General features: G+C 50.2%; 2 protein-coding genes across 5 annotated transcripts; one reads left to right on the forward strand and one right to left on the reverse strand.

Annotated features, from left to right (window-relative positions):
* Positions 1 to 8,803: 8,803 nt before the first annotated feature.
* Positions 8,804 to 93,644, forward strand: KANSL1 (KAT8 regulatory NSL complex subunit 1). 3 transcript variants are annotated; one of them, XM_074162657.1, is made up of 14 exons: positions 8,804 to 10,107; positions 64,055 to 64,196; positions 68,768 to 68,872; positions 74,446 to 74,561; positions 76,776 to 76,971; positions 79,956 to 80,121; positions 84,157 to 84,342; positions 84,758 to 84,919; positions 85,243 to 85,394; positions 87,603 to 87,721; positions 88,888 to 88,945; positions 89,561 to 89,673; positions 92,086 to 92,332; positions 93,262 to 93,644. In XM_074162657.1, exons 1-14 carry the CDS (start codon positions 8,804 to 8,806, stop codon positions 93,559 to 93,561), a joined length of 3,366 nt encoding a protein of 1,121 aa, XP_074018758.1. In that variant the 3' UTR covers positions 93,562 to 93,644. The 3 variants fall into 3 exon arrangements, with proteins under 3 accessions (XP_074018758.1, XP_074018761.1, XP_074018760.1); XM_074162660.1 differs by lacking the exon at positions 84,758 to 84,919; XM_074162659.1 differs by lacking the exon at positions 68,768 to 68,872.
* A 5,309-nt stretch (positions 93,645 to 98,953) lies between these two features.
* Positions 98,954 to 126,627, reverse strand: MAPT (microtubule associated protein tau). 2 transcript variants are annotated; one of them, XM_074162602.1, is made up of 15 exons: positions 126,582 to 126,627; positions 125,140 to 125,226; positions 123,713 to 123,799; positions 122,010 to 122,075; positions 118,013 to 118,918; positions 115,267 to 115,322; positions 113,861 to 114,040; positions 112,557 to 112,662; positions 111,851 to 111,901; positions 111,139 to 111,404; positions 107,784 to 107,876; positions 107,544 to 107,636; positions 103,807 to 103,888; positions 103,026 to 103,138; positions 98,954 to 100,087 (listed from the first exon to the last, which is right to left on the reverse strand). In XM_074162602.1, exons 1-15 carry the CDS (start codon positions 126,625 to 126,627, stop codon positions 99,872 to 99,874), a joined length of 2,448 nt encoding a protein of 815 aa, XP_074018703.1. In that variant the 3' UTR covers positions 98,954 to 99,871. The 2 variants fall into 2 exon arrangements, with proteins under 2 accessions (XP_074018703.1, XP_074018704.1); XM_074162603.1 differs by lacking the exons at positions 113,861 to 114,040; positions 118,013 to 118,918 and having other exon boundaries at positions 112,557 to 112,689; positions 126,582 to 126,624.
* Between the last annotated feature and the right edge of the window lie 13,891 nt (positions 126,628 to 140,518).

A 140,518-nucleotide genomic window follows, 5' to 3' on the forward strand; every position in this document is an offset into this window, starting at 1 on the left:
CTGATTTTTGCATTTGTTTTCTTTGTTTTACTGGACTGTGTGGGGAAACGGGTGGGCCAACTTCTGCCTAAATGGGAATTTAATTCAGCGGAAGCGTCTCAGGTGGATCCCGTACGGATTAGAGCAAATAAGAAGTAAGTTCCGCACGCACGCCTCTGTTTAAAGTGTTTATTATTTCATTAAAAAGAACCTCTTCGCAGTCGGGCGGTCAGAACGGCAGGTGATCTGAGAAGCCTCCGTTTCCGCTCCTGCGTTTTATAAATCCCGTCTCCCTGCTCATAACTTCCAGGAATACAATATCTCTCTGGAATGAAAAGTAGCAAAAAAAAACCCCAAAAAACCCCAAAAAACCTCACCGAGAATCCTTCCTAGCCCTCTAAAATAGCAGTTTCGCCGCCTCTTCAAGGGACGCGGGTTTCTGTAACAAATGGTTTAAATCGGAATAAAGGCTTTCTGGTTTGTTTTTTTTTTGTTTTTTTTTTTTTTCTCAGCTGGGCAAGGAGTTGTTGTTCTCAAATCAGCCAGAATCCTGGGGGATGCAGGACTTGAGTAAACGTAATTCCATTAAAACCCCGCGCGGCCCCGGGTTCAGAGCCGGGTTTTTTTTTTGGCAGAGGATCCTTTGGATAAAGTCCTGCTCAGGTTTCAAAGAAAGTTAGAAAATAAATGTTTATCTCCCCCCCCCCCCCCCCCCCCCCGCCACCACCCTGCCGAGGTATAACTCCGTTTGGAGAATGGGAAATGCTAATAACCGGGAAGGCTTAATTCCAGAGGATGGAGTTTTGGAGTTTTGACTGTGTGAATTTAACGGTGAAACAGTGCTGTTTAGCTAAAACGAGTTAAAAAAAAAAAAGATAACGAAATCGCATCCGAAGAGAGGAAGCGGGAGTAGCTGTCAGCCCGAACAGGCCCCATCTTCATCTGTTCCTCGGTTGATCTCTTGCTGCAAGCTTAGTTTTTTGCAGATTTTGGTGGAAAGACAAGGTTTTTGGTTTTGTTTTTTTTTTAAAAAAAAAAAACAAACAACCTAGCTATTTAAAAAAAAAGTTTAAGTGAAATAACTCTGTCTCAGGAGGTGCATTGATTATGCGAAAGAGAAACAAGATTTCTCAGATGCTGGATAGGGGGAGACCCGGATTTCACAATTAAAGCTTTTAAGTGAAATAACTCTGTCTCGGGAGGTGCTTTGGGCCTCGGAGGCTTGAGCAGAAGATGGACCTTAAAGATTTCTCGGTTTTCAGTTCTATCAAAGGTTTTGGGAGCCTTCTCTCTGAAACGTGTATAACTTCCTGTTGAGGTCTGCGATGGGAGAGGTGACTCTCGAGGTGCCTTCACGCCACGTGAGGAACAGCAAACGGGGTTCACGCCGTAATTCCGGTCCGTGGAAAAAAAAAAAAAAAAAAAAAAAAAAAGCAACCTGTGCTGCGCGGTTGAACGTCACCTCCCGTTAAACCTGTACCTCGCTCCGGGAGTTCACCTCCTCTCCTCGGCGGCGGCTGCCGTGGCGGTCGGTGCGGATCGTTCTCCCTCGGAGGTGGATTGTTCTTCCTCCTCCGAGATCCAAGGAGCTGCAAAAGCTGGGATCTGCAACGAGCCGAGCGTATCCACCTCCAGGAGAGCTGTGTTAGGAACTCCATCCAAAATAAGGTGTTTAAACGCAGCAGGAGGCCGGGCTGTGAGACTGGGCAGGGATCTAGTGATGGGAGATACTTAATTCTGCTCCCCTCTGTTCTCTTATATCCTCTGGAGGACGTGGCTGGTTAACACGAGGTGCTCCAAAAGACTTTTGACGGTGACAATTTGAGCCTTGCTTTAAATTATTGACACATTAAGGTGGTGCCGTTTATGGGGTGGGTTTTTGTTGTTTTTTTTTTTTTTTTTTTAAAGTTTTGGTAACAGTCATATGCTTTTGAGCAAAGGTTGGTGTGACCACACCTAGTGAATGAAAATACGTCTTTAAAATTAAAAGGCAATTCTGGTGGTTGTGTGTGTGTTTTTTTTTTTTTTTTTTTTTGTTTAACTTGCTCCCTGAGTCCTGAGTTCAGGTTTTCATATTTCCTGGGCAACTTGCCCAGATTATGCGAAAGAAAAACAAGATTTCTCAGATACTGGATAGGGGGAGACCCGGATTTCACAATTAAAGCTGCTTTTTTTTTTTTTTTCTTTTTTCTTTTTTGTCTCTATCAGACTGCTGCTTTGTGCAAATGTCCCGTTATTGTTTTTTAAACCACATTTCTTTTTATTTGAGTGGAAGCAGTAACTTTGTTCTGAACAGTAATGTGACATACCCATACCCGTAGCGATGGGTATTTTTATCTCCAGCCACTTGGTTTTCCAGGTGAAGCCGTTCTCCCTTACAATTATTCAACTTTCCAGACTTCTGATTGGGGAGGTGACAGTTAATCTTGCTTTGCGGCTTTTTTTTTTTTTTTTTTCTTCCTGATGTCGTATTGATAAAACCTTCTCTTACCTCAGATTAGGTGATTGATTTGGTTTATTTATATCCAGGGAGAATTCACGGGGATAAGAGAAAATGCTTCTTGAAGCAGGAGGCCCCGCGTTGCTGTTTCTGGAGTTGACCAAAAGACGCTGCCACTCGTGCAAACGGCACAAGCAGCTTTTCTTTTAATCTGGAGGGTTTCTGGTCAGAAAAGAAAGGCTATAAAAGCAGAGCTCGGGAATATCTTTCTTATTTGCTCCGGTACGTAAGTACCGTTCCCTGGGATGTTCTCAATACTAAAAATTCTTATTTTCCCCGGAGAGGTTAGGCGCGAGTCCGTAGCGTTAATATACGTGGAAGGTGCTCGTGTATTTATTTTTAAAAATCTGTGGTTCTTAGGTATGTTCTCGACCTTTTTTTCATCAATATTAAAAAAAAAAAGCGCCTGTTTCCAAAATGTAGGTCATTCTAAGAGTACAGTCTGCCAACCTGCACGTGATAGCTGCCTTATCAATACGTTTATCGTTCCGTACTTGCCCGTCACGTTCCCTTAATTAAAGCTTTGAGAGTTACTTCTCATGTAAATCCTTCTCTAAATTGGTAAACATCTGTCTTACAACTATAAAATGTTGAAAGGTGATAAGAAGAGGCATGTAGAGGATCTGTTATGCGTCATAGGTATAACTTTTGGTAGATGTACATTTTTGATGCGGGAAATATTTCTAGGGCTCGGGGCATGTTGAGTTACCTGCATTTTAAGTCACTCTGCTGGGGTTAGAAGCACAGACGATGTATTTCAGTTGCAAAATGAAGTGTACGGGGATTTTATTCTAACAATTTTGGGTTTTTGTTTGTTTTGTTGTGTGTGTGTGTTTTGTGTTTTTTTTTTTTCTAAAAGATGTTTGTAACCACACGAATTCACGAGTTGGCTGCGCTCTTGGTTCATGGTGGGGGAGGAGAGGGGAAGTGGGAATTGGTATAATATTCACTTCCTTCAAGGTAACTCTGCCTTTACAGCTTCTAACGCACCAGTACCTTCGGGTACGGATCGTATCCCCTGCAGAACCTCTGTGGTGGTAGGACAGAGCTTTGGAGGAGAAGGAGTCCCAGCTGGGGGGAGGCCAACATCTAGATGAAGGTCATTTGTCCTTTATGCGTGTTGAACCTAAGTCTCTGCTTGGCCACCCGTAACCTCGTCTGTCTTCGTTTCTTGAGCAAGTTGTCAGAAAAGGGGAAGGTGCCCAGGTGGGTTTTGGCGAGTGCCCTGTAGGAGAAGATCTGGGGAAGGAAGGAGACCTCGCAGCAACTCTAAAGAGCAATCCTGGGGAGGTTTGGCACGTGATGAAACCAGACAGTAAGTGCAGGAATTTGTATATAATGCCAGGGGTTTAAACTGTAATTCAGGGAACATACATACGCAAGGTACGAGTGTGTGTCACCAAGGGATTGAAGGCAGAGGTGGGTGCAGGGCTCGGTGGCCTGAGAAGGGTGGCCATGGGGGGACTCGTGTCTGTGAGGAGAGCTGCTGGTGGGAGGGCATGGAGAGCCCTTCTTGAGAGAAGCTGGAATGAGCCTTTAGATGGGTGGGGAGAGAAAAGGCTATTGATACCTCCTGGGTCCAGGACTTGGAGCTCCCCCGATCTTCTCGTGAACCTCACTGGAAGCACAGGTGCCTGGTTTCTCCCCCAGAAACTCGTGTCACAAAGATTTCCGAGAGCAAAAACTTCCCATGTTCTTCTTGGGTTTATTTTCTGAGGTGTTGCAGGAAATCATGTGCTTGGAAACCGAGTTCTCCTTTCAAGGTCTGGTTGTAAAATTGGGTTTTAAAAGCAGACGGTCTTGAATAAGTCAGCGTGCTGAAGGATTGTGTTCAGGGCTGTTGTGACCCGATAGCTGCTCTTGGGTATAGTGTGACTGGGCATGTTCCTCCTGCCTCTTCTAACATCCCATCGTTGCTTCGACCTTATTCCCGCTTTTCTCTTTGCTCTGTGTTTGAAAAGCGTTAAGAGTTTGAATGTTGGTGTAGTCAATGTGGAATGGTGGGTGAAGCCACCTGGGTAGACCCTGGTGGCTTTCCTCCCTCGGTGGCCTGGCGTGCACTCCTCGGGAAGCGAGGGAAGATGGGCGAGTTACGATTACCCTGTTTTTACCTGCTTATGAGAGCCTTTCATCTTCCCTCTGTTAATTAATGCTAACTGCTCTGGCAGTGCTCTAGTTTTAAAGCGAAAATGAAGAACGTGCTCGTGGATGTTATTATCTTCAGACAGATTGTAAAGGCCGTGTTGGCCTTCCAGAAGCAGCTCCTTTTGGGTCTTCCCAAGCGAAGCCCGGTGCAAAGGTGTTGAGCAGGGCTGGAGCTCGTACTGCAGGGGACCCGCCGTGTTGGTGGACCTGGAGAGATAATCCAGTTATTCCGACAGCTGTCCTACCAGCAGGACTTCTGCAGGAGAAGCCTCTTGGTCACACGTGTGTCAGCTCAGGTGCTGGGAGCTGCAGACCCTTGGTGGTGAAACAATGGAAGAAGGCACCCGTGGGTGCTCACTTCAATCTAGTATTGATTGGCGATGGCAGTTAGGGTGGAACTTCCCGGCATGGTTTGAGTTCCGGAGGCAGAGAGAAGATTCAGGATAATTTTTAGAATGACTGTCAAAATTCTCAGAACGCCCTCAAAGTTCCTCAAACTGGGTACATGTAAATGACCTTTCCTTTTCTTTATTCCTCCTTCCTATGGTCACCTCCAAGATGCGTTACCACCCTCTTCCCTCCGCTTCCCTGTTCGGATGAAATTACCGATAAGTGCAATATGGCTTTAATAGCAACCAAAACAGAGTGTGTGTGGGGGTAACACTTAAAATATTCCTTAATGTTTTTTCCAAAGGTTGTTTGTAAAAATAGAGAGATAATTCAGTGTTAGAAAACCCAGCTCTGTCTAGCACGCAGATTGTTTATGAGGACTTAAATTAAAAAAAATAAAAAAAAAAATACACCCAATAACTTTTGGAGGTCATCTTTAAGCTACTGGAACAAAGCCTTATTCTTAAGGGAGGCTTCCCAGGCTTCCAAAGTATTTTAAATGCTGTCCACCCAACTAAAAGTGAAGCCAAGGAGGGCTGCGGCAGCTTAGGAGGAGGATTTTTCTTTTTGAAGTGAGTTTGCTAACCCGGAGGAAAAGGCGGTATGAAAGTTTTGCTTCCGTTTTCTACTTCTGTTATTTTAACTGAAGTTGACGACCTACAAATGTGCTGTAAAATACGCTTCAGCCTTGGAAAACTCCTCAATGGCTGCAGCGCGGTGCAAATATGTTTATAAAGAATGATTGCATTCAGGCCAAGTGCAGGTTTTTCTGCCCTTTTTTTTTTTTTTTTTTTTTTTTTTTGTAGTTTGGGTATTTCCTGAGCTTTTCTCGAGATCTTGGGGCGGGGGGTGGTGGTTGTGGTGAAAGGCACTGACCCAGGGGCTGCCTTTGGAGGACAGAGCTGGGTGTTTCTGCAGAACTGAGAGAACCCCTTAGGAACACTCATTCCAGCGTACGTGTCTCCGGTGAAGGTCTTGGTATGAGGCTGGAGTGGGGGAAGTCCTTTATCCTGACAGCCTTCCTCCCTCCTCTCCCAAGGGCCTCTTAGCTACAAGTGGAAAGTTCCCTGCAAGTTCCTTTTTTTTAATGTGTTTTTTTCTTCTCCCGAGTAGTCATGCTCAGTCTCTATTTATGGACCCAAATGGTGACTAAAAGCCATTTTCCATGAGTGTGCAGTAAATTTTTAGGCAGACAGTATCCTTTTTCCTTTTTTTCAGTAAGTTGATTTCAGAACAGTTGATTACAAATAACGCTAAGTTCTGTCAATAGGGACTTCTGAAGTCTGAACCCACCTCCAGCATCTCTGAACTTCTGTTAAAACAGCTTAAATGTTTTTTTGTTTGTTTTTTTTTTTAATCTGTTCCTCTCTGAATGCATCCTTTCTTCCCTGCCTTCTTTCTCTGTGTCACCGAACTGGGTTTGGCGAGAAAGTTAGTTAGCAAGACTGAGTCAGACGGTCCAAATTGTAGACCTCATGAAGGCCAAGTGCCGGGTCCTGCCCTCGGGTCACACCAACCCCACGCAGCGCTACAGGCTGGGGGCAGAGCGGCTGGAGCTGCCCGGTGGAAAAGGACCTGGGGCTGTTGGTCGACTGTCGGCTGAACACGAGCCAGCAGTGTGCCCAGGTGGCCAAGGAGGCCACCAGCATCCTGGCCTGTGTGAGGAACAGCGTGGGGAGTAGGACTCGGGAGGTGACCGTCCCCCTGTACTGGGCACTGGTGAGGCCCCACCTTGAGGGCTGTGTCCAGTTTTGGGCCCCCCACCACAAAAAAGACATTGAGGGGCTGGAGCGGGTCCAGAGAAGGGCAACGGAGCTGGTGAGGGGCCTGGAGCACAAGTCTTGTGAGGAGCGGCTGAGGGAGCTGGGGGGGTTCAGCCTGGAGAAAAGGAGACTGAGGGGAGACCTTATCCCTCTCTCCAACTCCCTGAAAGGAGGGTGTAGCCAGGGGGGGTCGGTCTCTTCTCCCAAGTCACAGGCCATGGGACAAGAGGAAAAGGCCTCAAGTTGCCCCAGGAGAGGTTCAGATTGGATATTAGGAAAAATTTTGACACTGAAAGGGTTATTAAGCCTTGGAATGGGCTGCCCAGGGAGGTGGTTGAGGCCCCATCCCTGGAGGTATTTAAAAGAGGGGTTGACGTAGTGCTTAGAGACATGGGTTAGTGATGGTTTTAGTCAGAGGTAGGTTGATGGCTGGACTAGATGATCTGAAGGGTCCCTTTCCAACCTAGACAATTCTACAATTCTTTGACTCTAAGGCCTGCCAGTTGGCCAGCATACCGCACAGAGCCAGGAACTGTGGGGTTGTCCCATGGGCCTTCCCTCCACAGGGGCGTGGGTTTGTTTCTCTCACTCATCTCTTGACTTTTCACATAAATCCAGTTTTTAGTACTCGGTGTTTTTCAGCCCTGATGCCCGCCTGTGGTCCCGGTGACGGGGAAGCACCTGGTGGGACGCCGGGGAGCGACTTGTGGCGCAGCTTGAACGAGGCTGGAAGAAAAACTGGCTGCTAAATTTCGCTCATTCAACATATTGGAGCTTTAGATAGTCCTCGCTTTTCCTGTAAAGTGGTATATTAATTTGGTCATTGGGGTGTGTTAACAAACAGCTACAACAAGCTTATGCAAATTTATATGAAGTTAGAGGATTGGCGTATCGGGCAAGAGATCAGGGCAGCTTCTTATTATTAAATTGATACTGAAATAGCTTATGAAGGTGCTAGATGAATTTTGCAGCAAAAGGAAAATAAACTGTTGCGCTGTTAGCACAGGTTGGGCTTTGGGTTAGGTGAATGCAATTAAAAGGAATTAAAAAAAAACACTGACACTTTATTATTAAAGGAAGTAGGTAAGTGATCAGAAACTTTAAGGGGATGGAGGGGGAAAGGTTGGGGTGTATATAAATGCAAAGTCTTTGGTTATTTCTCTTAATTTGTTTGATGTCGTTGAGTTAAGCCGTTGGCTGGTGGAGTGAGAGCGTAGAACTGCTCCGTCACGGTGTGCGGGTGGGTTAATCTTCCTCCACTCTCTTGAAAGGCAAATGGGAATTGCTAACACTGGAAATCACCTGGCTTGTTCGGAAACGTACTTCTGGGAAAGCAGGTTTCCTATACACTGGGAAACGACTTCTTTCTAAACCCAAGGGTTTCAGAGAAGTGGTGGGATTACTGGTGGGTGTGGGGTGGTGGGGTTTCTCCGGCCACTGGGAGTTTAGACGTATGGAGATTTGTTCCTCTCAAGCCCTGTCTCTGTTACATGGTGTAGTTCTAATTTGTCATTTTTAGTGCACATGAGCTGGCGGTAGAAGCCGTGACAACTGTTTTATAGACGCACCTCAAGGATTTTGAAGATGAAGTTGGTGAGCTGCTGGCGTTGAGGGAGGGGTAACCAGGGCCAGACCTTTTGTCGAGGCTCGGAAGGATGCTGGTGTGCTGGATGGGTAGATGGAAAAGTGAGGATAGTTTTTCCAGGCAGGCAGTAGCTATGGGAGATCCTGAAGGACCAGCTTGCGTCTTGCTACTTCTGTTCCTACCTGCCCGGGTGGCTCCGCCGAGCGCGAGGCTGGTGGTGGCAGAGGGAGGATGCTCTGCAGGACGTGAGGCTTGCGTGGTGGGACCAAGCATCCATAAGTCTCGCCGCTGTTGTCTTGTGTGTTTTATTTTCTATAGGTGCGATGCCTAACTTTGTCTTTCTCCTTGCCTTCGGCAGGCTGCCCTCGGGAGCGGCAGTGGGAGGCAGCGGAGCTGGCCTCGGCACCGGGAGAGGCTGGACTTCCCGTCTCTCTGTGCTGAATGGCTGCGATGGCGCCCGCTCTCACTGACGCAGCAGCTGAAGCTCACCACATCCGATTCAAGCTGGCTCCCCCGTCCTCCACCTTGTCGCCTGGCAGTGCCGAGAGCAACGGCAACGCCAACAGCATCCTCCTGGCCGCCAACGGCACCAAAAGGAAAGCCATTGCTCCGGAGGATCCCAGTTTAGATTTCCGAAACAACCCTACGAAGGAAGAGCTGGGCAAGCTGCAGCCGCTGGTGGCCTCTTATCTCTGCTCGGATGTAACATCTGTTTCTTCAAAAGAGCCTCTGAAGCTGCAAGGAGTCTTCAACAAGCAGACAGTCCTTAAATCTCACTCTCTCTTATCTCAGTCCTTCTTGAAAACAAGTGATCTGTTGGGGAGGCAACCGGTGTTGGAATTCACTTTGGAGAATCTAAAAACCATGAGTACTAATAGCCAGCCACCTCTCCCGCAAGCGCCTGTAAACGGCCTGGCCAAGAAATTGGCCAAAAGTACCAATTCAGACCATGAAAACTCTAGTTCTCTGAACGGTGGGAAGTGTGCTCCTCCTCCTGCTGCCCTCCAGGGTGTTGACTATAACACAGGAGGTTCTGAATTGGGGGACTTGAAGACGGGGTTGACCAATTGCACTCTTCCACATAGAAGCCTTGATGCAGAGCACACGACTCCATTTAGCAATAATAGCACTGCAAACAAATCTTCCCTTAATTCCACGGAGCAGCAGCGGGTGCTGGAGGGTGGCAGCGGAGAGACGAGGTTGCCCGGTCTCGCTGGTCACTCTGACTTTGGGAGCAGTAAGTTGGAGGAGCAGAAACCTTCTCTGTTGGCCGGTCACCACAGTGCCCTCGACTCGGAGATGAGGACGAGGGCGTTGCTGCGACGGCAGGCGGACATCGAGAACCGTGCCCGCCGGCTACAGAAACGCTTGCAGGTGGTGCAGGCCAAGCAGGTGGAGAGACACATCCAGCAGCAGTTGGGTGGCTTCTTGGAGAAAACTCTGAGCAAGCTTCCGACTTTGGACCCCCTGAGGCATCGGAGCCAGCTGATGTTGACCAGGAAAGCAGAAGCAGCCTTGAGGAAAGCTGCGAGTGAGACAGTAACTTCAGAAGGCCTGAGCAGCTTCTTGAAGAGCGATTCGATATCGGAAGAACTGGAGAGATTCACGGCCAGTGGAATGGCCAACTTGAGATCCAGCGAACAGGCGTTTGACTCGGATGTGACTGACAGCAGCTCGGGAGGAGAGTCGGACGTTGAAGAAGAGGAACTGACCAAAGCAGACCCAGAACAACCCCACATACCACTGTAAGTACAGTCACACTTCGCTTACCCCCGGTGGGGGGAGCGAGGTGGAAGGTGACAGATGGAAAATCTGGATTTTGTAGGAGCACTCTTCTCTTTTGATGGGCTTAGATCAAAGAAGTAATTGTCAAAACTAGTGTGGTGTGATTTGCAGCACATTTCCTAGTTCAAGCAGCACATGCAGCGTTGAAGATAAAATTTTTCATGCATGCGGTAGTCGTTGGTGTCCTTGTGGATACAACCCGAAATACTCTACACGGTTCTCCCCGTGATGTGGTGGACCTGTCCCCTGAAATGAAATGTTTGTCTTTTTACAATGGGAATCTTTGTTGTAAACCAGTTACGTAAAGTAAGGCCAGTCTGAGTCTTTGTAGATGACAACATACTTCTGACTTGGGAATGATTTTATTTTTTTTGTTATTAAATGAACTGCCGGGAAAAGAAAAACCCTCTCAAAGGATTTGGTCCAAGTGCCAGTGGAAGTAGAAAGTGAGTGTGTTCTCTCGAGTGTCTGGGAAATTTATTGTTGGGAATTTTCTTCTTGTCTGTGAGTTGAATTGAATGATGACAACAGTCTCATAATCATGTCGGTAACTAGATGCTGTTTGCGTAAGTGTTAGGTAAGTGTCAGTTTGTGTGTGGAGGAGGAAGGTGCTCATCAAGGGAAAAGGTCTTGAGACGGGTCAGGGAAGAAGGGAATTTTTTCTTCCAAAGACAAGAATTTTCTCGAGGAGTGCGTATCTCAGTATTTTGTACAAAGCTCTTAAAAGGCCATATTCTCTGCCTGGCCTGTGTAGAATCTTGTTTGCATCAGTAGATGATCTCTTCCACCCTGATGGACCTATTGAACTTAAACCTCAGCGGGTGAAGTATAGCTACGGTCGACAAAAACCTCCCCGCAGCAGTCACAGGGGTCCTGTGTGGAATGCGGATGGATTTCTCATTGAGGCTGGAAATAGTCACCAGGACTTCTGCGTACCTGCGCTGTTCCGGGTTTGTTCAAATCCGTGGGGAGAAATAACTGTTGTCTGAAGTGCTGTTAATGGCCGGTCCGGTACCGCAGGGGACAAATGTGGCTGAACTAGGTAGATGGATGTGAACTTGGTAACTCCAGCATCCTCCAAAGCCACGCTCACATGGATGAGTGCTGATAAACAGATGTTGCAGCTCTTGAATATTAAATTCCAGCTGAATGTCACCTCGTGGTTTGGGATGTTAGCGGGGGATGAATTTGTGTATGTGAAGCCTTGAACGTGGCATGGGTTCGGCTTTCTCCCAGTGCAAAGCGAGGAGCCGAGCATGTGATCCCTGCGGGCTGGACATAAAGGCGTTCTTGTGCTGTTAGAAAAGAGAGTTTAATAACTTTATTCCTGTTTTATAATGCCCGCAAACTTACTGTTGGGATTAGCAGTGAAATTGCATTTGTAAGTATTGTAATTGTTATCGGAGGAGACGTTTGATTAAAATTCTGTCCAAAGTAATATTAAGTTTCCCGTATTGTGGGTTTCATAGGTTCACGTGTTATCTAGCAAAGTGAAATTTCTTTGCCACTTGTCTTAATCCCAAGAGGAAGTGCGGTATTCAGAGACATGATGTGTGAAATTCTTTACTGACTTCTCCTGCCCTTTGTGTTAGTCATGCCTTTACGTTCCCCAACCTCCCCAGTACTCTTAAAAAAAAAAAGCCAAAGATATTAAAGCTAATAAAAAGAGCGATCCTTCTATTGTCTGTAGGTTTAGGAGCTGGTGTGTATGCATGCTGTCATCTAGGCCAGGCCCACCAAACCTTGTTTAAAGCTTTTGCCTGTGGGTAATTAGTAATTAGTCTGCCCGGCATTGACTGTCCTGTTGGCATGAGCGCTTTGACGTTGAGTCTCGCCAGCTCCGGAGTTGAGGATGCACGTTCCTGCTTGTTTGCAAAACTCCCGAAGTCAACCTTAAGAGCCGGTACGAGCATCTGAGTATGTCTAAATATCATTCTTTTCAAAGTAGTGCTGAGACAGGAAGGGGAAGAGCTGACTTTTCCACTGGGAAGCCGCCTTGGGCCAGCTCATTGTACAGAACCATTGTTTTACAATGGGTTTGTGTGCGAGCGCAGAAAAGCGACGGCTTTTTGCAGGGTTGCTCAAGTCTGGCTGGATTCTGCAGCTTGCTGAATTTTTTATTTATTAGAGGGAAGGTTTTTACCCTGGTTATTTTAATTTTGGTTGTAAGATGGAATATCTTAAGGAGTTTCTGTCTCATCCCTTGGCTGTGTATTGCTCCCGGGTGCCCCTGCCTTTCCCCAAGGAGCTTCCCCAAGAAGCTCCTGGCTTTTTTCTAGATTTTAGTGTCTAGATCTTACGCCCCAAACGCTGTGTCTTGTAGCCTGTTTGCAGTAGTGGCCGTGTCGCTGACTGCCTCTGGGATGCAAGTAGAAGCATGCAAGAGGAACAAAGACGTGTTTACATCATGCTTAGATAAGAGTTGACCTTTGAGTTTTTCTGGCATGGTGACATTCCAGAATCGGTATCTGGTCAAGGACAGACTTCGAAGCATTTGTACTGTTCTGGCCTGCTGGATCTTGGCTGTAGAGCAGCCTTTCCGTGAGGAATTGCGTCTTTCTAGTAGCATTTGGGATCTACCAGGACTTGGTAGGTCCTTGTAAAGCAGTGGTAGACCTGCTGCCCAGGAAGGTGCTGTCGTTCAGGTGCATAACCAGGCCACGGCGTGATGCATAAACAAAGCAGGGAGGAATTCGTTACACCTTTGTTGGGAAGCCCTGCCAGCTAGGGCTTGGTTTAACGAGGCGCTCTCAATTCTCCTGCCTCTGATGGGGCAAGAAAGCGCGTGCCGGCGGGGTTGGTTCATGCTACGTTCTTAGGTTTGTGTGGGTCAGGGACCACCAGGTTGCTTTTCATTTGCTCTCAGATTAATAATACACAGCTAAGATCTTCTTACGTGTCGCTTCAAAAGTGTGTGCGGTGGCAGAGTTAGGGTCAGGAGAAGCTTTGCCTCTGCTTGGTGGGGGGCGAAGGCAGGTTGGAGCCTCCTCGGTGGAGAAACGGGGCTGAACTTCTTGATGTGTGACCGTGGGCAGCAGCCGTCTGCAAAACCTGTGCTGCTTCCAAAGGACCCCGATGCTGCTGTTGGATCAGTCGGATCAGGAGCTGCTGGTGGTGGAACGTTGCTTGGAACAGGGCACGTGAATCCCTCCCGGAGCTGGGGAGCTCTGGCATGGGTGGCCAAAGGATGGTTTAGCAAGAAATAAAAAGTCCAGGTGTTTCCCTGCCCTGCACTAATACATACACCTAGGAAATATTTCATTTCTCTTGTGCACCTTCATAGTAGTTGCTTTTCTCAGGCTGGTTGGTTCCTTTGGTTGTCTTGCATTTCACCGTGGACCAGTTTCATCAGAATTTGTCAATTATTTTTGGCCGATTAGTTACCGATGTCGAGCAGCGGCATAGCTGGCGAGTGATGTGTGATTTTTAGTCTCTGCAATCCCCGGCTTCAGTCTGTGCCCTGGAAAAATTTTCTGAAAAGGTAGGGAAAACAAATATTTAATTGAAACTTATCTTCCAGTTCAGGTTTCTTATCTGGAAAGTCACTTTTCACAGCAGTTCCCTCAAGCTGCTGGGAGTGAACTGGAGTTCCTGGTGACTAACTTCTCACACCGGCTTTTACAAGGGTCACAGAGTACCCACGGCGTGTTCGGCTGCGGTTGTTACGGTGCCGATGGCCACGATGCTTAAGCACACTTTAATTATCCCCATTTACTGGTGGGAAATCTGTGTACCTTCTGCACCGGGGTGTTGCAGTGAATCATTTAACAGCCCGCACCGTGGCTCCTCCCGGTGCTGCCTCACGTCGTGCTGCCCGGGGTTCAGAATTGCTGCGCTTGGAGCACTAAATGGAGATTTTTCACTAATTCCTGCTTTTCTCAGAGCTCGTTTCCCAGTCCGGTGTCGTAGATGGATGCGTGTGGCTCTTGGGTCAGTGGCTGGTCGAGGGGTGGTTGCAGTTGGCGCATCAGTTGGCTGAGAAATAGGGTTTAGAAATTCTGATTTTTCTCCCTTGATTGTATTTTTCAAGGGAGAGCACGATGAGGAAGCCTGTATCTCAAGGGCTATAAAATTAAATTTCTCAAGCCTGTGTCTTCATGGAGCTGTAATTCCAATGGCAGATCCTACACTGTGGGGAATGAGGAAGCTTTTCCAACTGGTCACAAACACGTTTCAATAACTCTGATTTATACAGAGCAATCTCTAAAAGTTTATGTCTACTCTTTATGACTTTTTCAGTTACCTGCTTGGCTTTTAGTGGTGTTTTTCTTGGGTTTGACCTGTAGCTGTGACTGTAGGTACCAACTACAGCACGGTGCCTGACCTTCTTTTCAGCTATTTATGAAAACGTGTATGTCATAGAATCATAGAATGGTTAGAGTTGGAAGGGACCTTAAAGATCATCGAGTTCCAGCCCCCTGCCCTGGGCAGGGACACCTCCCACCAGACCAGGTTGCTCCAAGCCCCCTCCAACCTGGCCTTGAACCCCTCCAGGGATGGGGCAGCCACAGCTTCTCTGGGCAACCTGGGCCAGGCTCTCACCACCCTCACAGCAAAGAAGTTCTTCCCCAGATCTCAGCTTAATCTCCCCTCTTTCAGTGTCAAACCTTTCCCCCTTGTCCTATGGCTCCCCTCCCTGATCCAGAGTCCCTCCCCAGCTTTCCTGGATATATATCCTTCAGATATTGGAAGGCTGCTATGAGGTCTCCCTGGAACCTTCTCTTCTCCAGGCTGAACAACCCCAGCTCTCTCAGCTTGTCCTCATAGGGGAGGTGCTCCATCCCTCTGATCATCTTCGTGGCCCTCCGCTGGACCCGTTCCAACAGGTCCATGCCCTTCCTGTGTTGAGGACTCCAGAGCTGGACACAGTGTTCCAGGTGGGGTCTCACGAGCACAGAGTAGAGGGGTAGAATCTCCTCCCGTGACCTGCTGGCCACACTTCTCTTGATGCAGCCCAGGATGGGGTTGGCTTTCTGGGCTGGCAGTGCACATTGCCGGCTCATGTCGAACTTCTCATCCACGAGCATTCCCAAGTCCTTCCCCTCAGGGCTGCTCTCCAGGCACTCTCAGCCCAACCTGTATTTGTTCCTGAGACTGCCATGTCCCAGGTGCAGGATCCTGAACTTGGCTTGGTTGAACTTCATGAGGTTTGCACAAGCCCACCTCTCGAGCCTGTCCACCCCGTACCTGAATTGCTTGTGATCCTCGTGCTGCTCAGCAGCAGTAGGTTGGTCGAGAGAGATGTCTTTTCGTTTGGGAAGGGAGAAAAAGAGCAAATCCTGAACGTGTTCTTGTTTTGCATTTGGAAGCAGAACAGCGGAGAGCCCTTCATTGTTCAGAAATGCTTAATCAGGTACCCCCAGTAAGTAGGACACTGCCAGCCCCTCCTGCTTCTAAGCAAAGAGGGCAAACGAGAACACTGCAGGAGAAAAGATCTTAGGAAAAACCAGTCAGTTATTTCTCCCAGAAATGTTGGTCGTAGTACCACCTTTGGTAGATACAATGGATGTCTGATTAAGTCGTGTCTGATTTTTATTGGGGTCTCGATCCTGGCGCAGACCCCGCTGGGCTGTGGAAGGGGGGTGAGGTGTTTCGGTGTCATCCCCAGAACCCGGTTAAGGCAGGGCCCTTGGCTTCCATCCTAAAGGGAGTTTGATGCCATGGTTTAAATTTATCTTTCGAGGATGAAGTCACAGTTGTTTTGGGGGGAGCAGAAGGGAAGCAGGGGAAGAAGAGGGGGAGCTCGGTGTTGGGAGGAATAACGGGGGAATTGGGTGCTGCGACGTGTTTGAATTTGATGGTGGGGGGGTTGATGCAGACAAAACGTCTTCCTGCAGCTTTCTTGGAGATGCCCTTAGTGCTTGTGCAGGTTTTTGGGTTGTTCTGTCCAGAGTCGGCTCTTCTCTGCCTGTTTCTTGGGCTGTGGGGCTGGGCTGGTGTATGAACGGTAAGGAGGGGGACTGGAAATGGTTTGGTGTCCAGCGCTACCAGTAAACTCTGCTTCGTGTAGCCCTTACCGGTGGGGCAGCGAGCAAGAACGGGCTCTAGTTCAGAGTTGTTAGGAGTTGTGCGTGACACTTAGAATAAGCGTTTATGCAACCCTATCCAACTTTTCACGGGGGAAAAAGTGAAAAAAGTCATCTGAAGCAGCAGAAGAAAAAACGTTTGTGGAGTTTGCGAATGTGAACTGGGGCTGAAGACCCGGGGTGGTGACTCCTCTGCTTCTCCACCGTCGGGTGGGAGATAGAAGTCAGAGTCTGAGCGAGGGAAAGGGGCCCCATTAGAGCAGATCTCTTAATATCGAAGCTGAATATACTGACGCGGGGGATGGGAAAGAGACTTTTGTCTTGTGTTACACCAGCCTCCGTTGAGCAGCTACGGTTTAGAGCTGCGTTTTTCTTCTTGCTAATACTCACACAAGAGGAAAAGTGGCAATGTGGCTAAGATTAAAACTGGAGCAACGGCAAACGTGGGTTCCCTCAAAGACGTTGTAAAGGTGAGCTTCACAGATGGGCTTTTCCTCCCGAAAGATTTTTGGGTTTCATTGTTCAGGAACATGGGCTTTCCCCCCCACCCCCTCCCTCCTTTGTTCTCTACTCCGTTCTCGGTTCTGGTGGCACCAGCTCGGCAGCAGCGTTGCGCGAGACTTCCAGTTGGGGGAAAGTGTTTCCCTTGCTAAACTGGCACTACCCCAACAGATTTTTCCACGGAGCGTGTTTTGGGCACACCCTGGATATGGTGTGTTTTAAAAAGTGTCTCGTTTCAAAAGCTCGGGGAGCTGGGTGGAATTGCCGGGCCATCCTCGGATAGAACGCTTGAGGTGGAAGAAAACTTAAAAAATTGACTTTGGTGCTACTTGCTGGATTTCTGAATGAAAGGAAGGACTTAAAAATGCCAATAGGTGAAAGCCTGGGTATTGACTAATAGTTCAGCTGGGAAGGGGAAAGAAACTGAAATTGCCCTTCGTATCTGTGGAGCCAGATGGGAGCTGGGGATGGTTGGATTCTCCACTGAACTGGAGCTGTCTCCAGCATCCTCTGGATGTTGCTCTCTGCTTTTGGAAGACTTGATCACAGAATCATAGAACGGTTTGGGTGGGATTGGACCTTAAAGCCCATCCAGTGCCACCCCCTGCCCTGGGCAGGGACACCTCCCACCAGACCAGGTTGCTCCAAGCCCCCTCCAACCTGGCCTTGAACCCCTCCAGGGATGGGGCAGCCACAGCTTCTCTGGGCAACCTGGGCCAGGCTCTCACCACCCTCACAGCAAAGAAGTTCTTCCCCACATCTCATCTCCATCTCCCCTCTGTCAGTGTCAAACCCTTCCCCCTCGTCCTAGGGCTCCCCTCCCTCATCCAGAGTCCCTCCCCAGCTTTCCTGGAGCCCCTTTAGGGACTGGAAGGGGCTCTAAGGTCTCCCCGGAGCCTTCTCTTCTTCAGGCTGAACCCCCCCAACTCTCTCAGCCTGTCCTCACAGCAGAGGGGCTCCAGCCCTTGGATCATCTCCATGGCCTCCTCTGGCTCCGCTCCAACAGGTCCATGTCCTTCTGCTGTTGGTGGTCCCAGAGTTGGACGCAGATGTGTGACGATGTGCTGGTCGTTGATGTTGGTTTCTTTAACTAACATCCAGCTTTTTTTTTCTTCTCCCCCCTCTGACCTTCTCCGTGCTAAGGTTACTGTCAGGAATGCCGGCTCCAGCCCTGACCTCAGCACTGGAGGAGCTATTTATGGGAAGGGTACCTGGCACCGACGCGCTGAGTCGAGGATTTGGTTCATGGTGCCTGGAATTTCCATCCAGAGCATGCTTTTCCATTAAACTGCACCACACCAGCAGTGAGGGGAATGATCCTTCGTTGAAAGAGAATATTGAAAGGGGGACAATCAGGGACTTGTGCTGTTGAGGGCTTAAATTCACCGCTTTGGTTATAAAGATGGGGTGTCTCAAAAATTCTACTGCAAGTTGGTGGTGTTGAAGGTAACTGTCTTGTTCTCTGCCCCTTCCCAAAACCAGCCTCAGCTTTATGTGCCAGAACACGCTTGGTCCAGCAGTTGTCCATGGCTGGGAGGTCACCGCGGTGATGTATTTAAAGCTGTTGTGTTAGTTGTAAGCCGTCAGGTTAGCGAAGGTGAACGACTTGGCAGATGGCTGCTTTCTCCCTGGTGCTCATGTGCAACCATGATGTCTTTGCTGCAAAACGAGATGTTCCCTGTGATAGTGGTGGCAGAGCTCGGCTGGCACAGCTCGTGACGCTTCTGCTCCTCAAACGGATTAATTTGTGCTTATGAATGAGCATGAGCCTGCTCTTCCCAGAAGTGTTTATTTCTCAAAGATATGGAGCCCGTTTTAAAGACTTACAGCTCCCTTAATCTGTTAAATACGTGCATCCTTACTGTGTAAAATACACAAATTGAGTTGTCTCTCGCTTGTGTGGTGGAACAGTCGGGGGAGTGGGAGAAAGGGGTAGTTTTTGACCCAGATCTGGCTGCAGTTCTGGGTGTTTCCTCGAAGCACCGAACAGCACAGAGTTTGTCAGGCAGTTTTGAGAATCATTTGACTTAAAAAGTGCCTCCCGATGGGGTGGGTTTGTGAAACGTGGCTTCATTTGGCTGCTAATATTCAGTAACTTAATTTTTTTTTTTTTTTTGCATTGCTTTAATACCCACACACACACTATAACGGTGACCTTTTTTTTTTTATTAGGCTCAAAACATTTGGTCATCAAATTACTGAAAGAAGGAAATAAGGAGAACGAGGGTACTCCTTATGCAGCAGAGCTTTAGGCTTTTGTATTTGTGACATTTTAGCAGTTTCCATAGTAACACGTAACGATGTTGTAAGAAATGTTGCAGGGATTTTATTTGTATAAGGGAGGACTTTAAAATATTAATGGAAGGCGATGTGAATCGGAAGGAAGTCTAATTGTATTTTCTGTTGGGAGCAGAAAAATTGATGCTGGGTAGAGGAGAGTTGATTTAAGGTGTTGTCCAGAGTGAACAGTCTGTAGATTGAACTTGTCTTGGCCAACAAACAGAAAATAAGGCAACTTCAGTCATCCTGGGAATGTTTGCCACGAAGTCTCTCCTCTCTGATACTACAGGTGGAGCTTTGGAAATTCTGCTGTCGCTTGTTCTCCAAGTCTGGGTAAAAAATATTTTATCTCAGAAGTACTTTTCGTCCCAGCCCGTGTGCAGTCGGAGCTCAGGTCCCTCTTTTGATGGTACTGGGTAAACGTTTGGAGCCGTTACCCCATTTGCATTCAGGGGGGTTTCTGTGAGCGTAGTTGGGTTAAAAATTGGCTGTCTCCATTTAGGAGCCTTTGTGGCGGAGCAGCTCCTGCAGCTTTACAGGCAATCTGCATTATAGTGAATTCCCTGGCGGCTCCTACTTAATGACCGATACTGAGCTTTTGCTGTTTCGGGGCTGGTGACGTTACGTTGCATTATCAAATCCCATCCACTCTTGTGTAAGAAGCAAAGGGGTTTTATGTAGATGCAATAGGCAGAAATCACCAAAAAAAAAAAAAGAAAAAAAAGGTTTCTTGGAGGAAAAGGGTTTAGACAGGGATATTTGTGTGTCTGTATTTAAGTTTGGGGGAAGATTGAGTTGTGGGTCAGCAGCCATCCGTGTAGCCCCATATTTCCACCCCGTGAGGCAAACAGAGGCAGGGGAGGGCAGAAAAAGTCACTGTGGTTTAGATGGCTTTGCAATTAAATCACTTGTAGGAACCCGGCAAGAAATTCCTACTTTCCAGATCAGCTCAAACATCACTGCACCAACGTCTCGCTTCCGTGTATCTTATCTGTGGTTTTCTCTTATCAAGTTAGATATTTAATCTTTCCGTTATAAAGTTGGGTATTAAGTCTTCTGAGGTTGTGGCCGTGCCCTGGTGGCCCGGGGACCTGCCAAGAGCCCATCCCGGTGATGGACATCACTTCTCGCTATTTTATGCTGAATCACAGACTGGCCAGGGTTGGAGGAGACCTCTGGAGATCATCCCGTCCAACCCCCTGCCAGAGCAGGTCCACCCAGAGCAGTTGGTCAGGAAAACGCATCCAAGGGTTTGAACATCTCCAGAAATGGAGACTCCAGACCCTCTCTGGGCAGCCTGTTCCAGGGCTCTGCCACCCTCAAAGAAGTTTTTCCTCATGTTCAGATAGAATTTCCCATGTCCCAGTTTGTGCCTGTTGCCCCTTGTCCTGTCCCCGGGCACCACTGAGAAGAGCCTGACCCCATCCTCTTGCCACCTGCCCTTTAGCTATTGCTCAGCATTGATGAGGTCCCCTCTCAGTGTGCTCTTCTCCAGCTGAACAGCCCCAGGTCCCTCAGCCTTTCCTCAGCAGAGAGATGCTCCAGTCCCTCATCATCTTCGTCGCCTCCGCTGGGCTCTCTCCAGCAGTTCCCCATCCTTCTGGAACTGGGGGGCCCAGAACTGGACCCAGTGCTCCAGGTCCTGTCCTGCTCTGATGCTGTGGGTGTCAGCACGGAGAAGAACGGAGAGTCCTCACGTCCCACGGAGCGGGGCAGCGTCTGATCCAGAGGGAAGAGCTGAGCTGGAGACAGGCGGCTTGGAAGGTGTTTCGGTGATCTTGGCACAGCTTTGGCAGCTTCCAACCAAATTTAACTCCTGTGGCCCCAATTCCTGACCTGGGTGGGTTGATGTGAAGAAGTAATGGCTCTCCATCTTCCTAGTGGTTTTCTCTGCTGGAGGCTCACACCCCAGTGGCCAAGGGGACAATATTTCTGTTCCGCAGCCGTTACTATTCCTAGCCTGGGACAGTGGCATGAATAAAAGTTGCACCAGCTAAATCTGCCTATTTTTGTGTGAATCGGAGCCCTTCTCCATGTGACTTCTCCTATTCCAGTGCTGGCTATTTCAAAAAAATGAGACAATTGGCCTTCTGTGGATCTGCATTTCGAATGCAGAACACTTGCAGGGCTCTTGCTCCATGTATGCAACATTTTGTGGTATTGGCTTTTTACTGTCTCCGACTAAAACAAGAAAATTCTTCTCTCTCTGCTCCCTCTGTCGTAGGTAAAATTATTCCGTAGGTAAAAAAATCCCTGCCATTTGCAGGAATTTTTGAAAGTCAAAGGGATGATGCTGTTTATACTGAGACAGCAGAAAATAATGTGCAGAAACAACCACATTAGGAAATCTTTCAAGGCATTAACCACTTTTCCTGTGTCAAGGCAGATTGAATTGATTCAGGCTAATTTTCAACCATTTTTCATCGTAGTATCCACACCCGAGTGTCGTCTAATGACTTCTCAAGGGTTTGTTTCTCGCATATTATAGGTCAAAGCCTTACCTTTGGAAAGAAAAGAAATCTGTTTGAGTAGTAGCCAGCTACTTAAAGAAGATTCTTCAGTGTGATGATTCATATTGTGCCTAAAGACAGCTTTCCATATTCAGCCCTCGCTCCCTCCCTCTGCCATCCCCCTCTCCCTGCCTCTGGAAATGGGCAGGGAGCCCGAAACAGCTTAACTCTTGGTTATTTAAACCTATTTTTAATAAGCGATCCTCATAGAAAAATCTTACCTGAAGGCTTTGATTGACATTGTCTCGTGTATTAGATCTTAAACTGCCTTATGAAGTGTGTCACTTTGCTTATTTGGTGGTGTTTTGGATTTTTTTTTTTTTTATTTCCAGCTGCTTTTTTATGACCGTGAGCCGTTCTTTGAATTCTTAGGAAGGAGCTGAAATTACATCTGTCTCCGGTCACCGCGGTTCCGTGCTCCTTCACTCCTTTCTGTGAATTTTTGACTTATCAAAGGTGCCCCCCCCCCTCTGTCTCCTGGTTAATTCTCCTCTTCTATTAACATCCAGCTCTTTTTAAACACAAAGAGTTCTAGTTACTTTTGCCTCTAATTCTCCTGCGCGCTGGCTGTCGAGGCAGCGTTTATTTTTCAAAATAGGATCATTTGTGGAGGGGAAAGCTTTCGTAACCCACCCTAGTTGTCATGGCACAGATCTGCCTGTTTTTTTTTTTTCCCCCCACCCCGCTCGCTGCTGTTCCCGGCCGTGCTTTGGTTATGTTAAACTCCTGAAACCAAACGCCTCTTCGGGCTGGGTACAGGTAAGCCCTAATCAGATTAACCGCTCGGCAAATTGAGTTGCTTATTTTACCTGTGTTTTCTTGTGCTTGAGCAAGTGAATTTGTCTGCTAGGACAAGGCGCTCTCCTGTGATAAATTAAAGGAAAAAATGACTTGATTAAGCTTTCGGTGGCTGTATGAAGACCTAGTGAACTTTATCAACTGTCTTTACTTGAATTCTCTATGTGTATATGAATTTTTCCTCTTTGCTCTTTCCCTCTCCCCCGTGGGCAGTAGTTGCACGTTTGCCATCTCCTCCGTTTTATGTCCTTGGGTAATTTCTGGAGCAGAGTTTTCTTCTGGACCGGGATTTTCCCACTGCTCGGGTCGGTGGGTGGGATGCACAGGAGCTCTAATTGTCTTGCACCCACTTTCTTCTTTGTTCCTTTGTTTTTCCATCCTTTGTTCCTTCGTCTTTCCATCCTTCCCACCATTTAAAAAGATGGTATCTGAAAACTTCCTGGCGCTCGGCGACGCAGCTCCTAGAGAGGCAAAGATGCATAGAAAATGTAATTTATTTATTTATTTTTTTTTTCCTTCATTGTTGTCACGTCTGAAGGCTTGGGTCATAAATTCCCCGAAGCTTTTAGTCGTGATGCTTGGCTCAAGCGATGGCTGTGAGACTCCAGCGCTGGGGAGGTGACCCCGCAAGTCTCTCGTAGCGGTAACGAGGTGGTCCCCGCTAATGAGAGGCTGTTGCTGAAGCCGAGTGTTACTCCTGAATCTGCCGTAGGAATCCTCTCTTCATTGTTTTGCTCTGATGTTGCGGCATTCCTCAAAATCCCTTTCATCTCCTTCTTGTCTGCTTGTTAGCAACCATCTGCATCCAGAGCACTTGGCTACTTTAAATTTGCCTTATATAATTGAAACTCCCTCCCCCCCCTCCAACTTTTGGAGCTTTCTAGTAGGTTGGGTTTTTTTTATTTTTTATTTTTTTTTTTTCCTCTCTCTGATGTAGGTGTTTGAATTTCTCAACTAGTCAAACTAGTACATAAAGTAATCTTCCTGTTCTGGGTCTTGCTGTAGTAGTCTTACTGGGAAAATATATTTTTTTTTTTTTTACTTAAATTATTAAGCCTGGGAGAAAACTCTTTAATCTTCCTTCCAATTTGAGAAGACTGAAAACAAAATTTTGAAGAATCCGTATCCAGCGAAGCCTTTTCTCCCATAATATTATTGTGGGGTTTTTTTTGTGTTTTTTTTTTTTTTTTCTCTGGTCCTGTAGAGATTGACTGGTTTTAAAGCCAGTGGGATGGTTATCGCCCAGCGACGGGGGATTTTGGTCAGATGAGAAGCGCTGGGACGTTGTGTGTCTGTCCTCGCTGCCCTTGAGAACTGCTGACCTGCTCCAAATGGGAGCATTAATTGAAGTAATGGAGCTCTCGCCTGCTTCGCTTCATTTCTGGGAGTAACTCGCCCAAAAGCATCTTGCTTTTATTTGTTTAGCTGGTACTTGGTGAGATAAAGGGGGTTCTGAGAATTTGTGATTATCTGCTTAACTGTGGCTTATGCTGTTGTCTCCTACAATGCAGCGGAGCAGATAGGTAGCACCCTCCTCCTCCTCCTCCTCCTCCTCCTCCTCTGCGCCGCGAAGAACAGCAGCTGCCCGCCTTCCTCCAGGATTAATCATCTCCATCGTACCTCTGATGGGGTTTTGACACACGTTAGGGCAAGAGAGCTGAACAGAAAAGTGTCGCCTCTCGCTTCACAGCGATGTAGTGGAGAATGTAAAAAAAAAAAAAAAAATATAAATAAACCATGTAAAAATCCCACTTAGATACACCCCTTTTTTAATCATTGGAATTGCCTGTTAGCTTAGTGCTGGCTAATATCACTTTTAAAGTCCTGGCATTTCAAGAGATTGGCATTTCAAGAGATTGTACGATAATTTTGGACATTTTCCCTTTGTACCAAGGTCTGTCTTTTTTTTTTTTTTTTTTTTAACGTTGAAACATCCCGTTGTCTCTAGCGCTCATGGTGAGGGTCCTCGCCCTCTGAGCGCGATGGGAGTACTGGAGCACAGTGGTTGCATTATGGTTCTGGTTCTTAACCCAGCTCCTTCCAGCCTAATGAAAAAAAATTGTCGTATCTCTTCCAGAGCTGGGAATCCTCTAGGTCTGGGGAGAAGTGAAAAACACGTAATAGTTTTGGCTGCTCAGCCCAGTCGGCCCTTCGGACCCTCGGAGGCCGGGGAGGAATCGACTGGCAGCCATGGCTCTTTGTTTCCCACACAATTACTTTTGTGTTGGCTTTTGTTGCGAAACCCTTGGCTTCAAAGCTTTTGAATGCGTTTGAGAACGCACCATGTGTTTTACGCTTTCTTCTGACATGTGCAAATGGTGTTGACACCCCTCGGAAGAAGAGCCTCGTCCTAAAGCGGCCAAGTCTCAGGTTCGGCCCCAAATAATCGGCTCCGAGGGCGAGTGATGCCGTTCGTAGGGAGATCCTTCCATCAGACCTTGGGCTGTTGAATCTCCTCGCAGCCTGACATCACAGAATCACATGGGGTTGGAAGGGACCTCTGGAGATCATCCAGTCCAACCCCCTGCCAGAGCAGGTCCACCCAGAGCAGGTTGCACAGGAACATGTCCAGGCAGGGTTTGAATGTCTCCAGAGAAGGAGACTCCACCACCTCTCTGGGCAGCCTGTTCCAGGGCTCTGCCACCCTCAAAGTGAAGAAGTTCCTCCTCATGTTAGGTGGAACTCCTTACGTTTGAGTTTGTTCCCGTTCCCTCTTGTCCTGTCCCTGGGCACCACTGAAAAAAGACTGGCCTCATCCTCCTGACACCCACCCTTTGAGTATTTATAGGAGTTGATCAGATCCCCCCTCAGCCTTCTCTTCTCCAGACTAAAAAGCCCCAAGTCCCTCAGCCTCTCCTCGTAAGAGGAGAGCAGAATCGTCTGCAGCAGATTGGAGAAATCTCAGTAGGTTGAGAATCTGTTCTTTACCTTGTGTGAACCTTAAATTTTATCAAGCATTAAGGGCTGGAAGGTGACATGGTCCCACAAACTGGTTTCAAAGCACCCCTTTGCTTGTGGGTTGCTTGACTGGAAGTTGACCCAGCTCAATTTGTTGGGCTCTTGTCCCGACTTCTAGACGTGTCAATGTGACACACTCTGCTTTTGCTTGTAAAGAAAAAATAATAATAATAACAATAATAAATCTAGTATTTTTTTCTATAGAAAAGCTTAACTCCTGGAAAGTAGTGAGTGTAAGGCAAGTAATGCTCCATTTGCTCCCTCCCTCTCGCCCAAAATAATAAGAAAACCCTCCTGAAATAAATCCATCTCCTATGAAAACCTCCTGAGGAGATTGATCTCCTGATTTTCGGAGAAACTGAGGAGGGTCGGGGTAACGATGGAAGCCCTGCCTCTTGTAGGAGATGTTTCAATGCTGCCAATCAAAACATCTTCTAAAAATAACCCATCTTCTAGAAGAATCTATTCTTGCAAATCGGAGCCCGATATTAAATAACACACTGTTGATTGCAAAGCATCCAAATTAAAGCAACAGCCCAATAGTCATCTCTCTTTTCTCTCTTTTCAACTCTTTATTAAATTGCTGGATATTTGTTGCAGGCTTCACACAGGATGCAAATAAAATTAGTCTGAGCGTGAGTTCCTTCCAGAAATGTGGTACTTGGACTGCAGGAGAGTTTGCTCAGAAGGTGGAAACTGGCTGGCTTTTCTCTACAGAGACTTTTTTTTCTGTCATTATGCCTGGTGTCTTGGCATGAGGGAAACATTATCTAGTCCTTTTGAAAAGTCCTGAAGTAGAGAGTGTGTCTTGGCTGAACCTGATTGAAAGGGCTGGGGAAAAAAAAAAAAAAAAAAAAAATCTATCCAAGAAAAATAAATTTCTGGTGGAGCAGCCAACGGCGTGTGTGACATGAACCGCTTTCGGAGGGATGGGGGTGGTATGAATAGAGCAGTTTGATTTGGCTCTGGGAAATACAGGGGAAATAGGAGGATACAGTTAAGATAGAACTATCTCTTTTAGCCTAAAATAATTCAGTTCTTGATGTTTTTTCACCAGTTCTTGTTCCTGTGGTATCTCTTTCCACCTTGTACCCTGTATTTTTGAATCATAGAATGGTTTGGGTGGGATTGGACCTTAAAGCCCATCCAGTGCCACCCCCTGCCCTGGGCAGGGACACCTCCCACCAGACCAGGTTGCTCCAAGCCCCCTCCAACCTGGCCTTGAACCCCTCCAGGGATGGGGCAGCCACAGCTTCTCTGGGCAACCTGGGCCAGGCTCTCACCACCCTCACAGCAAAGAAGTTCTTCCTAATCTCTTGTCTCAATCTCCCCTCTTTCAGTGTCAAACCCTTCCCCCTTGTCCTATGGCTCCCCTCCCTGATCCAGAGTCCCTCCCCAGCTTTCCTGGAGCCCCTTTAGGGACTGGAAGGGGCTCTAAGGTCTCCCCGGAGCCTTCTCTTCTCCAGGCTGAACGCCCCCAACTCTCTCAGCCTGTCCTCCCAGCAGAGGGGCTCCAGCCCTCCCAGCATCTCCGTGGCCTCCTCTGGCCCCGCTCCAACAGGTCCATGTCCTTCTGCTGTTCTGAGGACTCCAAAGCTGGAGACATTACTCCAGGTGGGGTCTCATGAGAGTGGAGCAGAGGGGTAGAAAGAAGAGCATCTCCCTTCTCTCCCTCTCCGTAGACCATGGAGGTGGGTAACTGCCAAGGATGGTGATGGGGATCATCACTCAAGTTGCCATCCTCCTGCCCACCAGGGCCTGCGTTGCCCAGAGCTTGGTGGGGAGATGGATTTCATGGAGCTGCTGCTGGTGTTGGGTTCCTGAGGCTGTCAAAACTCAATGGGTTTATTAGTTTGCAGAGGTACAGTTTGTAGGGGTTTGTTGGTTTAGGAGAACAGAAGAGCTGTGGTGACAAGGGGACGTTTCCCCTAGGCTGTGATCTGTCCCCTCTCTGGTTGGCGTGGCGTTGGAAAAGATGTCCCCAGCTTGTCGATGGTTGCCTCGTCCCCCCTTCCAGCCCCTCGCTCCCAGGGGGAGTGATTTCGGGACTCCCCTGTTTGCATTAACGCCGGGGAGCAGCAGCGTCAGCGGTGGCAAAACCTGCTACGTCTGCTCCACACAAACCCGCATTGTCCTTGACAAGGAAAGAGCCTCCCAGTAATTCACCTTGCCAGCGAGAAAGAGGATTTATTTATTTATTTAGTTAGTTAAGGTGTTTTTTTTTTTTTAAAGAACAGCCGAGTTGTTTGAAATCAGTGCAATGTTTAGTGACACCCAAGGAGGATATACTTCTGTGGCTGGGAAATGCTGCTTAATTGCTGACGACAGCAGTTTATTCCTTCAGTCTCTGGAATTTCAGTCAATGTGAAAACCAGAAACGGGGCTGTGAACTCATTATTTTGATTTCTTGCTCACTGCCTCGACGTACTAGAAAGCATCTCGCAGAACGAAATGATGAATCTTTTTGTATCTAAATGAGATCAAATTAATACTGCCTTCTGTGTAGCTTTTTTCTTTATAAAGAATCAGAATGATGCTGCTCTTTTGCCAGGGTTGTGTTAATCATTAGCAACTTAACGAGCTGAAGTTCCGTGGTCACGTAGTGATGTGTAAACAGCCAACAAAAAGCTGAGATGCTGAAGGATAATTCAGGTAGCACCGGGATCAGAAATGGGCTGCGGAAACCCTGAGTCACAGAAATAAATGGGGTTGCCAGTAGGTTTACCAAATCCGACTTTTCTAAAGTAAAAAAAAAAAAAAAAAAAAAAAGTCTTGTTTCCTCTCGCGCGCGTGTTGACGTACAATCCTTTTTTTAGCTGTTTTGTGTTTTTTAAACTATAGGGAATTGTGAGTAACTTGCAGGGATTTATAGTGAGTTGTGAAAGCCCTGAAACGTGTCTAAGCCTTTTGGAGCGTGTTTGTGTACGCAGCCTGTGTGTGGCAGACGACAAACTTTTCTTTAAAGAAATCTCTCTTTGCTTGTATCCCAGCAGTTTGCTTTTGAGGCCCTTGCTCTCATCTCCTTAGTTATAGAAATAGTTCAGTTCTTTGCCTGCGAGGAGGAAATCTTGAAGTCTCTTCGTCAACGTAATCAGAATATAATCGTGTTAAAGCGGGTTTTAGGAAGGGCAGGAAGCGAGGTCTACGTTCATAAGTAAAAACAAGCGCATTTTGAGAATTTGAGTAGGAAATCTTCACGTGGGTGACAAGTTGCTCGTTCTTGAGCCAAGTCACCAAAAAATGCCACCTGCTTTATTTCTTCAAAACTCAGTCTTGCTCTTTTTTTACATATCGATAAATTTTTTTGCACGGAGGGTTGGGCTGGACTGAAAAACTCTGTTCCCGTAGCCATTTTTGTGTGCTTTAAAGGAAAGTATAAAAACTAAATAGAAGGATCTGCTCTTTGTGGTGGGTTTCGCTCACGGTGGTTAGAGGTTGTTTTAAATTTTGGAACGTGAGGTTTAACATCTCTTCCCCAACTTGTCATAACTTCATGTGGGTAACGGTATGCAAAGCACTTAAAACGTGGCTAAATTCTTGGTTTGGGAGCCTGCTGGAGGAGAACTCAAGAGTCTTTCATGACGTTGTGGGTGTTCCTTATTCGTAACTTGGATTTTTTTGAAATTCATTGAGGTTTTTCTCAACTGTCATTTCACCATCGCTTTCCTGGGAAGTGCTGCTGTCCTGCCTTGAGCCTCAGCCCAGCCACCTCTCCTTTGCCTTTGGAATTAAAGACAGAGCTTTTAACCCCCACCTCCGAAGAAAAATAAAACCCGACCTGAAAACTGAGTTTCCCCCAAACTGGCTCAGCAAGTGGAGCAGCCGGTATTGCGTGGATTTGTTTTTTCAACAGCGATTTGCAAACAGGCCTGGAGATGCTTTGCCTTGTTCCTCCGAATCTCTGGGACCGCGCGGTCTCTATGGAAAGCTGCTGATGGAACGGCATTTCCTGCTGCCCAGAAAATAAGGGTGGTTTTTTTTTAATATGGATCTCTCTTAGAGCGAAGCAGCTCTCTATTCAGTGTAGGTGGGGCTAAGGGGTCATTTGACTGTTGGTCAAATTTGTGAGAAAGCTGAAGGTGGAACCAATTAAGATCTTTTTTATTCGGATTTGTCCTTTCCGTTCCTGTAGCATTTGAATATTGGACTTCGTAGCTCCCAATGTCAGGGTTTGCTGCCGCGCTTTTGGGAGCGAGCTCCTGGGGCAGGTAACGGAGCGCTCGGTCTGGCTTCTGCCCGGCTGGTATTTTGGGTTTTTATAACTTGCGATGGCAAAGGCACAGGGCTGTCGTATAAGTAGCTTTTGAAGGTGGGACTTGTCATTAAGAAGAAAACAGCCTCTAAGCTTTGCTTAATAAGCCTCCGAGTGGAATTAAGGGGTTGCAAATAAATTTGTTCTTAATAAAGTAAACGGAGTGCAGTTACCAGTTGGTCTAGGGCTTCATTTATAAGACAGAACAGACTTCTCGCAGCTTTTCTTTTTTTTTTGGAAGTCCTGGTTGTATATTGGAAGGATAGAAATCATGAGTTCTTTGCCACCTTGTGAAGGTCTAAGTCTGGACTGGTGGGTCTGAGGAGGAAAGCTTTGCTCAAAACCAGTAACTGCTGCTTTTTAGCTCCCCTGGGACCTTACTGTCTTTCTCTCTCTTTTTTTTTTCCCTCCAAACTGGAGTTTATGAAGTACATGATATTGCACTTTTAAGTAGAAGAGGGTCTATTGCCAGGATGTTTCCGTGTCTCCAGTTCCCGCTGTACCAAGCGTGCCTGTTCAAGGATGCTCTCAAGGATGAGGCTTTTGCAGCCTGGTAGCAGAACAGTCAGCGTAGTTTACTTACACAGATTTCTTTTGAAGTAAAATGAGTACAGATAATTCTTGACCAAAGCCCAAGTGGGCTTTGTAGCATTTTCTTCTTCGAGAAATAAGGGGGAAGTGCTGCTCTGCTCTGGAAGGTAGGCTTTATGTAGGAAATGTGGCTAAACATCCTCTTGTACCTTCTCTGGTGCGTCTGTGCTGTCTGGGTAACAGTTTACATCGGGTTGAGAAACTGTGCAGACCCAAAAACGACTGTTTGGGTCAAAAAGAAGTGACCGTGGTGGCATCTGGAGCCTCGCTCGCAGTGGTGTCACCACCCTGTGGAGCTCTGAGGGTCACTGGGGCCACTGTGGCCACCTCTGCTGTCCTCACTGGGAGCCTTTCTGGTCTTAACAGGTGTCTCCCTGAAAATAGGTGCCAGTATTTTCTGTCTGCTGGTAAAGAACAGTGTTCCTTTGTTGCCGGTGGGAGAGAGGAGGGAAGGTGGCCAAGTTCAGCGCTGCTTCATGGCAGAACGTATCTCATTGCTTTGAAGTTGTCTGCTTTTTAAAATAAGATCACCTCCACTGTAGCTCTGAAATTCTTCATCGCAGTCACCGAAATATGTTCCAGTTAGTAACACGTTCTGCTACTAAAATTTATTCTAGTAAAATTCTGTCCATTTTTTAATCCTTTTGTTGTTGTTGTTGTTGTTGTGGTTGTTACCGCTCTGTTGTTTGAGAAAGAACCGGTTCTTTTGCATCCTTTTGGGTGATGTATAACAAGCCCCCAAATTCATCCAGCCCAGTGCTCTTTCTTGGCCTCGGATGCTGTCTCTGCCAAATCCCCGTGCTCTGACTCTTGAGTAAGGAGACACTTGGAGACCGGACATCTCTTTCGTTCCTAGGAGACCAAAGTAATGATCTTGATGCAAAGAAATAGTGCCTTTCAAAATCAGATTTAATAAAGGCATCGCATAGGTGGTGCTTTTTTGGGCGGTAGTCAGATGAAGTTGGTGATTTGCTCCCTTTGCCTGGGAGTCTCTGGATCTGGGGGCAGTTGAGAAGGTCCAGGGCGTTCCGTTGGTGGGAGTCTGTGGGAGGAGGGTGTCGGTGGCAGTCGAGGGGTTTTGTGAAGTTCTCTATTACAGGTCCTGGGAGACAGAATTCTTGGAAGATGTCACAAAACATCGTCTCCCTTTACAGCAGTTGAGTTTCCACGTGGGGGTTTGGGGCGTGTGTGTCCTCTCCGTCTCCCTGTCTCAAAGAGGAGCTCGCTGTGGAGCTGGGGGGTGCGTGGTGTGTGGGGCTGCTGGAGTTCAACTCGAGTTTCACAGACCCCTCCTGGAGACCCAAACCTAAGAATTCCCAGCACAGATTAAGCTCCTTTCACTCGAGGGCTCTCCTCTGTGTCTGACTCGGGTCTAACTTTCCTCCTCCTGAAGGATAAGGAACCTTGGGAAGAGGCATCGAGGGCTGACGATGCTTGATCTGAGCACCCGTCTGGTCTCGGAGCCTGTACCGCAGGGTACGTGGGATTCCCTTTGCTTGCGCTCCCGCATTTACGCTCTCACCGTCCGCATTCTCGGGCTGCTTGGTCACTGGAACAACTTTGGTACTTTTATGAAATTCTCATCGGGTTTTAGCTTGTTTTTCGAGCGTCCGTCCTTTGCAGTAGCCATAGCTTTCTCTTGCGCTGCGGAATGTACCAAAAGAGACTTCTTTGAGCCTGTGTTGGAAATAAAAGCCTTTGGGAGGGAGATGGAGGGGGTTAATAATGCTGTTTGATCAGATCTTGGCTTCCTTCCCGCCCTGGGGGCTGGGACCTTTCGGAGCCCTATTCCTATTCCGTAAGAACAACGGAGCAGGGAAAATTTAAACCAGCGTTGAGCCCGTCCCGGCGCTGCTCGGATCCTCGGTGGTCCCACTGCTTGGCGAACTTCAAATAGCTGGTGCCCCTTTCCGAGAGAGTCGTGAACTCCCGTGGTTTATGTTCTTTTTAGGGAAAACCTCTTGATCCAGTCTTAAATGATGTGTATATGGCTAATTTAAAACACCCCCTAAACTCACAGCGTATCCTTTCCGCGTGGAAGAGCGGGTTCATGCGTACAGCCTGAATTTGTCTTCTGAGCGCAGGATTTGGACGCTGCCGTTGGGAGGATGATTTCTTACGGCTGAAAGCGCCTGTGATCATTCTTGAAATAAATTGCTTTTATTTCCTGCTCTTGTCTTGCCAAATATCCTAAAGCTATACGTCCGCCTTCTTTCCCCAGCAGTATCGGGAGCTGTTGGGTAGAGCCAGTCCCCTGCTTCGGTTCCAATTAATCTGAAAGCAAAGTAGAAAAACTTTAATGGGTAGTTTTTAATTTCCTTTATTAGACGGTTGAGAATCCATATGGGAGAGAGACTTCGTGATACCCGCGCTCTTACTGCGTGGGGAAGATTGTACTTCACAGCTCTTCCCCTCTTAAACACCAAAGAGTCTGTAGTGAAGCTGTTTTATAGAGAATTATGCTTAAATGGCATGGTGAGCACTTGGATGAGCATGGTCAGACCTTTAAGCCTGTCTTGCGTGGTGAGGGGTATGTGAAAAATATATAAAAGCTGTTATGTTCTTCACTAGCACGCACCCTTTCCTCGTTTTCAGGAAAATTAGAGTTAATATCTCACTAACTCTTGCAGCTGTGGTTTACGGCCTCAGCGACGGCTTATTTTTGTTGTGATTGCAAATACCTGAACATCGTCTTGTTCTCATTAGGTTAAGGATGGCTCCCTCTCTCAGTAGTAAGGGCTTGAATCGTGAACTCGGGATTCAGACACGTGAAACCCTTGTGGCCAGATAAATTGGAATATAAGTCGCAGCCTGCTGGCAGCTTGGCAGCACCTGGACCTGTTCTTGCCCTGGCGGGGTTTTTCATGGAGGGGGATGGCCTTTTGGTTGCTTTAGGATGGGAGAAGTGCAAGAGGCAGGTCTGGATGTCACCTAACCCGAGTCATCCTCTGCCTTCCTCCTCCTGTGCAGGGTTGCTCAAGGGCAGGAGCTCCCCTGCTCCTCTGAGCAGTGGAAGTTGGCGTGGGAACATACAGATATTCCTATTTTCTAGTGTTAAAGCCTTCCCTTGAACAGATTAATAAATAAAACCGTTGGGCGATTGCACACAGATGCCTCTTGTCCTCCTGGAACGGATAAATAAATCCTAATGGTGGATTTTGACCACTTTTATTCCCAGAAAAGCGCTCGAGAGCCGCTGCTGGTGTCTGGGTGCCTGCGGTGCAGCCTCCTCCCCGCTCGCCTGGCCCCGGCTTTGCTGGGCATTCATTGTCCAGCGATTAGTTTATTTGAGAACTGGGAGTATGTTGGAAAGGTTCTGTAATCAGCAAAATACTCGTCACGTAAAAATTGGCCTTGTGTTTTCTGTGTTAAGATATTTTAAGTTGAAAGTTTAGGGACTGTTGTTATTTTAGATACATATAAGCTCCAGCAGAACTAGCGTATCACTTGTTTTTAAATACATTTTTTATATACATATATCTCTCTCTCTCTGAGATGACGATAAGAAAAGTAAAGCGTGGGGGAGGTAATTGATTAATGTCCCTCTGTGTTGAAACAGGTAGTTCAAATTAAGGCAGACTCTAATTGATGGAGTTTAGCAAGAAGTTTCCTCTTTAAGGACACATTATTCTACTCTGGATTTTCTTTTGATGGGCGTTTGAAGCAGGTTCTGGGATTTGCTTGTCTCCTTTATCCCGTCACTCCCTGCGTTCACGCTCTGACCGTTGTACTCTCAGACCAAGGTTATTCCGGATTTGATCTCACCGTGTGTTATTTGGCGAGCGGTAGGTGCCGGGGTGTGTTTTAATTGTCGTTGTGCGGAGGATACGGGTGTTCCAGCCCCACCTGCCCCGTTTCCAGCCCTGGCCCCGCTGCTCACACACTGCCCGTCCCGCTGAAATTTGGAATCCAGCTCATCCCAGGCTTCTCCAGCTGGTCAGCATTAGTCAGCAAAAGGGTGGTTTTTTTTTTTTCCCTTGCTCCCTTCTCTGCAGCGAGTTGGTCGGGGCTCTGCTGCTCGGGGGGGCAGGAATTTTCCCAGCAAGGCTGTGGCTGCAGTTAAGGCTGGGCTCTGCCCTGCTGCGTCCGATAAGGACGGAACAACCGGAGAGAGACCATCTGTGGTGGGGCAGAGCGATTGCCGTACTGCACCTTCTGTTAAATACATTCCTTTCCTACTTCATTTTAAAAGAAAAAGGGGGGTGCGTGTCAGAATTCCCCTCCTACATAGCAGCAAAACTACTCATTCTTCTTTTCCCCACCGAAACTTGCAGTCCCCTCCTACCTCTTGCCTTCACGTCAGAAACAGCCTGTTCTTTCCAGCTGATGAAAGCATCCCTCCTGATATTTTCTGCCTTCTCTGTCGGTACCCTGGGATAGCATTATGTGTTTATCCCCCTCCCCAAAATGAGCAGGAGAACAGGAATTGCAAAGCTTTATGGCAGGAGTGGGCTCAGACTGGCGTCTCGCCCACGGGATGCTCTAGAGGTCTCGGAGAAGCGGTCCAGGGTCTTGAGACTTAAAAATCACCGTAACCAGGACAATATTCACAACTCCAGCCAGGCTGGTTTTCATTAAGAGTAAGAAAAATGTGAATTCCTCAAAATTTTGTAAAAGCTTTTGATAATGTGAGTACTCGGTGATGCGCTACAAGATCTGGAGGAAAATAAACCTTTGATTAAAGAAATAAACTCTGTTCCAGAAACTCCCTGCACGGCACTTGGAGGCTCTTTCAGGTCCGGGGAGCGAGACGTGGGCTTGGGTGTTCTGCTGAAGAAAGGCGCCTTGCTGTGGCTTTCCATCAAGCTGCCATGCTTTTTGTCTAAGCGTGTAAGCTTCTCTGAGTGAACCTCATTTTGGAACTTACTAGACATAAATATTTATATAAATATTTACTATTTATGTGTAATGTTTTGGTTAAACCTTCCGGAGCTTGTCTTTCACTGAAGTTTCTCCTGAGAGGGGGGGTGCTGTCTCACTGTGGAGGTCAGAAAAACTTTATGGGCCATAAAGTTGAGCCTTTTCGATCTCTGCAGGTATCCTGTGACGAAAGCTAAGCTGCTTTTTTTTTTTTTTTTTTTGCTGATTTTAAGGATAATCTTCTGCCGTGCAGGAATGGGGTCTGATATTATTTCTTTTAGGTTTAGGGTTGGAACTTGGCTGGGTGGATTTTCGTACCGTGTCTACAAAAAGCCGACATTTGTGTAGCTGTGTTACTGACAAGCAGAAAGACAAATTCGGAATGATCCGCCCTGGAAAGGATCCAAACGTTTTAATTCGTGTGTATGTAATTCTAGCATCTCTTCTGGAGCCAAGTCTGCTCTCCTTAGACTGGATGATAATGCTTAGCACATGTAGCGTTTTCATCTTGAAAGCACTACACAAGCACTAACCAACCCAGCAGTTAAGCTTTAAACTTTCTTTTAGCTAACATTTACTGGGGTTTGGAAGCGCTGATGGTTCCTCTGGGTGGTGGAGGAAAACTCAAATCGCTTTGGAATATGAATCGCTTTGCTGCCCCGGCCAGAAACCCGGCGACCACATCGCAGCTACGGCTTCGAGCGGGGCCCCGAATTGATTCTTCTGGCCAGAGCCTTTAAATTTTCATGTAGGTCGTAATTGGGCCGATGTAAGTGATGTCATTTCGAGTAGAATGACGAGGCAGCAATGAGCTCTCGCTTCCGCTCGCTCTGCTCAGGGGCCAGATCTAACTACTTTCCTGGCATCACAGCGTGTTCCAGAAACCACAAAGCTCTCCTGCCTTGGTTGCCGTAAAACTGGTAATGACTTCATAGAAACACAGAATGGTTTGGGTGGGAAGGGACCTTAAAAAGCATCCAGTTCCAACCCCCTGCCCTGGGCAGGGACACCTCCCACCAGACCAGGTTGCTCCAAGCCCCCTCCAACCTGGCCTTGAACCCCTCCAGGGATGGGGCAGCCACAGCTTCTCTGGGCAACCTGGGGCCAGGCTCTCACCACCCTCACAGCAAAGAATTTCCTCCTGAGATCTCATCTCAATCTCCCCTCTTTCAGTGTCAAACCCTTCCCCCTTGTCCTATGGCTCCCCTCCCTGATCCAGAGTCCTTCCCCAGCTTTCCTGGAGCCCCTTGAGGGACTGGAAGGGGCTCCAAGGTCTCCCCGGAGCCTTCTCTTCTCCAGGCTGAACCCCCCCAACTCTCTCAGCCTGTCCTCCCAGCAGAGGGGCTCCAGCCCTCCCAGCATCTCCGTGGCCTCCTCTGGCCCTGCTCCAACAGGTCCATGTCCTTCTGATGTTGGTGGCCCCAGAGCTGGAGACAGCACTGGGAGGTGTCTCCCCAGAGCGGAGCAGAGGGGCAGATTCCCCCCCTGCTGACCACACTTCTTTTAATGCAGCCCACGTTGGTGGCTTTCTGGGCTGCCAGTGCATGTTGCCGGCTCACGTTGAGCTTCTCATCTACCAACACCTCCAAGTCCTTCTCCTCGGGGCTCCTCTCCCTCCATTCTCTGCCCAACCTGGATTTGTGCCTGGCATTGCCCTGACCCAGGTGCAGGACCTTGCACTTGGCCTGGTTGAACTTCACGAGATTGATGATCTCCATCAGCCAAAGGACTGAATTTGAGAAGCAAAATAGTTGAAATAAACTCAATTACTTGGCGAGTCCTTGTGTTGGGACCTCCGGAGCCCCACGGCGATGCTGTGCCTGGGGAAACTGGGGAGTTGGGGGGATGCTCTTGTTCCCAGGGACAAGAGGACACGTTACTGGGCGTTCAGTCCTTGAGAAGCGTTCCTGGTTCGCTTGGCATCGCGACGAAGCTTTAAAACCCTTTATCTTTGTGCTTTTGCTGGTGGGTTATTGTTGCTTCCTTTCGTTCTCTTAGCGGAACAGGTGGCCTTATTCTTCGGTGTCTTGGCAGGTTTCCTCTTAAGCCTTATTTTAGAGAGTTGAAAGAGGAAGAGGGCAGAGGGTGCTTTTTGAAGCTCTATTCACTGAGGGCCGTATTCCCACCAGCGTTGTGAAGTCCAGAATAGTTACTCCAGGATTCTTTGCTGTTTAGAAGCAATTACGGTTTCTCCATCTTGAAGAGTGTGTGTGTGTGGGGGACGTTGGCCTATAAAAGCAGAATATAGCCAGGAGAAGCATTGAAACGTGGAAAGAAGGATCACAGGTTTTTTTTTATTCTCTGCCCCAGGATTTACCCGCTTTGTCTCAAGACGCACGCAGGGTTTTGCAGGAGCTTTGTGAAGGCTCGGAAAGATGAAAATAAACATGGTCAGCACTCTTCAGCTTTGAATAGTAGGTGGCTGAACAGAATTGCTGCATAATGAATTTTGACGTTTATTAACCCCCTCCTTCCTCCTGTCTTTGTCCCACTTTCTGTACCTTTGTGTAAAGCCTGACCCGAAGTGTCTGGGGAGCAGATGTAGGGATGCTCTACTGCTGCAACTAGGTAATGCTTTTTCTGGTTTTACATATGTTTTCTGTAATAACAGTTGAAAATGGGTGCAGCCTGTTCTTTTCCTGCTATATGAAATCAATAGAGGCTTAATTTTTCTTTTTGGAAAAAAAAAAAAAATTGTTATTACTAAATAAATTTTAAAAGGCTATTGGTTTTGTCAACAGTGTGAGGGGGAGGCAGATGCTGGTGACAGGTTGTTCTGCGTGTGCTTGAGGGAAAACTGAACCCTGATTTTGTAGGAGTCATCCGGCAGAGTCCGGCTGTGTCACCTCTGTCACACCGTGCCTCCGTTTCCATTAGCTGCGGGGCGGCCTGAGTAATCCCGTTCTCCAGTGAATCGGAGCTGGGACACTTTCGGTTGTTTGCTCTTTTCTTGGGTTATGATTCATTTAGTTTTGTCTGGGGCCCGAGGAGGATGACTGTAGCTGCGGTGAAGCGCCGGGACTGCTTATTAGGAGTCGCTGGGAGAAGAGGTGCTTGTTCCAAGGCTGTTCCACCTCCCTGTTTTCTAATTACGTATTTGAATTTCTCCCGGCTCAGATCAGCTGTAATAAATCAGACACCCACGGGTTACGTGACCCCGGTCTGTCTCTTCTGCAAAGAGACTGGTAAAGGTGTTTAAACGATGGTTCCAGTGAGAATTTTGGCAGTCAGCTGCTGGAAGATTGCTTTTCAGGACCTACCTACGTTTGATTGAGCTCAGCTGTATTTCCAGTTTAACCCAGACCAGACGTTTTGGGGTGCCCCACGCGTGTGGCTGTAGGGCTGTAACCCCGACACGCAGCTTGGAGACCTGCTTGAAGCTTTCCAGGTAGCACACTGGCCAGCTATAAATAACTAGTGACTTCCCAAACATAATTATTGTCCTTTTCATAGTGCCTGAGGATCTCTGATCTCTACCCAGGTCCCATCCCCTTCCAGCTGAGGGAGGGAGGTGCATCTTCTCCCTGTGCCTGAGCATCCCTGCCTCGGAGGGGGGGTATTTTGGTACCAAACCTCCCTCTCTGCCGGGTGCCTGGATGGCGACCGACGCAGAGCAGAGCTGTGCTCTCTCACGGGCTGGTTTCCCAGGCTAAGGTGCCCACTTCTGCCCTCCGCTAGCCCTGAAAATGGATGACGGAGCAGAAAATTGAGGCAAGTGGTAAATCTACGTAAGGAATGGCATCTTGCCTGCCAGCCGTCTTCATTTCAGGCTTTCCTTGAAGAAGGTGGCACACATCGGATCTGATGTCAGTGCTTTCTGCTGGATCCGTGCCATCTGGGTAACTTGTATTTTCTATACGTGCCTTCAGGCAGCCTGTGGTAAACGAAACTTGCTGTTCTTGGTCCGTGTCCAGCCATCTTTCAAATTCTCATTTCATTGATGTGCACGGCCACGAGTGGAGGGCATCTCAACACTCTCTGCACCTTTGGGAGGAGAATTTAATGGAAGCTGGAATCGAATCCTTGGATTCAAGCCTCCACGATGGAGCCGATTCCGTGAAGTGATCCAAACACTTGGCTCTGTCTCTCAAAAATGCCACGACAAAGTTAGCACGGCTGAATGGTTTAATACTTTTGGTGCTTGCTGGGCGCTGGTGGTTGGGACGCGTTGGGAGGACTGAGAACGTTTTATGCCGTAGCGCTCCCCGAGTGAACACACAGCGTGTACGGACAGGGCATCTTCTTCTCCCAACGGCCGGCCCGAGGAGCGGGACAGGGCTGAGGCGGATGGAGCGGTGCGATGCGTTGGGCAGTGGGACAGAAAACCCGCTGGAAGGAGACCAAGTGATACTGAGGGAACTGGCAGGGAAAGAAGGAAAGAAATCGTAGAGAAATGGTGTCAAGAATACTGTTCTCTTTTTTTTTTTTTCTTTTTTCTTTTTTTTTTTTTTTTCCCCAGAGCCTTAGATCATAAGGCCAGATGAGATCATCTGTGTAAGAGGAGATGATCGTAGCAGTGGTGTGATTTAGCGGAGTAAATTCCTGTTTGCTTGAGCTAAAGTGGATTTTCAAAACCACTCTTTACTTCTGGCTTGAACGTGCTCAGTTTGATCTCGTCACCATCGGTTCTTGTTTCTTCCCCTGGTTGTTGGGTTGGGAACCCGTGGAGCAAACACAAGTACGTGTGGACATGATCTCGTTGCCTCTTGCCATCTGAAGAGGGCTCGGATTTGAATACGAGATGGGATGGCTTTTAGAGGCTGTTGTCATTCTGACTTCGCTTGAAATTTTCTTGCTGGTGGATGAATCATTTCTTTTTTTTTTTTAAATTTTTAACAAGACTTCATAGTGGTTTTCAAATTCCAGCAGTGTCTTTCCTGAATGACCAGAAAATCCTTTAAAACATCTTTTCCTCCCACCCCCTTAAAAAAAAAAAATAAAAAAATCTCAATACTGCAGTTCTGGCCTATATTCTTTTGTCTGCTGAATGTGGTCAGAAGTGTTAAGTGTGTTTTCACGTTTTCATTTGCTGTCAGTATGAGTAAACCATCTCGCTGCCAGTGAGGCCTCTTACTGCTTTGTGTTCCTTCAGTTAAGGTTTATTTAGATTTTTGTTTCTGCACAAAAACTACTCAAAACGCCTCCTGTTCCTGGTCCTCCCTTTCGGTTGCTCATCATCTAGGATGTGGTTTGTCTGCTCTGTGTGTGGCTGGTGGCTTGGTCAAGAAGCTGTGGAGCACCAAAGATGTTTTCCAAAAGAGTTACCTTTGAACAATTCAACACTAAAAAGAATGATTATTTATTATTTTTTTTTTAACGTATATGGAGCTTTAGATTTGAAAAAAAACCAAACGTTTACAGAAGACACCGAAGTGGTGTCGCAGTTCTGACACGGTTGGTTCTGGGACGAGAGGGACGTGTTGGGATCGCGTCAGGAGATGAGGTTAAGCACCACCGAGGCCTCCCTTTTTCCCACCGATAGCTAAATGTGCCGCCGTAATAATTCCCTTTAACGCTCACAGGTGAGGGTTGTCTTGTAAAGTTTGCGCAAAGGTTATACTGACGCCAGCGGGAGTTTTGCTGAAGCTTGAGGGTGGTGTGCCCTAAATTCATGCTGTCCTTTAGACCGTGATTATAAGCGGGCTTTGGCTCTGTTCCCAGGAGGACGTTGACACCTCTGAATTGGAGTTGCTGGAGGGGGGATGAACAGCCTCTGGGTGCTCCGAGATGCGATTCCCACGTACGGGGCCCCCACCCGAAGTAAAAAGGACTTTCCACTTCACGTTTCCGACTTGTCAGCTTGGGGCGGTGAAACCCAACTGGGATCTCATTGAAGAACTCCTCGGACGCTCCTCTCGCGACTTGGGTGCTCTTGCCCCCTTCTTCCTCCTCGTGCCGTGCCATCCGTCTGTCGTTCGCTTTCTCTTTTCTCTGACCTATTTCTGAAATCTGTTTGCACAAGCCCTTTATGCAATGGTTGCAGAGGTGGGTTTGAATTGTGACCGGACTTATTTCCTCTTCCTCGAATTTGTCGGCTCCGACGACTGCCCATCAGATTGGGTGGGGTATCCCCGGTCTCCTTCTAAATTTACGTGGTGTTGGTTTCAAACCCAGGGTTGTACAGGGAATTTTCTGGTCGTGGCAAGGCAGGACATGGCATCATGTAAGCCCTGGAGGTTGGGGTTTGTCTGCCCGAGCCCTGGCAGGAGCTGGGTCGGGTTTGGGTTGCAGCGTTTGGCTTGTCGGGAGTTCAACTTTCACAAAGAGGAACTTTATTTACCAAGCTCTGGACAGTGATTCCATTGTCCCAGAAATGCCTGGCGTGAAGGGGAGCGTTGAGGCTCTGTCATGGGGCCAGGTCCCCGAGTCCACACCTGTCGGGGGGCGGCTGCACCCGGGTTCTCGCCTTTCTCACGTCTGAGGATTAAGGCTCGGATCTGCTGCAGCTGGTCTCAAACCCCCCAGAAGCCCAACAGCGGGCTCTGGAAGCGGCACAATTGCTTTTAGCACACAGTGTTGGGGTGAGACACGCTGCTGCGGTAGCAACCAGCGTTGAGGTCCCTCCTTTCTTGCTCTTCATCGCATATTCCAGAGAAAACGGAATATTCTGCCCCTCTGCTCCGCTCTGGGGACAACCCCCCCAGTGCTGCCTCCAGCTCTGGGGCTACCAACAGCAGAAGGACATGGAGCTGCTGGAGCAGGGCCAGAGGAGGCCACGGAGATGCTGGGAGGGCTGGAGCCCCTCTGCTGTGAGGACAGGCTGAGAGAGTTGGGGGGTTCAGCCTGGAGAAGAGAAGGCTCCGGGGAGACCTTGGAGCCCCTTCCAGTCCCTCAAGGGGCTCCAGGAAAGCTGGGGAGGGACTCTTGATGAGGGAGGGGAGCCATAGGACAAGGGGGAAGGGTTTGACACTGAAAGAGGGGAGATTGAGATGAGATCTCAGGAGGAAATTCTTTGCTGTGAGGGTGGTGAGAGCCTGGCCCAGGTTGCCCAGAGAAGCTGTGGCTGCCCCATCCCTGGAGGGGTTCAAGGCCAGGTTGGAGGGGGCTTGGAGCAACCTGGTCTGGTGGGAGGTGTCCCTGCCCAGGGCAGGGGGTGGCACTGGATGCTCTTTAAGGTCCCTTCCAACCCAAACCATTCTATGAGAAACCGTACATTGCCAACAAACCTCCAATCTCTCAGTAGAAGGTGTTCATGGTAAAGTAAGAGCTTAGTAACCCTTGGTGAGCTCCAGTGCAGGACCTTGTGTCCCACCTACCAGCTCACATAGCGGGGGGGGGGAGTGCTTCTGAGCGTGGGGTTTTTTCATGCCTTGTATAAATAGTTGAAAAAAACCTCAAAAGAATCGGGATTGGATGGTGCCATAGACATAGGGAATGACGCGGTGTGGTTGGATTTGTTCTGGAAAGGGTGTTATATTGTCCAGGCTTTTCTGCCCGAGATACCGAAGGGAAAAACAGAGGGAGAGGGAGGAGGACACGGAGCAGCGCTGATAAGGCGGCTCCCTTTCAATTTCCTGCCTGCGCGGTGGGGAGAGATCAGTCCTGCCCGCGATGGATCTCGGGTTAAGCATCTCCATTCACACATTTATGTGCGTTTGCTTCCAAATAATGTGTTGTTTCACTTATTTTTCCCGTAATTAAACGTTTTCCAGGCAGAGGTGGCTGCGAAGGGATGGCAGGATTTTGAAAACTTACTGCACTTCCGTGTCCCCGCTGTCTCGGGGCTTTCTCGGCAAGTTTATCTAGGAAATTTTGCCACTTCCTTTGAAATTAATTATTGGCCGGTCTCCGATGCACAAGCTGGCAAGGTCGCTGTGAAATCAGAGCTTTGGGAGAAGGGTGGATTTTAAAAAAAAAGAAGAAAAAAAGGATCCAAAAACCCCCCTTGATGTAGGCTGCTGTAGATCAGATTGGATGTTTTCTTCTGCAGATCAGGCATGCCAATAAACATATTCACGATTACTAAAGGGGGAGGAACAGCTATAGCTTTTTGGGGGTTTTTTTTTTGTGTGTTTTTTTTTTTTTTCTTGAGACTTTGAGGAAAGAAAATGGAGCACAGGGGGACAAAAAGGAGTTGCTGAACAAAGCGTGTCCTTTCCTCAGCTTTATGAAATAGCGAAAGCGTCTCTGGGCAGAACCTGAGGCGCGGGGAGGGAGCGAGGAAGCGGCCGGGAGCATGAAACCAGTGGTGACACAGGAACGGCCGCGCATTCCTGCTCCCCGGATTTGCATGGGAGATGCCTCCTGGAGCTGAACTCATAAAAAAAGCCCAAACAATAGCTCTCGCCTACCAGTTACTACGAGGAGCGGATTGTTAACCTGCTGCTGACCTCCTCCCTTTTTCTTTGATTTCCAAAAATGAAATAAAGTCTGTGTAATCACTTCTAAACTTGTGGGTATATAGATATAAGATACATATTTGGCTCCATACTTGCCTGCAGGCTCCAGCCCTTGCCGTTGGAGAGGGCGGCTGGATGATTAGCCATGAAATAAGGTTAAAAACCTCCCTTTGTTCTGCTTTTTCTCGCCAACCTCCAGCCTTTCTGCTTTGGGAGGGTGCGCTGTCTCGATCAGAGGGAACTTTTTGGCATGTGTTTAATTAATTAAAAGAAAGAAGGTAGTAAATTGATGGTTACAGTGGAATTTCTTCTGTGATACTAAATTCATTCCAGTCTAAAGCGATCTTCTGCCTGGGACAATAAATACACCATAGATAACAGCTACTCTTGAAGGTGAGCCAGAACTCCTCTGGCCATGTTATAGATGAGAAAAAGATGTCAAATAACACGTCCAGGATCAAAAGGCAAATCTGTGATGGAGCAGAGAATTAGCAGATTCAGGACTGGAGTCCCAGCTTTGAGCCTCGTAAACCCTAAGACCACCTCCTTCCCCACCACCCCTCTGCCACGTTGCAGGAGATGGATGTTGGATGTTCTGTAGTGGTTCATCTGTAGTGTCCTACTCCCTAAGGGAAGGTTTTCCTGTGTGATACAGTAAGTAAGTTCAAGTATTAAGAGTTCCACATACGTCATTGTGGGTATAATCAACCACACGCACCGCTATCAACTTCTTGTCCTTATTTTTCGTCTGTTCTTTGCTTTTCTTCCTGGTCGGATGTGGATTTCCTCCTTGGAGCCTACCTGGGGTTAATTCCATATCTCTGCTCTTGGTGATAGTCCACATCTTCTATAAATCTCCTGGGCTGATGCCCTTTGGCTCTGCAGAAGAAACGTGGCTGCAGATTTGTGACTTTATATATTTGGACTCTCTGCGTTACCCAGAGTTTATCATCCGAGGCCTGTCTCCCCTGCCCAAAGCATGACCGGAGACCTAAAAACCGTTTGGTAACAGAGAAAAAGTATGTTTTAGAGATGTAAACAGGTCGTGGAAGAACTGGAGAGAAAACCCAGAAGTTGATTCTCCAGCCGGTTGACTTCTAAGCTGGTTTTCGAAGCGCTCAGAAATCACATCATTCGTTTCCGCGCCCTTCTGGGCACTGCAGAGTGGAGCGAGTTAAAGGCTTCTATGTGCGTGCGTGTATTTGAAATAAAAGCTGTGTTTCACGTGGAACTTTGATTATCTACTAAGCTTTAGGAGTTTGGGAGGTGCCGGTGGTCTGTTTTGCTCGGGCTGTGCCAACCCGTATGGGGTCTGACCAGAAGGGCGAGAGGGGGAATTTATATTTTAGTTGTTGATCTGAAGCTCGTACCGTGGAATTCCTTTGTCTGAAGTACTGGACTGAGACTAAGTGGATTTTCTGAGCGTTGTGATGGGGCAGGTTTGGGGAGAGAACAGGCAGCGCTTAAGTGTCACATCTGCTTACGCCTGCTCTGGTGGCCACCTCGCCCCTTGGTGACACTTGGGGTGAAGGAACCCGTGTAGCCAGTTTTTTCTCGCTTTTGCATAACGTTTTTTCCGTGTTCAGGGTGTAAAACGTGCTATAAATGACGACGGCAGAAAAGCTGCAGTTAAGAATTTGCTGTTTTCATGAGAATCTCTCGGTTTCAGAACTTGCTTCGTTTCCCTTCACAACTGATGGGAGCGAGAAGCGGGTGCCCAGGAGCTTTTCCCTTTATCGAAAGGAAAACTTACCCCTGAAATCTGGTGCAACTCTGGGATGATTGAGCAAAACAGAGACCTTGTGTAAACTCTTCTTTCTCCATTCCCATGCGGCTTTTAGCTGGATGTCACTTTTGAAGCTATTATCGTGGCCGCCTAAATAGCAACCTGGTTAAAGAGCAACCCGCTCTGTCTCTGAGCTGCCCAACCACGTACACCCGAACTGGCCCAGCCTGGCCAACTTTTTTGGCACGTCCTGCCTGCTCCTTTCACCGGGGTGGCCACGGGGCTCGTAGCCACTGCTGGAACCAGACGCGGGCGCTTGGCCAGCGAGCTGCCACCACCGGGACGTGCGACACCGAGGAGCCCTTGGGAACCAGGCGCCGGGGAGTGGTGACGGGTTTCTCCTCTGCTGGATTTCATGGCAATTCTAGGTCCTCATCCGGCAAACGGCAATTTGCAGTTTGGATGGTTCGAATCAGAATTCCAGCGTTTTTTTTAGCAGCGCTAGCTCCGAACCCTGCAGAAAAGAGCTCTGCGGACTCATTCAGGTCCCGCTTCCTTCCCTCTCCGAGCCGTGCCTGCTCTCTCGGGGTTTGAATTACCCCCTACTCTTTTCAGGAAAATAAATAGGGTATCTGTAAGTTTAAACATTAAGGCCTTTGTCAGCCCACAGCGAGTAGCAGAGGCCTCCTGTGGATAAAACTATGTTTGGGGGGAGGTCCTTGTTTTACAGTGCATTGAGTTGTGCTGAGGGATGGAGGCCCGACAGCCCTCAGACTGAAGTCCCCTGGACAGAGGACAGGTGGAGCTCCGGCAACAAGCCTTTTCCCTCTTTTCTTTTTCCCCCTTTTCACTCCCAGCCGCTTGTGCCGACGTGTTTTGTCCTTGTACCGAAGGGCAGTGCCCGCAGCCGGGCTGGAGGAGAGGACGTCGACCGACACGGCTCCCTTCGCGGCCCTGGGATGGAGCTTGCCAAGTGGAGCGCTCGGTCCTTTTTATCTCCCATCATTTCCCTGCGGATCATCCAGATTTTATTTTTCAGCTGAAGCGTGTGCCGCCTCTTACCTCGGCCATTCCGTTCGCCGAGGGACAGCCCAGGCCACCTCCGCAGCCTCGTGGGGACAGGTCTCATCCTGCTTCTCGGGTCTGTGTTCGGTCAGATACCCCCTTCTTGCTGCTCTCTCTGCTGTCCTCAACAGCTTTGCGAGCCAAAAATTTAAAGTTTTTCCAGCATCTGTTACTGGTTAGGTGCGTGTTCCACCAGTATGACCCGCTCTCCTGAGCTCGCCAGCTCCCGCTGAAGCTGGGGGTGGATCTGGTTTATAGTTACTTAAACGGAAAAGAGGGATCACGGCTCGGCAGTGACGCTTCTTCCCGTGGCAGGGTCCTGTCCGTGATGCACAGAGCAGCTCCCAGGCGCTGCCTGGCTTTGGGCTGACTCGAAGGAGGCTTTTGTACTAGTGAAATGGGCATTTTTCTTCTCGCAGAAATGGCTGAGGTTTTAATCGTTGCTGGCAAACGTGTTCAGAAGGTGGTACGGGCTGGAATAGTGGTTCTTAAACTGGGCTCTGCGGGGCCGCGCAGGGGGACTTGCAGATTCATTAAATAAGCTTTTTGATGGCAAACTTGATAAAGGAGCCAGGAACGCCCAAAGAAATTCATGGGTGTTGACAGACGTCCGCTGGTGCGAAAACCGTGGCAAGCGCTCGCGGAGGGAGGTGACATGATGTGTCGGTTTGCTGCATGCAGATGAGACGAGAAGTTCCCTGAAAACCCTTCGTTAGTGACATTGGTGGCCAGAGTTGCTCTTCTGGAAGGTTCTTCGACCTGGTCAGAGCTCAGTCCTTTCTTGGAAAGCAGACATGCTCTTTTGTGTCTCCCATTTCATGTTTGAATCCTGTGTTTCTTCAGTCCTTTGTACGACAGAGCATCTGCTACAAAAGGGGTTTCACGTGGCCGGACAATGCAGATTGTGCCTTTCTTCTCCTAATGGAAATAAAACTCGATTTTCGCAGCCCAATGTGCCGTGTTCTGGCCATCCCCAGACAGCTCTGCCCAAAGCTCCCCCCAGTTTACCTACCCCAACCCCATTAGCTTCCCCTGCATCCTTACTGGGATCCTGGTCTCAGGTTTGATCCAGTGCTGTGAAACCTTTCTGCATCCGTTGCTGTGTAAGATAATTGCTAATTCCTTCATTTATACCTTCAGATCGTCTGTCCCTCCTGCTGCTAGCCCAGAGCTCGGTAGCCAGAAGCCCTTCTCCCTGCCCCTGCCACCCCGGTGATCCCTGGCTGCCTTGTGCCAAGTTTCTCTATGGCTCCAGGAAAAACTGGACGTACCTGATTCACATCAGTCTCCTGTCGTTCTCCCTCCCTCTCTCTTTCTTTCCATTTCTCTCTGGACTTTTTCATGCTCCTGTACTGCATAGTAGTCCTTTAGCCAGCACTATTTTATCCCATTTCTGGCTTGGAGGCCAGGAATGTATTACTGCTGCGTTCCCTGGAAGGGCTCTTTGGGTTGAGCGAGGAAGCTTCTCCCCGGATCGATGCCAGAAATAGCACGTCTGCCCCTTCCCTTGACTAAATGACCTTCAGATTTAATATTGATGCGTAGCTTTTATCCTCGCTCTATTTTAGACTGAAGAGGTGATCTCTGGCTGCTGGGGGGGGCGGCTTTAGGGCTGGCCTTGGTGGGTACGTGGCTGCCCAGGGTGGTGGTTGAGTCACCATCCCTGAACGTGTTTAAGAGTCGTTTAGATGTGGTGTTGGGGGATATGGTGTAGGGGAGAACTTTGTAGAGTAGGGTTGATGGTTGGACTCGATGATCCCAAGGGTCTTTTCCAACCTGAATGATTCTATGACACGTGTATTCGTGCGAACTCTGCACGATGAGCTGTGGAGGAGCCGAGCGCTGCCACGGCAGAGGGGATGGGTATCTGCAGCTTTATTCTTGTGTCCTCTTTTCCTAAAAGGCCTGGTTGCTTCTGTTGCTCTGAGCAGGGATCACCTCCCGGTGCTTCAAGCCAGAAAAAAAAAAAAAAAAAAAGGTATTTTCATTTTTCCTACAACTCTGAAGCAACTGGGCATGTTTAGTTTGGAGAAGAGGAGGCTGAGGGGGGACCTCATTGCCCTCTACAACTCCCTGAAAGGAGGTTGCAGAGAGGTGGGTGTTGGCCTCTTCTCCCAAGGGAATAACGACAGGAGCAGAGGAAATGGTCTGAAGTTGGGGAGGTTTAGATTAGATATTAGGAAAAATGACTTTACTGAGAGAGTGGTCAGGCGCTGGAACAGCCTGCCCAGGGAGGTGGTGGAGTCACCATCCCTGGGGGGATTTAAGAAGCGTGTAGACGTGGCTCTTCAGGGCATGCTCTAGTGCCTGAGATTGTGAGGCTCTTTTGTGTGTGTATGGTTGGACTTGGTGATCTCAGAGGTCCATTCCAACCATGAAGATTCTGTGATTCTGTGAACTCGGGTGGGAGGCTTGGAAGTCGGGGCAAGCCCTTGGGCGAGTGGGATGAGCTGGAATCGCTCATCTCTTCCCCAACGGCCCTGGGGAGCGGATCCCTTCTTGCTTCTCCCCTGGAAGGCAGGGAATTGGGGAGCCTAATAATAATAAGGCTAATAATAAGCCTCACTTATGCTTGTGAATCCGTTTGCTGTTTCAATATTCCCTAAAATCCATTAGTTTGCCCTTACTCCCTGCCCACGCCAGCCCATTTCAGCCGTATTTGGCATTGATGATAGCTTGGGCTGGAAATACTTCTACTTACATTACCCTAATGTCATTACATGGTCCAAATAAATGTGTTTTTCTCGATACCTACCTCTGTGTGAGTTTACAATCCTGCTTGCTCTAATGAGCAGTGAGAAGACTGGAAAAAAACCACTTTTATAGAGAGTTTTGTGAAAAGGCTTTAGGGCTTTTGTGGTACAAGGGCTTAATTTTGTGAAGCTCAGAGCTGTATTTACGAACACAAACTTTGGGTTGGAACTGTGCATTTTGAGACCTGTGTTTGCCGAGCTCTCTCCTTTTCCTCCCTGGACACTAAGGAGCAGATAAGGAGGGTGAGGTCATCTCGACCCTGCAGACATTTCCCAGGTTTCGGTGTAATCACTTATCCTGGACTTTCATTTTGATCTGGGGCTGCAAAACCCGGGGAGTTAAACAAAAACACCCCCCTGTCCCTGCGATCTGTGACAAAACACCCTTTGACCTCAGACCTTAACGGCTGCGTAATAAAAAGTGAAGGGACTGAAGCTGCGTTTTCATTCCTGGAAAAAACAGAGTATCCAGTGCTGCTCCTCCAGTCTGTCCCTGTGTGGGGGAGAAGAGGAAGACTCTGCATCTCCTGCAAGCTAAACCAAGCGAATAAATGAGAACATGATTTACTTAGGGCTCACTTCAATCCTGCTTGGATCGATGGGGATCGGAAGTTGAAAACCAGTTTGGGCAGATGCCTGTGTCCCGTGTTCGTCTGCAGCGAGTCCTTCCCGTTGCCGGGAAGTTCGGTAAATACTGAAGGAGAAGTCATCTCCTCCTCCTGCAAGGAGAGCTGGGATGTGGCATCCGTATCCAAGGAGTTCTCCGCTTCAGGATTAACTACAGTTTTTCTTGGATATCTCGTTGTGAGATTGTTTTAAATGCTGTGGAGTGGAAAGCTTTGCGAGGCTGGGATGGCTGTAGATGCACTTGTTTAGATCACGTTGAGGGCAGCGCCATCAGGAACCTGCCTTTGCCGGCGCTGTTCTCTTTTTGGTGTGAGCTGGAAGGTTTTAACGTTTCTGGAGAATAATTCCATAAATTCTGCCTTCAGTAAACTCTTCTGAACAATGAGAAGCATGTCCCAAATAAGTCTATATGTTCTGACACGGTGTTGTATTAACGCTGTTCGCCAACCGGAGCTCTGAGCTGCTGTCCTCGCACTGGCAGTAATTTAACGTTGTTTCTGTATTATGGAATATTGATTTACTGTGGAGCATAAAAATGTGCAGTCCTCAGCAGAAGGGCCTCACCAATTGTTATGCTCCAGGAACACTGCTGCTCAGGAATGTGAAATAAATTTTCCCTTTTAACAATAGCTCCTGATTTGCATAGTCTCTATTCTCCTTTCCCCCGGGGATTGTGCCACTAATGGTCTATAGTGAGCAGCTCCCCCACTTTGACACCAAAACGCTCTATTTGCACACACACAAAGGGCTCTGCTGTTGAACAAGTGTAATAACTTTTCAAACGGTTTACTCCGCGCCGTAATTGTCTCCCCTCTGTTGTGCTCGCTTACTTCTGTTTGAAGAATTTCAAGACACTCAACACCCCCTTCCTTCCCCTCTTTGATGTTTTAACGGCATTAATTTCGGGGGAGGTGGTTTACGGCGATCCAAAAAGTCCGATCGTCCCGTGCTGCCAAGTGCGAGGTGGGGTCTCGTTGCTGGTTGAAGGAGACCAGGAGCTGGGAAGTGTCTTGTTTGCTCAAGCACACACTTTCTCGGAAAATATTCTGCGAGCCCAGGGTGTTTTTTGACTGAGGGCATCCCAGCAGCTTTTATTTATTTTATGGTGTTTCCTAGGGAGGATGCTGATTTTCTGCAGGGCTGTGTTGGGGGATGCTTGGCTTGTGCTCTTTGCCGGTGCTTCTCTGGTGCTTCGGCAGCAAAGGGAGTTTTGGGATGGAGTTACGACGTGTGCAATTTGTCAAGTGTTTCAGGACCTCTTATTTTAAAAAAGATCCAAGAAAAATGAGTTATTGTAGTTATCGCTGGTTGTGCTCATGATGCATTAGTGAAGATGGTGAAACCAGACTGTAACCACGTACTGTATCCTCTACTTAACTGGTCCCCAGCTACTGAGTCTGCCAAAGGGAGGTGGTAAATCTCTTCTCGAAACCCCACCTGTAACGTGAAGAGGAGGGAAAAAAAAATGAGGAATTTCCATTGGCTTAGTGCTTCTGCCACTTTCTCATGGAAGAAGTATAACTTCTGATGAAAAATACGGGTCTAAAAAAGGTAGTGATTGTACTGTCCTGTGCAACCCAGACCTGTCAGGAAGCTGTTGTAAGCAAAATTGGCCTTACCAAAAAGGATGATACGCTCCTGGAAGAAGTCGGTTGTGAGCTTGAACGATCCAATTTTAGGCATTTTGGGGGGAATAGTGGGCATCTTGGTACTCCGTTCGTATTGTTGATGATGGCATATTAATTGGAAGGGGGAATTCCCTTTAAGGGGGAAATTCCCAATGACCTGGAAGTGCACTGCAGTTGAAGCCAACTTTGTTGTTCGGTTATAAACACCTTTTGGGCACGGTATAGTCTTACCTTCTCATTCCTGGATTTAGCTCCAGGGGGTAACAAACTGCCTTGGATTTTCTGGTACGACGACGATGAGGTGAATCCTGCTCATGGGCAGCATTAGCGGTTCTGGCCGCTGTGCCGGCAGAGTCGCTTGTGAGCACGTGGAGAAAGATATTGAAAAAGTGCTCCAATAAATTCCCTTAGAAACGTGCTATTTTTTAGCTGGCTGCTCTGCTGTGCGTCTGGCGAGCGGGTTTTGCTGGCGTGACAGCCAGCTCTTCGTGTCCACTCTCCTCCGATTCCCACCTCCTGGCCCCAACTTGCTCCTCAACCTTCCCCTTCTCTCCCCACACTTTGCTCTGTAGTTCATGGGAGCCAAAGCAGGATTCAGACATGGGCCAAAGTACTTGCATTGGCATAGCTGAAAGAATAAAAATCAGAATTTTAGGCTATTGTCACAGAACAATTGTTGCTGCTAAGGGCTGAAGAGCAGCTGAAGCTCAGAATGGCTGGTTTTCAGACAGTCAGCTGAATAAATGCTTGGGGCATCTCATAAACGTCATAGCGTAAAGATCTGGGGCACTTGGATTTGAAATATCGCAAAAGTTCAAACCTAGCCCTGGCAACCAGCGCAAAGGATTGCAGCAAAGATCTTAAAAGCGTTCAGGAAACTAAGAAAGAAAAAAAACCCCAACAACTAAACTCCAGTTCTGAGTCTGAGCAGAGCCTTCTGCTGGGCTGTGATATTTTCCTTCTGCCTGATGGACCTGCTGCCAAATTTCTGCCGTGGTCATGAACTCAACAGCAAGTGAAATCCTAAGGGTACGACGGTCGTATTGTTGGGGTCTCTTTACAGTTAATGGGTACACCATGTCACAGAGCCCATATGGATAGGGATTTTTCTGGGCTTGATAGCACGGGAACTTGTTGGGAGCAGAGGGCTGGAGCTGCATCGGGGTGTGCGTGTTGGCCCGGGGAGTCGAGCACTTTGGGAAGGTCCTCCCCACAGTGTTCTTTGGGAATGAGTGAGATGGAGGTGCTCAGAGGAACACTAGTAAGGTGGTGGTACAACGTTTTGCCTTGAAGCTTATGAAAAACAATAATGAAACAAAAAACCCAGGCCAAGAAAAGCTTGGAGTGCTCTCCAGCACTGAAGTGGTGGTTTCTGGTTCATGTATTTCCCCTCACACTTCCATATCCCGGCGCATTCACCCATTAATGGAAGGAAGTTGAGGCTGACAAGGTAGAGAGTGCACATTTTTCATGCGTGGTGCTTACAGGAGGCTCCTGTTGAAGATCACACTGAGCCATCGGTGGCCTCTGCCTTGACCTCCTTGCCTGGTAAAAGTGAGGAGCAACTTTAAAAGTTGCTTTCATTGCAGGTCAACTGAGGCAGAAGAAGGTGAATTCTGAAAAATAGTCGGAAGGTCCCTAAATGCCTGTCCCAGGGCTCTGCTGTACAAGAGTTTTCCTGCTGGGCAGGACCGAGCGGAGATGGGGAGCTCTGCCGGGAAAGTGTCACCCCTTATCGCTTACTCCTCTCTGCCTGTTGTCTTAGTGACTGGCTCCCGTGTCCTTGTTTGGAAGGTGTCCTCTTGGTGTCACAGTGTCATCAGTACGTAAGTCATGCTGTCAGGTTGGCACAGGAGACAGGAGTTTATTTCTGTCCCGTGGGATTCATTCCCTGGGACTCGTTCTGATCCCTGCTGGCACGGAGTTGAGGTCGGTCGTGGTTTGGTTCCTGTTGGCTTGGCTGAAGGTGAGGTGGGAACAATGGAGGGATAGTAGAATGATAGAATGGTTTGGGTTGGAAGGGTCCTTAAAGAGCATCCAGTGCCACCCCCTGCCCTGGGCAGGGACACCTCCCACCAGACCACATTGCTCCAAGCCCCCTCCAACCTGGCCTTGAACCCCTCCAGGGATGGGGCAGCCACAGCTTCTCTGGGCAACCTGGGCCAGGCTCTCACCACCCTCACAGCAAAGAATTTCCTCCTGAGATCTCATCTCAATCTCTCCTCTTTCAGTGTCAAACCCTTCCCCCTCCTCCTATGGCTCCCCTCCCTGATCCAGAGTCCCTCCCCAGCTTTCCTGGAGCCCCTTGAGGGACTGGAAGGGGCTCCAAGGTCTCCCCGGAGCCTTCTCTTCTCCAGGCTGAACCCCCCCAACTCTCTCAGCCTGTCCTCACAGCAGAGGGGCTCCAGCCCTCCCAGCATCTCCGTGGCTTCCTCTGCCCCCGCTCCAACAGGTCCATGCTTTTGGTGGCCCCAGAGCTGGAGGCAGCACTGCAGGGGGGTCTCCCCAGAGCGGAGCAGAGGGGCACTCAACCTTTTTTGAGGGACCGTTCTCCCATTTCCAGGCTTTTTGAAAGCTGCCGCGTGTTCCACTCGAGGTTCGTGGGTTTATGTTGGGATCGTGGATGGGGCTGAGAAAGGGCCAGCACAGACAAGGCGAGTGACTCAGCATCACCGACAACGTCGTGAGTCACCGCTGCAGGATCCAAACCCGGGAGGTGGTGGGCTCCGAGTTGTTACACATGGGGATGAAATGCTGTATCATCACCACACCGGCCCGTGTGCCGTGCCTGATGCCTGGGGCACCGTGGCGTCTCCCCATCGCGTGGTGGGGGTCTCCATCTCCTCTGCTTTCGGCTGTGAACCCCGTTTCTGCCACACGGCCAGACCCCGAGCGGGGCACCGGCCTGTGCGAGAACTGAGGTTACACATTTCCTCGGGTGATGGGGGTGTTTTCACCAAACAGGAGGTAAATAAAATGATGATTTTCAGTTTCCCGATGAGAAATGGAGAACGGTTTGTTTGCTCTGTGTGTCTCTCTCCATAGAATTCCCTGGCTTGTTCCCTGCCTGCTCGCTGGGATTCCTCCCACATGACATATATTCTTCTTCAAAGCGTTACATTTAAGGGAAGAAGGATAGTTTAGTAGCGTGGCTTGTTTTGTACTTCCTTTTCTGAGGACACTTTCTGAAACCGTTCACCCTTCAGAAGTATAAATCTTGATGAGATAAGCCTGAGGGGTGTAGATGGTGATGATGTTGTTCATCAACATAAATGTTTCCCCATTTTATTTCAGGAGAAAACTGCTTTCTCAAAGAGGGGATCCAAGTATATTTTCGTTACGCGGCTTCTCAAATGGTTAAAATTGTCCTGAATCACGGTATAATCTGGTAGGAGGCAAGAAGGGCTGTGGAGGTGGTTTGGTGGCTTTGGTTTCTGCTGTGGAATGGGCAGGTTGGGGGGTGGGTGTCCCCTGTCCGTCCCGTCCACCCCCCCGCGCACCCCCTCTGCCTTGGCTGTTGGTTTCGCTTTGACATTTTTCATTTCCCTCTTTTTTTTCCCCACCCGTGGATCCGTTTGTGGATGGAGCTTTGTACCCCACCAAGGGTTTTTCTTGGATCCTCGGGCTGCACTTACCTTCTGCCCGGGAGGGATTTGGGGACATTTTGGGGACAGAAACTGCCAGGAGAGCGTGGCTTGGGGCCAAGGCTTTGCCTGCAGCGCCGAGAGGGGAGAAGGCGAGAAATGAACTCCAGTATGGAGCATCGCTGGGGGCTGAGGGGCTACTGGGACGCGCGGATCCAGACTGGTGCTGAGCTCTGGGATGGACACCAGTTCTGCAACTGGAGTGTTAGAGATTTGGATTCTGCTGTGCGTTCTCGTCCTGCCGTAGTTTCTGTGCAGGAGCTCAGGCATCTTTTCATGGCTGGCCTGGGCCAAGGTAGTTGGTCTTGTCTTTTCTCTCCTCTCCTCTCCTCCTCTCCTCTCCTCTCCTCTCCTCTCCTCTCCTCTCCTCTCCTCTCCTCTCCTCTCCTCTCCTCTCCTCTCCTCTCCTCTCCTCTCCTCTCCTCTCCTCTCCTCTCCTCTCCTCTCCTCTCCTCTCCTCTCCTCTCCTCTCCTCTCCTCTCCTCTCCTCTCCTCTCCTCTCCTCTCCTCTCCTCTCCTCTCCTCTCCTCTCCTCTCCTCTCCTCTCCTCTCCTCTCCTCTCCTCTCCTCTCCTCTCCTCTCCTCTCCTCTCCTCTCCTCTCCTCTCCTCTCCTCTCCTCTCCTCTCCTCTCCTCTCCCTCTCCTCTCCTCTCCTCTCCTCTCCTCTCCTCTCCTCTCCTCTCCTCTCCTCTCCTCTCCTCTCCTCTCCTCTCCTCTCCTCTCCTCTCCTCTCCTCTCCTCTCCCTCTCCTCTCCTCTCCTCTCCTCTCCTCTCCTCTCCTCTCCTCTCCTCTCCTCTCCTCTCCTCTCCTCTCCTCTCCTCTCCTCTCCTCTCCTCTCCTCTCCTCTCCTCTCCTCTCCTCTCCTCTCCTCTCCTCTCCTCTCCTCTCCTCTCCTCTCCTCTCCTCTCCTCTCCTCTCCTCTCCTCTCCTCTCCTCTCCTCCTCTCCTCTCCTCTCCTCTCCTCTCCTCTCCTCTCCTCTCCTCTCCTCTCCTCTCCTCTCCTCTCCTCTCCTCTCCTCTCCTCTCCTCTCCTCTCCTCTCCTCTCCTCTCCTCTCCTCTCCTCTCCTCTCCTCTCCTCTCCTCTCCTCTCCTCTCCTCTCCTCTCCTCTCCTCTCCTCTCCTCTCCTCTCCTCTCCTCTCCTCTCCTCTCCTCTCCTCTCCTCTCCTCTCCTCTCCTCTCCTCTCCTCTCCTCTCCTCTCCTCTCCTCTCCTCTCCTCTCCTCTCCTCTCCTCTCCTCTCCTCTCCTCTCCTCTCCTCTCCTCTCCTCTCCTCTCCTCTCCTCTCCTCTCCTCTTCCTCTCCTCTCCTCTCCTCTCCTCTCCTCTCCTCTCCTCTCCTCTCCTCTCCTCTCCTCTCCTCTCCTCTCCTCTCCTCTCCTCTCCTCTCCTCTCCTCTCCTCTCCTCTCCTCTCCTCTCCTCTCCTCTCCTCTCCTCTCCTCTCCTCTCCTCTCCTCTCCTCTCCTCTCCTCTCCTCTCCTCTCCTCTCCTCTCCTCTCCTCTCCTCTCCTCTCCTCTCCTCTCCTCTCCTCTCCTCTCCTCTCCTCTCCTCTCCTCTCCTCTCCTCTCCTCTCCTCTCCTCTCCTCTCCTCTCCTCTCCTCTCCTCTCCTCTCCTCTCCTCTCCTCTCCTCTCCTCTCCTCTCCTCTCCTCTCCTTTTTTAATAGAAATGAACTAGAGATGCCAAAACAAACCTTTCATATCCTGATCCCAGTGATGGTTGCTCTGTAGACAAAGCCTTGCACGCTGCGGCCGGTGGCGTGGTTTGGCTGGTTCCTCATCATCATAAAAAAAAAAAAAAAAAACAAAACAAAAAACCAAACAAAAAAGGAGGGCTGGTTGGGATCTGCTTTTATTTGAAGGTGACCGATGCCCGGCCCCTGGGGACGCTGGTGGCCCCCCAGCGCTGCCCAGGAGCCTGGCATCCCTCCTTAGCCCCGCTCAGCCTTAGGATTTGTGCTCCCAAATTTCCCCCCCAAGAGCAGTGGGGGTTTTTCAGCGAGGAACAGTGGAAATAACTCTTTACTCCCAGCCCTCTATAGAGTTCTTAGTTTTTGGTTTGGTTTTTTTTTTCTGAATACGGGAATGAATGAGCTGAGCCGAGGTTTGAACTAGATTTAGATCCGTGCCCAGCACATGCTGTGAATAGAAGAGCCCTTCAGAAGCTGATGTTTCTGTCCGCGGGGTGGGGGCGGGCGTTTGAGCTGAACAAATTGTTCACTTTGGCTTCTTCACAGGCAGAAATGTTGTGATGGGCTAATGAGATGGTTCTTGAGCGCTGGTGGGGTTTTCTCGCCCTCCCTTGGAGTTGTCATGCCAGTGCCTTTGGCAGAGTTTTAACTCTTGCTCCACCCAGAGAGAGATCTGGTTTTGTGCTGGTCTTAAAAAAAAAAAAAAAAAAAAAAAAAAGAATTACAAAAGCTTGGTGGACTGTTGTAGAGGATTAGGACAGAGGAATGAGTTTGAAGACTATGTGGGGCCAGGAGCAAACTGGAAAAAATAGCAGCTGAGTTGGGTGCAAATCTCTTCCTTCCTTTAGTGGGGCACAATTAAAGATCACGAGAGCAATTGAGAGAGTTGTGAAGTTAAAAAGCAGTGCTTGGGGGGTGACACTTAGATTTTTTTGTTGTTGTCAGGATTGCGTATGTGAGCAGAGCACTTGGCTTTATACTTGGGCTTGTCCTGGGTTTCCAGGGTGCACTGGAAGCGCTGGCCCTCACATGGACTCTTAACAGCAAGAGTCCTCATATTTTGCTTTATTTTCAAGACTGGCATTTGAGCCCCTCAAAAGCTGAGCAGAGAAAGGGAACGGGGAGCTTCTTTTAACCCGTTTTTAATGCTAGTGTTTCCTCAGTTTCCGGTGAGTCGACGGGGGTTGATGGACCCGTGAGATGTCTCTTGGCACCTCACCATTGTTCAGGAGCAGGCGTTGCACCAGTGTGGACATGAAGCATTGCGTTGTGTTGGCGCTGCTAAACCCTGCCCTGGGGCTGCTGCCTTGTGGTAGGTGATGCAGGGAAAGCACGCGGAATTAATACAGATGGTTCGCACTTTAATAGAGTTGACAGCTGAATCATGGAATGGTTTGGGTTGGAAGGGACCTTAAAGAGCATCCAGTCCCACCCCCTGCCCTGGGTAGGGACACCTGCCACCAGACCAGGTTGCTCCAAGCCCCCTCCAACCTGGCCTTGAACCCCTCCAGGGATGGGGCAGCCACAGCTTCTCTGGGAAATAATGTCATAAACTGTCATATTTGAAACTGTTTTTGTGGCCTGTTGGCAGGTTTTGTCCCTGCTGAAGATCCCGGGGTGGAAATGGGGACTTAGCCCTGGTGTGCCCCCGTTCTTGTTTGCCGTAGCTGGCAGCAAGATCCCTCTTCCAGTTAAGAAGAGTGAATTCTATCGAGTGCTGGTGCTTGGGAAGCCCTTGAGAAGGCACGAAGTGCACCTCTGAGTGTTCTGGCAGTGGTGTGATGCCGTGGGATGCGGAGCAGAGTATGGAGCTGGGAAGAGGAAGGCAGCTTGTGCAGAGATTTTTGGAGCACAATCAAATTTGGGATGGAACCATGGCTTCCTGCAGTTGCAAACTGGCTGGTGCAGTCGGAGAGATGTGTGCGACTGATGAGATCTCGCGTGTGTGTTTCTTCTTGGTTCCTCAGGGAGAGGACAAGTGTGTGAAGGGCCGTATGAGGCCAAGAGCAGGTTGTTATCAATCCAGAGGCAACCAGCTGGGATGTTGGGAGCAGTTCATGGCAAACCAGTAGCACCCAAACCCCCCAACAGATCCAAAGCCTGGTAGACCCATGAGGGATAAATGTGGACAGCAGCTCCAGAACAATCCCAGGTTTTCAGTGGGACATGCCTTTGATGGGAAAGGATGTGGTGTGCCAGGGTGGGACTGTAGCAAGTCAATGCTGGGGGTGGGATTGGAGAACTCAAAAAAAGGAGAATTTGGCTGTATAGCACAGAGTGCATCAGGATGGAGACCTTCATGAAGAACCAGCTCCGTTCAGGCAGTCTTGCCAAGGAAGCTCCATGGGATGTTGTTTTACAATCTCTACTCCCTTCCTTCTCCCTCAGGTAGTGAAATGTTGACCCAACTGTGTCTTGGCCGGGTCTTAGAGACGAAATCCTTCTCCCTACAGCACGGGCACATTCAGGATTGTCAAAGTGGAGCCCCAGTTGTGGGTCACCTGGCAAACATCTCCTGATTCCCAGTACTGGATCCTCATTTGGTGGACAGATACTTAATTATCTTATTCAAGAGGTACCATACTGTACCTCTTGGCGTCTGTCCTAATGCCATGGTGATCCTCCTACGTGAAGTCAGATAACACCTACCCAGCTCCACGCTGGTGGGCGAGGGAGGCTGAGGTTGGGTGACTTTTGGGAGAAGGTCCCAAAACCCCGGGGTTCTGAACCTTGTCTGGTGATCTTTGGTGGTTTCTTCCGTTGCAAGCTGCGTGGGAAGGGGGAGAGTAAATATAGAACGGCCTCTGCGTTGGTCGGTGACTGCGTTTCAGGGGACAGAAAAGCCCCTGGGTATATGCCAATAGATAGCGGAGGAGGGGAGCCATATGGAAGGTGCCTGGAAAGCTGCAGCTCGTTGCCTCGTGTTGCAGCATCGGGCTGTGTGTGTGTGGTGGGAGGGAGAAGGTGGCAATGCCATGGCCAGGGACATTCCTGCTCCTGCCCGGTGCCCAGAGCCGGCAGCGCCGTGCCACTCGCCGTGGGACCCCGCTTCGCTGCTGTGCGGGGACAGACGGCTGCTGATTCTACCTGCACGCACTGTTTACAATAATCATCATCAGCTGAGGTTGGTGGGATGCTCTCCCCATCGGTCCAGCCGAGTGCCGTGCCTGCTGTCTCCTGCGCACACCGACTCCTGCAGGAGGGGAACAAGTCAACCTGGGAAATCCTGTGAAATTTTTTTTTTTTTTTTTTGCTTTTGGTTTTTTTTTTAAATATCAAAGTGGATGAGAAGCTCAACATGAGCCGGCAATGTGCACTGCCAGCCCAGAAAGCCAACCCCATCCTGGGCTGCATCAAGAGAAGTGGGGGCAGCAGGTCACGGGAGGTGATTCTACCCCTCTACTCTGCGCTCGTGAGACCCCACCTGGAACACTGTGTCCAGCTTTGGAGTCCTCAGCACAGGAAGGACATGGACCTGTTGGAACGGGTCCAGCGGAGGGCCACAAAGATGATCAGAGGGATGGAGCACCTCCCCTGTGAAGACAGGGTGAGAGAGCTGGGGTTGTTCAGCCTGGAGAAGAGAAGGCTCCGGGGAGACCTCATAGCAGCCTTCCAATATCTGAAGGGAGCCTCCAGGAGAGACGGGGAGGGACTCTGTCAGGAGATGTAGTGACAGGACAAGGGGTGGTGGTTTTAAATTGGAAGAGGGGAGATTTAGATTAGATATTAGGAGGAAATTCTTCACTGTGAGGGTGGTGAAGCACTGGAACAGGTTGCCCAGGGAAGTTGTGGCTGCCCCATCCCTGGAAGTGTTCAAGGCCAGGCTGGATGGGGCTTGGAGCAACCTGCTCTAGAGGAGGTGTCCCTGCCCAGGGCAGGGGGGTTGGAACTAGATGATCTTTAAGGTCCCTTCCAACTCTAACCATTCTGTGATTCTGTGATCAAGCCCCTAAATAATTCATTTTCTGTGCTGTTCCATGAGCTTACCCTCCTGTCCCACCTGGAGGGACTGTCCCATGCCACCAAAATAGGTATATATTAAGAGCTTGCAGTTGCCCAGTGCCCGTGCAGCAGCCTGGTGAGCGGTGCCCTGGGAGGATGCAGGTTCTCACCGCCCTGATGATGGTGATGGTGCTGCTGATGCCGTTACTGCCCACACCTCTTGAAGCACAGGACCGCTCTCAAGCCGAGCCATCAGTGACACCGCTCCCCGCAGCCATCTGGCCGTCCTCTTCAGCTTAATCCAAACCCCGTTCTGGGCAAGTACGATAAACTCATTTATTAGTTAAAAACCCCTAATCTTTAGAAAGAAAGGAAGTGGGTTCCCTCCCCGGAGCGGGGTGTCTGGCTGAGGTTTCAGGTGGCTGCTGGTGCTGACTGCAGCGACTTCAGATGCTGCGTTTGGTGCTTCTTTCTAGAGCTAGCGGAGAAAAGAATCATTCTTGCAAAATATATTGAGGTTAAAACTAAAGAAACTGCCGAGCTTGTTGCCCCAGAGCTGATCTGCGTGAGGGAAACACATATATGTTGCTGGCAGCACATGGCAGCAAAGGGTGTAATTGAACAAGCGCTGAAAAAAGCTTAATTCTAAATATAGAGGACCACGCTACGCTCAATACTGTTTTGGAAAGTGTGGCTGAGCCATCATTATGTATCTTCCCCTCCTCCACCTGTGCCGCAGGGTGTCAGAGGATGAGGTATACGGTACCGTGTTTCGCTTTCTTGGTTTATTTTTGGTTTAAATCCAGTGGGTTTTTCTAGGGTAGGATGTGTCCTGATTTTAAGGTGAAGAGCGGGTCTGGTGCTGCTAGCTCTGCCCTGTCGCTTAGGAATCCAAATTAGGGTGTAAAGTGGGGGTTTTTTTATACTCAATCTCAATTTCTGTGTAATCTGAGCAAAAGAATGAGATACATTTAACGGAGCAGGCCGGAATTGTTCCGGCGGACACCTTTCTAAAAACAATTCCCAGTGCTGTGTGGATCCCCAGAGAGCCAACTGAAGCCTGCTGAGATCTGGCTCAGAGCCCTAAACTTTTCCAGGGATCCGGATGGTCTCTCGCATCCACAGATGCTGAAGATGCCAGAGAAGCAGCCGCAGCCGTCGCAGAGGTCTTTCCTGGTTTTAAGCTGTAAAAAAAAAAACACAAAGATGAACTCTTCTCCAGTAAAGTTGTTCTTCGCTTCTGAAATGAGAGGATGGTAGAATTCTGCTGAAACTTGGCTGGTGGAGAGGTAGCGTCTTCTGGAAAGTCTTGTGGGAAACCATGATGTGAAGACGCTGTGGGTGATGGAGTCAGAGCAGCGCCGGTTCCCGGCGACGCCGGGAGAAACATCCCTGTGAGATACAGCAAATGCGCTTCCCAAGCACCACCTTTCTGCCCGACGGTGGTTTCGGGGGGGGTCCTGCCCTTGGGGCTGAGGCTGGAGATCCCTCGCGGGGAGGAGGGACCGTAAAGCTCACAAAGCATCATCCTTCTTGGAATGGAGCGAAGTGTGACCGGGCTGAGGGCTGGATTAGAGCTGCGCCGGGGGGTGATGCCGGGGTGCTGCTGGCAACTGCTCGGCCCATTGAAACCAGATGAACCCTGTGCCTTACTGGGAGAGTATGTCGGACCTTCACCCAGCCCTGGTGCTCAGCTGCTGGCTGTATCCTCGGTGTAAGTGATGGGGGATTAAGATCTGGCCTTGCTGTGGCATCCATTGACAATAAATACTAGAATTCCCACCAAAAATAAGATGAGTGTTGATCAAAATAGAGCAGGCACTTCACACAGGGAAATACTCCGGAGAGAAGGACTTGAGCCTCTAAAACTGCTTTGGAAATGGTCTTGGAGAGGGCCGGGAGGACAGAGAGGACTGGGAGGATGGAGAGGACAGAGAGGACTGGGAGGATGGAGAGGACTGGGAGGATGGAGAGGACTGGGAGGACTGTAGGCAGCGGATACATTTGCCCTTTTTGGTGGAAATCTGGCCTCATCTAAATTAGCACTGCAGGGACGTTGCCCACGCAGCTGGGAGGTCTGGCAAGAAGAGGGAGAGCATGTCGTGTTCTAAATTTGGGGGTTTCGCTTGCAGTTTGAAGGCACCAACTCCTCCTTTTCAGGGTATTTCTATTAGTTGATTTGAAACTTGTAATAACCCTGGTGCTTTTTTGTTGGTTTTTTTGTTGGTTTTTTTGGGTTTTTTTGTTTTTTTTTTTTTAAGGCAAGTGCACTTGGTAGCAGTGCACCTAAATAAGGGCAGATGCATAGGAGGTGTAGATATTTCTAAGAACTTGATTATTGCTGTTCCCAGCTCTGCAGCTGGGGGTGCTTCAGTAGTAAATCTCATTTTCCACGTGCTGCTTTTGCTATAAGAGCTGGTACCAGCTTTGAACCGGGTTAATCTCAGCAGAAAACTCCTGGGTTAGATTTTTTGGAAGGAAAATCCGGCTGTTCCTGGGGCTCCTCTGCCCCGTGCGCTCTCGCTGGGTTCAAAAATGCTACAGAAGGAGGGGGGAGATGGGCAAAGGGAATTATTTGGTGATTAATTTCTCAATTGCCAGACATCCAGATGTGGCAAAGGCTTTGTGCGGTGGCGCTGGATTTGTGCTTGCACTTTCTGCTGGTGATTTGTTTCTGCGCCATGTGGTGGTTTTCTTCCTTTCTGGGTAGCCTTAATATTTATCCACCGGAATAAGGATGCTTGGGGTATATTTTCCTAATATTATGGCTTTTAATGTGGGAGAGCGGAGCCGTGGATTTATATGTACTTACTGTCTTTGCGTCCCTTTCTGCCCTGGAGTGCGGTAGTAGAGAGTGAGGGTGGTTTTTTTTTAACAGTTGACCGTAAAATGCAATGATGTAGTCCCTGCACTAGCGAAAGCGTATTTATTCGTGCTCCCGCAGAGCCGTCCTTGGTGTTCGCAGCAGAGCTAGAGACGGTAGGAAATCAGTCAAGAGCTGCGAGGTCTGTGGGTTCCCCCCATGCACCCACACCTCGCCTTCCCGTGAGCACATCGCTTCGAGATGTTTTTTCCTGCTGGGTCGAGCCGTCAGATGCAGAAACGGAGTTTGCTGTTGCCCGTTTTCCTCCGCGACGCCTCCTTGCAGGGCAGCAGCTTGTGCAAGGCGCTCTCTTGCTCGTCTCCAAGCGGTGGTTACTCTTAAAACCAAATGCTGGCGTGTTGTGAAACTTGCCACCGGGTTTTAACAGTGGCCACGACGTGGTCTTCAGCCGTATTTTGTGACTGATCACAGGTCTTTTTTTTTTTTTTAAAGAGGCTTTGTGGAGGAAAGGGAGGGCAGATGGGTTTTATTTCCTCCAAGCCTTGGAGAAAGTGGGTCTGGCAGATGTGGCCAGGTAGGACCGGAGCTGCTGGTTCAGCGAAGCGTGGAATAAAATCTTAACGCTTGCATAGGCAGGGCTTCAATCACTGGGTACCAAAAGTTGTTTTAATACTGCTCTGCGGAGGCATGGCTTTTATAGCACGTCTGTAGTTGGGTTGGTAATTATTAGCGGTGGGTAGATGGTATCAGTCGTGCCATTCAGTGTGTAGCTTTTGATCTATCTGTCAGTTGGGCGAGGGGTTTTTTTTTTTTATGGACTGTATAATTAAAATCGCACTCAAAATAATCCACGCACACGCACCCCCCCGCCCCTTCTCTTCTCTGTTTTTCCAGGAGGCGAAGGGCAGAGTGGAGATGGGCAGCAGACCGTGCAGCCATCGTCAGCCGCTGGAATTGGCTCCAAGCCCACGTCTCAGACCTGGAATACCGAATCCGGCAGCAAACGGACATTTACAAGCAGATTAGAGCCAATAAGGTGAGGACCAGGAGGGCGTTTGAATTTGTGGGGTTTTGCTGTCAGCCTCCTAACGGCTCTCCTTTCTGATGTAGTGGAGACTCTGTGTACGGAGTCTGATGCTTCCCCCCTCCATCTCTCAGAAAGCAAATTGTGACTAATTGTAATGTTATTTGGCACGGGCCGAGTGTAATTCTTCTCCCTGGTCCAATATGGTAACATAAAGAGAGCAATACCTTACTTTAAAGTCAGTCCTTGGGTACCGAACAGAACTGTTACTCCTGCGTGCGTGTTGCTGTTCCCCGTTGTTCGAGCCTTTCTCTTTTTTATTTGAGTTTTTTTTTTTAAAAAGAAACCTTCCCATTCTTTCTTTCTGGGAGTAGCTGAAGATGGGGATAAGGAACAACTTACCAAGAGATTTATTGGGGAAGGGAGGGGGCTGTGGAGGAAGTTAGCTTCAGATGCTATCACATAGCACAGGCTTAAAATTGAGTCTGTGTCATTAAAAAAAAAAAGCCTGTTTCTAGGTGCTGACCTTTCTCTGTGGAAGGAATTACTTTTTTCAGGCTTTCTCTCCGATGGTGGGAGAATTGGGGGAGAGCAGAGAAGGGCTGAGGAAGGAATTGTTATATCCAGGCTTGTTCAGGCATGAACATCTAAATGTCAGGCCTTGGAGGGAGGAATGTCTGGAGTTTGTGGCAAGAAGGCTCAGGGTATTGCATCAACTTACAGATCCTCAGGAATTCCGAGTCCAGCAAAGGCTTTTCCCAAGATGTGCGGCACTCGGGGGCGGTGGGGAGGGAGGCAGAGGCGGGTAGAAAGCCCAGGCAGGGGAGGGAGACTGGGCTTTTCGGGCAGCTATGTAGAAAAACAGGCTCCTTGAGGGAGCGAGGGCTGTAAATGCCGAGGCGGAAGAGCATGGCTTGCTGAACGGAATGCCTCGCTGAGATCGGAGCAAAAGGCTTCTGGGAGGCAGTCGCTATGTCAAATTAATGAAGCAGTTTCAGAATCGTCTCCCTTCCGTCTTAAGAAAGCCTTTCATACAAGATGGTCTCTAAATATAAAATATAAAATAGCTAAACGTTTATATCCTAAAGGTTAAGCAATGGTAGAAATGAGAAAACTCATCTCGTGGAGGATTCAGTGACAGACTCCCGAAATGGCCCGGGAGTGGCTACAAACATCCCGTGTGTTTTTCTCAAGGGCTGGAAGGAGAACGTCACGGTTTTGTGTCAAAGTTGAAAAGTCCAGCTGAGGCTTGGGAAAACAGGATGTCATCGGTTTTGATTTCTTCAAACGAAACCTCCTCAGCTGCGATAGCCTGATACGGGAATCTAAGATACAGAATGCCACTTGGAGCGGCAGGAGGGTTCCGATGCTGAGGATTTGGCAGTGCCCGTCCCGCCTGGGCACGGAAGCGGGTACCAAATACCCCGTATTTCTGATAGGAGATCACTGCACACCCAGCGGTCGCTGTCTTGGTGTCGTTGAGCTCAAGGCTGCCTCGTGAAACGTGTGCTGTTTTCATCAAAGAAAAAATCGGAGTAAGATTCATAAAAGCAGCCTGGGACAAGTACAGGAGAGTGGAGAAGCGAGTGCATGTTCCGGTAATACAGGAGTCTTGTTGGAATGAGTTTGGCTTCAAATTGTACAAGGACAAGAAATAAAGAATCTGGAGACACCTTATTTTCTCTATCAACATGACTTAACTCTGCGTATTTGGCCATAAGGAGGTTAAAAGGTTGCTGCCGCAGGAATTCAAAGTCGCTATTCTATTTTATTCTTTTTTTAGCCTAATTATCTTTACTCGTTAAGGTTTACATCCCTGTGGACCCTTCAAGAAAGATGCAGCGCTTTGTCAAATCGAAGGAAGAGAAGGGCCAGGCGGTCGAAAATAACCTTCTGTAGGGAAGGTACACGGCTGCCGGGGTGTCTCAGCAGTAATTGTGTTTTCAGCACACTCGATCTGCTGGGTCAGAGCCTGGTGAGATGGGGAGGAAAACAACAAACCAGCGCGTCTGTCTTCAAAGTTAGTTGTAAAAGCAGTGTTTTCTGGTGCTTAAAAATAGCAGACTCTTGTGCCTTCGGTTTTGTGTCGGTTTTAAGGAGTGTGTACAGTTAATTTTAGGGACTGGATGTCCGTGAAGGTAATAAGGTGGTTTTTGTTGCTTTTCACAAATGTGCTTTGTTGGGCCTTTTTTTAGACGGGGTTTGGGACGCTGCTGGTCCCCCCCCCCCCCCCACGCAGAGTCTTTGCACCCCCCTGCACGTGTGGGCAGCAGATGCTCCGCGTTTGAAAAGGAACAAACAGCATATTTTTTTTTTCTCTCTTTCTGTGTCTCTTAACGAGTTTCGCTCTTAGACGGAATAAGAGGTAAAAGAAGACGAAGGGCTCCTGCAGGAGTTCCGTGCGGTGGCAGAGCTGGTTGAAATACGGCGGTAACTCCCTAAAGAGGGGGTTGTTTGGCACAGACCTGGGTTCGACTTATTCCCGGACGCTCCGAGACGGGTTCGCTGTGTCGGTTTGGAGGTTTTGGTGGGGTGTGGGGCAGCCTGGCCCCCGGGGAGGGCTCCGCTCTGCTCGGAGCTGCTGAGTCAAGAGAAACCCCGTGATGGGAAGGGTGGGATGGGAGTTAGGAGGAGCCTCTTGCCGGAGGAATTTGCAGCTCTCACACGAGTTTCCTGTCTCTGCAGTGGTATGTCGGGCTTAGGGCACGACAGGAGATGCTGCTGTCCCTCCACGGGGCTGTTTAGGACACTCAATCTCCTTCTGATGTGGCTTAATGTGTGTCAGTCCTTTTCCTCGCCCTTAGTCCCTTGGAAGAAGCTGCTGACTATTACAGGACCGTGAGACATCTGAGATCTATATCTGTCTGTATCTGAGACCTGTACAATTGACTTCTCATTAATACCATAATTAGTGATAAAAATGGGAGTAAAGAACCGGCAAACTTGCCTATAAATATTGGAGGGGGCCTTCCTTTTTAGTTCGTTTTGGAGAACGCTGGTGAAAAGCAAGTATTGTGTGACCTTGGAATAATTCAGATGCTCTGCTCCTTTCCCTTTCCTGAAAGGGAGATGGAAATTTGATGTTGCTCTTGTGATTCCCCCCAAGCAATGACAAAACAGGATGGGTTGCTTTCGGAGAGGGATCTTTCAAGAGTAGAGGAAAAGCACAGCAGTATTTAATGGAGTTTAGACTTCCAGCCTCTGTCATCCACTAAACAACCTCCTGGGATGTCAGAAAACTCTAGAAAATCGTCATCATGTTCACCCTGGAAGTTGGCTACTTCCTCATTGCTGGTCAGAGGCCACCTACGGTTGTATTTAGTTTATGAACTGCTTTTCAATAAAGTATCCCTGAACTATGGGCTACCACTGTCTTTCTGGAAAGCCACCGATTGTGTCAAGGCATAAGATGAGCCTTAGGAGTGACTTCCATGGCCACGTGCCACGGCATCAGTCACGTATGGTGTTGACTCTGTGGACCTTGAGGGGGGGCCTCGTAGCTCTCTCCTCTCTCCAGATGCCGTGTCCAGGTTCCCTTCCAGCCTCACTTTCTCGTGACACACCAAAATTGTTTTCAAATGACTGATCTGTCCGTTCTTACCCTGAGCAGCCCTTTCCATAGTTCCTTGTTTGACCAACTGTGAACTTGTTCTGGCTTGTCTTTGTCCTGAACTTTATTCATGGCCTGTAGGTTCCACCAACTCTGTAATCCCTTGCACATTTTAGCCTGCTTTGTTATAAAATATCTCAGAATATGCATAATGGTAATGATTTTATTTTACTTTATGTTGTTTAGAGAGAAAGCAGCCCTGCCTTCAGAGTAAGCTTCACTTAGAGTAAAACATAAATAGGACGACATATGTTAAGCCTGATAAAGCAACGCTGTGCCACTGCGCTTTGTCCCGCTTGGTTTATAGCAATGGCTTGTTTATCAGTGTTTTCCTTTCCTGATTGAATTTTGTGAATATCACTTCTTGGGGAAAAAAAAAGAAAAAAAAAAAAAAATCTGCTCAGAGTAACAAGTTTGACTGTAGATTTTTTTGGCACCCGCTCAAAACTGCTTTGCTTTGGCTGCGGTGGCGAGTTCCACTTTGTACTCTGAGCGCGGTCGTTTCCTGCTCCGCGCTACGGCAAAATGTTCTCTTTTTGGTTTTGCTGGCATGCGGCTCGCTGAGCCTCCTCTCCGAGCCTCCTCTCCGAGCCTCCTCTCCAAACCTCCTCTCTGAACCTCCTCTCCAAGCCTCCTCGTGTGCAGGAGGAGGAGGGAAAGGGCCGGGAAACGGGACGACGGTGGCGTTTCAGCAGTTTTGCCTGAGAGGGAGCTAACTGCCTGCTGTTACTGGGCTGAAGGCGTGTGATCTGGCTTCGGCCCCCATCCTTCCCCCCTCTCCCGAGTTCAGCGGAGATGTCAGGGAAATCCAGGCAGGGGGGGATTCGGTTTGGCATCGCGTCCGAGAAAGGAGGTGGGAAAGCGCGCCTTGCTGTGCGGCCGGTGTAGTTTCTGGGGGATGATGGATGCGCAGTTTCCCTTGCTGAGACCGAAGGACCTGCAGTTAATTCCTCTTCCCTTCCCTCTCTTCCAGGGGCTGATAGTTCTTGGTGAAGCATCGTCCCCTGATCCTGCTGTAGATGATGCATCCCGTCCCGTTAGTGCTGAAGTTAAGCTGGAGCCTGGGGCTGACCGGCTGGTAAGTGCCAGCAGCAGGACTGGCTGGGTCCAGACACTTTCACCTTCGTGGGTTTTTTGGGTAGAGAAGGTTCATCCTTTAAGCTTCGGTGGAGAAAGGTGCTCGAACCACGTGTCTGGTGTGGGACCAGCCTCCTGGAGAAGGACTTCACGTGGGAATTGCTCATCTGTTGGTCTGTGTAGCTTGCCCCCTCCCCAGGTTATTTTGGGGTTAATAAAACGATGGGATTTAAACACCTTTTAGCACAGAGTTCCTGGGGGTACCTTTGTAATAGGCATTAGCATTTTGCGAAGCTTAAAAATCCTAACTAATCCTTTCCCTCTAGCAAAAAAGTACCTCAAACTGAGAGCGGCATAATTAGCAAAGGCTTCTTAAAGTGTGGCTATTAATATCTGCCTGAGCGTTACCCCTTGGAAAGGGAACTGATGATTTGAGTGAGATGCAGTGGAAACTATACGCAGCGCCAGGTATTTATTATTTAATGCAGAAATATAGGCCACAGACTAAAGGCTTGATGGTGCTGCTCAGCCTGGCTGTGATTACTTTTGATCCCGCGGGACAGATAGACGTATTAAAACGGAGGATTTTGGAGAGGTGTAGTACTAGGAGAAGGGTGGTCCTTGCGTGGCTCAAACTCCTGCCACCGAGCTGCAGCACTCCGGCTTTTCTGTCCTAATGCCCCTTTTTGGGGACAGACCGAGCTTCTGGGGGTGCTGAGCTTCATAGACCGATGTTCAGTGTAGTTGATACAGATAAAAAACTCAACTAGAAGTGACCGTAAAATTCTACTTTGAGTGTTTTCTCCTATCGCTGGCAAGACTTTGTCAGAGTTTTCCTGATACTGGGTGTTAATCTGAAATACTGTGAAATTTTTGATTAACGCCGGACCCCAAAGGGGTCGTTACGAGTGATTGTAACCTCTCCTCGCTTGACGCTGGCTTTCAGACGTGTGGCTGGAATTTAAGCCTTTAATTAGCTGAGCCCAAATCTCTGCTGTGCAATTTGGTCCAAGGGACGGGTTTTGCTCGCGACTGAAATAGTCGATGGTGCTTCAGATGAAAGCAGAGCGACGGGAGGCTGGAGAGCTGGGATGGCAGGGGCTGCTCCGGACCGTGATTGAATCACAGGCATTACGCAGTGTCTGATTGTGAGCAGTGGTGTCCATCTGTCGTGTGCCCCCCCAGCCCCTTCCCCTTTGCATGTTTTAACCCAAAAAGCTCTCGGAGAATAATAAACAAGTGCGGTGACAGCACGTTCCCCTTCCCGTCAGCAATAACATGCTCCTGCAATGACGAATTGGCTGTTATTTGGGAGCTAATCTGGAAATAACAGGCTGATAACGGAGATAAGTGATCGAATTTAACAGTGATAGGAAGAATATTTTCTTCCTTATCCATTTAAATCAGGCTGTTTATTTGACACGAGTGTATTTTCAACCTGAAATCTGCAGATGGAAGGACTGTCCCACCTGGCTTTGTCCCTACACGCTAAAGGTATTTTTCATGTACTTAGAAAATCACCACGTTGTCCTTTTTTGGATTGTCTTAGACTTCATTCTCTGTATGTAGAGAACAGAAAATGTCTGTAGATTTCTGATTTATGGAGAAGAAAAAGCTTGCTTGGCCAGTGCTGTCTGGTTTGGCCGCTCACAGCCATCTCGCTCTTGCTGTGTTTATTCGATTTCCCGCTTTGTCCCTTTTCTCATCCTTTTCACTTGGGCATAAGCTCTTCAGAAGGAGACCTTTATTGCTGTGACACTAGCGCGATGGATATCCCATCTCTCTTGCAGGTGTTGGAGGTAACAGTGACACAAATAATAGACACTGAGAGCAGAGAAGAACATCATTTTTGGTGTAAAAGAGGCTGCAGGTTCCTACCTGGCACCTTCTTGTGGCTACTCCTGCAGCCACGCTTGCCATCTTGGAGGGCAACTCCTCCTGGAAAAGACTTTTTATTCCTCTTCATAGAATCACAGAATGGTTTGGGTGGGAAAGGACCTTAGAGCCCCCCCAGTGCCACCCCCTGCCCTGGGCAGAGACACCTCCCACCAGACCAGGTTGCTCCAAGCCCCGTCCAACCTGGCCTTGAACCCCTCCAGGGATGGGGCAGCCACAGCTTCTCTGGGCAACCTGGGCCAGGCTCTCACCACCCTCACAGCAAAGAGTTTCTTCCTGAGATCTCATCTCAATCTCCCCTCTTCCAGTGTCAAACCCTTCCCCCTCATCCTGTGGTTCCCCTCCCTGATCCAGAGTCCCTCCCCAGCTTTCCTGGAGCCCCTTGAGGGACTGGAAGGGGCTCTAAGATCTCCCCGGAGCCTTCTCTTCTCCAGGCTGAAGCCCCAACTCTCTCAGCCTGTCCTCACAGCAGAGGGGCTCTAGCCCTTCCACGCGTGGTGGCTGTTGGACACCCATCACTGTGTGCCCCCGCAGCAGTGCTGGAGGTGTCAGCCTCCAAAATGCTGCCTCCAGGCACCCGGCTCCTACACCCTGCTGCCGGAGGGTTTATGCTTAATTAGACTTGGTCATAAGGGTGGGGTGTTGAGTCAGAGCCTTGATCTGCTCCCAGCCAGAGATTAGCCCAGAGACCATTCCTGTTGCGTTAGGACACTTACTGGAAGGGTATCTCTTGGGCCTCTCCTGCAGAGGTGCTTATCATTTTGGCACTCTTTGGGCGCGCTTTCTTTGGCCTTTTTTTTATTTATTTCCCGAACTGGCAGAGTCAGAGACAGATCTGTGTCAGGGAATAAGGGGAGGAATCCATCCTGTCTCATCCCCGGCTCCTCTTTGGATCTCATCCCCTCATGGGTACCTCCCTTGGCCGGCGTGAATGCAGGATCCGTGTCCTTGGGCATCGGCTTGATACGTGGGATGTGGCTGATAATCCCTGGGAAGAACCAGTCCTATCATCAGTGGAGGAAAGGGCTTTGCAAAAAAAGGCCTGGGAATGTCTGCTGGGAACTGGAAGCTCAGTATGTGAGTAAATATTTTTGCCTGAAGATGGGAATAACACGAAGCCCAGAAGAAATATCTCAGCTGTTGATATTGGTTCACTGCTCACACTGCTCGTCTAGCGAGGGGGGTGCACTTAAATTTTTTGATAGTAAAGGAGAAAAGATATTGATGGAGTGTCTTGGGAAGACTTTTCCCCGTGTTAGAGGTTTGTGACTAGTAATAGATGAAGGCCTGAACCTGTCTGAGTTTTTTTGGGGGGTTTTTTTGGAATATAGGGGATGTTTCTGATGCTGGGTCATGACTACCCACCTGCCAGCACGCAGCTTCTTTACTGGTGTGAGAGCCACTGGTCATCTGCAGGCTCCTGGTTCCATGTGCCATATGGTGGTGGACCAAAGCTGCATCTTTGACCCCCCTAAGAGTCCTAGGGATCCTAAAGATCTGGACTTCCAGACCCCAGACAAACCCAAATCACAGAGGAGAGCTCGCTCCAGAGCATCGATGTGATCCTGGTATGATGAAGGCTCCTCTGGATCCCAGCCCGGCTGCCCAGCCTGCCCCATAGGAGGCACAGCGTTGGGAGGTACGTCCAGGAGGAGCTGATGGAAGAGCTCAGCCTCTGCTCTGAAGGCTGGGGATGGCAGTTCTTGCAGTCCTCATTCTCCCGTTCCTCATGTCAGAGCCTTGTTAGGATACACCCATCTTCAAAGTGATAAGGTGAGCCTGGGCTGGTTCTGATAAATAGGCTTTGGATTGACGCACTCCAGCTTACCCGCAGGAAGCAGAAGGGTCACCCTCTCCTCCCATCTTGATGTCCCACCAAGCCAGAGACAGCTCTTGGAGAAGAGGTTCCTCCTTTAAGACCCTTTTTGGAGAAGAAAATAAATATCCTATTTCAAAAGAGCTTTATGAGTCATGCGTATCCGCCCTCCCGATCCGGGGGTGCCTCCGGCGGAGGTGTCATGTGAAGGCTCAGCCTTGCCAAGCCTTGAAACCAGGGGGAAAACCTTCACAGCTCCTGATTTCACCCCGCCGGGTGCTGCGTGGTGCTGCTGGAATGCTCCGGCGCGATCAGACCTGTGGAAAAACTTCTTTCTTCTGAGGGTGGCAGAGCCCTGGCACATGCTGCCCAGAGAGGGTCTGGAGTCTCCTTCTCTGGAGATGTTCAAACTCCTGGATGCGTTCCTGTGCAACTGCTCTGGGTGACCCTGCTCTGGCAGGGGGTTGGATGGCAGGGGGAGGTCCCTTCCAGCCCCTGCCATTCTGTGATTCTGAGACCAGCCTGTGGGTCCCAGCAAACCCAGCAAAGTTCCTCAAATGGGCAAGGGGCAGAAGCTGTCAGTGTTGGAAATTGTCCTTCCCTTGATGAGTCAGGTCTCTGCTGTTCTGGAAACCGTTAGTCCAGCTCCGCCGTAGCCTGATCTTAGTTGTTGGGTTGGGGGAGTGATTGCAGGTGGAGACGTTAATTGATGCAGGGCTGATCATTTTGGGATGGAGTGTGTGATGGGCCGGGGGGGCGGCTGGCTGGTTGCACATCAGTGGAGATAAGTCAGAGCTTCTCTTTTGTCTTTTTTTCACTAGTATTTGAAGCGCACCATCACCCGTGCGTGCGAGAGGAGGAAACCCAGCCAGAGAGACATCGGCAGGGAGTGTAGGAAGTGCTGCACGAAGGGAGAAATGAAGTTTAACCCCGGGAGGGGAGGAGGAGCACGGCTGAAAATAAAAAGAAGGGACTTGCTTGATGAGGATGATGAGGGATGGGAATGATGAGGGCTGGGGTGCGACGGTGCTGGACCAGCCTGGCTCCTGCTGGGGTGGGGAGCAAGAATGTCACTGGGAGGAGGCACAGAGACTGCGTGTCCGTGGGGGCTGTGGTGACAGTCCCCCCCCACTGTCCTCCCTAGAGCAGGGTGGTGGGAGATGGGACACGTCCAGCACCGTGGCCACGTAGTAACTGCTGCTCGCTGCCGGGCGAGGGCTTGTTGTTTCAGACCTAAGACAGAAGAGCTCTGTGCCTTCAGCTTAGTTCTTGCTTACTTTCTTCTGACCAAAAAAAAAAAAGTTTTTCTTTCCAGCTTTGTGTTTATCAGCCAGTTTTAGCTTTATAGACTTGTCCTGCCCATCCCCAGAACCCACAGCCTGTGCGCGTACTCGTTTAAAACACTTTTTAAAATGCAAATTCAGTTTTGCAAGTCTGTTCTCCTCTCCCTCTCCTCCCGTTCTCCTCCAAAGGCAGGAGCCTGCAGCCCTGTGCCTCCGAGCACAGCATGGGGCTTCAGGAGGCGCCTTCGAGGTTTTCGGGTGCTTATGGACTTGTTTGCACCGTTGAGACAAAAGGCTAAAATCTCCTTAAAAACCTCGGCTTTTCGTGCTCCTTAGTGGTTCCCAGAGGGGAATGGAAATCCTTTGTTTCTCGCATTGGAAGTGCTCCCCTGTATCCGTCCTCTCCCAGAGCTGTTCCTAAGAAATCTCCAGTCTCGGTGACTTCTGAACCCTTGTTTTGAAGTCCGTGTGGAAACCCACAGCTACGGTGCAGAATCCTCAACTGGGAATAAGAAAGTGGTGCCTTATTTAAGAAGTTTATTTTTTTATTAATTTATGATCTTTCTCATCCTTCCTTAGAGTGTTTCTGGATCCCAGCCACTAGAGAACTCGGGTATTTCTGCTGCAAATACTCCGGAATCCCATCCCGCCAAGCCCTGTGGAGCACCAAGACCCGTCAATGGAGTCATTAACACGTAAGCCGCCTGCATATTATGGGAAGAGCTTGATTTGTATGATCTTGACAAAATCCCAGTGGAAACCAGCCTGTAGCGTTCAACCCAGTAGTAACTGGGTTGGTAACGATATAAATGGTCTCTTTTTGAAAAAAGCTTCGTAGTAGTAGATCGTGCTTGGAAACATTTTGGAGGAGCTTGCTTGCTTGAGGTTTTCTGCTGCATTGTTTTCCTGAAAATGGCATTAAACTGAGCTGTGTTTACCCGAACAAGCCCTGCAGGCAACCGCGCAGCGAGCGTGTTCAAAACTGGCTCTTTATGGGTAGTTTTAATACACTTGCAAATTGTACAGTTCGAAGGTACTGGTGACCCACTTGAAATTATTTTGCAGAAGTATCTGTAAGCACTGGCTCGCTTTTCTGGAGGTACTGAGGAACCCAAATCCCATCGATTTGGGGGAGTAACACTTTCTAAAGTCTTTGTTTCTCCGGGTTTTGTTGAGTAAGTCTTCAAGTGGATACATGAAAACAAGTGAAAGAAATTCTCCTGTGCTACGGGATGATTTTAGAGTTGGACCACTTGAAAATAGAATCACAGAATCATAGAATTGTCTAAGTTGGAAAGGGACCTTTAAGATCATCGAGTCCAACCATCACCCTGACAAAAACCATCACTAACCCATGTCTCTAAGCACTATGTCAACCCCTCTTTTAAATACCTCCAGGGATGGGGCCTCAACCACTTCCCTGGGCAGCCCATTCCAAGGCTTCATAACCCTTTCAGTGTCAAAATTTTTCCTAATATCCAATCTGAACCTCCCCTGGGGCAACGTGAGGCCATTTCCTCTTGTCCCATCACCTGTGACTTGGGAGAAGAGACCGGGCCCCCCCGACTACACCCTCCTTTCAGGGAGTTGGAGAGAGGGATAAGGTCTCCCCTCAGCCTCCTTTTCTCCAGGCTGAACACCCCCAGCTCCCTCAGACGCTCCTCATAAGACTTACTCTCCAGACCCCTCACCAGCTCCGTTGCCCTTCTCTGGACCCGCTCCAGCCCCTCAATGTCTTTTTTGTGGTGGGGGGCCCAAAACTGGACACAGCCCTCGAGGTGGGGCCTCACCAGTGCCCAGTACAGGGGGGACGGTCACCTCCCGAGTCCTACTCCCCACGCTGTTCCTCACACAGGCCAGGATGCTGGTGGCCTCCTTGGCCACCTGGGCACACTGCTGGCTCGTGTTCAGCCAACAGTCGACCAACAGCCCCAGGTCCTTTTCCACCGGGCAGCTCCAGCCGCTCTGCCCCCAGCCTGTAGCGCTGCATGGGGTTGGTGTGACCCAAAAATCCTTGAACACGGGGTGTTTCCAGGTTGTGTTGGTGGCTGGAGAAGCATTGCCAGCGCCGTACGCTTGCTCAGTCCCTGGAGGAGGGAGGGATGCGGCACCGGCGGCGTGAGCAGGCGTAGAAAACACCGATCAACTCATTGCTGCGGCTGGAACACTGCAGGGTGCAACAGAGCCCTTTATGTACCCCAGGCCTTTGAACTACGGAGCCTTAGACCATAGGGCTTTAATGTTTTGCATTTTTAGAAGTGAAATACTTGTAAAATATCCATGAAAAGGTGTGGGGGGTGAGGAGCTGCACCGGGGTTTGGTAGGTGGCGTGGTGTGTCCGTGCCGTGGTAGGGCAGGGCTTCTGCCTGTGGGCAGGGAAGCCCTTTGTACATAAAACAGAAAGGTTAATGTTAACATCACACCTTTCTGCTGTCACTGCTGAGAGCTCTTAGAGCTATAGTTCTTAAATATTAATCAGAATCAAGTTTACATCTAGGTTAAATATTTTTTTCTACAAAATTATACGTTCTCTGTCTTGTGCTCTCTGGCATTTAGACTCGTGAGAACCTGTTGTGTTAAGATACCCTGAACTGTAATTCTGGGGGAAGCTGAGCTCCAGGATTAAAGCTGTTCAGGACTTTTGGGCTTGCTCTGTGCCTGGCTTTACATGCTATTTTTTGTTCAGAACTTCCAAAGGTATTTTGTCAAAGGTGCAGTGGTGGGAGAGGGTGGAAAGTGATCAAAGTAACAGCAAAAATTAGAGTTGCCCGAATAAAAGCTATTGCCTCGTGAAGCTGCGACGCTTTAAACTCAGCTTAGAGCGTGAACCTGGCTGGTGCTGCTGGCGAACGTGGGGTGGTTGAATGAATTAACGCTTATCTTTCTTCTTTTCTTCTCTTCTGGGGCAGTCTTCAGCCTGGCCTGGCAGAACACGCTCAGGGAGATGGCCAGGAAGCTGAGGAGCTCTTGCATAAAAAGCAACGACTGAACATGGTTTCTTCGTCTTCGGATGGAACGTGTGTAGCAGCTCGCACTCGCCCGGTACTGAGCTGTAAGAAGCGACGGCTTGTTCGACCCAGCAGCATTATGCCCCTGTCCAAAAAGGTTCGTGTTGGTTGGATTTTGTTGCAGTATGTACGTATACACACACGTATATATATATATATAACTCCACACCAAAGAGCCTGGTGAGGCAGTGATGCGTTGGTCCATTGTGCTTTTGCTCTTTGCCTGAAGAGGTCTCCCTGTCTTGGGAATGTTTGTGGTTGTTAAGAGGGAAAAACTAATGGAGAGGAAGAAGAGAAGAGTGAGGCTTCAAAGGCTGTTGGAGAAGTAAAGGAGAAGGGAAGGAGCAGTTTTTAATTTGTTGGGAGACCTGCGTTAGCTGTCACTGGGGAGAGGAGATGCTGAACCCAGATGTGGGTTTTCTTTTCTAAAACCAACCAGCCTGAGGTGAACGTCGGGCTGGGCAGTTCAATATGGCACGGTCTGAGCAGTCCAAAAAACTCTGGAAAATCAAGTACCAGGAAACCTTAACTCTGAGCACAGGAATTAACACAGCCCCAGGAACTCACTGCTGCTTTCTCACATAAAAACTACACTTCTCTGACCAGGCGTATGTGGGATGTCTTACAGACAGCCTGCCGAGGTGATGGTGTTTGCTTCCGCTGCTTAAGTTTGGAAATCACCGAATGCCACCATTCCTGGTTTTGTTTTCTTTTTAAAATTTATTTATTTTATACTCCTCTCCCTTATGCAGAATTCAGTTCAGTGGAAATACAGTTTTATTGCCTGTGTGAGGAAAGGCCATGCTTCATTCTTTTTAATTTCTCTTAGGAATGCCATAAACTGTCAGTTGGAGGATAGATGGTTAGAAATTGAGGGAATAAGGACCGTTTTTGTGTGTGCAGCTCTCATGATTGCAGAACCATAGATGGCAAAAATCCACTTACCTTTGAGTCAAAGTGTTTCCGAGTCAAACTTTATCACAAGGGTTTGGGGGTTTTCGCTCTGCAGGTGCTGGAGTTTTAAAGAGAAGCTCAAAAAGCAACATTTTTCTGAGCAAAATAGATTCTCGCTCAGCTGAGGTACCTTTAACTGATCGCTCCTTTGCAGTTTTATCTGGGGTATTTGTGGTAGAGCTCTGCAGTGACTGCCTGCAAGGTCTTCAGTGACTTGGAAGTTTATGAACTATCTCGTAGGTGACACCGACTCGTGCACTCAGTGTTTGAAGAAGGGACTGTTAATTCCTTGTTAGATCTTGACTGGAGTCATCAAACCCATTTGATAATCAGAGGTGGTTCAGAAGAGCCATTCCACAGGGTGGAAGATGTGCCAGATCACAGGGGATTTCTGTGTTATCCGAGAGAAAGCTGAGTGACGACCAAGTCATGGTCCAGAAATACCACGTCCGGTTGACCACACTCTCCCATCTACACAAAGTGCTTGTGGATTGTTGCCACCAAAAATTAGAACCAGGAGAGTTCACTGTTTGCATAGAGATTCTCCGTAACTGTGCCTCCTGTGGTACAAAATCTGAATGCAACATCACGTGAAATTCTTAAGTTAGGAGATGTCCTGTAGGAAAAAAAAGCGGCTGTAAGGTTGAGTGCGTCTCTGCACTGGGTTGGGAACAGGACTGGTCTTGAGAAGGACAGAAAGGGATCTCCTGCGGTCCTCCCCGGGCATCCCCAGGCCCCGGAACAGGCTGCTTTATCCCCAGACCCTGCCAGAGGGTCTGAACCTCCTTAGCCAAGTTCTTTGGGACCTTAGCCGGTCTTGTTTCTCTGACAGCAAAAGCAAACAAACCAGACTTTCTAATAGGATCTCCCTCGGCTGCCATTAAAGTCATTACCAGTAGTCCCAGTTGGTGTAAACTGGTCAGCTCCCCATGTCGCTTCAGGAGCTACTCCCTGAAGCGTGGAAGTTGATGTGGTAATTCCTAATGTGGTCACCTCTACGCTAAACACTGATTTTGCCCACGGGACATTACTTTTTTGCATCTTGTGATTTTTTTTTGTCGTTTCCTGAAACATGTGCCCCAAACTGGGAGCATCCCTCCAGCTCCAGTGCTGGCAATGCTGGGCAGAGTGGCAGGATGACCTCGCTCCTCTTGCGCAGCCACCCTGTTCATAAACCCCGTGGGGCGTTAATTCTCCGTCGTGGTACGACGCTGCTGATTCACTCTCCCTTCTCTCATCCGTAACAACCACCAGATCCTCCGGGCAGAACTGGGCAGTTACCTCATCCTCCTCTTCACTGGTCGCTGAAGCATCTGCTCGTTGTGTTTGCCCTCAGTGAATTAAATCTTATTTATTTTAGATAATTTCCAGCTCTTTCCTTCAGGTACTTGCAGCCCTTCCCAGTTCTAGTGTTATTTGCTAAGGCTTAAGGATGTTATCTCTTCTGTCATTCAAGTCATTAATGGAAATGTTTTGAATAATCCTAGACTCAGAACAGATTCCTGCAGAATCCCGTTTGATACATCCTTGAATTTTGATGGGAATCGTTGGTTACTTCCTCTGTATGGGATTTACATCCAGTTCTGCATCTGCCTATAGTGGTTTTATATAAATGAAGTCTATATAAAGTCAATAAATCTGTGAATTGAGAGTCTGTCCTGATTTAGGAAACAAGGTTGAAACCACCCCACCCCCCCCCTTTTTCACTCTGTAAAGATGTCCCTGTAAGTGGCAGCTCTTGGCGTAGAGAGATTGCTCTCTGACCCATCTGAACTCAAAAAGGCTTTCTTTTCCCCTCTCTGACAACTGAATTGTGCTGCCTCATGGTTTTTATAAATGAGGTTTCAACCTAGATAAAATTAAACCCTTTTAGTCAAATTTAGTAGACGTTAAACTGTCTGTGCTGGCGAGTAGTAGTTTTCAGTTGTGTTTATGCAAAGTGAAAGCCTCCTTTTATGAGTCCGGACTTAATGAATAGGTTTTAGACAAGGTATTAAAAAAAAAAAACCAAAACGAACAGCCTTTAGGATGTGTTTTCATGAGCTGTCAAAGGGGAAGGTGTGAGGAGAGCCCTTAGACATGGTGATCTCTGAAATATTGACGCTGTTCTTCCCCCCCCCTTCCCAGGTCCATCGTAACAGCCTGGCGCGGTGTAGCTGTGACGTCAACCCCTCGTGCGCTCTCTGTGGCACCCGAAGCTCGACGACTCTGGAAATCCAGTACGATGCCCCTTTGCTGGAGCGTCTCTCCCAGCTGGACTCCTGTATCCATCCTGTCCTGTCATTCCCGGATGGTAAGCGCAGCACCCACGGAGGGGGAGTTGGCCAGCTGGGTGCTGAGAATGGGGCTACAAGGGATGCTTGGAGGGGGTCCAGAGCCTGCTCCTCCATCCTGAGCTTCCAGGGGAAGTGCAAGATCTTCTTGGGTTCGACCAAGCTTGTTCTTCTGCAGGTATTTTTAGGAGTAGAGCGTTACTGGAGTGGAAGGGTCTGGGAAAGTGTCACATCTCTGCTGTGACCTGTGTTATGGGAACCTGAACTGGAGCCTCCTTGCTTGGCTCCACGAGATCAAGCGGAGCCTGGAGTCCTTACTGGGACCTGGGTCTTAGGCTGGTGTCTTCGGTGTTAAAACCCCTTGAGAAATACTTGCTTCCGCAGAGTTTATTCATCTGTATAAAATTATTTGTGGGTTGATTTAAGTCAGAGGAAATTTTTTTGACCTTGTAAGGAATTGTAAGTGATCTTCCATGGTTCAGAGGGTACAGCAGGAAGGGATGTTCCCATCAAGGCACTCGTTTCCCTGTGTTACGGTGTCAGGGTTAATCATCAGTAAGAGGAATAACTAACCACCCCTGACTTGGGGGTATTCACAGATTTCGTGTGTAGGGACTTTTTCCCAAGGGAAAAGAAGTAGTTTCCAGAATCTTTCGCTTCCTAAGCTGCCAAATTAAACACAAGCCTGTTCTTTGAACAAAAAACTACTGGCTTGCGTGAGGTTGGTGTCCATCTGTCATCTTCTTCCTCTGATCACAGAATACAGGGCCACAACCGATAGGAGCTGGCTCTTTTATCGGGAGAGCCAGGCAGTAAATGGATCGCAGCAATTCCTTCCCTGGGTGGGGGCGCCTGGGTGCTTGGGGTGTGAAACACCACTGGTAACACTGGGAGGAAGGTGTGTGTCCCCGCGTCTCATGGGGACGCAAAGTGGTTGGTCTGGGTCAAGATACTGGGCTCCGGGGTGTCTTTGAGCCTAAATTCCAGCTTTGCACAGACTTTGCGCGGCAGCAGGAAATACACGGAGTGTCTGGGAACAATTAGTCTGGCATCTTTCGCTAGAACTATATTTAAAATGGACTAAAATAGTAAATTGGCGCTATTTTTAAAAACTAAATCCCCACCGCCCCCCAAAGACATGTTCAGGAACGCTAAAGGGGCTTCATGCACTCAACTCCTGAAGCAGAAACGTGTTTCCTGGTTTCACAGCACTTGGAATCCTCCCTCTATAGTGTTAAATCTAATATCCTCGGAAGCGGTGAGAAAACCTGTTGTGTCCCATCGCAGCGTGGCCACCGGGCAAATTATCTCATCCCACATTCCCTTTCCCTTTTTCTTCGGCTCAGCTGCAGCCGGCTCACGTGGGGAAAGATCCGTCCTGGCTGCATGAGATTAAAAACTTTGTTTTTAAAACTATACGGTGTAAAGTTTAAAAACCCTGTAGGGAAGTCCCCTTCCCTGCCTCGGATTAACTTTGATTTTCACTGATGCTTAACGTAGTTGTGCTAGGGTTGACTTTTGGGGATGGGGCTGCTTTTTTTTTATCCAAACGTAAAGCGTGTTCAGGTGGGGAAATTGCTCTGCCTGACGTTGTTAGTCTGCATCCAGGTGTCTCCCAGCCCCGTGAGCGTTAATCCAGGTTGCTGGTGGTGCTCCTCCGTGGTTAATTTGGGGGCTCACCTTGAGACCCAGGCGGGCGGGCAGAGGCTGGGTGAAGCCTTTCTGGAGGAGGTTGTTGGATGGAGCCTGCCCTTGGAGCTCTGAGCATGTGCTGGCTTTCGCTTTGAGCCCGTCTCTCCGGGGCTCCGCCGGTGCCAGCAGCCGGGGATCTCCGGTGCAGTTTGCCAAGGGCAAAACCGCCAGGCGCAGCGGGAGGAGAGAGATCATTTATCCTTCTGGCAAGCGGGGCGCAGGCACGGCGGCTTTTAACCCCTTGTGTTTTTGCGCTTCGTAAGCGCTTTTGTCCCCTTCCTTTCAGGGCTTGCTTTTTTTTTTTTTTTTCTTTCCTGGTTCATCTGATTTCTCGCTGGGAATTTTCAGATGATGTAATAACCTTGGTGGGGAGGATGAGAGCCGGGGCTCCGTGCGGTTGCCATCTGCCGGTCCCCGGGAGGCCTGCAGCGCTCGGCCGAGGACTGGTGACGGTGTCACTTGGCTGCACAGACCCTGGTGCACCCGGTGCTGACAGCAGGACAGTGACAAGCCAGAAAATAACTCATTTTCTGCTGACAATGTTTTGTCGGGCATTTTTCCCCTTCCCTCTGACCTGTCTCCTCCTTCCACAGATGTGTGGGGCTGCTGGGATGGGATGAATTTTCAGGAGAAAGCAAAAGATTAGCAAAGAGAAGAGGTCGTTTTGCCAAAGGCAGACCAGTTCAACACTGGTGATGTTGCAGCCTCGCTGGCAGCATCCTTCAAGGACTGGCTTGGCCCCTCTCTGTCCTTTGGGTCATGTCCCCAGTGACCAGGAGAGGTGGCCATGGAGCTGCCGTTGCCCTGTGGGAGCCCGTCCTTAGCAAACGGATGGGGCTAAACCAGAGCTTTAACCATCGAGGTACTCGAAATGCTTTTTCCTGAGAGTCGAGTTCCCCCAATTAATTACAACCGACTCCAGCCCAGCTCTCTCTGTCCCGTTTGCCTGGGATCTGCTGGGGCTTTCCAGTCCCTGGAATGGGTGGAGAAATTTCGGAGGGGTTCAGATACCGGCCGTTGAGACTAAGGACAGGTCTTGAATCCCTTCTGCTTGCCCTCTGAGATTATCTAGACGCAATTTCTAAATCCCCCGGCAGCTCCTAATTGCCTCCGCGTCCCCTCCGTGGGGCGAGGAGCTTTATTCCTCCTGCGGGGCCTGGGAAGGTTCATCTCTGCTGGTCCGTACTGGGAGAGGAGAGCAGATGGGGGGCACGTCACACCCCGAGTGCTGGTGTACAACGATCTCATGGGTGCAGCTGGAGAAGATAAATTCACGTCTCAGTAGTTTTCCTGTTAACCCTAAAAGTTTTAAAGCTTTTCCGAACTAGGATTTTGGCCCTCGGGCATGTAAAAGAGAGCTGGGTCTTGGAGGAGACTTAGGTATTTGGTGATCAAATCTGAAGTTTGAAGCTGAGCGTAGAAAATAAGGCTTATTTGTGGGATTCCTGAGGGTGGAGTAGTTTGCTACTCCGATTAATGGTTTTTATAGCCTACCTTAGCCTATCTGTGCAAGAAATACACTGAATAATCTCACGAGTGTTCTGTGTTTGGGCTGAGGTCGGGAGTGCACGTCTGTGTGGGATCGGGGAGGGACAAAGCTTGAGAAATGTGAGCAAAAGTAGCGTCTGCCGAATTTCAGAGCGGTACAGCGCACGTGGGAGACGGCAGCATTAAACAGGGCCAGGTACTCTGGATTACCCCGGAAACCCGAGGCCCGAAATGCCTCCGTTACCCAGCTAATTACCGGGAGTTTGCCAGCTCAGAGATGGCTGTGACCCGGCCGTGCCTGGGGAGCTCCTGCTCTGAGATGCGCTCCCTTACACAGCTTCCCTTAGATGACTGAGGTGCCACATCAGGCAGGTTAACGTCATACTCTACTTGCTTGGCTTTCAGCTTGACCTGAAATTGAGGATTTAAGCTGAATTTCTCTCTTCCAGCCTGTCCCTCTGTAGATTTGATGTGCCGAGATAGCTCGGATTCTTGGAAGTCAGATCTGAGATAGCAGAGTCAAGCGTGGCAGTACATGAGATACCTTCAGTGGTGAAGACACATGGTTTTTCTGACAAAAGCTTCATTTTCCTGCCAGGATTTACTTGGGCTGTGAATCCTGTAGGAACATCCTTCTCTCAAAGAGCCTCAGATGAGAAATGTTAGGTCCTAACTACAGGTCCTACAGGAGGACTACAGGTCCTCCCTAAAGGCGAGGAAGGCGTAGGCAAGCCCAGGTTTTATAGTCACTCAACGCCTGGATGTTTGTCGAGGGCTGTTCTTACTGGGGGGACTGGGAGAGGGTTATGGCACCGCAGCTTTCTGGTGCATAATTGAGTTAATTTGACCACCGTGTTTCGTCTGTCCCTCCGCAGATGTGCCGACGAGCCTGCACTTCCAGAGCATGTTGAAATCTCAGTGGCAGAACAAACCCTACGAGAAAATTAAACCTCCCAAAAAGCTCTCGCTCAAGCACAGGGCCCCCCTGCCGACCAGCAGCCTGTCTGACCCTGCTCGCAAGGATCGCCACAAGCTGGTGAACTCCTTCTTCACTGCAGCCAGTAAGTGTCCCCCTCCCTGTGTCTGCCACGCACAGAAAGCCTGCCCCGTTTGGTACCCCACAGCCGAGGAATCTGGGAGGAGAGAGGAGGAGGAGGAGGAGGAGGATGCCCTTCAAATTCAGCTCTGGGAGATAAGGCCACAGTACCGCCGGCCAGGGCTGAAGGTGAAGTGGGTGTAGGGTGTAAAATTCAGGCTGGTCTCGGCTCGTAGGGACCTCTTTTCACGCAGCCCGAGGTTGCGCTCGGGCTGGCACGGGCAGTGCTGCAGCTCGTTCTGCTCTGAGCACATCCCTCCTGTTGAGCCCCGACCTGTCTGGATTTACGGAGCGGGTAAACTCTGCCCGAGCCTCCCGCGCCAACAGAAAGAGAGGTGAAAACTGGCGTTTCATAGCTCTTTCTCTGTTCCCCTCCTCAGAGCGCTCACAGCACAAAATCCAACCAGACAAGGCACACAGGCCGCCTTTAGACGATTTTACGGCCGTGTCCAAGGCCGAGAGAGCGCCAGAGCGCTCGCTTGTCCAGCCTCCTGCCTATGACAAAAAGCGATTGCGAGACAGCTCGTCTGAGAGGAGTGAAGGTAGGCTCCCACGGCCAGGTCTCTCGGGGGGAGCTTGGGCTTCGCTGCGCATCCAGCCTCTCTTCCCCCTTCGGAGAAGGGGAAAACACGCTGCTTCTGGGCCTTGGCGCAGCAACGCCTCGTGTGCTCTAAACCGCTTCTACCCCCAGGGCCTCCTCAGGCTGGCAGTTCTCCGTCAGAAGGTGCTGCTTCTTTCATGCAAAGTCCTCCTCGGCGCTGGCCGTTTCTGGTGCACATGGTCCTTTTCTGTCCACCGCACGCCCACCCCCTTGGTTTGTTTGGCTAACGACGGTCTTCGTTTTCTCCTGCCCTCCCTTGTGTAGTGTTGAAGCATCACGCGGACGTCGGTGGCCCGAGCTACTTATCAGCGGCTGCGACCCCCACGCCTCACAGCCCCATAGCGCGGCAACTGTCCACCTCCTCGGAAGGCTCTGCTCCCGCCGGCACGAGTTCGCAGGGCACCTCCAGCGCGGCCGTAAGTATCTCCTGCCTTTCTGGAGAGGTTTCTGAGCTCAGCTCCACCACGGGGGGCTCAGCCCCACCACGGGGGCTCAGCTTTCGAGCAGTTCAGGCGTCTTAGGCGTGAGAGCACCCAGCATTTCTCTTACCGTGCTGGATGTGTTGGTTCAGCTGATGGTTGGCCCTCTTTTTTCACTCTGATTTTGGGTCCACTGGGGTTCCTGGGTTGACGTTACCTGTACAGAAAGCCACCCACCTGCATTTGGTGTCATCTCAGTAACTGCTGGTTCCTGCTCTCAGTAGTCCCCTGGCGTTGCTCCGCGTCTGGGTTTTGGTTTCTGAAGTTGTGTGGGGATGCCAGGAGGAGAAGGAGAAGAGTTGAGGACCAGCAGTGTGCTGCTTGCTGGTACAGCGGTGTTTCCACTGGGATGGCTTTCTCTTGGTGGCCTCGGTGGCGCTACACTCCCTGAGTTCCAGGGCAGTGGTGGTTGGGATTTTAGAGACACACTCAGCCTCCCCAAATGCTAAAGGATGACAGGATTTGGGACTTTGTGGAGCTGTGTCTAAAAGCCGTCAGTGAGCAGGGCCATCGCTCCCACTGTGCTCTGGGACAGATCGGTGACACAGCTCCTCTTCAGACACCATCTGTCCTCCCAGCGCCTGACCCACAACAACAGAAACCCTCCATTAAAGGACTGAATTGAACCCTCAAGTGTCCCAGTGAAGGACCTGGACCCTCTCTGAGCACTCCAGTTAGTGGTTTGTGCCGCAGCCAAAGCTGGATGTGACCAGGGGATCACAGAGCAGAGTTCCTCAAACCCTGATGGTGAAACCAGGGTGGTTGAGAGACAGAGCTGGGGGCACCGCTTCCAGCTCAACTCTGTTTGTCTTTGTCCTTGCTCCGAGCTTGTTGCTCTGGGGCTGCCTGGTCCTGGGTGGGTTCCTTCACTGCGGAGTTTGCTGTTGTGACATCAGCTGTGACATCAGTGAGGACACCACAGGGTGTCTGAAGAACCCGACAAGCAGTGGTAGTTTGGCTTGAACGTGCTAGGTGTTTTGACACGCAGCTCTGGTGTGTCAAGATGACATTTCTTTGTGCTTCACACACACGTCTTGGTCTTCTCTTGCTGCTTTTTCTGCTCCTCTGTCACAAGCTCGCTCAGAAAAGCAAGATGGAAGTGTCTTTCCTTCACCATCCGAGTCCTCCACTTGGGGTTCCCTGGGTCTGGTCTCTGGGCTCGAGGGTCCAAGTCCTGGGTTCAAGCCTCCCAGCCTGGCGCAGGTTTGTGTGTGCCCCCCAACCGCTGGCTCAGGCCTCACTGTTGATGGTGACACCTTGGAATTTCCCTGCTGCCGTGGCGATAGTTGTCCACCCAACTCTGTCCTCACCCAGCATCATACAAGTCCTGGGCTCTGCCCCTGGCACATGGGTTCCCGCATCTTTTGACATTCCAATCCACGGGGATCAAAGGAGATGGAGAACATGGTAAATGGCAGGTGACTCTGTGTCCCTGTACCAGCAGTGCTGCTGTCACAGGTTTGGGGGAGGTTTTTGGGGAGACAGATGGTAGGAGAGCACCCAGCGTTCAGCCAGGTTTCAGTAGATCCGTGTGGAGCTTATTTCTGTCTTAGAAAGTCTATTTCGGTCAAAAGCGCGATGCGGAGGGAAGCCGTCAGGCTCTTGGTACAGCTGTCAGAACCCGAGGTGAACTCCTCTGTGTCACTGCGTCACCTCTCCCTCCTCTGTCACAATGTCACCTGTGACGGGTCCAGACCCCCACAGGGACATGAGCAGGGGGGCTGTTGCCAAACAGGATGGTTCTTCCCCTGATGGTCTCGCTACTTTCTTTACGTTGGCGGTTGGGAATTGGGTTTTATGGGAGGCGTTTCTTCCTGCTGGGTCAGTTCATCAGCCGGATAAACCCATCTCCTGATCTGCCTGGCTGGTGGTCGTGTGGAGATGGTGGCCAGAGCTCAGCAGTCCTCGTCACCTCGCTTCAGTGCCGTCAGGGCCACCACAGCCCCTGCCCTTCTTTGTACCCTCCAAACTAAGGATTTTGGGTTGGGAAGAGGGCTTCCAGCAGGCAGTAGATGGACTCCGTTCTGGAGTCTCCATAGGTCCTATGAGGCCATTTCGTATGGGGCCACCTCCTTTTCCCATCAATGACTTAATGTGACAAAACCTACAACCCTTTCTCACTTGCTTCGTGTCTTCATGTTCCAGCAGCCAAGGAGGAGGAGAGGCGAAAGTTCGTTTGATATTAACAACATTGTCATCCCGATGTCCGTTGCTGCGACGACTCGTGTGGAGAAACTGCAGTACAAAGAGATCCTCACGCCCAGGTACGTGCCTGATCCCGGGCTCCAGTGGGACTTCTGATGAGTCCAGCTCATCTGCTTCTGCCATGGAAATGTCTCATCAGAAGCTCAGGGCTTTGACCCAGTGGCTGCCGATGCTGGTGAGGAAAAGAGCTTTCTTCCTTGAAAGTAGGAGGAAGTTTGGAAAACGTTGATGTAGAGTTGGTGAGTTAGGGAATATGTTGCCTGAGAGTCCCTCGTGCGTGAAAGCTGGCTCCCTGCTGGGGTCTCTGTGCAATCTAAAGTCACCCTGGCTGTCCCCTGTCCTGCTGCAGAACTTCTGAGCACGTTGAGCTGAAGGACCTGGTGGTTTCCCAGCTCCGCACGTGTCCGGGATGGGTAGCTGCCATCGCCTTGGGCGGCAGGGGCCAGGAGAAGCTCTCCCGTCCCTGGGCTGTGGTAGGAACCAGAAGGTTTCTCTGCCCGAGCAGAGCGCAAGGAGCTGAGCTGTTGGCCCGTGGATGTTCTTGGATTAACACTGTGGATGAGCTCAGTCCCTGGTTTTCTCAGCTGGGTGGGAATGTGCCAACGCGCTGCAGCACCGGTGCAGCTGCTTCATCCAAACCGCCCGGTTCCCAGTCCTCCTTTTCCCTCCCAGTTCTCCAAGTCTCTTTCCCGACTCTACCTCTTTCTCCTTCCTGGTCCTACACGCTCTTCCCAGGCCCTGTTCAGAGCAGGGCAGGGAAAGAGCCTGTTGCTGAGCCAGAGGAAGAGGAGGAAACGCTGCAGCATCTGCTCTGCTTCCTCTGCCCTTGGCAGGCTCCAGCCGCACTGCCAGACCAGCGCCGGGAGCTGAGCAGGGGGGCAGAAAGGAAGGGAGGACACTGGCGACCTCCTCTCCATTCCTCACCCTCCCACCGTGGAGGGACATCTCCTGCCTGTCCCCTGGTGCCACACTCGGCGGGAGCCGACCCACAGCAGAAGGATGTGCTCAGAGTGGGGCAGGCCAACAGGGGAGGGGGAGAAACCATGGTCTGAGAGCGCAGGAGGGATTTTTGGTAGACAAACGTGGCTGCTTGGCTTAAAACCGAGCCTAAATATGTTGCTCGTCGTGGGAGGCTTGTGTTTTTGACCTCCCAAAGTCCCCGGTTAGTGCGTGTGGGGCTGGCGGTGCCTGGGATTGACTGTTCTCCCAACGTTGTGTGTTGCAGCTGGCGTGAGGTGGATATCAGCGCTCTGAAAGCCAGCCCTGATGAAGACAATGAGGAGGTAGGAAGAGTTTTAGTTCTGAATTAACATGGGATGGGGTTGGGAGCGACCGAGCAGCGTCCACGGAGGATGCCGGAAGGGAGTGGACAGGGGGAGCTCAGCGGGGAGGCGCGGAGTCTCTTCCTTTTTTGCAAGAAAACACACAATTGGCCTTGCAGAAACCAGCCTGGTGTTGGTTCCCTTTGAGGACAGGCGTGATAAGGCAGAAGTTGGATTTACTGGCTGGGTGCAGCCGAATCTGAGGTCTCATTGCTGTCAGGAGACCTCTCTGGGCAGCGATCTTTTTATGGAGCAGTCTCAATCAAGAAATCATGACCAGTCACGCTGCTGGAATTACTATTTTAGTGAAACTGATAATGGTGGTATTTCCTTAAACCTCTATGGGAGCGCTTTCACTCTGGGATAAATACTTCCCTTTGGTTTTCACTTCTTAAATCTCTTCCCAAGCGATGCAGGCTCAGCTTAAGGAGGTGCCCTCGCACTCACTGATAGGTCCGTGAGATAGAAGCGTTTATTTAAATATTCTTGCTGTAGCAAATGCTGGAAAAAACAGCACGTAGGTGGGGGTTTAATATAAGCCAGCTCTGAGCAAACCCTGTGCCCTTCCCTTCCCAGATCGAGGACTTGTCTGATTCGGCCTTCACTGCTCGGCACGGCAAGTGTGAGGAGATGGAGCGAGCCCGGTGGCTCTGGAGCACGAGCGTGCCCCCGCAGCGCCGCGGCAGCAGGTATGTCCCCGTCGGCTCCGTTCCTGTCCCCATGCACCAACAGCGCCGGAACGCAGAGAGCGTGCAGCGGGTTTTCTCCTGGCCAATGTGTCATTCCCAACAGTGGGATGTTCTTGGGAGCAGCTTGGCTGATCCGTAAAAATGGTTAAAAGCTTGTGGTGTTAGCGGGGAGTTTGATCCCCATCCACAAGAGCAGCTTGAGGAGCCCTTGCAGGAGGCGGAGTCGTGCTCAGGTGGGGGTGAAGTTCCCAGTTAAATCGTGGAGAACCAGCTCTTGGCCCGTCTGCTTGGATTCTGCTTTCTCAAGCGCTTGCACCGCTCTGGAAGCGCAGAGGCTGGTGCTCCAGCTCGGGAGTCCAGAGAAGAACGGAGGGGTTGAGATGGGCATCCTTTGTGCAGGAAGAAGGAAAGGTGGTTGTTTCCAGCGTACGCTGTCTGTGGCATCTCCACTCGATCGCTTCAGCAGTGCCATTTCTCTGCTCCATTTAAATTCTTGTCCTTACGTTCCTCTGGTCGCTGGACGCTCGGTTCCCTTTCGCAGTGTCTTTGTGAGTGGGCATCTAAAACCCACACGGTTTCCAGCTGTTCCTCTCATCACAAACCTGCATAAGGAGAGATTTGCTCTTCTCCGTTCGATTTCCGAGGCTTTGTTTGGTTTTGAACCGCTCGGCGCTTGGGCAGGAATTCCTGCTGAACTCCAGCTGCGCGCAGACACGCGCCCGGTCGCCTTAGTCGGGTGGTGGTTTCTGTTAATCCCCCTCGGGTGTGTGCGATCATGAGAGGTTATTTCTGCCAGAACTTCTGCAAATGCAAAGGTGGCCTTTGTCAAACTCCGTGCTGCTGCCGCCTCGTTTCATCTGCAGCTGCCTTTCCCGCTGCTGGTGGAGTGTGGGTGATTTTGGTGGGTTTTTGCAGACTCCTTCAGCTGGTTTCTCACATCTGGGAGCCCTTCACCGTAACTTGGTTTCTCTGAAGACCCTCTTGTAGGGACGTTGGTGAGAGAAGCTGTTTTGAGGTCCTGGCTTGGTAATTGAGGTGAATTTAAAAGCTCACAGGTGTAGGAATGCTGGTGGGAAAGGACTTGTGGAGGTCTCCGGTCCAGCCTCCTGCAGGGCTGTTGCCAGCAGAAGACCAGGTTGGCTGTGGCTTTGTCTGGCCGTGGTGTGGAGAGTTCCAAGGATGGAGATTCCTGTGGAGCTGGGGAATCCCAGTGCCAGGTCCCCAGCAGGGAGAGGTGGGGATGGGAGTGTCCCTGCTCCGCTGGACACGTTCCTCGGTGTGACCCAGGACCTGGTTTGCTGCGTTTGTGCCGAGAACGGCTTGTCCAAGTTGATCCACATCCCAAGCTCCTCCTCAGCAGGTTCCTTGCTTGGTCTCCCGGTTCCCAGCCCGGGGTTGTTCTTGGTGGCTGCTTTTGTCTTTCTTTAGAAACGGCCGGAGCCCCTCAGGGCCCGGTATCTCCTTGTTGCTGGGATTCAGCCCGTACCTTGCTCCTTGCCTGGGCCAGGTAAGGACCAGTAAACACTGGGGTAAACCCTCTTCGTCTCCATTAAATGTCATCCTCATTGAGATCTGCTCCAGGAGATCTGCTGGTATCCTGTGGTGTTCCTGCCTCGTGTGTGTAGCAGAAGCGTTTGGTTTTTTCCTGTAGCAGCTTTTAAATTGCAGCTTGACTCAGCACATGGACTCTGACTTGCTGCAGGTGTAGCTGCTTTATTAGTCTAATTGGGGCTGGGGCTGTGTGTTCTGATGAACGCTTTGGCCAAGGTAGGATTTGGAATCTGGTCCTTGGGAGCCCTTGATCGCTGTCGTGGTTTATCTTGAGGAATTGCACACGGATGTGGGGACTCCAGTTTGGTTTCTCCGTTTGCAGCCTGTGGGTCTTTCATCTGTAGGTGCTCAAAACTTTCTTCATTCTTGGTTTAAATCTTGTGAAGTTCAGGGGTTTTAGAGTGCTCCTCCTAGGCCCAGCTGTTGAACGTGCTGCGTTTCCAGCGTTACTGGTTCCCTGCGCTGGGTTCTTGAGCCGCCTGGTGTCACCTGGGGTGTGGACGGTGGAAAACTTGGAGAAACCAACTTTGAAGTGTCTGATTTCATGGGGTGGCTTCTCATCGTGGCATTTACACAGCACTGACAGCACAGGAGATCTGTGGGACACGGAACCCCAGGAGAGCAGCATCAGTGCTGCGAAGCTGCTTTGGGACAGAACTGAGCCTGGATGAGTTTAACCCCTGGGCTGCAGCGTCCCCTGCTCGTGTGTGCCCCAAATCCCCGCATTCCCCATCGCAGGGCTGTTCCCAAGGGGGGAGCAGTGGATGGGACCATGGGGTGACATCAGGTGGCAGCGGCCTGAGCCCCTGTATCGCTGCGGGGGGGACTAGAACCCGGCTCTCAAACGTGTTCCTCTCTCAGGTCGTACAGATCGACGGACGGACGGACGACCCCCCAGCTGGGGAACCCCTCGACTCCCCAACCGGCATCCCCGGACGTGGGCAACTGCCATTCCCACTCGGAGCTGACCCACACCCACTCACCGCGCAGCCCCATCAGCCCCGAACTGCTCTCTGCCCCCCTTACCCCCCTCTCCCGGGACTCCATGCGGCTCCTTTCCAGCGAGGACACCCGTTGCTCCACGCCCGAGGCCGGCCTCGATGAGCAGGTGGGTGATGGCTCCCATCGTGGCCGTTGGCTCCGGTTTTGTTGCCGGAGGCTGGCGGGAGGGTCCAGGTGCTGCCTGTCCCTGTGTCACTGCAGGGACTGCTGTGGGTAAAGGTACATGGGAACGTTGTTGGAGCGGAGCCAGAGGAGGCCACGGAGATGCTGGGAGGGCTGGAGCCCCTCTGCTGGGAGGACAGGCTGAGAGAGCTGGGGGGGTTCAGCCTGGAGAAGAGAAGGCTCCGGGGAGACCTTAGAGCCCCTTCCAGTCCCTAAAGGGGCTCCAGGAAAGCTGGGGAGGGACTCTGGATCAGGGAGGGGAGCCATAGGAGGAGGGGGAAGGGTTTGACACTGACAGAGGGGAGATTGAGATGAGATGTGGGGAAGAATTTCTTTGCTGTGAGGGTGGTGAGAGCCTGGCCCAGGTTGCCCAGAGAAGCTGTGGCTGCCCCATCCCTGGAGGGGTTCAAGGCCAGGTTGGAGGGGGCTTGGAGCAACGTGGTCTGGTGGGAGGTGTCCCTGCCCAGGGCAGGGGGTGGCACTGGGTGGCTTTAAGGTCCCTTCCCACCCAAACCGTTCCGTGATTCTATAAATCTGATGCTCGCACGTGGCTGGTTCGTCCCCGTCACTGTGGGGAGGCAGCTCAGAAGCCTGTGTGTGGGAAGTTCCCTCCAGCCGCTCGGCTGGACGGAGCGTGGTGCCGTTGGGCATCGGCAGCGGGATACTTTTCCAGCGATTGGTTTGGTTTTGGAGGCTGCCGTGTCCTCACCACGCGTGCTAGAGTTTTCCGTGCCCTGTTAACGAGCGGAGCCGAGTCCGTGGCTGGGCTGGTTCCGTGGAGCTGCCTCCCGCTGCGGGCGGCTGGAATCGCGCTGGGAGCAGAACAGCTTTTTCCGGAGGATTTTCCATAGCCTGGTGTCTCTTTCCCTTTAGGCCGTGCAGCCCTGGGAGCGACGCACCTTCCCGCTCTCCTACGATCCCCGGACGGAGTGCGAGGACCAATCCGACCCCCAGGACCGGTCGTCGCGCTGCACCCGCCGCACCTCGGGCAGCAAATCCTCCCGGGAGAGCGACGGCGCCTCCGCTCTGCCCAACCTGGCCAGCCTCAAGAGCCGACCCCCCCTGGCGACACCCTCCTCCTCCTCCTCTTCCTCCTCCTCCTCCTCCTCCTCTTCCTCTTCCTCCTCCTCCTCCTCTTCCTCCGCAGCAGTTCAGCGGCCAGCGCACAGATAGAGACATACGGGAAGACATGAGCAAAACCAACACACAGAACTAACTCTTGGCATTAAAGCTTCCAAAATCTGCGTTTGATATTCAAACATCCTGCCGGGAATTTTCACAGTTTTTAGTGAATTTAAGGAGTTTAGAAACTGTTTTTTGTTTTCTTTTCTTTTTTTTTTTTCTTTCTTTTTCTTTTTTTTTTTTTCTTTTTTTTTTTCTTCTCCATGTCTCCTTGTCACATGAATGAGAGCCCCCAGATTCCTCCCAGCGGAGTGAAGCCTCGGGAGGGGAGCAGCCCACCAGACCCCCCCCTCCCTCTTTCCTCCCCTCCCTTCTTAGCTGTATAAAAACTAGAGCACAGGATTTAGCTGACTAGCGGACTTCGGGGATAGTTTTTCTCAAGCAAAAGGGTGTCTTTTTCTCTTAAACCCCCCCTCCCTCCTTTCCCTCTCTCCTCCCCCTTCCCTCCCCCCCCCCCGCCCTCCCCCGAGAGGTTTTAGTGGAGTGAAATTAGTGGTGAAAAGTGATGTCTTGGGATTGCAGCCTTCACTGCCGTCTGTCTGTCCTCACCCGCCGGGCGCCCGCCCCGCGCTCCCACCCTCCGGCGCTCTTCTCCCCTTGGTTGTAGTTCCAGGTATCCCCGGGGGTGACTCTGCCCCCCCCCCAACAGCCCCGATCTCCCCTCTGCCCCCCACCCCCGGGGGGGTCACCCAATCGCCTCCTCCTTCCTTCTCTCCGGGTTCAGGAGCCGCCAGTGTGGGTGTCGGGGGGGGGGAAGAAGGAAAGACCCTTTTAGCCGCTTCACGCACAGCTCCGCACAGGGGGAGCGGGGTTTCGGGGTGTCCGCCCCTCACGTGTTCCCGCGGGGCCGAGGGCAGGGAGGGGACAGTCCCCAGCCCGGTGCGGCCGGATGCTTTGAGCAGGAGAAGTCACGATGCCCTTTGGGGACACCCTTTGGGGACACGGCCGATGGCCGGGGCCAGTGGTGACTTTTTCGGCTGGGAAACGCGGGGTCCGTGACCGGCACTCCAGCTCTGCCCCCCCCTCCCCGAAAGGTTCAGAAAGTTGGGGTGAGGGTGGCGGAGGGAGCGTCCCAGGGTGGGAGCGGGAGGTGGCAGCGCCAGGGTGGCCCCCAGTCGGTGGGTTTGGGGTGAGAAAAGGGGGAATAAGAGAGGGAAGGAGGCGCTGGGGGGGGGGGAACGGGGGGACACGACGATGGGGATGTCACCACTGCTTTGCTCCACTCCCACAACTGGTGTCGATTCTGTTCCATTTCCCGGGCGTTGGTCCCAACCCGCCGCCTCCTGACAGGTATTTTATTTGAAAAACCGAGTTTGCTGTTTTTTCCCCCCCTCCCCCGCCCCCCCCTGTCCGTCCCCCCCCCCCCCCGGTCCCTTCGCACCCGCAGTGACTCCCGGATCCCCCCCCGCACCGTCCCCGTCTGTAAACGCTTTCCCATCCCGACGGTGTGGCTCCTGGTCCCTGTCCTGTCGCGAGCATCGTGCCTGTCTTTATGTATAATCACATCACCAAAAAAAACAAACAAACAAACAAAAAAAAAAAACAAAAAAAAAAAAAAAAGGAAAAAAAATATTACAAAGGACTTTTTTTTTTTTTTTTTCCATTTTGTAATCGTAAGGAACTAGTAGCTGAACTGCTTCACGGGTGGGGTTTTCACAATTTTCAACATTATCTAGTGGGGTTTTTTTTTTTGGGGGGGTTCTGTTCTAGTTTTAAAGGATTTGTCATCGTTTCTTTAAAAAAAACAAAACAAAACAAAAACCAACAAAACCAACCAACCGACGCTACCGTATCCCTCTGCGTAAGTGCTTTTCTATTTATAAGGTTGAAAATTCTGAATAACCCTTTTAGCATTATAAAAACCACACAAAAACAAAAAAAAAACCAACAAAAAAAACCCAACCACCTTGTATTTTGTAAATATTTTCTTTTCCTGCTTTGAGCTGTGTAATGTCCTTGTTATATAGAAATGCTTTTCTTCCGAGAAGCTGATCTTTGTTAATGTCTTGATTCTGTTGGCAAAAAGCACAAATGTGCTTATAAAAAAAAAAAAAAGAAGAAAAGATTAAAAAAAAAAATTTAAAACGGAATATTCCACGCCCCGTGTGTTTGTGAAATGGCGGGGAAGGGGCTGGGGGGGGATCAGCCTCATCCCTCCCACCCCGTGTTCCAGTGGCCTCTTCCCCCCCCCCGCCCCCCCCCCCCTTAATAACATTATTTCCCAGCAGTTTTTGTCAAATTGGTGAAAAACGGGATTATTTGGGGGGTGGTGGGTTTGGGGGGGTGTGATGGGGCAGGGGCTCGGTGGCGCTGGGAGAGCAGCGGGTGCTGCCTCGTGTCACTCGGTGACACACACACACACCACACACACCCCCACCCCCCCCGGGGTTTATTTTGGGGGTTCACACCGTTTGTGCCGGTTGCCCTCGTTCCGCGGGGAAAGCGGGGTGTTCGCAGGAGGCGGGAGGTGACTTCCTTGCGTCTCTTCGGTTTCCGAGAGAAGAGAATTAAATGTTTTTCCTCGTTTCCCGAGCGCTGGGAAACGGGACGGCGCCGCGTGACGATGTCCAGAGGATCACAGGCGTTGGGAGCATCACCCGGTTCGTTAACGGTAATTAACGGGAGGAAAAGCCAATCTGAAAAGCAGATGGTGTCGCACCAGCAGCTGGAAGCTCCTTGGACACCCCCTCACCCCACCCAGGGGGTGCCCAAGTCCTGGGGCTCGGGGTGCTGCCCTGTGGCCGCTGCGGTGCCGGTAACTGGGGACGGTGGGTTGTAATGGGGGGAACTGGAGAAGGGGAGGGAGGCCTCGCTGGGATTGACCGGCTCCGGGGAGGGAGGGAGGGAATGTCCTGGCCGCGGTCACACAATGAGCCGAAAATAAACGGTGGGCTTTCCTGGCACCGGCATCCCCTTCCCGCATCCCGGTCGGGTGACGCTGCGGTGGCAGCTGGTGCTCAAAAAGGACAGAAAACAGAGGAAAAACCATCCCTTCCCAATCTTTGCCGCTCCCCGGGACCCGGTCCCACGTCTCCTCTGCTGAGGAGAGGATGGACCCCAACCCTCGGCATAACCAAAGCCCAGCCAGAGCTTCCCCCCCACCCCCCCCAACCCCAAATGCTGGTGTGTCGTGTCATTCCCCCCCCCGGTGCGAAGCAGGCGGCGTTTATCGTAGTAATGACTTTATTTCCAAATTCACTTTTACGGCAACAGTGTAAACCAGTTGTTAAAACGCACGATACACTATGGACACCCACAGACAGAAGCTAAGCTAGAATGATACACTGAGATCAAACCTGCCCTCCCCGGCTGCCAGCACCGCCCCGGCCTGGCACTGGGACGCACTGGGACGCGCTGGGACTCACGTCACAAGCATATTATTATTTTTTTTTCTTTTTCTTTTTTTTTTTTTTTTGAGTGCAGAAACATGGCGTTGGGTTTGTGTGGGGGTTTTGTTGGGTTTTGGGTTTTTTTTTTGTGGTTTTTTTTTTTTTTTTTTCCCCCCGATCAGTGCCGGTTTGAACCCTTTTCAGACCAAGGAGAAGCCGCGGGTCCGTGGCCATCGGGCTGGGGGGGTGTCTGAAGGCAGGGTCGGGGCTTGGGGGACGTGGCTCGGGCTGCTGGAAGGGGACAGCGGGTGACGTGGTGGCTGGAAAGGGCTGTCCTGGGACACCCCACCCTACCCCCCCCACACACAGGGTAGGGGGACAGGCGGCAGACCTGGGGGGGGGGGGGGTGGGGGTGGGGGTGTTCAGCTGAGGATGCTCACAGGAGGATGCTCACAGCAGGACGAGGCAGCGGTGTCCCTTGGGAGCCGCAGCGAGGGGACGGGGGGGGTGGGATGGGGCAGAGATGGGGGGGGGACACACACTCAGCTTGCCCCATCCCACAAGGTTCAAAGGGGGGTGACTGGCGGTGGGTGGTTTTCCTGCTCAGGTTTGGGGTTTGTGTTTTTTTTTTACAGAGGACACAAATACCGCAGCGGTGACAGGGTCAGTCACAGACTGGGGTACAGTCTTACAATCATAGAGTCAACACCCACCCACCCACCCCCCCCCGGGATGGGTGACACACTGGACGCAGGTGGCGGTGTGACCTGTTGGTGCTGGCACCAGCCTCCCCCCAGCAGCAAAGCAGCGCCTGGGGTTGCACAGACAAGGGATGGACGCCCCCCCTTTCCCTAAATCACCCCCCGCAGCCCAGAACCGGGTAGAAAACCCCCGGGGGGGGGGGGTGGGGGGGTGGGGGGGTGGGGGGGGTGGGGGTGCCACGTGGGGGTGTGTGATGGCGGTGGTGGGGGTCACCATCTCCATCCCGAGGACACCCAGTGCCCGCTGTCCCAGCAAGACACCCCCACACTGGGATTGTGGTCCCTTTCCCTGCCCTTGACACCCCCAGCGAGACACACACGCACACCCCACACCCCCCCCCCGCCAGCTTGGCTGGTGGCTCCCAGGGGGAGCCAGGGAGGGAGGGAGCCACCCTGGTCCCATCTCAGCCTCTTTGGTTGTCGAAGGACAGGGTGCGTGGGGAGGGCCATGGGGCAAGCACAGCCCCATGCCCCCCCCACCACCACCACCACAGTTCCTGGGAGGGGGGGGTCACAGAAACAAAAGCAGCAAAAAAAAATATAAAGGAAATCAATCAATCAATCAATCAGCTCTTTTCCCCCCCGTGCAGTGTTAGGTTGGGGGGCGGGGGGGGGGGGGGGGGGGGTGGCAGTTGGTGCTGTGTGAAGGAGACACCGAGTGCTGCAAAGTCAGACCAGGAGAGGTCCTGGGGTTGGGGGGTGTTCGGTGCCAGGGAGCCACCCTGGGGCGGGGGGGGTCCTGGGGGAGCTGCCACCATGCTCCAGCTTAAAACCACCCCTTGCACCGTCCCCTCGCGTCCTCCCGGTTGTCTCCTACCGCTGCCACCGGCCCGAGAACAGCAGAGCCACGCAGCCGCCACGTCCGCCGTCTCTGAGCCGACCTTGCGGGGGGGAGAAACAACAAAAATAAAAGAACAACCCAAAAAATGTTACAAGCTGCACCCAAATCCATGGGCCAGCCCGGCCCTGGAGCAGGGAATGCCCCCTGGGACGGCGTCCCCGGACCCTGGGAGGTGCAGAGAGCGCGGCAGTGGCTCTGTGCCCTCCCCCTGCCACCGTCCCACCCCACCCCCCCCAAGCCCTCCCCGGGGGGCAGTGGCTCTGTGGCCCCCCCCGGCAGACATGCAGTGCCAGGCTGCCCCACGGGCACCGGCTCCGGGCACAACCCGCAGCTCGGCAAAGCTCCCCCTCGGACCTTCCTCGCTGGGAGCCATCGCGGGGCAGCTCAAAACTACTTACAGCATCAGCATCATCATCATTATTATTATTATTATTATTATTTCTTTTTTTTTTAACACATGCTCATTTATGAAAACAATCACCCTGGCACGGTCCAAGCATATACAGACAAATCTACTCTACGACACGAGGGGCTGCCAAAGGAATGGGGGAAAAGCCTCTACTCATCCACTCAGCGGTTCCAGCACAGCCACGGAGGGGGCCGGGGAGGGGGGGACACACGGCCATCCGGGGTCCCTTCCGCCACGGGACACCCCGGTGTCACCGGTACTTCAGCTGCCGGAGCTGAGAGCGGGTTTGGGGGAATACCTGGCAGTTATCTTCATACACATCTCGTCTTTCGGAGGTAAAAAAAAAAAAAAACAAAAACAAAAACAAAACAAAAGGTTTTTCTTCCAAATCAGCAGGTAAATTTAACGCAGAAAGGGAGGGCACCTCCTCGCTGTCCCTGGCTGCAGCACCCACTGCCTCCGCTGCCCGCAGGCCCAGGCATCGTTAGGGTAACGAGCCAGGGAAGGTGACGTCCCCTCCCCGTGAGGACCCCCCTGCTATGCTGTGGGGTGCTCAGGTCGGCGTGGTGCTGCGGCTGCCCCCTCTGTCCCCCTCCCCGGGGCGGTGAGGGTCCCGGCCAGGGCGGGTGGCCCCAGGCAGGGCTGGGACAGTGAAGGGACCTTGTGGGGGGGACGAGGGAGGGGAGTGGGGGGCAGGGACGGGCTGTGCGCTCCGAGGAGCAGGGGGAGAGGAGGTTTTGTACCTCATAGTGTCACTGATTTTGAAGTCCTGGAGCTAGAGCTGAATGAACAGTAAAAGCAGGTTAAATCATTAACCAATTAGGGGATGGGGAAGCAGCTGTAAAAGGAACAGAGGAAGAAGGCCAGATTATTATTATTTTTGTTTCTTTTCTTTTTTCTTTTTTTTCTTTTTTTTTTTCCCCCTCCTCGTCTTCTCTCCTCTTCGCCCGCCGTGCCCCGATCACAAGCCCTGCTTGGCCAGCGAAGCGGACACTTCGTCGGCTAGCGTGGCCAGCTGGGGGGAGTCCACCATATTGATGCTGCCGGTGGAGGAGACGTTGCTAAGGCGGCGGGGGGAGGCATCTCCGGAGATGGTGGGGGACTTGTAGACGATTTCGGCGCCGTGGTCAGTCTTGGCTTTGGCGTTCTCACGGAAAGTCAGCTTGTGAGTCTCAATCTGCAACGAGAGGAGAGGGCGGTGAGCGGGGAGGATGCGGGGGCGCCATCGGAGAGGCCGGTTTTACCTGCAAACCCTTTGCTTGGTCACCACCAGCTGGGAGGAAACGGCTCGGTTCATCGGCCCGATCCTCCCCAGTGCCCCCCAGTCTCTTCCAGTAACCCACACGGGGAATGGGCAGGGCTGGAGCATCTCAGGATGCCGCCAAATCCTCCCCAAGAGCCCGGTGTGGCAGTGGGTCCCGGCACAGGACTCGGCCGGCACAACCTGCTCCCACTCCCCCCGCAGAGATTTACGGAGGGGGTGGGATCCCCAAACGGTGCATCCCTTAACCCACAGCCCAACTGGGCACAAATCGCTGCTCCCACAAGCCAAACCCTTCTCTCCCAGCGAGCGTGAGGGCTGGGGAGGGGGGGGATGAAGTGGATCGGGTTTGCTACTTACTGGTGCCCTCCCCAGGTGAATGCAAGGGCGGGAGCTGGCTCTCCGGGGGGGTGGGTGGCTCCAGCACCAGGGACTGGAGCCCAGCGGGGTCTGGGCTCGGGGTCCGAGCAGCCTGGGGATGGGTCTTGTCTTCCTTGCCTTTCTCTCTCTACAGGTGGAGAAACCCGCCCAGGGCGGTGGGGTGCAAAAAACGCATCAGCAACCAAAAAAAAAAAGATCCAATAAATGTCAACCAGAAGGAAAAAAAGACAAAAAAAAATGAAGAAAAGAAGTAGAAAAACAGGGAGTAAAAGATCTGAAAAACAGGGCCGTTCACCAGCTCATAGGAAGAAGAGCAGCTACCTTTGGAGATGGGGGGGGGGGGAAGCTTTCCCTGTGCAGCAGAGAGAGCAGATGCTGCTGGCACAGGTACTTGGGCAGAGCACAGAGCACCCCGACTCCCAGGTCTGGAGCCCCTGTTCTGCAAGGACAGGCTGAGAGACTTGGGGGGTTTCAGCCTGGAGAAGAGAGGGCTCCGGGGAGACCTTAGAGCCCCTTCCAGTCCCTAAAGGGGACTCCAGGAAAGCTGGGGAGGGACTCTTGATGAGGGAGGGGAGCCATAGGACAAGGGGGAACGGTTTTAAATTGAAAGAGGGGAGATTGAGATGAGATCTCAGAAAGAAATTCTTATTAGGAAGAAATGAGGGTGGTGAGAGCCTGGCCCAGGTTGCCCAGAGAAGCTGTGGCTGCCCCATCCCTGGAGGGGTTCAAGGCCAGGTTGGACGGGGCTTGGAGCAACCTGGTCTGGTGGGAGGTGTCCCTGCCCAGGGCAGGGGGTGGCACTGGATGGGCTTTAGGGTCCCTTCCAACCCAAACCATTCTATTATTCTATGATGTGTCCAAATCTGGATCTTCCGTGTCACAAAGGAGGGGACTAGGGACATGGGAAAGGCTGGGAAAGGGGCAGTGGAGCTGCCCACGGCTGCTCTACATGGCAGGCTGATGGGGCTCAACTGTGTCCTGTCCCCTCCCTGTGAATAGCGTCCCACCTCAGAGCAGCACTGCCTAAGGATGGTCCCTGGTGCTGAGGTGTGAATGGGAATGGGCTGGAGAAGGGAAGCAATCTGAGGTGGTATCTGAACCCCAGTGACACCGACAGCCTCCTCCAGGTGTGGATTTAGGCAGGATATGGGCAACTGCCACGCAGGAAGGTTCAGGCAAGTGATGTGACTGCCAGGTCACACCCTTGCAGATAGATAAATTCCCCCTCCAAAGGGCAAGTTCTTCAAACTATGGCCCAGCGAACGTGCCAAGATACGAAAGAATCATCACTGGAATCATAAAAACAATGAAAACGGGCTTAGTGAAGCACAGGGCAGTCTGATGCGTAGCAGCAGCGAGAGAAGGGTAAGGAAGGCAAGCGATCCCTCAGCCGGAGGCCAGCGCGCCGCTGGGAGATGAAGAGCTGGGAGGTGCACAGAGAAAACCTGGCCAAGAACAAAGTGCCAGCATACAGGAGCCGAAACAGAACCTTCCCCCCGCACTGAGGAAAAAAAGCGTTTGAAAAACAAGCAAGATAAAACCCACTTTTCCCTGGAGAAATTCGACCAGGGGTGTCACCAGGCTGGAGTCTCGACTCTGTGCTTACCTGAGCTCCCTGCTCTCTGCCTGCAGGGGACCTGGCTGTCCCCGAGTGAGGTCTTGGCCGTGTTTTACTCAGCTGAGACTTACTGTGAAGTCACCATCAAAGCCTCCGGCAGGAACGGCTCACCCCAAGTTCAGTTATTTCACCTGATTGGCTTTTGGCTTTCAATTTAAATCCCCCCAAATGCACAAAACTCCCTACAGAGTTCTAGGCCGGGCTCAACTGAGACCGAGACTCGAAGGAAGAAGAGATCTCCTTCCTTCTGAAGGGACGGCCCACTGCAGAGTCACCTTTTCTAAATAAAGCTAAGCCTTTAATGCTCCACTTTCACCGGGGAACCAACACCTATGCAGCAGCCTGAGCTGCCAGCCTTGCGCCACACCACTGGGAGCAACTGGTAACGCAGAGCGCAAGAGCAGTTGCAGCCCTTAATGTGAGAGGTTTGAGACACAAACGTGTTTCTGCACAAACTTCAGAGAACAGCAGAAAGAGCAGGAAACCACAGGAGAGGATCTCACGTACATTCACACTCATTCAGGTGGCCAGAAAGGGGACAGACTGCCAGCCTTGCAGCTCTGCCACAGCTGTGCAAACGTCCCCTGGGTTGGCAAGTGCAGGCCAGGAGCCCCTGGCCCTTGCCCGCCTGTGGCCAAGCATCCTGTTCCCAGGCAGGGCTTTTTTGTCCTCTGAAGGGCAGCAAATCTGCCTGGTAAGCAGAGAGGAGGAGCCACGCAGTCTAAAGATGAGCTGGGGGAGCAGGACCTTCTCCAGGTCCACACTTCAACCACTCTTCCTCGCCCACCTGCTCCCAGGGCAGAGAGACACCCGCGGCAGAACACCCAGCCTGTTCCCAACCCAGTGCCCCTTTACCTTTTTATTTCCTCCTCCAGGGACGTGGCTGATGTTATCTAAGGACCCGATTTTCGATTGCACCTTATCTTTGAAGTCCAGTTTCTCAGATTTCACCTCCACCTGGCCACCGCCTGGAAGGGAAGAGCACGAGCTGGGTTAGCTCCTGTGCCAGCCAGGGCAGGCTGAAGAAAGCGCTGAGGTCTGAGCTGCCCCTCAGAGGTGGCTCAACCAAAGCACCCTGAGGGTGAGAAGAGGGCAAGGACCAGGGAAACGGCAGCAAGAAGGACCCCGTGGTCACCTAGAACAGCCAGGAGCCAGGGCAAATGGGAAGCAGGGTAAAGAGACTTCCCAAAGGGTGCTGTGCGGAGCTGAGAGACATCCCAGAGTTTTGGAGAACCAAGAGCAGGGAGCTAATCTTCCTGCCCTGAACACCAGCAGTCCCAGTGATGTGTTGGCACAGACAAGGATGTCCGTGGATCACACCAGATCCCTCCCCAGCTACTGAGCCATCAGGGTCTGGCAATGACGGAGCTGGGATCAGTGTCCAGCACCCCGGGGGCTCACTCCGATGCTCCGGTCACTGCTCCATGAGCCTCCCCTCGCTCCCTGCACGACCCCAAACCCTCTCTCCATCTCCAGACGCACACCACGATGCTGCCTGCGAGTCCCAGCAGGGGACCAGCATCCAGTCCTTGTTTTTCCCTGAGTCAAAGGGTACCTTTTTTTCTTTTTTTTTTTTTTTTTCTCCTGAGTCAAAGGGTACCTGGTTTTTTTTCCTTTTTTCTGAGTCAAACGGTACCTGGTTTGTGATGGATGTTGCCCAGGGAACCGCATTTGGATGTCACGTGGCTCAGGTCGACTGGCTTGTAAACGATTTGAACCTGTCCGTACGAGAAAGGAAAAGGCAATGAGCTTGTCGCCACCACAGGCAAACCTGGGGAGGGGGAGGCACAACACACACCGGCACCTGATCTGGATTCAAGGGAAAGGACAGCTTAAACCCCAGTAAGATTAATAATACAAAAGAAACTGTCATCAGAAATGGGAGATCATTAATGCCCGTGTGCAGTAGCCTCTCTTAACATGTCAGCATGCACAAGATCACCTCTCCACAGAGGGGGGAAGTAGAGGCAATTTTAAAGTGCTTAAGTGAGAGAGAAAGTGGAGTGGTAATTAATTAAGATTTGCATACACATCATCCAAAAGGAGAAGATATACCAGAGAGAAAACGTAAAAAATAAATACCTTTTCTGGTGTAAAACATAAAGCTTATGTCCACAAAAACTGAAAGAACAGAAATGATCAATGTGCACAGAACTTTTAAAAGAGTGACCAAAATATGCATTTCTGAAAAATGCTGTAACGGAAATAAGGGTTAAAAAAAAAAAAAACAAAGCAAAGTCTAAATATCTGGCAGGAGTCTCACATAATATAAATTAAAATGGCAATTATCATATATTGAACCAGAACAGTATTTCATGATATTAAGCTCTGTTTTTCATTTGTTTTACCCATTACGTCTCTGAGCGTGGGCTCCAGCAATTCCATTTAAAACTACCCCACTGGAAGACCGGCCCCGGCTGTGGGACACGGGGCACGGGGCCAGCGGCCTCTTGCGCACGGACAATCGGGTCACACGAGACGCACACACAAGGGATGGTTAACGTGGAGCTGTTTAGTGGTTACGTTAGCGGTTAAACACCACGCTGGAAAACACCGACGACTGGAGAGGTCTGGGACCATCAGGTGCGTCGGGGGATGGCAAATCACAGCACATACACACCGGCTACATTGGGAGCAGGAGACAAGGGGGTGAAAAAACATCCCCAAACCCCCAGAAATTACCCTGGACCCTGGGTTTAGACTCACATCTGTGTGTGAACCAGCTGTTGCTGTAGTTAGTGGGATTGTGCAGGAGAAATCGGATCATCAACACCTCAAGGCTGGTTCCTACTCACTGGGAAGTGTCTGGCTCTCAGTAATATCCTGGATTTCAAGGGGAGCATACGCTGTTCCCTGTGTTTTCACCGCGTACCAGGGTGGGTGTGCCGCTCTCACAGCTCTCAGGAAGGATGTGCCAGCACCAAAGGGACCTTTGCAGAGGAGCTGACACTCCTCCAAGCAGCCAGACAGCCTCCAGGACAACGTGGCCAAAAGCCAGCACGAAGGAGTCACCGTGGCCACTGCTCCCCATCGCTCCCGAGCACCCTCTGCTGACTCAAAAGCCCCAGGGTGAAGGTGCATCCTTCCGTTCTTATGTTGGCCCTGTGTCCACCGGCCCCACCACCCTGAGAGCTCGGTGCTGGACCGTTGTGCACACCATTGAGAAACACTCCCCCCTCCATCATCAAAAGGAAGGGGTGGGGAACAGAGGTTCGGTGCCACCGTCCCACCATCCCGGAGCCTGCCTTGTCTCCGATGCTCACGCATACCAAAAGGAACATTTGACAAGAGAGTAGAGACAGAGAGGGGAGAAAAGCAACCCTGGGGTCCAGGAGCACATGGCAGACACAGACATGAAGACAGCATTGGGGAAAGATCACACGTTTAATGCACCAGGCGGGAGGAGAGCTAGGTTCAGTCGGAAGGCAGGAAACAGACCCCAGAAAGGACAACTGGTGCCTTTCTAATCCCATCCGTGACCCCAAACGGCTGACGAGCAATTCGGGCACCACTGGGACCTGGGACTGAAAGACCTCCCATTTCCAGAGCAAGCCATCAGCAATGGAAACACTTTCTGCTCTCATTCCAGTTCCCTTTTTTTTTTCCACAGACAGGAGTCCATTAACCCTTACCATCCTGCTGGGGAGCAGAGAAGGCTCCTCCCCATTTTAGCAAGGAAGGAAAAGGGGCACAGAGTTGCCTGTCTGGGAAACCAGTGCCAGAGACCTGAGGGATCTCAACTCTTGGCATCAGCAATGCTTAGGTCAACTTTTGCCTAATGAATCACCTTGTCAGAGCATCAATTGGCTTTAAAAAAAACAAAAAGGTACCGACCCCAGGTTACTGTGGCAAGAGTTCATTCCTCTCGAAGCAGCAATGGCTGGGCAGGCATCACCGCTGAGCGTGGTGGAGAGTTAGGACATGATGGCCATCGAATGCTGGTGGTGTCTTGTTGCCCCTCCATCGGAGGAGCCCCAAGGGACAGCTCTGCCACCAGGACAGCCTGTGCAGCCACACTCCGGCCACCTCAGTGCCTGCACCCAGAGCTAAGCTGCTGTTTTCCGTGTCAACGCAGCCAGGCAGTGATCACACCGTTCTCACTGCCAGCAGAGCCTGGGGAGGGATGACAACCTCCAACCAAAAATCCAAATAATTCTTAACCCACCGCAAACCACTGCCCACGATGTGAGCTCTCAGTGGAGAAACAGATGAGCTCATCACCCTGTGCTGAAGCTAATTACCAGCCGCAGCACAGATGACTCGTGACAAACACTAACTCCTGGCGTAACAAGTGGTCTACCACGCACCGGGCAGTCCAGCCAGTGCAGGACCCTGGGGTAAGAAAGAGGAGAACAAGCACGGAATCTGCTTCACAGAGGTCTGACCTCCACAAAGCAGCTCCTCTGGCCCGTTAAATAAATGTAGGATGATATCAAATTTAAGATGGAGGTTGCAAACCCAGTTGTGTCCCAGTGGTTACATGCCAAGCCCTCTGCAATGCTCAGTTTCTCAGGGAGGGCACCCACAGAGATCAAAAACAGCATATAAAAAAATAAAAACCCATAGGCAACATCTGAGGGGCACCAAATAGCTTCCTCAGATGGCCACAGTGCAGGCAACCACAGACCCTGGGTTGCACTCTTTGGGGTCTCAGTGATGCTCCTTCCTTGGTCTGTCGTCTTTCCTGGACCCAAACTCTGTCTCCAGAGAGACTGGGATAAATCCACCAACCTCTGTGGAGTTTCTCCAGGTTTCTGGCAAAGTAACTGAAAGCTGAGTCCGGCTATTTCTCTGGCAATGGCTGGAAACGCCAACGTTCAAATCAATTCAGTCAATATTACTTTAGGCTCAGCCTCCCTGGGCACTGCTGGACACATTCATTAGGAAGGAGAAGCTTAATATTTGCATGGAACATACTTGCCTGATGGGAACGGGCAGGAACCTGCGCTTTCACGTCGTGCAGAGTCATGTGCAATTTAGCAGTACATTAAGCAACCGGGACTGCGTTTGCTTATAAATCTATCCATCTACTGCATCAGCAACTACGTCACTGTCTGCTAGAGGCCACCCACCCTGCAGACAACAGGGCATTAAAGCCTTCCAAGTAGAGTAAAAACCTTTGGGTTAACGGGATGTTTTGTTACAGACATGGTTTCTACACGGGTCAGTTAGTTCTGTCCATGGCAGGCATGTACAGGACTCGTTAGGGTTCATCTAACCACGTCTTTTGGGTTAACGGGGTTAAAGGACAGCACGTCACCAATCGCTATCTGACGGCAGGGTCGCTGCAGATAGCATTGGGGGTTTAGTGTATACAACATGCCACTAATAATAAGGATTATTACAGTGCATTCAAAGTGTGAAGGTACTCACACTGCCTCCTCCTGGGATGTGTTTGATATTATCCTTTGAGCCACACCTGGATTGAACGCTGCTAAAGTCCAACTTCTTATTAACAATCTGCACCTTTGGTAGCCAGAAAAGAGTCATTGCACGTCACCAATAGCTATCTGACGGCAGGGTCGCTGCAGATAGCATTGGCGGTTTAGTGTATACAACATGCCACTTATAATAAGAAGTATTATAGTGCATTGAAAGTGTGAAGGTACTCACACTGCCTCCTCCTGGGATGTGTTTGATATTATCCTTTGAGCCACACTTGGATTGAACGCTGCTAAAGTCCAGCTTCTTATTAATAATCTGCACCTTTGGTAGCCAGAAAAGAGCGTGAGAAACAACATGACCATCTGCAGCTTGACCATGCGTTACATCACTAAACCCAGGAACCTGCCTTCCAGTGCCAGGAGCAAAGGAGAACCTCTGGGTTGCTACAGAGATTTGTCCATTCAGGGGATGGAAACTGAAGATGGAGATGGGCAGGTTACAGCTAGAGATTTGATACATCTGGCTAGCCAAGCAGCCCTGGTTTCCAGCCCAGAAACACTAGCAAAAAAGCCAGCTAACTCCCGTTTTATTTCATTGAACAAAACAGGGAACTTGCTGGGCAGCAAACGTGCTGGAAGGCACCAGTGCTCTGGGCTCAGCTTCTGCAGAGCCAGAGGAAGGAGGAAGGATGGAGCTGAGAGAAGAATGCCTGCTCAGCTCCATCTCCCGTGCCGGGGAACATGCCCACTCTCTAGGACAGACAGATGTGGCCTCGTGGTCCAGCAGCTTGAGCAAACTGAGCAAACTGGGCAAACTGGGGCAGCTGGTCAGGGCAGCAGGCTGGAGAGCAGGAGTTGAGTGTCCAGCATGGTCTGGCAGAGGAGGCCTGAGCTCTGTGCTGTGCAGGGCTCAAACTCCCTCTACAGTTACAAGGAGAGAAAGCAAACGCTGCCAGGGATGTACCCCACGCCTGCAGTTTTAGTTTTCTTAACTCCTGTACAGATGAGACGAAAGGGGCAGCACAGACCACCCCCAAAGGCTCTTCTGCACATTCCTCACGCCACCTCGGGTGGGAGAGTGGCCGGAAATGGCCTGGTGCCACAGGGGAACCACATACCACACTAACTTCACCCTCCAGTCCCAAGGCCTCTATGCCCTCTCCTCCCACACACAGATTTTTGTACTAATTAATTAAGCTGTTTCCCTTTAGGGCTTCTTTTCTCTATTTGGGTTCTATAAGGGCAGCTACGCCAGAGTGACCCCGTGCATAGGAGCAGCTATTCCAGACAAGACCAAGATGAAGACAGTGCCTGCTCCTTTCCATACATGGACTGGATGGGCTTTACAACCTACAGAAGTATAAACCAGAGGTAAACAAAGGTAAAAACCATCAGGCACATAGACAGGCCTGTGCTCCCTGAGGATAAAGCCCGTTGGAAGCACAACCCTCACAAGAGGAAAACTGACACAGCATGCTGGAAGAGAGCAGTGTCACATCACACCGCACATGCAAGTCCCTGGATGACAAGGTCCATGAAGCTGGTTGAGCTTCAGCATGTCCCCAGCCTGCTGCTGCGGCAAGGAGAGCTCCTCGCTGCACCCCGGTTCTTTAGCATGAGAAGCACCAAGGCTGACACGCGCCTCCAGCATCATTTTCCAAGCTCACATCAACTAATTCCCAAAACCAGGACCTGGTTCTGCTGGACCAGGCTTTGTCAGAGCAGCGTTCAGTGATCCAGCAACAAAAAAGATGCTCAGCCAATGCAGAAATACTGGAAAAGATGTGGCCTGGTGTGTGTGCCCCATGTACTTTTGCTTCCCTAGGCTGGGGGGCTGAAATCCAAGCCCATCTTTTGCCCACCCTAAGATCAAACTTGTGGGATCAGCCCCTTCTGCTCCAGCTGCAACCATCCTGCTAAAGAGCAGCCTCAACAGAGCATCCAGCCATTCTCCCCTGCAAAGAGCACCGAATTGTCCCAAATTCAGCTGTTCTTACTCTTCCAGTGACAACTATAAACATGCTGCCGGGGGGAAGTGGACAGATAAAAAAAACAAACACAACTCATAAAAGCTGGATTAAAAAGAACGAGCAAACAATTTAATCAATTTACAGTAAATAGAAGGATTCCTTCTAAAATCTCTGAAAAGGGATGTTTTGTGGGGGCAGCAGGAAAACCTTATGTCTTGTTCTAAGTGGGCAGGAGGGCTGAGGTGCCGGGACACGGGCAGCTGGAAGGACGCGTGCTGCTCTGCTCAAGATCAATGGCCAGAGCAGCCCTGCCCAGGCTCCAGAGCCCCCCCTGGATTGTAGTGCAAAGGAAAACATGCATTGTCCAGTACATCACCAGCCGTGGTGAAAAATGCACATAAGGGAATGGCAAAGCACGCTGCTATTTAAAATGGTGAAGAGAAGCCATCTCAAAGCCTCCCCCCGTGCCAAAGTCGAACATTGAGAGCCACGGAGTTACCTAATTGCACAAAATGGCACGCACCGCACTCGGGGACGATTTGTCACGGCTCTGTTGCATTAGGAGCCACAGAGCAAGGTCTACAAGGCGGTGTCACCCCCCTGGGGCAGGCACAAGCACATGGGGACTCCTGACTGCAGCAGCCATGGGATGTGCAGTTCTGCCATTTAACATCTCTGTAAGAGCCACCGGGCCATCACCAGTCAGAGCAACCATGTGCTTTCACGTCTCCAGCAAGGAGGATTTTACAAAAGCCTCAGGACACGGCCACACAGTGGAACGGAGCGATGCAGAGCGGCTGGGATGGGTGCTGAGCAGCCCACACCACCGCTGGAGCTCTGTAACCGCACGCTGCTGCTGTCGGGGCTGCGGGGATGAATGAGCTCACACCATTCCCTCGCCCAAACCCTGCCGGGCTTGCACAATTTAGCACAAGACTCTGGTTCCCAAGCACTTGGGAGCACGAGGATCACTTTGCTGCTCGTGAAACTGCCTCTCTGGGAGTGAGAAGTACCAGGGGTGGAAACAGTGCCACCAGCTCTGGCCCTGCCACGCTGCATCACGTAGCAAGACAGCACCTGATCGCAGAATGCAATCCAAAACCTTGCCAACAGAGCTGGATCCAAACCCACAATGTTTGTAAAAACCTGGGAGGAGACCATCCTGTCTGTGCTCGCTAATGAAGCCATGGAGGCAGCGTTGAAGGGACTGCTCCAGATCACACAGAACGGGATTCAGAAACACAACCCTGATCTTGCCACTCTTTAGGGCTGCAGATCACAAAGTGCTCTCCCTTCACCGGACACCAGGAGGGAAGGTCATTCCCCTGGCAGCCAGTCCATACGTTGACGTGCCACTCCGTGAAAGCCACACCACAAGCTCCCTGGAGCTCTCTCTGCGGGACAGCTCTACTGCGCTAAGCCAGGCAAGCAATTTCAGGACAAGCACCCAACCCAATCGGCCCAAAAAACTCCAAAACCAGCATCGGGCTGGAGACCAGCTGCTCACTGCTGGATCTCCGGCCCCAGCTGGGCTGCTCTCCCTTCCCGGACGTGGCGTCAAGCACCCGCTGTCCCTACAGACAGACCCCTGGAAAGCAGAGCCCACGTTTTTACCTTGCCACCTCCGGGCTGGTGCTTCAGGTTTTCGGTTGAGCCGATTTTGGACTTGACGTTTTTCAGATCAGGCATGGGGGCAGCTGACGGCTGGATGCGGCTCTTGGCGGAGGCAGGAGATTTCGGTGGTGTGCGAACCACTGCCACCTTCTTGGGCTCCCTGGCTGGTGGGGTGGGCAGAGAGGGGGTGCGGGAACGGCTGCCTGGAGTCCCGGGGGAGCCGGGACTGCTGTAACCGCTTCTGTCTCCAGACTTTGGCTGCTCACCTGAAGTTTGCAGACAAGAGAAGCAGAAGATAAGCAACCTGGGTACAAAACCCCTTCCCCGCTCGCTGCCCTGCCTTTACAGTGCTGATCTGCCTGGTCCCAGGGCCCACCTGCTGCTCCCAGTGAAGACCATCAGCACGGGGGAGATGGCTGCACTTTCTTCTACTTTATTTTGAAGTGAAAACTGCGATTAAAGGCAATTTCCTCATATCTCGGAAGGAAGATGGTCTTCACTGTCTGGATCATTGGTAAGACTCCCCACCCAAGTGTGACATTAGCAAATTACAGAAAAAGACCCTCAAAGAAAACCACTTTTCTATTAGAAATTTGGAAGCATTCTTGCAAAATTGTTTTATGTAATTAAATAAGACTGATCACTGAGCAGCTTAGAAGTGTCCCCAGCCTGAAAAGAAATGGATGAAGAAAAGAAAACCCTGATACATCACCTTTCTCAGACTTTGCTGCTGCAGGAGGTGGTTTTTTCTGCTCCTTTCTGCCTGTTTAATGAATGAGAAAGATGCTTAAACATAATAAAGCTGGAAATTTAATTGATTTAAGGCTTTATGCAGCTCTAGTTAAGTATGAAATATATATATATTCAGTGAAATGCACCGTTTTAATGGAAATTTACAATGCCTGATGCTTTCTGGGGTTTTCTTCTCTGAGAATAATGGGCTAATCTCCATTCCTGTAATCGAAGAATTGATCCTCTTGCCTCTGGTCTTTGTGAAATATTGCCAAGAGAAAAGGAATAGATGGATTAAAAAAATGGAGCTGCCTAAATCTTCCAAATTGGAGGAGATTCCAAAGGGATAAAGCAAGTGCCTTCTTCTACACGCTGGCTCTGCTCCACCCCAAACCAGGACACAACTCTATGAACGGAGCAGATGAAGCAGCATCCAGAAAGGCTCGATTCAGAGGGATAGTCCCCAGCTCTGCACCCACAGCCCTGTGATGAGGCTGAGCGGCTCCGAACCACCATGCAGCCCCCTTGCTTAGCACCACGCGATGACCCCAGCCTGCACCAGGGCAAGTTTGTCCACTATCTCCAAATAATTCTGTAGAGAACGTTGGGAGCACCACCAAAGCAGAGCTTCTGGAGTCAGAGACAGCACAGGAAGGCAGCAGGACGCCGCTTTTGCCATCACCTACCGGAGCTGGGAGGTGTCTTGGGGGCCGTGGGGGTCTTTGCTGGGATGCGCGTGGCATTGGTGGAGTTCCTCTGAGCCTGCCCGGCTGCAGACCGCGGCGTGGCCGTCTTCGTGCCACCTCTCATCTCCGGGCCCTGGAAACACAAGGGGGAAAGGCTGATGCAGGGGACACCTGCCTGGCTATCACCCTTCATGGATCAGAGCCACACCAGACTCTGACATCCCATGGGAGCTCCCACAGGTTTCCTCACATGCAGGCAAATCCGCAATGTGCCTGTTCACACCCCATTTCCCATCCTTTGCCTGTTCTCCAAATTCCATCTTGTTCCCCCTGTCCTGCTAAAATTTTGTACAGAAGGTAAATAAATCCATGGACTAGACCAGAGGCTCCATTCAGGAGTACAGGGCTAGACTCCAAACCCAAAGAAGCTCCTCATTTATCCCCCCCTGGAACACACTACTGTAACACGTACACAATCTGTAATGGCGTGTAAATAACAACATGCTATTTATTGTCTTCTGATAATGCAGAAAAGCTTCCCCAAATCAATAAATTAAGACACATCCTCTTTCTGATGAGTTTTTAACGCTGGTCTGTGCACAAAAGCTCATGAAAAACACACAAGTGACAATTTACACACTGACCGGTCCCAAGGCAGCAGGGAAGCAGAGCAGAGCCATCGCCATCCCTACTGCTGTAAAAAAATATCCCGTTGTCTGCAACCTGCAATCTCCGCTCTCTCCCTCACCACGGGTGTGTTTGTGTGACTAAACACCCCACAGGGAAACTCCAAGCCACTTTTTACACTGCAGAATAACCACGGATGTGCACGCATTTCCTATTCTCTGTGTAGTAGCACCTGGCAGATCTGGCTCTGGCACATCTCAAATACATCTGCTGTTTACAGCCAAGGCATCCATAAAACACAGCATAAAGCTGCGAGACAGAAAAGAGCACGGAAGAGCATAAAAAGACCTGGAAATGCCTCAGAGAGTCCAGGGAGCACCCGCTACCAATGAGATATTTTTGCTGTAACACAGAACAAGGAGCCTGCAGGCCGGTGAGATGGACCCAGTTGAATCAAACACCAAAACTGGAGCCAAGACTGGTCACAGCCACTGGAAGGAGAAGGGGAAGCACAATCCCACCCTCTCCATTGGTCATGGCCACTGGAAGGAGAAGGGGAAGCACAATCCCACCCTCTCCACTGAACGGGACACAGAGATACCCCTGCCAGACCTGTCAGGAATGCTTTAAAGTGTCCCCCGAGACAGCTTTGCCTCTCTCACATCCCATTTCCTTACCTTGGCTTTCATTTCTTGCGTTCCCGTACTGGCAGGTCGGGATGTGACAGAAGAGACACGTTTGGAGGTGGAAGCAGGGCTGGAGGGTGTTTTCGAAGGGGTTGTACTAGAGGAGGTGTGTCGCTGGGGGGGGATGGAGGGTCTAGCGCCTGGGGGTTTGGCAGTGGAAGGTGAGGATTTCTTAAACATGGAAAAAAAAATAAAATTGGAACACAAAAAATAAGTATGGAAGGGAAACAAAAGAGGATCACTAACATGAAATTGGATTAGAAGGTGCAATACGTCTCTATTTATTCCCAAACTCTCTATGTGCTCCGCTGGCAAAGATGCTGCAGGTGCAGCACCATCAACGCCAGGGAGACGCAGATGCCTGCTCCCAGGTCACCCAAACCCACCACATCCGCTTTATCATTAATGGATCACTGTTTTTTTATCTAGACAATTGCTTGATATTGTGTCAAATGTCTAATCTGATCCAACCCTGCCAAACCTCCCTAGAGAAAGACCCAATTTTACACTGTTTGAAAATACTTATATTTTCTCATCTTTAATTCTTCACCCACTAAATTGCCCAAGAGCTTGTCCATCATCTCGCCCAGGCACTATCCGGGGTAATGGCCAGCTGAGCTGAACCTCCTCCAAAGGATATTACAAATAAATTTTTCACTCTGAGGGTGGTGAGACGCTGGCCCAGGTTGCCCAGAGAAGCTGTGGCTGCCCCATCCCTGGAGGGGTTCAAGGCCAGGTTGGATGGGGCTTGGAGCAACCTGGTCTGGTGGGAGGTGTCCCTGCCCAGGGTAGGGGGGGTGGCACTGGATGGACTTTAAGGTCCCTTCCAACCCAAACCATTCTGTGATTCTATGATTCTATGAAAACATCAGCGTGACAGATACCTTTAAACTTCTGGAATTTACCCATTCTGTTTTAATTTAAACTTTGTTCCTTACCCAGGACACACCACCTGCAAGGCCCAGATTATTTAATTTAATTTTTTAATTACATGTCTTGCTCTTTTCGCTGTTACAGTGCTTGTCCCCACTACAGCCCAACGCAGGTTTGAGTTTGCATTCACACCGGTTTGCCCCAGCAAAGCCACCTGGCCACTTTCCAGTCTCGGGCTGGGAAAATGATCTCTCCAACCACCCACCCAATCCCATGAGCCACATGTTTGGTTTAGCTTTGGTTTCCTTCCTCGCCCTCAACGATCTCCGTGGATTGCACCATCCAAAACAGGGTGAAGGAAGACAAAAATAAAAAAACTCATGAAAGACGGATGGAAGAATGGAAGATAATGGGAAGGATTCCTAAGGTGCACAACTGCAGCCCAGGAGAGCAGGAGAGGGAGCCAGGAACATGCACAGCACTGAGTGGGCTGAGGTCACCTCTGGTTTTATTTCTGAGCTTACCTTCAGTTTCTTTTCCTCAGCTTCAGTCCCTTCCTTGTCTTTGCCATCAATACGACCTGAGAAATGGAAACGCAGAGTTACACTTCTTGGGACTGGTCAGTAAAACGTAGAGAGATGGTAATGCCTGCGCTACAGCAACATGCGTGCTGGGTGGGTGTTCCACGTTCCTGCTCTCCTTTAATTTAAATACTATTCTTAGAAATATTACAAAGTCACTCATTTCTTGCAAAAATACTTCCACATCGTAAACACATTCTTTCTGGCTTAACAGATGATCCTGCGCATGGGCCACAGCGCATTAGTCATCACTGGAGCACCAGACACACGCAACAAGGCTTGTAGGAGACCATTTTGCCCAGATTTACACTCAGTTCCAGTAGCGTCTGTTTGGTTTGGAACAGAACAGTTCTCTTCAACCCTAAACATGAGTCTCCCTCTCTAAAACATCCATAGGTTCTACCAGCCATATATATAAAGACTAAAATTGAAAGATGCCCCAATCCTAACAGCACCAGGCAGCCCAAGATCTCATTAAAGTTGTTGTTCAGGGTGTTTTTATACCTGACTTTTTTACCAAAGCATTTTTATACCCAGCTGTTGTTGCTTCCCTTCTCTCCTGCCACACCACTTTCTGCCTCTCCTGCGCCTTCCACCTGGGTCAGACCCTGAGGGTCTTAAAGTTTTAACTGTTGTCCTACTTGATTCCTATCAAGCACAGAGCGACTGACAATATTTCGGTGTTTTGTGCCCCTAGTCTACAACAGACTGCAATATTGCTAATTAGGAGATTAGAAACAGGGAGGAAGTAATGTTTGCACTATACAGCACTCATAACAAAGCCCCTTTTCCCAGTTTTCAGCTAATTCCTCCCTAATCTGGGAGGAAAAGCTGCTGATACTCTCTCCCCGGCGTTTTGGAAACTTGCCCTGGGGGGGAGGGAGGGGTCAGCCCTTTCCCAGTGACAGGAAGAATGTTGTTAATCCAGCACTGAGGACCCTGACCCATCCCAGCAGCCGCTCCCAGAGCTGCTGGATGCATCACCCTTCCCAAATTCAGTTAAAACTCCAGATTGGAGCTGAACAGCCAGAAAGTATCTCTGTCTGAAGGAAAAGACCATTAAATAATTATTTTATTTTTAGTTAAGATCAGGCTGGATGAGGCTTTGAGCAACCTGGTCTAGTGGGAGGTGTCCCAGCCCATGGCAGGGGGATTGGAACTCGATGATCTTTAAGGTCCCTTCCAACTCTAACCATTTTGTGATTCTATGATGATTAAAAAAATTCCTCTTATTGAGTCAGAAACTGGTTGGCTCTGGGCAATGCATCCCCAATCTCCCATCGTTTTCAGGCTCCGACGCTGGAGATACAGCAAGCCATGCCAATGTCCTGCAGCACCGTGTGCGAAGCTTCCCCGCTGGCTAATTAAGGTAGTGAACAAACGAGAAATACGTTATGAGCTTTAGCTCCAAAGGAAAAAAAGCTCCATCAACAATGTCTTCACCAACCTCCCCCCCCCCCCCCCGCCCCGTGCAAAGAGCACGCTTCTCCCTGCTGCAAACCAGAGAGGCGGCGAGAGGAATTTCCAGGCTAATGGGAGAAGCCAAACCAGCTTTTGGGATTGGAATTGGGATTTTGCACCTCAATTCTGGCTTTTCCAGGGCCTGGCCTGGGGGAAGCTCTGCCTTCACCAAGGTGAAAGGCAGAGCTTCCCCCAGGCCAGGCCCTGGTCAAGCCAGACCTGAGGTTTTAACACGTCCTCCTGCCCCAGTTTATTAACACAACTCACTGTAAAACCTGCATTTGGCCACTGAGCGGGGCTCCTGCTGACACCCCTGGGACCCCCCAGGAAAGGTGGAAAATAGCACTCGGAGAAAGGAAAAGGTTTAAGAGCTGCTCTGCTGGTAGGGATGGTCGTGTGGTGAACACAGAGGTTCACCCAAGACAGCTAAAACTGAGATTTCTGTACTTCCAACCCAGTTCAGAGACACACACGGTGTTAGATGTGCCCAAAAGCCAGGTCTCCCATCACCTTGGATCACCCTGGGACATGCCACCCGGAACTGGGATGGGAGAAGGATGCTTTGTAAGAGCCCTGGAGCGGGCAACGGTCCAACCAGCTGCGGACCTTGCCTGCAATAGCAGTCAGTAGTGGTTATTTAAGGAAAAAAGTACAAGGAATAGGACCGATGTGGTTTTTTTTTTTTTTCCATGGTTAGACCTGCCATCTCACTTGCCTTTTTTTCCTCCCTCTTTAGGAAAGCCAATACAAAGAGTTATTGGAGCGGAGAGTGGACACATGCAAACCAGATGACGTGTCTTGCTGGAAGAAGCTGCAGCGTACGCGGGGTTAGTCCCACTCCAACATGCCAGGACAACGTCCATCCCATCTTCGTCTTCTCCAGGAAGGTGCCAGGTGCAAGTTAAGGCGCCCACCCCACAGATCCAAGGAAATCAAACCAAAACCAGGTCAATAAAGCATGATCGGGGACACGCCAGCACCATGCAAGGGATGCAAAACCGAAGCATAAGGGTCTGGGAAATACGCTGGGACATCCAGGATTAAACTAAAGAGGGAAGGAAGGGGAGGAAGAAGCAGCGGCGTTTTGTAGATCAGTTCACAGCAAATTTCCAGGCCATGTCCCAAGCAGCAGGATTGGAGAGGTGGGAGCAAGGATTCGTTCAGGCAGCCCTTGTGGTGAGCAAGCCACTGGCCACGTGAGCTGAGGGCAGGCAAACCTTGCACACACCTTTTAGGAGAGGGACACGACTGACGGCTTTATCTGCAACTTGGCCACCAGGTTTCTTCTTGGGCGTCCGGCGTTCTCCTGTATCTGGCACAGCCTCTTCCAAAGGAGCATCTTTGTCTTCCACGTAATCTTCTAATTCACAAGGGAGTTTGGCTGTTTCTAGTAAGGGTCCAGAATCTTCTCCCTCCCCAGGCTCAGCTTCTTTTTGGGAGATGGTTTCAGAAGGCTCTGATGGGGTGACATCTGTGTCTTCTTCTCCCTTCGATGGCTCTCTCCTCTCCTCTTGGTCCTCTCCTGCTTTATGAGATTCAGCTTCAACAAGAAGCGCCTCTCTTGGTATGTCTCTGAGGACTTCTTTGGACTTGTTTTCTTCAGAGGCATATTCTTCAAGAGCTTCCTTGGCTGCTGCTGGACACACGCCCATTTCAGGTCCTGGTGAAACATGCTGTCCCACCAGGGAAAGCAAATCCTGTTGAGAAGTTTCATCAATATCACGGTCCTCATCTCTTTCCCGTCCACTGGCATCTTCTTTTAATGGGGCTCTGGTATACAAAGGAGATGGCCCATCTTTAATACGGGAGCCATCTGTGCCACCTGCTCCTGCCAAGCCCTCAGCGCGCACATCATGACCAAGCTCTGCTCCCAGGGCTGGATCCACACCAATGCCTCGCTGATCCCACAACTCGTTGCTGCCTTCGGATGTTCCGGAGTCTTGGTACATATCCAGGGGTATTGGGATGGTGACCTCGATTCTGGTGGGAGCTGCTGTTGTGGCCTTCACTTCATGTGGCGGAAGAGGCTGCTGGAGAACACCAGCTCCCTGCTTTATGGGTTGGTTTTCACTTTTTACCGCATCTCCCACACGTTCCTGAGGGCCAGGCTGTAGCTTTAGAGAGCTTGGCTCCCCTGGAAGATGCAGGGTCCGAAGCAGGGGCAAACAATTAGCACAAGCACGTCAAATAATAGTCAGACATGTAATGCTGAAGAGAGACTAAGGATTTCTACTATCTAGAGGAAAAAAGCAAGTCCCACACTGCCCCACTGAACAGACAACTCACTTCTACAGTGGCTTTTGCCTTTAAAGAAGCTCTGATCCCCACAGGAATGAGGAACAGTGACAGCCACAGCACGGGGAAGACCAGATTCCCGCCTGGACCTGGTCTCGGGGATGGCTGGGGTGTCCCAGGCTTGTGCCATAAAGGCCAACATGTGCTGCTGGTTTAGCTATAGAGGGTTTCAGAAGCCACCCATTTTCTAATATAACACCACCGGACCATCAGTTTGCTGGTCAGTGACCACCTCTTCTTGCCTCAAGGGCTTCAACAAAACAGGCCAGACACCATCCCCTCTTCCATAGGCTTATGAAGTCCCTCAAGTCCTCTCCCCCCTTGCAGGAGATGTTCATGCCGACACAGCACCGGTTACATCCCCCCAGAGCTCAAACCAGCTCTGCTTTGTTCTCCAGAACATTTCCATCACTAATGAGCTTGGGGAAGAGCACTCCTATCCTTCCTCTCTTATTGCTGTGGGTTTCACCAGCCAGCAGAGCAGGCAGCCTCAGAGGAGAGGACTCTAAGTAAAAATGTGGCTGTAGCCACAGGGTAACAGCAATTTCGGAGTGTGCAACCACTCGGGCTAATTAGAGCTCCAGCACTGCTGCCATCATTTGGGCAGAGTAGAAAGAGTGACATTTAAAACCCAAAACTTAAGGTCACAGAGACACAGATCTCTTTTTTTTGGTGGGGGGGTAAAAGAGAGAATTATGTTCTATCGCTGATCTCATGCATGACACAGACCTTTACAATTTCACCCAACAATTGCTGCATTAAGCCATATATTCTGGTTGAGCTGGAGCTTTTCTGTTAGAAAATCATTCAGCTGAAGCAAAGATGCACCGAGCAATGGAGAATTCACCCTAAATATAGGTAAATTGCTTTAAAGTCAACTGCCCTAGTAAGAACGTACATCTTACATTATGAATTTGTCCAGCTTCAAATACTCTATGGTCTTTTTGAGCGCTGATCGGGTGAAATAAAGAGCGTAGATCAGAGCACTTCAGTACTGAGATTTCAATCGTTGCTTTGTTAGATTAACAAACAAGATCAAAACAAGAAAAGAAGAAGTCAAGACTGACTTGGTCTTTTATCAATGTTCTCCCCACTTTAACCGTAATGGTTCAGTGAAACTACCACGCAAAGACCTCGGAAATTGTGGTTTAAGAGAAATCCTAAATTGGCACCTACTGGCAGGTAATATTTGAAATGTGGCACCAAGAAACACCTTTTATAACCATGGGGATTTGAAGGGTGTTTATGTAGTAGCCAGCAGAGCGTCCTGGCTCATTTCTTCTGTAAACGACCAACATGATCATTAACGACGCCGCTGCAGAGACATGGACAGGCAGTTAATTAGCTGTGCTTCCATACGGCCGGACCTGTCAGCACTTCTGAGGCCAACGTGCAGCACAAGGTCAAGAGCTGGGAGAGCGCCAGCAGAGCAAAAACTGTGAATCAGAAGATGCTTCTCCACCTGAGACTCCAAAGGCATTTTAACATGCTCCATCTTCACTGCAAAGATCATTTCTTCAAATCCAACAACATGAAAAATGAAGGTATGTAGTAAGAAGATATCCAAGACTGTGTGTGGTGTGTATTGATAATCACATTTTCCTCTGAATCAGAGAACCATTAGAAGGAAGCAGTGTGTTATTACAAGTCCACTTTCAGAGAAGCAATGATTTACGTAAGAAACTAGAAATGTCATATATAGGTTGTATCAGAGCTCCAGCTAGTGTATGTCCCCGTATCTGACAGCTGAAGGATCCCAGGACAGGACAGAAAGATCTTAATATCTGGTGAGAAACAGCAGCTAGAACCAGACTGAACACTGCAGGCAGAAAAGAGAACTTCACCCCCCCTCCTGCTAACAGTCCTGATTTCTATTTTGTAGTGCCGCCACTATTTTGCTACTCCAAAAACCAATGGACAGGCAAGAAAAGGTTTTATTTTAATAGCAGGGAGCAGACTGTGCAAAACTGTGTTGATCTGTATGTGGAAAGCAAAGACAACCTGAATTCCGCCCTGAGCCAAGAAGGCAAAGACCTATTTACTTCTTTAAAAGACACAGATGTCTGTAAATGCACTAATGCAGCCATCAGGAGGAAAGATGCTGCTCAAGCAGCTGGAGGAATTTGTTATGTCTACTGTGCAGAAAACTACCTTACAAAACGGGGTTTAATTAAGATTTTAACCAGCACATCAAATTAGCGCTACGGTGCTATCAAGACAGCTCTATCAAAGGGAGTTTGAACACATACGTCGGCCCCATTGGGCACAGAATTAAGCCAGCACTGGGGGCTTGGCAAAAATCCCATCCTGAAGTTTTCGGTCAAGTCTGAACTAAGCGGAGTCAAGAGAGACCTTCCGGAGAGCCAGGAGGTTCCTGGATAATTTCTCAGCTCATCTGAGCAGATCCACTGCCCACCTGGCTTTGGTAGTCACATTCCCTAAGACTGGGATGAGAAAAAAAGACCCTTCATGTTAAAGTGAGGGCATCAGTGAGTAGGTCTGAGACATGTGTTGAGTTAGAAAGAGACATAGTATTAGAGAAACAATTTGCTTCTTTCATGTGTGACATGGAGGGCCCAAAACTGGCTCTGTTCAATGCTGAGCAGTTCCTCCTGGATAACTGCACCATTCTGGCTCCGTTTACTCCCTTTTCTAGCCCAGAGGGTGCCCTGTTTTACAACTGGACAAAGTAGCACCAGGGCTTCAGTCATCTGAGAGAGAAATTTGGTGCATGAAAAGCTGCAGCTCCCCAAAATGAGTATGATGGAATATTCAAAGCATGTATGGCCCTCCCCTGTCAGGAACAGGGAGAACGGCACCGCTGCTCTTACGGTGCAGAGCATTTGCATTACGGAAGAAAATTCCCAGTAAAACCCAGCCACAGGAGTGGGCAGCAATAACTGGACCCCAGCGAAAAATCATTCACTGACCTTGAGGGACATCTCCCGCAGCGTGGTCCTCCAGGTTGGGGGTGGCTCCTACGCCCGCTTCTTCAGCTGGTCCCAGTTCAGAGAAAGAATGGGAAAAACATGATCAAAACAAGAGTTAAGTTTCAGCGTGTGCCTGGAGGATTTATTTACCTCCCTGCTGATTCTGCCCGTCAGCGCTGTATTATGAGCAGGGCAGTATCAGAAAGGGAATCAGGAAATCAACCCATGCCGACGATGGATCTAGTTAGATTTATTCAGCTTGTGCTATACCAGACTGGAGGAGGGTTTCACCAACTCGCATATCCTGGGTGGCAGGTTAGTACAAGCTCCCTCGGGCAGAGGTGCAGAAAAAACGCTGTTAAGGAGCAGGGAAACTTGTGGATTTGTATCCTCTCTCCTACCCCCACCTAGCGTTTACATTGCCGGCAGCACTCACACGAATGTCTCTTACCTGAGCCCTACCTTCTTAGTGTCTACCACCTACCTAACTGTAACGAACTCTGCCGAGGGTATCTGACACCAGGAAATCAGTCTGATATCAGTCTGACACTTCAGGAATACCGGTACATTAGAGAAGCACAATTTTCTTCACAGGTGCAATGGTTTGTCTCTACCAGAATTTTCTGAATTTATTATATGACTACTTTTAAACAGGCTTAATCAATTATATTTGTATGTCACAGTTCTACAGTCAAACTAAGACTTTCTCTGTTTTCCCCATTTTTTTTCCAAAGACTTCAGGAGACACTGCTTCTTCCTGGCTCTCTGGTACAGTCAGATCTTGAACCAGACACTTGTTAGCACCCTTGCTAACAGGCACATCACACTGCGTTTCAGCCCAGGGCTCCACCAGCAGCCCGGGGACTGGATGCAGGAGACAATTTGGCTGCCCAAGGAGTGTGCTGCGGGCTTTTCCGTGTTCGGGCACCGGGACAAGCCCATTTCCACCCACCACCTGCCTGATGCTTCCAGGAAAAGCCAGTGGCTACCATAAAGGGGCCATATACTCATTTTTCACATACAGACCTGACTCTCCCAGGAGCTCCTGCCCTCCTGTACACACACAGCACCGCTGCAGCCCACTCCCTCCTTCCTCTGCCTCTGCAAGACCCCCAGCCCTCACTGGAAAAACCAGGTCCAGGTGCAGTGATTCCCCACAGAGCGTTCAGGCTGAATTAGCCACTTCGCTTCCTCTGCATTATCCTTAAAACACGCCGGCAGCCAAAGAACTGCTGCAGTGGCCTGGTTTTCACCTGCCGCTTCAAAGACAAGCGCATGGGGCCAGGCTGAGCGAGAGCTCCAGCGAGACAAGCAGCAAGGTCCTGCAGTGACCGTCTCTCCTCGCCAGCAAAGCGGGGCTGCTGGCAGAGGGGCAGAGATGACCGGGGATCGGCAGGAAGGCGCTTCTAGCCTGGAAGTGGGAGGCGAAGCCAACCACAGAGAGACCAGATAGAAAGACTGTCAGATGGGGAGCTGAGAAAGAGAAAAGAAAAAGGCTGCCGAGTTTCCCCCAGGATGAGGAAGGCAAGAGGACGGTTGTAAGCTTAGGAATTATTTCTGCAGGCCACGGAGAAGAAAGAAGCACGCATCAGGAGCAAAGCAAGACTGCGAGAAGTTTTGCAGTGTTATTTTAAAGCACTAACCGGCACAGCTCTCTGCTTTGTCTGCATCAAGAGACGAAACTGCACCTTGGTCTCCCTCACCTGTGGTTCCTTCTGGGATCTCCCCGTGCTGTTCGACACCACCCTGATCCTCGTGGTCTCCTTCCTCCACTAAAGGTGCTGTGGCATCTGAAAAACAACGCAGCTTTCACACAGCCATCGAGTGGCAAAGCCCTGTGGAGGCCAGGACACGCCTGAAGAGCGTTTTGCTCAGAAAAGCACCCGACTCCCTCCCTGGAGCCAGCGCTTGTGGAGGGAGACAACTGAAAACGACACAGCAAAGCCAGTATCACAGGGACACCATGAGCTGTCCCCTCTGCCACACAAACCACAAATCTCCAGCGTACTCCTTACACAGCTGGAGGCTTTTCCATAAACGTTGTCTGAAAATGCACAGCTAAAAACAGCGGCTGGTGCCTGATCTGCACGGGGACTTCACCGGTCTGGAGCAGGACAGATCAGCTCCTGTCGGATCCCTTCATAAACCACCCGAGCACCCTGACTCCCTCGCACTCTGGGCAGCTCTGAGACAGAGATCTGGCTCCATCCACTAGAGGGATGTCTGCTCGTCATGACAGTCCCAATCCAACTGGGAAGAGGGACAACATCCTCTTCTGCACCAGCCAGGTTTTACGTACTGATTTCTTCAGCCCCATACAGAGGAACAGAGCCACTTCACAGAAGGTCAGTAAGCCCACACCTCCAGCAGGACAGGGCTGGAACTGGTCAGCATCTCTGTCCACCTTTCTTACAGATAAATTTGCAAACTAATGCCTTTACCCAAAGTCTCCAAGAGGCACATACTTGGGATTAAAGCAGCCAGAGGAACACAAAAAGTGCAGTTAATTAAAACGGTGAACAAATCATTCAGGTAACACTCTGGAGCAGCACAGACATGCCCTGAGTCCTGCCAAAGTGGCCTTTACATCAGCACAAAGTTTTGGTTTATGTATAGACTCTGCCCATCCCATCATTCCAGCATGAATCGTGCTGTAATAAGGAACATATAAATACAGAGGGGGCAAAAAAAGAGCTATGGGGTACAGCTAAGTCTGGAAGGGAACACAGCAACCAGGATGTGCTGTGAGTATTTTGGGGGAGCAGAGTGATGCAAACCTCTGGCCCTGGGAGAACACAACACGGGATTGCTCCCATCTGCACTAACAGGAGCTCGCAGTCACTGTGTGAAAAGCCATCAGGAAACAAACCGCAAGCAACTTCCTGAACTGTAATTAGCACTTCACCTTCTCTTGCCTTCCAACCCACTCTCCACCTTTAAAGCTCATTATCTCATTCTGCAGAGTGGCAAACATCACTTGTGACGAGACTAATGAAGAGTGTTTGTCCAAGAGAGCTGACATTCCTCCTGAGAAACCCCACCAGAACTCGGCATGGCGAGTCTCTCGGCAAGGTTTATACCATGGCCCCATCCATCATGGTTTCAAAGCAGTAAGTCAAAGAGCTCCCACCTTCCGTAGTTGGGGTGCTCTTAGCGTCAGATGTTTCAGAAACAGGCTCATCCGATCCATCATCGACTGGTATCTGAAGGGGATAGCCTGGAAAACATTCAAATACTTAGAACAAGTCCTTGGCTTTGAATTACGGCCTGTGAGTTATGAACTCTGATTGCCCAGATCGACATCAGCAAGAAAGTGTTATCGGAGAGTATAAAACACCTGAACTAATAAGCAAGCAAAGCGTGAAAATGCCAACCAAAAGCACCAGTGTCACCACCAAAAGGAGCAAGCGAAAACCCATCAGCAAAAGAAAAGCCCAGTGAACCGGACAGTAAAGCATGGCACAAGCAGGAAAGGAGATCTTAGCAACGTAAGCAGAAAAAGATGTACAAATTCTGGTCACTGTTGTCCTCTCTGCCATTTCTGGAGCCATTAGCAGGCTGCTGAACACTTCCATGACGCGTTAATTCTAATCATTGCAAACCAGCAAGTCTTTATAAAGAGTTTGCTATAGCACATAACGTACTGCGCGAAGACTTGGTTGCAAAAGTCATCTTTTGGAAGAGAAGGGCAAGAGGGATAAGTCTCCTCTCTGCAAGGAGTCTGGGCAAATAAAATAATGAGAGCTGGAGAAAATGACTTGGAAAAGAAGATTCAAACTAACATAAGCAAAATCCCTGGGAACCTGCGATGTGCGAAGCTGAGGCTACAAGGTGAGAGGAGCTATCAGACTGAAATGCGTTAGAGAACCCAGGATGAATGGATGCTATGGATTCTCCCCAGGGCAGAAGCAATCCATTTATCTGGTGTAAGCTGTGTCCAAAGCACCTCAAGAAAAGAAAATTAAGATGATGTTTATATGGAGCACAGCTGGGAGTGAGTCCCATCAGCTGTGCTGGTGTTACGTGGGGTTCCAAAGCTCAATTGTGGAGCGTGGTGGAATGAGAAAGGAAAAGCTTCTTGAGAAATGCAGGTCTGAAATATGGGGGGGGGGAAGACTTTCACATGGCCCCCACTCCCAGAGCTCTCTGTTCGGTTCTCCCAATCTCCCTGTGCAGGTGAGAAAAGCAGGCAGCAAGCAGCTGTGTCTCCAAATAAAAAGGAGTGCTGGATTTTTATAGCAAACTGAGGAGTGAACAACAGAAGCATACATTGGCAAAGCTGCAGCAATAAGATCATCGCTAGTCTGGATGCTGGGGGTTGTTCTGCTCTTGCTGGGCAATGGTATCAAAGAGCAGCATTTTCCTACGACTGTGAACATCAGAGCACCTTGTGGGCTACCCACCATCCGCTGGCTGCAGCCAGCTGGTCCACAGCAACCTGCCAGACACACATACCATCCCCAAGGACCCCTTGCACGGCCACGCTGGCCCCGCTCTCCCCGTTTAGGTCATTCTCTCAGCAGCGGGCAAGGCAGGACCATCTTTACACCATCTCCTCCTGGAGGTGCTCACCTGAAGGGATGTGCTTCTCCTGGCCAGCTGGGTGATCCTCCATCATGGTGACGTCCTGACGCTGCTCCAATATCTGTCAGCAAAATTACCTGAAGAGGAGAGTGAAAACAAACATCCATCAGGCAAAACCTGACACAACAGGCCTTCATCCGGAGCCTGGCCAGTGCGCTCCCATCTACTGCTCCACGAGACAATTTTGATTTGGCAGCCAATTTCCAGGAGCATTAAATCAGCCAACAACAGCCAGCCACCTCCTCAGGCACTGTAAGAAGGTATCTACTTTGTTCCCTTTCCCTGATGAGCCCTGAAATCACACCATTGTGCTTGGGGAAGGTCACAGCTCAAGATACGTGTTACCTATTGGGTTTCACACCGGTGCCAAAATACTCTCAGTGCCTCCAAGTCCACCAGGAGCATGTTTTGTCCACGGTCATCAAGTGGAGGAGGACAGCGGGAATGGAGTGCTAACGTGCCAAACTGGGATCTAAAGGGGCTGCCCCACTCTTCAGCAGAGCTGCACTGAGCTCTCAGCACAAGAGGTCACAGCAATCCATGCTCAGAACTGAAAAAAATCACGTAGAGGTATTGAACCGAAAGGAAAACATGGATATACTAAAGAGTGAATGTTCCCTGTGAACAAAGGGAAGTTCTAATTACTCCTGCACAAGCAAAAGCACGTGCCAGTCACTGCATCTATCACACAGGCAACTTCTGCCCAGCTGTAACATCAAAATTCCACAGGTATTTAAGATATTCCAAGCAAAAGGACCTTCCTGGTGCACACAGGACACTGTTTGGCCACTGTTCCATCAGAAGTGATCACTAGTGCAGACGTACTTCTGCAGCACACTCCAAACTCTGCCAATTTAATCAGTCACTCAAGAGAAGTACCTGCTGGCAAGGTGTGATGCTGCTGCAGGAAGGGATGCCTTGTACACCTGCGGATACACCCAGCAGGGACACACAGCTATAACAACCATCTTGAAATCAATCCAGAAGTGACATACAGGGGTAAACCAGGACTCTCCAGAGATGGATTTGGACCAGGGACTCTTAGAGAGGAGGGTTGTGGGTCTGAGAGGACAGCACAATGGCTGCTTAACACCGAATCCTTCAGAAAGCCAACCCCTTGGTGTAGAGCAAAGCACAGTGAACGGGTCTGGACACTGGAGTGGAAGCAGAAAGGTGCTAAAATTCAGAGTTATTCTTCTAACGTGCCTCTAACTGCAAAAGAAAATGAAGTCGCCAACAAACATTATCCGCTTCTGTGAAGCAGGGACCATGTTTCTTCTTATTCTCTGCGCTGGTTGGACAGACATTGCTTTTAGTTGACTTCCTAATAGCTGATATAATTACAGCCATTGGCAGTGATTAATAACCAGCTATTAGTGTAATCACACGTTTGCCGTGACCGTCAGGAGCGAATGAATCCAGCAATGAAGCTCAGGTTATCAGCAGCAAGGAAGCAAACTCATGTGGTTTTGTTTGCTGGTAATAAATTAAATGGATATATGGAACTATGCAAGAGAAATCCCAGTCCTAGTAACCAGATCTCTCACCCAGCTTTTTTTAAGCCTTAGCAAGATGACTATGCAATTTAATTTCTGCCTTAGACAGCTACAAAACCATCTGATGGAACTGTATCAAGTTTAAGAACTTGTCCTGAAATGAAATCACCCATAAAAATTGAAGTATAAAATAGGAAAGAATTAAATACTTAATTTTTGCCCCAATTTTTGGGCGGTTGCCCACCAAAAATGGTGGACCCTCATTCTTTAGACATATGGCTGCCCTCCTTCCAGAGTTCAAAAGATCATATTAATTATACCCTGGTCTCATCTGGCCACTTGATATTATTTACAGGTCTACTTAGCACTGAAATACTAAAATATAATGTTAACAGTGCACAGGGCACAAAAGCAACTTGGGCATGAACATGAGTGTAAAATGACACACGAATGTGCTGTTCATACGTGTGTGTGTGTACATACAGAAGAGTGACTCTCTGTCCCAAACGCACCCACGGCACTGCCTACAGTTTTCCCCACGCGCTGCCCACTCTGTTGGTGGGAAAACGTGGATGGGAGAAGCAGTTCCTACCCCAGTCACAACTGGTGGTCCTCCCAGCCCAGCTCAGTTCACTGAACGTCTACAGATATTAACATCTTCGCTTCCCAACTGCAGACCCAGAGGCAAACCATTCACACATCTGCTGTGCTGGATTTAAATCAGGCTTACTGTTTCCTTATTCTGCCCCCTTTTCTCTCTTCCTCCCACCTTTTTTTTTTGCGAAAAGCAATTAGTGTCTCCCCCAATCTCCCTGGAAAGATACATTTAGTCCTTTCCTGCCTCTGGACAACAATTTCCCAGGACACCATCCAGGAAGGACTCCTAGCTTGACAGCTAGAGAGCTTGCATACCTCGCCAGAGGCTCGTTTGCTGGCTCCGGGGACAGACACAGCCGAAGACCTTCCACTTTTCCTCTGAATAGAGCATTTAGCATCCGCGCACATCCCTGGCACAACAACAGCGAGCCGTGATTCAGCAAAGGCCGGTGGATCTGCTGGCAGGCACATGGGGTGGCCTGGTCACGGGGCTGACTGTCACCCTGCTTCCCGCTGACCTGCCAGTAACGGGGCTTTTCAGCACAAAGGAACGGCCGGGTGTTTTTCAGAGAAGCTGAAAAACTGTCTTGCCTTGTCTCTGTCTCACCGTTAACGCTGCACTGCTCACAGCCGGGCAGAGACAGCCCCCGTTCCCACCAAGCTCCACGCACGGCAGGATTCAGCCGTCTCAGAGCTGAAGGACCAGAGGTGGGCTCCAGAGGATGCAGCCATTAATTTTTCAGAGACGAGAGAGGAAGAGTTGCCTTTTCTGCTACAAGGGAAAAAGCACGACCCAAAGCCACAAAGATCCATCAAGAAAAACACTCAACCGCACCCTGAGAGCACCTGAAACCTGGCCGCAGATTTTGAAACACCCTGGACACTTGTTCATCTGGAGACAGTGATTTTGGGGGCTGATACCCAGTTTTCAGAAGCATCTCCCAGCAGATGAAGCACAACATCCTCCTGCTGTGTCTGCAGCAGAGTCACCCTGTGCCTCAGCCACAGTGGAAAAGAACAAAAAACTCCTCAAATTGGTAGGAGTCAAGGGGCAGGGAGGGGGATCCGGCTCCTATACGATTCCCACAGCATCTTGCTCTCAGCTGAAGAAATGCCCACTCAACAGATGCCCTTCTCCCCAGCCCTGCCCCTCTTTCCTTCCAGGCCTGGCAGGGCTGAGATTTAAAGCCAACACAATAGGGCTGATGAAATTTCATCAGCACCAGATAAGCAAATAAATAACATTAAGCACACAAAGCGATGCGATGGGTAAGTACGAGCGAGCTGCCGCTGCCACCATTATCTCTGAGCTGCAAAGCTCTCCCAGCAGAATTTGAAATACCCAGGCCATATAATCATACAGTCCTATTCACCGGGAACGTCATCTAAAAAGACATATTATGCCTCTCCAATGGATGCTGAACTCCATTCTCTCCCTTATTCTTTTTCACCCGTCGTAGATGTCAGCTAAAAGCGTTGCCCACTCAAACCCCTCCTGGTGATGCACAGGGTTTTGGGACAGATCCATCTGCTTAAAGCGAAGAAGCAAAATAAATTGCTGATACGCAACCCCCTTCTTATTCTAGTGGGGAAGTCTCGGCTTTGCTTCAGGTTTTCACTCAAGTAAGAAATGCATATGACTAAAGAGAATTTAAACCTTATTAAAAAGGCATAGTTTAGATGATTTTACATCTTTTACATATTTTAGATTATTTTACATCTTTTAAACAAGGATGGGTCTGAAAACTGTGTGTTCGAAAAATTACTTTGAATTTTGAAAAAAAAGTCTGTAACGATAATCCTATTTGTTTTTCAAGTGGGGGAAGGGGAAATCCCCCTTGGGGAAAAACATAACATTAAGGGGAAAAAATGTTCTAAAAAACTGCAAAACCAGCCCCACCTTGAAGGAATGGTTCAATAATGAATAATTATGCCAAGGAAGCTGCACAGAGATAAACTTGGGCAACACCCTCTGCACGGCAGATAAAGCACAAACCCTCCTAAGAATCTTATCCATTTCCAGCAGAACTATTCTTGTTAACCAGGGACACTATCTAAAAAGCAACAGCCCATCCTATAATTAACAGCTCCTCCAAACCTCACGTTTTTTCAAACCCGCAGCCCGCCTTTCGAGGAGGCAAGCCAGGAGGCAAAGTCTCTACTGCCGAGGAGAAAAAGCTGCTGATTTCTGGCTCAGCCCACCGGCACCTCTGGTTTTCACTCTGCTGTGCAACCCCGTTAGGGCCCTGAACATAAAGGCAGTTTGTCTGAGAAGCGAGTTTAACGGGTGAGAGCTCGGCCATCTCCTGCCACCGAATGCAATTGCTCGGCCGTTCGCATCAGGGTTAAGACGAGATGGTGGCTGGCACACAGCGCATTTCGCTCCCAGGCTCGGAGCTGCTCTCCCAGTGATAAAGGACTACAACCAGTGGCTTCCAACTGGTTTGAGAGTTGGATATTGCCTTCCACACCTGGGAGTGGCGTAACCGGGAGAGGAGCACATATTCCAGTTTGCTGGGTGGGCTGGAGGTCTGTGTGGATCCGTCGGCGGAGCAGAGGGAGCGCAGGGTGGCTGGTGGCATTCAGGCCACCGGGCAACTCCAGTTGCATGTCATGACCCAGCCAGCCAAGCTCAACATTGGCGTAACCAGGAGCAACTCTCAAGCATTTGAAGAGCATTTCTTTCACAGCTGAAGTTAGCCCCAGAGCAGTCCCTGCAGGACTGTGCTGGACAAAATGTCAGGGGCTAAAAGCCAAAATACCAATGTACACCCCAAAGAATGCCGGACCACATATCCAGTAAGGAAAAGCCCTAAGTGAAATGATGCAAAGCCTTAACAGCCAACAACAGCACTCAAGTTTAGGTCAGGAAATGAAAGCTATTAGTCAGCTCAAGGTCCACAAGACATTTGAAGAGGAAAAAAAAATATAATTTTCTTTGTGGAGCTTGGCAAGGATACCAAAGCAACATCCCTGCTCTCCCAGGAGGTTGCAGAGACCTGACAGTAAAACCCATCAGCTTTAGGTGATGGTTCCCACGCTGCCTGCAAAACCACACACCGCCTTTTGTCCATGAGCCACCAAGGTCTCGGTGCCAGCCTGCAGCCCGTCTGACCTTCCTTCCTTTGCCAGATCCCGAGGCCAGGCACCATAGCCACATCCTGCATTCCTGCCCAGGAGAACTGAGCCAGAAACGAAAGCACTGCTCTTCTGCCGCTTCCCATCCTGCAAAGTTATTTTCTAAATAGCTTGTGAGGCTTGAAGGCATTAATAAAATGGCTTGGTCTGGTCTGACAGCACAAGGAGAAGCTACCAGAGCACGGCTGGGGTGGGAATGCTTAGAGTAAAGCCAACTGCCTCGATTCACAGCAACCTCCCATCCCTGCACAACCCACACACGTGAAAACTGGTCCAAACGAAACAACTGCTGCGTCCTTCCTCCAAGAGGAACTGTAACAACGGCTGCAAATCCTATTTCACAAAGAGGGAAGGAGAATGGCAAAGGTCTACGCAAACCAGGATTATAAAAGAAAATTTAATCAGTAAATGAATGAAATGCACGAGAAGTTCCTGGCTAGAACACATTTATGCCCTGTTCATCGGGTATAAACCAGCCCTGGGTGTTGGAAATAAACTTCTCCCGTAAAGCAGTGTGTTTTCTGCCTGGAGACCCCTCTGTGCCGCAGACCACGAGCTCACATGGCCCCACACAGCCCCACGGAGTCTGCAGCTCCAATTCCTGCACAGCCAGGGAACAGGCACCCCGGGACGTCCCTCTGGAGCGCAGTCAGGACACAGCGTCAGCAGCACAAAGACACAGCAGAGCCCCCATTCTGCTGCCGCTCAGGCTGACCCCACCAGCAAAGCACGCACAAAGCCTCCAGCACTCTCCGGCTGGGAAGATTTAGATCCTAAATTAAGTGGGGCAGCCTGAAGTCTTAATCCCTTGGCAAAAGGTTTCTCCGCAGTGAAAGGTAAATAAAACCAGGGCTGAAAACAACGTACCCTATTGAGAGCAGCCCAGTGGCAGAGAGGGGGAAGAAAGCAGATGCCGGGGACCACACAGCTGTGCTTGGGTGCCCGCTCAGCCTTGCGTAATCTGTGCCAGACGACATCATTAGCACTGTCACAAAGGAGCACAAAAAGGCATCCCCGACACCCTTCTGGTGCCAGGAGACGAGCGCTACCACCATCGCCCCGTCGGAGGAAAGCGGGTCGGCAGCTGCACCCCACTCACCCGTGGGCAACATGCAGGGCCACAGCCGCAGCCCTGGGGGCGAGAGGACACAATCCAACGGCCGCCGCTCCCGAACAGCCCCGGGATTATCCCCGGATCACAGGGGAAGAGGTAGAGTCTCAATCTGCAGCGATTCCAACTGCGCAGCTCCAGGGATCACGAGCCTGGGAACTAATGGCTCGATTTACATACACACAAATCCCAAAATAAACCAGGCGTTGGCAGATCCGTTTGCGGCTGGGTGCGGGGTTTTACTAGCCACACACTGGTAAGAAAAGAGGAATGAGAAATTTTCAGCGGGAGGCGAACGCAAGGCTTTGGGAGAAGACTGGCTGGATTTGCATACCCTGGTACTCATCGCTGGGTCCAACCCAGCAGCTCCATCTTTCACACCAGCTACTAAACGTCCAAGCAATCACCCAGCTAATTGCCAGACACAGGCAGATAAAGCCTCTTGGCTACTGTGTCTCGTGCTCAGCCGCAGCAGCATCTTCCTCCTCCGTTATTTAATCAGTAAGGGCAGCTTCTTGTTACTTGAAAATGAAAATTCAACAAACATGAGCTATCTAAGTGTTACCTCTGAAAGGTGATCAAACACCAACAGAGTTTTAAAAAAGGCATCATCCCATCTGAATTACTTAATTAAAATGGAGTGACAGCCCCGTGCAATAACATCAGCCTGAAAGGCTGTTCATAATTCATAAGCAACTTCCTTTTCATCTCCTTTGTGTAGTTTTCCAAGTAGTGTTTTTCCAAGACGCTGACAGAGGAAGGAATATGGACCGCGATCTCATTAATCACAAGCACTGCCTAATATGAAGTGAGCTGAGAAATCACATGGAGTTTCAAGTTATCTAGTCAAGAGGCTAAAAAAACTTCCTCCAGGTTCAAAGACAGACAAATGCCTCTTAAAACAATAGGAGGGGGTTGCAAAAGAAATAGTCTCCAAAATGCATCTTTCTTCATTTTTTCCTCCACATTTTTCCACATTATAGTTTAAGTGACTCCTTGGGGAACTTTTGAGACCTTTCCCTAGGGGCAGGACACCTTCCATGCAGATGCAAGATGGGTTTGGGTTCACAGCAGAACAGCTTTGAGGCACAGGAGCCTCAGCACAGCAAGGGTGGTAGCATTGGCTTCACTGGACCCATTTGGGACCTAAAAGATACCAAGACCAGGCAATAAACAACTCTCACACCAGTTAATGACATATTACCACGTCTGGAAAGGAGATGGGAAAAGGGGAGGGCGGTAACACTGAGGGCTAAGAAGCCCCAGGCAATGAGATGCCATGATTCTGTACAAACAGCATCAAAAGGGAACAGAAAAGCTGGGTTCAAAGACACAAGGGCTCAGGGAACCGTCAGTAAATAGCCCTTTCAGATCTAACCCCTAGAGCTCTGCAAGCCAACTGCGGGGGTCACCAGCTGGCAAAGGTCTCCCGGGCACGCTCGTGGCTAGAGAAAAAAGCCAAGGGATACTCCCGTGCTGACAAGTTCCTCAGTGTTCCTGAGAATTAAACTAACAGAATTTGCCAGCCCAAATCAGCTTAGGCCCAGTTCAGCAGCTGCCTCCAGGCAGGGTGGCAATTAGGAGACCAGATTATCCTGGCGCACAAACTCCAGCCCACGGCCCGAGCTGCAGGAGGGGCTGGACTCCGGAGACGGGAAAAGGTTTTATCCCTGCCTAAATAAAAGGGCACTACAAATGTGGCTTCTTCCAAGAACAGGAATGTGCTGGGAATCACCCGAGGGAACACACACAAGTGTTCTGCAGTGGAAGAATCTTAACCCTAAATCTTGCATCAGTTCCTACTGACAGAAGCACGAGGTGGTCTGCCCAAAACGTATCGTTATTCCCATCTTCCCTGCAAGGCGAATGGAGGTGAAAAGGCTGGTCACGGAGCAGGATGGGGACAAGCCAGAGTGGAAGGCTGCCTCCCACAGCCACCACAGCCTGCCTGCCCCCAGCTGCACCCCACTCCTTCAGGCAGGGCTCTCCGGAGCAGCACTCGAGTAGAGAAACCAGAGGAAACTCCTGAGGGACACTCCAGGACACGAGGGCAGCAAAGCCCCACCTTCACCTCACCTGAACCTGTCAACCTGCAGCATAGAATCATGGAATGGTTTGGGTTGGAAGGGACCTTAAAGACCACCCAGTCCCACCCCATGCCCTGGGCAGGGACACCTCCCACCAGACCAGGTTGCTCCAAGCCCCATCCAACCTGGCCTTGAACCCCTCCAGGGATGGGGCAGCCACAGCTTCTCTGGGAAGCATCTTCCTTCCTTGACCTTTTACCCCTTCTTACCCTTCTTTTCCGCTTTTTGTCTGGCTTATCTGACCAAGTCAAAGCCAACCTTTTTCATCACCACTACGGCAGCCCCCTCTGCTCCCAGCTTTCTCTGTGCACTTTCAGGAGGGCGTTTAAGGGCGACCACTGCCCGGGGAGGTGTCAGCCCTCCGGATCACCCTTCTCATTCCAGACCACAATGCAAAGATCAGGCTTTCTCTAAGTCCACTAACTTTAGCGAGATTAAAGCTCTGATCAGATGGGCTTACAGGGCAGCAAAAAAGGAAGCAACAGTAGTTTTAAAGCTCGCCCTGTCTGTTCAGCAGGCTCTTCCTGAATAGAAGGAAGAGAAGCCTCTTTAGCAGGGATTTACCGGGCTACCTTCGGATTTCTTCCCAGCCCCCCTGCAAGAGCATTTTGCAGTCCTGCATCTCACACAGCCACGAGATGGGTCTACGGGTGGATAAATTCCTCCTCCCCCAAAATCCTGCTTGCTTGGGAAGCCTTTAAGCAGTTGAACACATAGAGCGGATCAAAGAGAAGGCAGGAGATCTTATTTACCAGCTAATTCTCCTTGACTCTTCCCATCCCAGGCTACAGCATCTTCCCTGCTGCTGTAGGTTTTAAGGTGGGCTCACTGGCATTCCAGCATGTACCAGTTATTATTCACTTAACAGAAAATGGTGGAAGCCTAATATTTCCCCCGTGCTGCTTTTCAAAGGCTTGTGCTGCGGGCGGACATGTGGTTGAACTTCTACAGGCGGCAAAGTCCTGGGACTGTCCCCTCTACCCGCTGCCACCGAAAAGAATCCAGCAGGGAAGGAAACACAAATCAATGTGTTCTTCCAGCAAGAGCAGAAAACTAACACTAATGTGTGCCTGGATGGGAGGGGGAAAAGAGGAAAGAAAAGTTCCCAAAAATGCCACTGGAGTCTCAATGGAATAGGACAGTTGATGGCACGACAGCGTTCTGCCCCATTGAGAGTGTCCTTTCCTTTGGCTGGCAAATTTCACCACGAGGAGGAAGAAATCGCTTTCCTGAAAGATTGCGTCGCCTGAAGAAAGAAGAACAGACATCCATCCCCACGAACTGACGGCTGCCACACGCCTCTCTGTCACTCACAGGGGACAATTATAAAGGATGTTCCCATGATAAGCAGTTGAATAAGGTCCCTTTCACACAGCGGCCGGTTGTTAAAAGGAGCCTGGCAAGGCTCATCTGGTCTGGGGACGCTTGCAATCTCCCACAAGCAGGACTATTACCGTGGGCAGCAGTTTCTTACGGTTATCACAATTTTCTTCGTTAATACGAGGTCAGAAACAAACTGGCAGGACTTATTTCATGCTCCAGTGGGTACCACAACACATCCCAGGGCAGGGAAAGGCTGACAGATACGGGATCACCCCCATTTCCCCGAATACAGGCAGTTTGGGAGAGCACCGAGTGCTGTCACATCCTTCTTGGGCTCCCAGACAAAGCTCCTGAAATGCAATTCAGTCAATGAAAGAGCTGAAAAACACCCCTAAAAAATCGCTCTTTATTATCCAGCCAGACACCAAACACCCTCAAACAGACCGGCGGGTGAAAACACCCGTGCTGGGTGATGAGAGAGCGTGGAGCCGAGCTCTCAGACGGGTGCTCGCTGCACCCGGGAGGTGTGGGATGTGATCCGAGCGACGTGCCAGAAAAAAGGCGTTTCCAGCAGGTTTAGTGAACAGCAGCTCCTTGAAAGCAGCTCCGCTGTTCTCCTCCACACGAGCTCTCCTGCACCATCTCCATTTCACAACCTACTGCTTTGCAGCACGGCCGTCTTGCTGTAGGACCCAGCAGAGACGCTGAGAACCAAAGCTCTGCCCGTTGCCTTTCTCCGCGGGCTTTTGTAGCGGCACGCGTACAGCAGCAACCATTTGGTGCACCGGGCTAGAGAAATGTCTGAAACCTGCAAACATGGGATCAAGTACGAGCCCCGAGCCATCTGCGGAGCGCACACACCACCAGCACACTCTGCACTCAGGAGTTTTAAGTTAAATGTTCTGCATTTAAATGTAAAAATTGCAGAGTCCCCTGCAAGGAGAGAAATCCCCTGCAGAACTTGGCCACCTTCCTGCCAGCCCCATGAATCTTTTCCTCCTTTGATGCAGGAGGAAACAGCCACTTTTGCTGCGGAGCAGAGAGCCAGGGTCCTCAGGGACACATAGGCAGGATTAATCCTTCCTGCGCTGGGAAGGGTCACATCCTGCACTTTCCAGGAGCTACTCTGGCCAGGCTGGACACCTTCCTTCCCCTACCTCTCTGTGTGCAAAGGCAGATGATGCTGCTGTGTTTGGTGCCAAGCTCGAAGGCTGTTGACACTGAAAAGAAGAGATGAGCGTGCAACCAGAAGCCTCATAAATTAAGATAATTTAATGAGAGGAAACTCCGCATACACCTGTAAATGGACTTGAAGACCTGGATAGTTGCTGTCACCTTCCACCTCAAACAAGATGGCAAACGTGTGTGTGGCGCAGCACCTTAGGAAGGGCCCAAATTTTGTGGTGAAAAATGTAGATCCCTTGGCCTCAGAGCACCAATATTTTGATGGTGAAAAGATCCACGGAGTGAGGCTCCTACCTCAAAACTGGGCAGAGCAAAGCTGTGATCTGACAAGCCAGGCTCAGATCATGCTGCTCGGTCCTTATTCCTTACACAACCAGCAGCTCTGCTCCAACAGGTTCAAGGCACTAAACCAGCTGAAACTGAACCCCTCACAAGCAGAAGTTGTGTGTAACAGTCGTGCTATGGGTGATCTCACCCCACATTCGAAGCACCACCGTAGCAGAGAGGGAAAGCACAGGAGGCCAGCGCACCAGCTGCCATCCAGCAGCACCTTGAGCCCCTCCAGGTTTTGCCTCCGGCTTGAAAAAGACGCTGTCAAGACACAAGGTACGTGTTTATTGCTTGCTTTGATCTCAGCTGCTCCTTTTTCTTTGATTTCACAGCGCTGACAACATTCGCTGCGCCCTGACAGAAGTTCTGTGAATATTCAATGCTGCCACAATAATGAAGATAAATATAAACGTTTCTTCATGCCACAGCTCTAGCCTACAAACGGGAGTGATCCTGGGCAGCGCAGATGGGTGAGAACCAGGAAAGTGCTGTGGACACTAATGTTGCAGATTTTCTCAGGGCAAGGAAAACATTCGAGGTATCTTCTCAGATTGGGTCTTCATTTCTTAAGTTATTTTGAGCTGTTTCAACACATAGATAGAAATTAAAACGATGACAACAGCACCATCTGCTCCAGCTACTGCCACGCCACCGAGGCTGGCATCACTCTCGCAGCGACAGAAAGCCTGTCCTAGGGAAGAAGCCAAGTCCAGGGAGTTTTCCTACGGAGCCCTGCTTTACTTCTACAGGATCTGAACCTGCAAAGATCGCCGATGCAGAAGTGGTCTACGGTGTGGGACAGCAGAGAGGCTTCCACTGCTGCCACAAGGAACAGGGAGGGAACGGACAGGGTGTCCAGGTAGTTGGGTTAAGAGCGATGCTCATGCGGTGGCAGGAACCCAGGGTAACATCTCAGACACACATGTGCAGGAACAGGCCTTACCAGTTTGCCTGAAATACCAGTTTACACAGCAGTGGGAACCCAGCACAGTTTGCCCACAGGGCTTGTTTCACCAGGCCATTACTTTTAGCCACTTGATACCCAAACTGGGCACCAAATACTCTTTGGCCCCATATTGTCCAGTTCCAGCATCCCAAAGATGACTGACTGGAGGCACTGGAGGCCTTATCAGGACAGTCTCTCTATAAATACACAGGAAGGAGACAGTCATGCGTTCTTGACACACTGATTTCTTACCCTAGAAAGAAACAAACATGCCAGATCTCGCAAGCTTTCAGGGCTTCAGTAGGACTTGTCCTCACACCAGCAGTCACTACACAACAAGACAAGGCTCAGAGAAGGCAGTTTTAGCTTCTGTCGAGCTTTTCTGCATTATTTTTGCTTTTCATGACTAAAAGACACTTCAGACTGGGTCAAAAGTCAGAGCGTGTTTCCTGAATGGCTTTTTCTTTTTTTTCCTCTTTTTTTTAAGGCCAAAAGACACAAACAACAGGACATTCATCAAGCATTTCTGCTATACTTATATCTCCCTTGTCATGTTATTGCATAACAGCAGAAAAAACACTGTTCCTTCAAAATGTTCACAACGGTATTTATTAAAAACTAAAAGCAGCAGTAAGAAGATAAGCACAGGAAAAAAAAATCCTAATCTGGAGGAGCTCAAGAAAATAAACCATTAGCAGGAGAGCAGAGCCTGAGGCTGAGAGCATCCTTCAACTCCCAGCAGAGGGGGCAGGGACTGGGAGATGCCAACCGAGGCAGTAAGCGATGGGGAGACGGGTGGGCACCCCAAGAGGTTCCCACTTCTCTAAGGACTGGGACATTGCTCCCCCATCACAGGGAACAACTGGTTGGGATGCCCATGGGCTGCCACCATCCCACCAAGGGTGCTGGGGCCTGTTTCAGCTCCCAGTTTCACACACCACGCCATGAACAGCAAGCAAGAGATGCGGTGGGAGACGGTAGGATTAGAGAGCCAGAGCTCTTGCTTCTAAAACAAAAAAACCCAACAGAAGCTCCATTTGTACCTTTATTTTTCATAACCAAGTTTGACTCATGCTGAGGCACAAGACAAACAAGGATTTTCAAGTAAGGATGGACAGCAAATAAAAACCTTTATACATAAAACACATCCCTACTGAGCACTCTGATGTTTCCCCTCCAGCTGGTCTTCGCCCAGTTTGGGCCACGCGGGATGACAATCAAGCAGCAATCTGTCTTGCCTTGATTCTAGTTTTATCGAGCCGATGAGCAGATTTGCAACAAAAGCAGATGCAGGCAGCGTGAATAGTGACAATCCACATGGGAACTCGGACCATAAATTCAGCCAAAGAGTTGCAAAACCATTATTTCCCCTCCCAATCCAAAGGCTAAAGGAGAAATAACTTTAAGAATCAGAATCCATGTGCATTTAATCCTTCACAGGAATTAGCTGGAAGCCCAGTTGGTGCTCATCTTCCTTTCCACAGGGATGAAAAGTGGAAACCACCCGAATCTAAGACTGCCCCAAGTCTAGGAATTCAGGCTCAATCTTCCCCAGTACATTTGTTAAAAATAAATGAGGTGCAATCGGTCTCCTCAGGGATTTTATCCCCTTTCAGCTCTAAATGCAGCTCTGCTGTCACACGTATGATATGTATAAGAGCACAGCCTGCTTCAGAGCCTTACTTCTTGCTTAAAATAATATTGCCCCTGCT

This window comes from Numenius arquata, chromosome 23 (assembly GCF_964106895.1).
Source record: "Numenius arquata chromosome 23, bNumArq3.hap1.1, whole genome shotgun sequence".
Taxonomy (NCBI): domain Eukaryota; kingdom Metazoa; phylum Chordata; class Aves; order Charadriiformes; family Scolopacidae; genus Numenius; species Numenius arquata.

Coding starts and splice junctions, on each gene's coding strand:
- KANSL1 (XM_074162657.1), top strand. CDS start 8,804: ATGGCTGCGATGGCGCCCGCTCTCACTGACGCAGCAGCTGAAGCTCAC. Junction 74,562..76,775: donor GTCAATGGAGTCATTAACAC/GTAAGCCGCCTG, acceptor CTTCTGGGGCAG/TCTTCAGCCTGGCCTGGCAG. Junction 88,946..89,560: donor CTGATGAAGACAATGAGGAG/GTAGGAAGAGTT, acceptor TTCCCTTCCCAG/ATCGAGGACTTGTCTGATTC.
- MAPT (XM_074162602.1), bottom strand. CDS start 126,627: ATGATGGAGGATCACCCAGCTGGCCAGGAGAAGCACATCCCTTCAG. Junction 118,919..122,009: donor TGCGGGAGATGTCCCTCAAG/GTCAGTGAATGA, acceptor TGCATCTTCCAG/GGGAGCCAAGCTCTCTAAAG. Junction 107,637..107,783: donor ACATCCCAGGAGGAGGCAGT/GTGAGTACCTTC, acceptor TGGCTACCAAAG/GTGCAGATTGTTAATAAGAA.